The 144,179-nt window shown below is 36.9% G+C and overlaps 5 protein-coding genes and 2 long non-coding RNA genes across 20 annotated transcripts; 4 read left to right on the top strand and 3 right to left on the bottom strand.

Moving 5' to 3' along the window:
• Nucleotides 1-3,228: 3,228 nt before the first annotated feature.
• LOC148878383 (65-kDa microtubule-associated protein 1-like) lies at nt 3,229-12,575 on the bottom strand. Of its 5 annotated transcripts, none has more exons than XM_088953908.1 (11): nt 12,364-12,575; nt 11,251-11,316; nt 11,049-11,149; nt 10,706-10,909; nt 10,267-10,524; nt 9,927-10,142; nt 8,398-8,553; nt 7,994-8,305; nt 6,772-6,859; nt 5,832-5,980; nt 3,229-3,721 (listed from the first exon to the last, which is right to left on the bottom strand). In XM_088953908.1, the coding sequence occupies exons 3-11, from the start codon at nt 11,118-11,120 to the stop codon at nt 3,419-3,421; spliced, it is 1,758 nt and encodes a 585-aa protein (XP_088810034.1). In that variant the 5' UTR covers nt 11,121-11,149; nt 11,251-11,316; nt 12,364-12,575; the 3' UTR covers nt 3,229-3,418. The 5 variants fall into 5 exon arrangements, with proteins under 5 accessions (XP_088810034.1, XP_088810053.1, XP_088810044.1 ...); XM_088953927.1 differs by having other exon boundaries at nt 11,251-11,331; nt 12,364-12,515; XM_088953918.1 differs by having other exon boundaries at nt 12,234-12,503.
• Nucleotides 12,576-12,683: 108 nt separating this feature from the next.
• On the bottom strand, nt 12,684-15,018 carry LOC148878382 (uncharacterized). Its single transcript, XR_016102082.1, has 3 exons — nt 14,285-15,018; nt 12,865-13,024; nt 12,684-12,763 (listed from the first exon to the last, which is right to left on the bottom strand). It is a non-coding gene; the product is annotated as an uncharacterized LOC148878382 (long non-coding RNA).
• On the top strand, nt 13,903-15,191 carry LOC148878381 (uncharacterized). Its single transcript, XR_016102080.1, has 2 exons — nt 13,903-14,102; nt 14,242-15,191. It is a non-coding gene; the product is annotated as an uncharacterized LOC148878381 (long non-coding RNA).
• Nucleotides 15,192-32,121: 16,930 nt separating this feature from the next.
• On the bottom strand, nt 32,122-36,389 carry LOC148878380 (F-box protein At1g67340-like). Of its 6 annotated transcripts, XR_016105136.1 has the most exons (5): nt 36,288-36,383; nt 35,932-36,187; nt 34,989-35,026; nt 34,086-34,877; nt 32,122-32,524 (listed from the first exon to the last, which is right to left on the bottom strand). XR_016105136.1 is itself a non-coding variant. In XM_088965074.1 (4 exons), the coding sequence occupies exons 1-4, from the start codon at nt 36,325-36,327 to the stop codon at nt 34,825-34,827; spliced, it is 387 nt and encodes a 128-aa protein (XP_088821200.1). In that variant the 5' UTR covers nt 36,328-36,383; the 3' UTR covers nt 33,818-34,824. The 6 variants fall into 6 exon arrangements, 2 of the variants coding, with proteins under 2 accessions (XP_088821200.1, XP_088821201.1); XR_016105137.1 differs by lacking the exon at nt 32,122-32,524 and having other exon boundaries at nt 33,818-34,877; nt 34,989-35,144; nt 36,288-36,389; XR_016105135.1 differs by lacking the exon at nt 32,122-32,524 and having other exon boundaries at nt 33,818-34,856; nt 34,989-35,144; nt 36,288-36,389.
• A 16,203-nt stretch (nt 36,390-52,592) lies between these two features.
• LOC148878379 (phosphatidate cytidylyltransferase 1) lies at nt 52,593-88,333 on the top strand. Of its 5 annotated transcripts, none has more exons than XM_088953884.1 (13): nt 52,593-52,889; nt 54,195-54,255; nt 54,959-55,077; nt 58,743-58,996; nt 59,174-59,325; nt 59,640-59,781; nt 68,687-68,843; nt 81,688-81,735; nt 81,824-81,910; nt 82,672-82,800; nt 82,908-82,964; nt 87,624-87,707; nt 87,825-88,333. In XM_088953884.1, exons 3-13 carry the CDS (start codon nt 55,003-55,005, stop codon nt 87,912-87,914), a joined length of 1,275 nt encoding a protein of 424 aa, XP_088810010.1. In that variant the 5' UTR covers nt 52,593-52,889; nt 54,195-54,255; nt 54,959-55,002; the 3' UTR covers nt 87,915-88,333. The 5 variants fall into 5 exon arrangements, with proteins under 5 accessions (XP_088810010.1, XP_088809995.1, XP_088810019.1 ...); XM_088953869.1 differs by having other exon boundaries at nt 52,887-53,726; XM_088953893.1 differs by lacking the exon at nt 52,593-52,889 and adding an exon at nt 52,938-53,627.
• Nucleotides 88,334-91,309: 2,976 nt separating this feature from the next.
• On the top strand, nt 91,310-132,255 carry LOC148878378 (protein-tyrosine-phosphatase IBR5-like). Its single transcript, XM_088953858.1, has 5 exons — nt 91,310-92,059; nt 108,617-108,716; nt 130,362-130,419; nt 130,502-130,608; nt 131,597-132,255. The coding sequence occupies exons 1-5, from the start codon at nt 91,823-91,825 to the stop codon at nt 131,896-131,898; spliced, it is 804 nt and encodes a 267-aa protein (XP_088809984.1). The 5' UTR covers nt 91,310-91,822; the 3' UTR covers nt 131,899-132,255.
• A 7,066-nt stretch (nt 132,256-139,321) lies between these two features.
• LOC148878377 (uncharacterized) lies at nt 139,322-141,448 on the top strand. Its single transcript, XM_088965931.1, has 2 exons — nt 139,322-139,972; nt 140,588-141,448. The coding sequence occupies exons 1-2, from the start codon at nt 139,567-139,569 to the stop codon at nt 141,097-141,099; spliced, it is 918 nt and encodes a 305-aa protein (XP_088822057.1). The 5' UTR covers nt 139,322-139,566; the 3' UTR covers nt 141,100-141,448.
• The last annotated feature ends 2,731 nt before the right edge of the window (nt 141,449-144,179 follow it).

Below are 144,179 nucleotides of genomic sequence, written 5' to 3'. Positions count from 1 at the left end.
AGGAAATCTTAATTAAAGTAGTTATCTCGGTGATACCGGTGTATGCAATGTCTTGCTTCCTTTTGCCTCGAAGGAAATGCTCTCCTTGCAAAACAAGCTTGGAAGGTGGCAACTGAACCTAGCTCTATTTTGAGCCAAGTTCTCAAAGGAAATATTTCAGAAACAACACCTTCCTCCAATCTAAACTGCCCCACAATTGCTCTTGGGGATAGAGGAGTCTTATGAATGGCAAGGAAATCCTTTAAAGGGTATCCTAATGCAAGTTGGTAACGGAGAGGAGATAAATTTCTGGAATGACATGTGGTTACCTAACTTTCCCAATCATAAAATACCTTGTAACAAACCCCCAAACTGTCTCTTTAGTAGAGTCAGTGAAGTAATTGATCCATCTTCGAAGTCATGGAATGTGGATTTCTAGCTTATTAGCTCCCCATCAATCTGGTCAATGCTATTAAGGAAATTTATATTCCTAACTCAAATGTCAATGATGAGCTAATCTAGAAATGGGAGAGAAATGGCATTTTCGCAGTAAGATCTGTGTATCATATAGCCGAAGCAATGAATGACCACAAGAGGCCTGCCAGTTAGGCCTAGAGTTAAACACTTCCTATGGAGGGTTGTTCACGGAAAATTTCCTGTCAATATGAATTTGTGGTTGCGAGGGGTAATTCCTTCTAACTTATGTTCCCTTTGTCAGTTACACATTAACACAGCAGAGCATTCTCTGCTCTGGTGTGATCTGTCTCGAGCTTGCTGGTTTGGCTCGCAACTAGGGGTCAAGCTTCCAGAAATGAAGGAACCCTCAGTTATTGATTGTTGTCTTTGTTCTCAGACCCAAGGCTTTCAAAGAAAGAAAGGAGGGAAACTTTAAGATCCACAGCCCTGTTGGTTTGGGCTATTTGGAAATCCAAAAATATGTTGAAATTTAAATCCATGGTTCTAAGTCTAGATTCTGTATTATCTTATTATCATCGCTCGTGCAAGGACATCACTCTCAAACTCCCAAGTCAATGGGAGGACCAAGCTCAGAGTAATCAGAGACAGGCTATTGCCCCAGTTCAACTTGCGACCCACGATCATTTTGTCAGAATTTACGTAGAGGGGGCCTTCTCCGAGGGTTGTTTCTCTGGGTTGGGTGTTTTAATTCTAGACAATGATAACAGTTTCATTGCTGCTGTTGTTGTGCCATCTTTGCCTCGCTCCGCCATCTTTTCTGAATCTCTGGCCATCCTTGAAGGTCTTGTTCTTGCAAAATCACTGCGCTGCTCCAAAGTGGTGCTATTTTTGGACTGTAAACTCTTGATTGAAAGTCTTACAAAATCTGCTACTGGGTTGCCTTACCAACTGAAAGGTGTTCTACAGGACATACTTGCAATATCTAGGTTTTTTAAGTAATGTTTGTTTAAATTTGTGAACAGAAACTGTAATGATGATATAGCTCCATCAGCTTGCGATTCCTTTATGTCCTGCTAGAAGTGTTTGGAGAGGTTCTACTCCTTTTTTTGTCTCTTTGGTGGAACGATTCCTCTAATCATGTAAACTAATAGCAATGAAGCTTAATTCATTTGGTACCAAAAAAAAAAAAAGGGTGATTAATTCTTTGGTGGAACGATTCCTCTAATCATGTAAACTAATAGCAATGAAGCGTAGTTTGATACCTAAAAAGGTGCAAGTCTCAAGTATTAATGATTATTTAGCAATTTAATGCAAAAAATATCTTATACATTTTTATAGTTCAGAATATATAGAAGAAGCACTTCAAGAATTATGGGCCAAATAAATAAATAGAGTAAAAATGAAAAACCAATAGGGAGAATCAAGTTCTATTGGTTTTTTTTAGTGTTTTAAGAGAATTCAATGCAAAAAAGACCAATCAAGTTCTTAGTTTCTCTTGGATATATAAAGTGATTTTTTTTTCAAATTATTTTAAATATAGCATCCCAAGTTTTTTATTTTCTCATTTCTTTTCCTAATGGATTTATTTTTTTGCATAGATCAAATTAACTAAGTCATTTTCTTTCTTCTAAATTATTGAATGACAATAAATCTAATATCCAATTATATGGATTATTCTTCATATGTTTCTTTTCTTCTAAATTGATTATTTGAATTATTTGAGAAATTTGCATTTTGAAACATGAAATGTAAAATGTTTATTGTTGTTAATTGGTTATTATTTTATTTAATGCTTAAATGTTGAAATTTATTGCTTATAAACTTTTATTTTATAGATATCTATACCTTCTATCATTCTAATTTGGTATATTATATGTTATTTTTATTAATTTATAAACTTAATTAATTTTATTCTTAAGCATTGAGGCTTATGCCTCACCTTTTTGGGCCATTATGCCTAAACTATGCTTTTAGCCTTTTAAAACCTTGCTCTAAAGAGTATGTGTGTGTTGCATCCCAATTTCCTATAGATAGCAGTATGCATCAAGTAATCATTAAGACCTTTGGTGTCGTGCTATCCCCAGTTTGGATCTCCTAACCATAAGAACCTATCCATGCCTACCCACAAGACACTTCAATTATGCTTGGAGAACATTTCCTCTACTTGTATATTATCATGGATGGGAAGATGTCCTATGCTAGTTTCATGTGGGTTGGCATGGGTAGGGTTTTTGTGGGTAAGAGATTCCAATTGCACTACCCTGCGCTTTTGTTTCAGGCAAGGTTCAAAATTTTGATACAATGTGCCCAATATCAGATGTATTGTATGTATCTTAGGGGGTCCGATACACCTGTTTACAGGTGTTTCTAATCCCACTCTTTTTTAATAAAAAATATGTTTAAATACCTTCCCAAAAACCAAATTTTGAAAAAAGAAAATAAAAAAAAAAAAAAACGTATTTCCCCATGTATCTAAGTACCGATATATCTGCTGATACACAGGCATATCTATACTTTGAACCATGATTCCAGGTTTCAAGGAAGGGCTGTTTTTCAAACAGGTGTAAATCTCTTAGACCCTCCTTGGTGTATCAGATCTGTAATGGCTGATCGCAGAAGCCTGCTTCAGCAATCCCCCGAGGTCCGAAAGAAAACAAAAGATTGACATATTTTTGTTACATACGTTGGAAGAACTGACCCGTAAAAGTTTGCTGTTAGAGAGTGAATCCAAGCACATATATACCCTACAACGTCCCATACTACTGATGTAGGATATCTCACACTAGCATCCGACAAATGGACCGTAACAATTTTGGACATGCACACTTGGAATTTTGTTTTGGATGAAAACTGCCTTTCCATATGCAAGTAAGAACAAAAATCGGTAAAGCTTATGATATAAAAGCCAAGCTACCAAACGCCAATACAACAAACAACATTCAGTCTCTAGCTACCCTTACAATTATCAAGGGATACATTCCTAATTTGGTAACTAACTAGACTCGCAGCCTTGTACTATCTATCAAGGTGAAGCAGGAAGTGGTTCAGTGCCTGATACATGCGAATCAGCATCCTCTTTAGATATGGCGACATAGTTCACAGGAGCTACAGGTCGACTGTTTTCTTTCTTCCCATCTTTAGTCGCGGATCTCGCACCATTTTGATGAGCGTTCAGCGATAACCTTCGGCTGGGAGTTCCGTTTGCACTTCCATTGGCACGTGGCACCATCACTTTCTTTGGAGCAATTGGCCTGTTTGGACTCGGCCTTGAACCGAATATGGCTTCTTGTTCCGTATTCAGTTGCTCATTGTATCGTTTCTGATCCTGTACATGGCCAACCACACAAGAAATTTTATAATGATGGTGATGATGATGATTTTTGTGCAACAGTTAATACGATATGACACACAAAAAAAAAAAAAACGATTTGGAAGGCGATCAAAGTCACACACACACAATTTAAAAAAAAAAAAAATCATTCTAGATGTCATGGTGTTTGAATGCACAAGATCCATTTAAACCGTCTTTCTGATCAATTCAACACCTTTAGCTCAACAAAGCCTTATAACAACAATTTGAGATCAGCTACAAAAATCTTGTCTGTCATTAAACTCCTTCATCCTTCAAAAGTTTGTGATTTGATTAATAGGGACTAAGAATTTGGAAAATAGATTTAACTCATAACTATTTCATACCTGGCATTGCTTCAGAGATTAAATACATCAAGCTTGGTAATTTTGATTGGGATGAAAAGTTGATTTGGGTCCAAGATCCCCAAGGAATCTTCTATGTAAAGGCGGCCTATCATTTAACTGTAGGTCTTCATAGATGATGCTTCAAGAGACACTGACGTAACTAAAAAGGTATGAAAAAGGATCTGGATTTCATATATTAGCCCTAAAATAAAGTTGTTTCTTTGGAGATGATGCCATAATGCCTTGGCAGTGGGTGACAATCTTAGAATCAAAGGAATTTCAAATAGGCTAGGTTGTAAATGCTGTGGGGCTGTGAAACTGAATCTATCTTGCATGCTTTAGTGTCTTGTGATTTTGCCAGAGCTATTTGGTTTGGAAGTATTATTGGTGGTAGATATGATAATCTTTCCTATATGATTTGCCCTTAAGGTTTGGTTCAGCACTGTGGTAAATTGGTTTTCTGAAAATCATACTGATTTTAAATTTGCTTTTGTGTTTAGCATTAACTCTTTGGACTATTTGGTTGAATAGGAATGATATCTGCTTTAATGATTCTAAGCCCAACTTGAGTGCTATATTATTATCTATTGGCAGGGAAATTTAGGACCGTTTATAGCTTCACAGAAAAGCTGGGTCTCTTGGGTCTCTTTGCAGCAGGGTTCTTCAGCAATCCACAGTAATTGGTTTGAGTAATCAGTGGCACCCCCTGTTCCTGGATGGATGAAAATGAATATAGATGGGGGTCATCGAAATGCAAATATCTCATTTTGGTTTAATTATTTGTAGTGCAGGGGGTAATTTTGTTGCTGCTTCTTGTGGTAGATTGGTAGCGAGTTCAGCATTTCAAGCAGAAGCATAGGCAGCTCTTCAAGGCCTCCTCTTTGTTAAATCCCGAGATCTAAACAAGGTCATCCTCGAGTTGGACTACCTTCAGTTGGTGAATGGGCTTTTGTGCAATTCAAAAGTTTGGCCAAAGGACTCATCTTCATTTTGCATGATACCTTTCATGTATGCAGAGAGTTGGGCGTGAAACTCTCTTATGTCTCTTGTTCATGTAATGGAAGCTTACCAGAGTTCTTGATGGGAAAGCCTCCCTGCCTGGTTGGTTGATCAGTTATGTCAGGATGGTTTTGTGGAGTCTGTCTCCTTGTTCTTCTTGTGTCTCTCTGTGTTATTCCTTGTGTTGGTATTGGGTGATTTGTTTTTATTCCTATCGTTGTAGTGTTCCTGTTTTTTTTTTCTATTTTAGGTTTGTGTGTTGAACTCTTTGGTTTGCTTAATGAAATTTTTTTCCTACCAAAAAAAAAACTCCATCATCCAAAATGAATTTATTATTAAACCCAGAAAAGAAATACCCATTATGGTTTGCTAATAGAAGTAAAATGAATTCATGTCTTCTGAATCCTACATTGACTATTTCATTAACAAATATATAATGATAAAAATTAATGCATAGAAGTAATTTTGTCTTTTAAAACAAGAACACTTGGATAATTCGTCAGGCATGTATACAGTATACATAAAAAAAGGAATGTGCCCAAATTACCACCTTTTTATTAGCATTCCTAATAACAAATTTAGTTCATCTTTTGAAATATTAAGAAAAACAAACTCAAAATAACTGGTTTCATTCCATGTTATATCTGATGTCCCATAAACCACAAGTAACCCTCGAATATCAACAATAATAAAACTATTAATTTGGAAAATGAGCTCATAAGGAGTGTTTCTGTACTTACTCTCATTCTCCGTTTCTCTTCCTCTCTATCATGCCTGAGCATGGCATATTCGTCTAGCATGGCAAGGAGAGGAACGCCATCATATGTAAATGATATGCCACGCTCCTCCTCCCAGGCTCGTGTCTTTGCCACCAAGGTGTCAACAATAGCTAAAAGTCCAATCAAACCAATTATTAATTTGGATGGATGTCTTCAATCTAGATAATGAAGACTATTGTAATGTAATAGGACACTTGCAGAGATGCATGAACAACATACTAATAATTCAAATTAGATTGCACCAAAACTCACCCACAGCTATTGATAATAACCATAAAAAATACTAATCCTACCCCTAAGAGTACAACTAAAGATATTGCATCATTTCAGAAAGTAAGAGGGAAAAAAATGATGAGATGTCACAGAAAAACAAACAACCACTAAAATAAACACTCGTTGCTAGATGACAAAAAGACCTAACAGAAAGATCTACCCACACATTTGGCTTTGCATATATCATGTCAAGAGAGTTCATAATCCCAACTTTCACAGGGGATTGATGGGAGATCTTATATAATTACACCAAGGAATTGATGGACAGTATTATATTAATCACACCACCTTACATGGACATGTGTAAAGCAAAGGGAAAGAGACAAAAAAGGATCTAATCATAACTGAAAGTAGAATTCCTATTCCTCTATTGACTCTGGATGTTGGAGGTCCATAGCACTCTTGTCCTACAAAATCCCCTGTTGAAGATATATCAAATAGGAGTGTCTTGAAGAGGTCCACAAATGATACACAATTAGCAAATTGTAAGTTGGATAATATCTGTTTTTGGGAGTCCATGCATACCATTATATTCATACAGGCATGCATGAACACCAAAGCATTTATTCATCCTTCAATCCATCTAAAATATCAGCGATGTAAGCAAACATTCTGAATCTGTATATACCTGGAATTTTATTGACCAAAATGCGAGCTTTTTCTGCACGCTTAAGATTTATGTGTGCACCTCTGCTAGCATTGTACCTATTCTCATCCTGTTTATAGAAAGCCCACATTAGAAAACTCACATCCTAACTGACAGGAAAGGAAGTATGCAAGAGTACAATCAGAAAGCTTGTTGATTGTTACTTTGTTTTCTATATTGCTGTTCTTATTTCTAATAAAGGTAAACTTTTCCTTCTGCTTACTAATAGGGACAGGTGAAGAAAAAAAACATGATGCAGCATGTTTCTTAGAGGACAACAATTAGCCGACTGGAACAAACTTGCAGAAGGCTATAATGATGATTTGCAGAAATGCAGCTTCGTTCTCAGCAAATCATGTGGACGTTTTTTTATAATTAGGGACTTTTTCTATGGCCCCATGGATAATGTCCATAGTATAAAAGATGCAAGATTATTGGATCCAGATTGAACTTCTTTTCTAGTGTGTTCCAATGTATGCTAATTTGATTGTTGATAATCTTGCAAGGGTTCTTTACTGTTTTCTAGGAGGAGCAAGGATTTTTTTCCTCCAAGTAAAGGGCACATGAAGATCTGTACTTTTCTTTGATCATAGATTCCTTCTTAAAGAAAGGATATTGATAATCTAACTACCCTGTTTCAAATGCAGTATAGGCACCAAACAGCAAGGAAACAATGGGGTGGAACCGCTGCAAGACAGAATAATTGTTCCTCTAAAATAAAGTAAGAATAAGATTTGAAGAAAAAAAAACATTGCAACCATGCAGAATAACTTTTCTTTTATTAAATAAAAATAGAGTATAAGGATTTTTTATGGAATAGGAACCTCTGACTTTTCAGGCAAGATACCCTATAGAAAACAAATCCTCCCCGGTTAAGGCAAGGCACTCTTGTTTACTTCTTGTAGCATCCCAATGATGCTTCAAGCTGAAATCAGGAAAAAAAAAAAAAGCTGTTGGCACCTAGCACTCAACAAGCAAGATGCAACAGGAAAAGAAACCCCAAATAAGGAGTCCAGAGAATCCAGACTTTTTTTTACTATGAGATTACCTAGGTTTGGACATCCACATTATCATAATGGGCTCAGATTAGCTACATATAGATCAGGTCCTATTTAATTTGGATGTAAGTACCTAAAAGAACTAAGTCCGTTTTTCAGTAAGCATAATATCATTGGAGAGAGAGAGAGAGAGAGATCAAAGTTACCCGATTGTAGTCTTCAAGCCAACTCTCTTCTTCACAAGCTGACATCCACTTTTCAACTTTGTCCAGTATCTCTTTTCTACTGATGGCCTCTTCTTTTGCTTTTGCAATCTGATTATCCATGTCAGCAAGCAATTCAGAGGGCTCAAAATTCCCAGAATCAATCAAGGCCATTATTTTTTCTTGAGCTGCCACGGAATCTATTTCTATGTGAGCACGAGCATATATCTCTTCAAGCTCAGCTTGTCTTTTAAGAGCTATCTCCTTCATCCTGCTTGCTTTTAACTGATCAAGTCTTTCAACTTCCACCTCAGCCTTCACAACAGAAACAAGAAAATGAGATACGCTAGCTTCCCACACTCAAAGTTACTGCTCAGAGAACTTATCAACTGGTGATTATTTCTCACCTGTTCAATCAGATCAAGAGCAAGGGCCCCAGGAATTGTAACCTCATCTACAGAAGCTGAAATGTTACAGGTAACATGCTCAAACAAATTCCTCTCCTCTTCAGGCGTGTCCATCAGGTTCCACAGATCAAATAGCTGTGCTGCTAATTCTTGAATCTGGGAAGAAGTCAACATTGTCAGACCATTCAAATTCATTCTTGCTGAAATAAAAAATAAAATGTGCACAAGTAATTTTTCAGGTTAGAGTGATCATTTTCATTTTGCACTTCAGGCAGATCAATAACCTTTTGTCCTTTCATTAAAATGAAAACACATAATTGAGGAAAAACCTAATGCCTGAACATTTCTTGATGGATTACCATATTAAATCAATATAGTTTAATATCATCAGTACTATTACTTGAACTTGGTTCAATGCTTTTTTCTTTATTATGAAAAAAAATAGGTTGCAAAGAGAGATGGAAACCTGGCATCAGGATTTCTAAACAATTGTGGTGGGGGGCAATGGTTTTTTACTACATACCACTTGGATGGCATATGGAAACTAACCTCTAAATGCCAATTCAGCAATATTATTTCAATGGAATAAGAATCAAATTTAGCAACAGGAGACCAGTAGGCTCAAGGGAAATTCATGCTACATGGGACATGATAAGTTACCTTAAAAGCTTCTTAGTTCACATGTTGACACCCAATTTGGTTGGTTAAATTCCACCTACTCTTAAGGGCATGTGGTTAACAAAAAATAAGTGGAGTCCTCTCACTTTCCCTCCATTAAGGAAGTCAAGAGCCTCCACTTCCTCATCTTTGTCTCTCCATCCCAATATTCACAGGCTCCAGCATTGGCATGGCACTAGCTGTTTGATTTTCTTTTTTTGATAAGTATAATATTTTCTTTATTAATCCAATGAAAGAAAAATCAATATTTTTCACAATCTGCACCACCTGTTTGATTAGGCACTTCCAGTTTCCAAAAGAACTACATATAGTATATTTTTTGGTGCCATGGTTATTTCCTGAAAAAACACTGCCACATCAGTGTCATGTAGCCATCTTGAGTTTACCTAACCAAAATCTAATTTGGTTGGGCTGATTCAAGTAGAACCAGTTGTACCTTCTCTCACCTTTGTTTATGCAAAAGTGAATTTTGATAGAAACAACTTTTTGAGGTTTCTTGCTCCTAAAGGCGTTTTCACTTCTAATGTCCCATGTGGTGCCTAATGGCACCTTTGTGTATTAAACAACAATAAACAAATGTGCACTAGGTTATGTACACAACTTGACTACTTTCCCAATTTCCAAGACTATACTCGAGTATAAATGTTGCCATTTCTACCAACCATGGTGCCAAACACCCTTACACCCCCATAGACAATTAGACATATATAAAGCTTTGCAAGCAAGGTTTCAATTATTAGTGTGCCCAGTACTTCCATCTAGTTACAAAATTGTGAGTCAAACCAAAATAATTGTAATGAGCAAAGTTCAGCATGATAAAGAACATAGAGTTGAAATGCTAAAAGAGTTACCTTTTGCAGCCTTTGTTTCTTCTCTTCTTTTAGGGCAAGTACTGTCTTAGCCAACTTTGATAGTGTATCATTACTAATACTCTTGGCTTGCACACCAACAGAATCATTTAAGCTTGGGTGAACTTCAGTAATAGTACTGAAGAAATCCATGCCCAACACAGCACAGAGGTCATGTACAGTGCTTACAAAGTCAAGGACTTTGTGCAATCTATCACTCTGCCACATTGGAAAGTCAATGGATTATTACCAATATATCAATGTGAAAGTTAAAACAACTGAATCACAATCACTTTAACTTAATAACTTTTCATCTACCGGATGATCAGGGGAGAGAGTCTACCTTTTCTTTTTGAAGTTCCTGGAGTTGAGCATGAAATTCATCCAACTTCTTGAGGGATAGGTCTGCTTCATCAACCGTAGGAGGCCCCACCTGCTCACTAAGTTTCAAGTTCCCAGCAATCTCCCCACATATTTTCTGAATCTGTAATTGTACATCAGAAAATTCCTTTATTCTTTCCTCTTTTTGCTTCCAAAGCTTTTCCAACACAGGTGCTATAGCTGCAAGTTGCTCCCTAATTGTCCCAGTAGTCTTCTCTGGCTGTAAGACATAAAAGGCCATATCCATGAGGAAACCTGAATGGATTTGCACTGATGTACATAGAGGAATATATGCCTATAAAGTTGCTCACAAATTTCTACTTGAAGTTTTTCTGACAAAAAAATTAAGGACCCATTATGTACATTCTATCATGGATAAAACGAGATGATCGTTCACTCACAGCTCCAGCAAAGCTTTTTTCCCCCAAAGCTGAGAGAAGATTGGACAATTCAGATTGGGCATCATCCAAGGCCTGAAGAAGCTGTTCCCTTGACTTTGCAGCCTGATCAACCTTCCTCTTGTAAACATCCAAGCACTCTTGTTCTAATTGAAGTAACATCTTGTCACGCTCCTCCTCACTCTCACCAACCTCATCCCATATTTGCTGCATTACAAACCCAAACTTCAGTTTTATTTCCTCTGCTCAATATGTAACTTCATGTTCCAATAATAAAAAACGTGCATAAATAAAATGAAAATGAAATATGATAGACTTTCAAGTTGGAAAGGTTAAAAAGGATTGCCTGCAATTTCTGCAGCAAAGACCCGCAAGTTATCTCGTTGAGAAGTGGGTTTTGAGCATCAGTGACCGCCATTCTAGCTTATTCAAATATTACAACTTCACCTGCATTAAGAAAGAGAATACAATATATATACATGTACACATAATGACAACAAACACAGAAAAACTGTATGTATCAAGAAAGAAAAGGCCAATCCAGTTACCTTAACGACACAGAGAGATTGGCACTTCAACAAACAGGTGAAACATACACTCGTTTCTTCATATATCTGAAAAGAGCCATACTGATGAGCCAAGATGATCAAAAATCGTTTTAAATAACCATACCAAATAATAACAAAGCCGAGCAAACATTCTAAAAGATTCCATGTCAAAAAAGGCATAGGTTGCCACAGTCCAGGGGTATGCATAATTAAGCTAATATTCTAATCCATCTGCATCGTAAACCATTGTAAAAGGTCCCAAGCTTTTAGACGCGGATATTATGAAGAATTGAAGATAAAGGAAAAGGGAAGAAATGGACTTCGTTGCAAGGATTAAAACAGCGTTACAGCAGATCTATTAGGTGAGTCCTTTCTTGGGTTTAATAGAATTCAAATCTGCCATTAAACTATAGAATCGTGAAATCAGACCTCAACTCTCTCAGTCTCTCCTAATATAAAACAAAATGCAGGTATTACCGTTGAAGACCTGAATAATGGTCTTAATATAAAAATTATTTCTTCGACCCAAACATTTTTTCGGCACAAAAATTGACCCAAGTCAAGATCTTACATTACACGCCAGACAACATAATAGAGATAACTCTGCATCTAGAATTGCAGTACTACATTACAAGTACCAAAAATCTTAGCCTTAGGCCCTACTTCGTTCGGCTTAAAACTTGAAAGCACTTAAAATCCAGAATCTAGTTACTCAGGTGAAAATCACAAGTTCCCGGATAATTGAAATTAAAAATAAGCACTCAGCCAAGATCACAAACCGCAAAGCAGTTAACCAACCTAGTACTACTAATTACAGGAATTTCAACTTCCAAAATCGAAAGCTAACCAGTAGCATTCAAGTAAGTCAAGCTCTAAACACACAGAAACCCTCACTCCTCCAATATCCCCGTCAACCAAACCACCGGTACCCCCACATTCGTGAAGCAGGTAATAGATGAAGTGAGAAACTCTCAGATCTTTACCCATTTCATCTCGAGTCAAAAAGAAAACACGATTGAACATGAGATCACGACGGGAGTAACAGTGACACTTGGTACATGCATTATAAAAGAACAACAGCTGAAAGATCAGACAATGCGGACTGAGACGTACCAAGATCGTTCTTGGAGCTAGGGCTAGAGAGACTTCAGTTTTAGATCTAAGCTTTTCGTCTAAGTTCAGTGTTTTCTGCGTCGAGAGACAGAGCAGATGGACAAGGTCGAAGAGCTACCCAAACAAAGGAGACAGCAATATAGATACAGTGTGGGGGGGGAAAGGAAAAGAAAAAGGAAATACGGTGCAGTGCCACAGTGGGGCCCTTAATCACCTCATAGTCATATCATAATTTTTTGTCTAAAATGTACTGAAAAATGAAAATCCTTATTATTATGAGCGCAATTACAAAAAAAGATACAGCTTTATAACCAAATTACCTATTTGCCACGCTAAATTTGACTCAACTACTCTGAATTTTGACCATCCACTGGTCTTCAAGACTGAGAATCTGGGACCCCTGAACTCCAAATCGCGACACGCGTCAGCTGGGATTCAGGTGAAAAGATTCCTTAGTTGGACATCTGAGCCGTATATTTTTCCATAGTTGAGAAATTTTACCCCGGTAATTGGTAAAGCAGATCTTCTAGAAACACGAGGCGCCCCTACTCCATAAATGATAAATCAGATCCGAGTCCAACTATCTATGGGCCACCGAAATGCTTCTTGGGAATTGGGATTTGGCAGCCAGATGATCCCCACCGTCCGATCTGCTTTTTAACTGCCAATTGGGCAAATAGGACATATCACTACCTGGTACAGCAGGGAACATGAAAGAGATAAAAGTAAATTGCGTGGACACATGACACATCATCATCAATCAAAATCCAAAAGACGGTGCTGAGTAGCTGATCAATAATGGGAAAGTCCAAATCCCAAAATGATACGACGAAGGCAGGGGCAATTAGTGTGGGTGACAATGTGACATAAAAGCTGTTGGAAGACAACACTAAACGTTGGTTGCTGCCGGGCAAAATGAGATACGCGTCATCGCCATTGCTAGGCGTCCTCAATAAACATCTCCATCTCTACTTTTTTTTTTTATTGGCAATCAAGGTTATATATAATCGTGAGATTAATTACTTAATTTGTCGAAGACTTGGTGGGAGATTTTGGGATTTTCGGCGACTTGCAATCACAGAGTGTTAAAAACCCCTTCTGTCCCATCCATCGTGGCTTCGTGGGAGTAACTATTTCGCTAATAATCGGCAGAGGCCCATGTCCTTCGTCTGAAATGGCCGCCAATAATAGCTCTCCCATCATCGATTTTACACCATAAATGTGTGGTCGTTGTTAACCTCGCCGTGCCTCGGTGAAATCCTGATCTTGCACTCTAGCTTTGCCCACGTGACACCTTTTGATTAGTGATCAATAGTTGGCCGTAGCATAATTATAATAATCCAATCTTTTAAAATTAGGGTAAAATATAAAAACCTCTCCTGTAATTTTTCTTGAGCAAAAATCTCCCCTAACCTTTTAAGATCTCGGAAAAAACCTCCCTTTCATCAGCGATTCAGATGAAATTTTGATAAATTACGAAATTATTCCTAATTAATTGACAAAGAGTTAATAAAATATTTTAAAATATCAAAACTGCCCCTGACTCCCCTTCCTCTTGCAATAGAAGGGAACGGCGTGAAATCCTTCCCCGGATCTCCCCTCATTAGTTCTTCTTTTTCTTCTTCTTCTTCTTCTTCAAGTTTCATATTCAAATGCAAAGGAATCCATTAAAGCGTTACTTCGTTCTCTTCTTCAACCCCTCTAATCGCGAACTCCAAATCCTCAAGAACTGAAGCAAGGTAGTCTATGGTTTTCAAATCTACTCCTTTCTGTCTTGATTTTCCTAAGAGGTTTTTAGACTTGCGTATGTTATCGGAAATCCGATTATTTGTTCGTCGGAGATAGTAATACACGTTCTTACAAATTTTCTTGTTTTAGACAAGGATAGCAATGCCAGAATCAAGAGACAGATTAATCAGACCGGACTTGACGGCATCGTTGTTTGTTCATCGCCGATCGGCTGCAGATCCGCTCGATATGGAACAGGGGGGGAGGCTGTTCAGTTCTCCTGCAAGAATCAGCAATGGCGATGGACGGGTCTTGTTTGGCTCCCCCTTAATATTCGATGACTAAGATGCAACAAACTTGTTCGACTCGCCTTTAAGACTGGGTAGTTCCGATGGTCGAGACTTCATCGGTTTTCCAATTTCCCGGGGAACTACGAGGTTGGATGCTTTACTGGAACACACAATAAGGGTGGGGGCTATAGTGGTTTAGCGGGGCGTCAATATTGGAAGGGCATCTTATGGTATTCAAAGGTTGGCAATTGGGCGTGGCTGGATTTTACACGGGTCTTCATTGTTGAGGCGATAGAATACTCCGGTGGCGAGAAGTGACCGAAGCTAAGGACCTGCTGCAAATCCTTGCTTGGTATTGATAATTAGGTTGCTGGAGAATTTGATGTCCTAACCCCACAGAAGAAACTCTTGAACTCAATTGACCAAGTCGAGGAGGTCGTGATGGAAGAATTTTAGAGCCTAAAGAGGATACCCACCGTTTTAATGGTTTCCCCTTGAGCGGCACAAACTAGACCTCCGAGAACTGCCTGATTAGTTGCTGAAACTCTATTTGCTGCCATCGTGAAGAAGATGAATAGTGTCTTTCGGTTGCTCTGACTTAATCGACTCAATGGAAGAGAGTAGGGATAGTGGGGACGGAGAAGACAAGAAGAAGAAGAGAATAAGACAATGATAAGTTCAAGGGAGGTTTTTATTAAAGTAAAACTATAAGGGATGTTTTATGATTGTCAGAAATTTTAGGAGAGGTTTTTGTAAATATATTGGATAATTAATAAAATCAGCAAAAACTAAATATTTATTTGATTTGTCCGTCAATGACCCAAGATTTTAATTGACTGAAGCAGATTAAGCATTAAGCGCCACTCTAACTCAGTTTTTTTATTCTTCTTTCTTTTTCTTTTCCTGTCAGGAAAAAAAAAAGAAAAGAAAAGAAAAAAGTTCAAGTTAGATGAAACCACCTTAAAGCAATGCACAACCAAGTACTGAATCAACGGTTAACAATCGCCTCTATTCAATTATGATGAAAGGTGTATATACTATACCAATCGAACGGTAAAGTGTTACAGTTTGACTCTTGACCAATGCTACTATATTTGGATTAGCTGTATTTGTCCGCATTCGGCTCAGTGGCCATATCCGAATTTCGGAACCGGAGCCGCCCCAACGTCAACAGAATTGATGTTGAATGATCATATGATGTGTGGATTACTTCACGGGAACTAGTAGACAAGATAAAAGAACGTATGAAGTAGGTCTGCCTCGGTGCATTAGACCGGCCAAAAGCCCTCACATGCGTTTTGGATTTTTCTCTCTTTTACGATTTTATTTTATTTATTTGCTAGAAAGCGGGACCTGCGGGGTCTCTTCTCTGTTTTGTTGTCACTTAAACGTTGGCTGAACACTGGGTTATCAATGATATTTGAGATATGCCTATTCACATGCTGCCAAAAGGAATGTGGGTTGATTGGATGAATTTAGTTAATGTTTTTCTTTGCGAGATTAGTGCAATATAAAATACATAATAATATATAATTGTTTTATATTGATTTTTTAATAATTAATTTGATCAAATTTAATCCGAGTTGATTGATTTTTTAATATTTTTTTATCAGTTTTTGTTTAACAATTTTCCAATTCAATCAAGTTAGGTCAGTTTCGTTTTGGCCATTTGTAAATCGATCAAAACTGAATTGACCTTATCACTAATATATATATTAACATTTTATATTTTAAATTTTACTTTTTTACTATGTAAAAGTGTGAAAATTCCTATATTTCTTAGTCTGAAATATTTTCAGATCATAAATTTATTTTTCAATAATATCACTATAATTTATTAAACTTAAATTATATATATATATATATATATATATATATATATATATATATGCACACGCACACACACAAAATTCAACACGAAATTATGTACTAAAAATATAAACTATGGTTTTACAGATTATTCAATTTACATGTTATTCAACTAAATAAAAAATTAACATTAAAAAATAAAATATTATTTAAATATTTCAATAACAAAATATTAAAAATAGCTACATAATTATATAACAAAATACTTCATATTATGTAAAAACATTAAAACAAATAAAATTCAAATAATGAAAATTTTAAATATGCTATATACTATTTAAATATTTAAATAAGTAGATATTTTAACTAATGAAATATTTAACATAACTTGATTTTAAAGAGTTAAAATAACAAAATTATGTAATAAATTTTAAAAAATAAAACTAGAAAAATAATTATAAAATAACATTCAAATTAATAATAATATAATATTTTACAAAATTAAAAACGAAATTATGTAATAATAGTACACATTATAATTTTAAGGATTATTGAATTAATAAAGAATTAATATATTAAAATTTAAATAGTAATATTATTTAAATAAGTAAATAATATTGTAAATAACTAATTTCACTTATATCTATTAATCATTCTAGAAAAATAACTTTCAAAAAAATTAATGTTTACTAATAATAATTTTAAAATCCTAATCTATATTTATTATATATTTATATATACAAAAATTAATATTTATTGTATTTCAAGTAATTATTTATTACTTTTTTGTGGTAAATATATTTTCAATAATTATGTATAAATTTCTTTTTTGTTAGTTAACAAAAAATGTTCAACAATTATTGCAGATTAAACTACAATTATTTAAATTTTTAAGTTTAATTTTTTGTATTTTTGTTATAATTTATTGATTAATATTTATTAGAGATTAAACTATTATTTCATATTTCACTGTTTATTGAATAATTTAATACATTTTTTAGTATTTATTGTATTTTTGTAATTATTGTATTTTTATTGTTATTTATTATATTTTCATTACCAAAATATTTTCAATAATTGTGTATTTTCATTATAAATTTTTAACAATTATTGGAGATTAAACTATTTTTAATTATTAGAGATTATACAATTAATTTAGCTAAAATTATGAGTGTTTCACAAGTTGGTTCTGTTCGGTTGTAGGCTATTTGGCCAACCAAATCAAATTGGTCAAGTTGGGGAGTTGGTCACCTGAAACTAGGGATGCAAACGGATCAAATCGGATTCAAATCAGGGTATATCTGAATTCGACCCAATCGGATATGATAAACATGGATCTAAATTTGAATTTAATGAGGAAGTCAGATTTTTAGATTTGATCTAATCCAATTCGATTTGATTTAAAAATTAATAAATTGTTAAAATAAAATTAAAATATAACAATTTAAGTAAAGAAAAACAAAAGCTCTAAGTATCTTTTCAACCATTCATCATATATATACATGTTTTTTATAAAAAATGAATAATATAACAAATTAACAAAATTGCAATATAAACAATAGACTTATAAATAAATAAATAAATAGCATATATATGTGTTACATACATATAAATAAATAAATAATGTATATACTGAATCGAAGCTTACCAAATCGGATAGGAGGTGATCTGAATTCGACCTAATTTCTGAATGGATCAAATTATTTGTTCCAATCCGATTCAAAATGGGGCTATCCTAATCCGAGAATATAGGATCGAACTTTGGATCAAATTGGATCGTGATCTCGTCCATTTGCACCCAACCTAAAAATCAACTAGCCATTAGTGAAAACCACCCAACTCAGGTTGTATTAATTCGAGTCAATTTTAAGTTTGGTTAGTTAGTTCAAAAGATTTAAACTTAAAATTTTAATTTTAAATTAAAAAAAAATAGTAGCATTATTAAAAAAATAAATTTATGATATAAAATATTTTAGACTAAGAAATATGGGAATTTTCCCACTTTCTCGTATTAAAAAAATATATTAAAAATAATACATACATACATATATATATATATATATATATATATATATATATATATATATATATATTGCGAGGTCATTCGATTTTGGTTGATTTACAAATGGCCAAAGGGAAATTGATCCAACCTAGTTAGGTTGGGAAATTGTTGAACCAAATCCTATAGAAAATACTATAAAATCGAATGGTTGGGTTGGTCGGTTTCATTAGTTTGATGAACAACCCTAGCTGAAATTAATTATTGTTATTTTTGTATTGCAAAATAATTATTAATAGTAATATATAAAATATAAGAGAATATCTATGATGAAGGCTAGATATAGTAATGAAAGAGTTTTGACCAATCAAAATCCATCCATGAATTTTGATAAATAACACCTAATTGGCTACCACGTTTATAATACTAGTTGACTAATCAAATTTTTTTCACATGTCATATATTTCCTATATCATAGTCAAACCCAAAAATATAAATAATTATTAATTATTTAAAAATATAAAATATAAAACAAATATATACTCTTACATTCTATTCTTTATCTTTTGCTTAACAAATCTGTGCATCACACGAATCCCCACTAGTACTATATTATAATGCGATTAAGTCCCACGTCAGCACCCCTCTCCTTCTCCCATGCCCCCTTTCTCCTTTCTCCCTTACCCCTCCCCAATCCTTCTATGCAGCCATGTGGCAATCCTATCCTCTTTACTAGAGTCCCACTCCAACTCCCTCTCTCATGTTCCTAATCACTTAGGTTGCGTTTGGATGGAGCGTAAAACCCGGTTTGGTATATTTTTACACTTTGGTCCAGTTTTGTAGCCATTTGGATGGGGTGTAAAAATACACCGAAGATCGGTGTAAAAACCAATTTCGATATTTATTTACTTCGATTATTGATGTATTTTATACATCGATTTTTTTGATGTAAAATTCGATCGAAACAATGACAGTGTAAAAACACAACAACTCTTCGTCTCTTCTTCTGATCCTCTCTCTCTCTCACAGTCGAACATCGTCGACTAGCACCCTCTACCACTGCTTGATCCTCTCTCTCTCTCACAATCGAGCATTGCCAACTAGCACCCTCCACCACCGTTTGGTCACCCCTTTCTCTTCCAATCCCTCCCTTTCTCTTGCTCTTTCTCTTCTTTTCTCATTCTGTATTCTCTTTCTCCCACATGTTCGAAGTCATCTCAGAACAGAGGACGCACTCAGAACAAAGAACGCATAGATCTAGACATTGTCATTCAGATCTGGAGGGAATGTTGTCAACTCGTTTCAGATCTGGAAACAACCCAAAAACAGATCTAAGATTTGTTTTTCTCCTGTGTTTTCTTAGATCTACAATTTATTATCTAGTGCTTAGATATGCAACTTGTTCTTTTATTATGGTCTTATATCTTAGATTTGACTCGTCATTTTCATCTTTCTGCAACTTGTTTAGCCCTGCATGTGGATTCCAGTTTTACATTTCTATAAGATAAACTTTTCAACCGAAAGATTGAAAACTCCGAGCCAATGATGTTCTACCACATGTTAACAATCTCATTTCCTACAATGCATCTTAGGACCATTTTTTGATATCTCTCTCTGGTCTCCCCAACTTATGGTATCATAGCTCCTCACCCTTTTTAATTTTTTTATTTAACCTATTTATTGGTTGCTGTTATACTTGGATATTTGGGACTACTTCTATAGCTTGTTGAATTGCAGTTGGTGCTAACCTAGGTTGATTTAGAAGCTAGAAGCTTCTATTCAGTTTAAGCTGATATTGCTTTGCTATGTATACCTTCTGTGGAGGAAGAAGCTGATTGGTTATATATATACTATATATCCTAGCATTCATGTATAGGGTAATCATGTAAAACAAGTACCACCATGTCATAATGTCAGAGAGGTGTGCCCTTTGATCGATAGAGTTTGATGAACAAGCAAACAGGATAAAGTGGTGGGATCAACAAAGAAGGAGAATACACGTATACAAAAAATTAACGGCTGCATTTTCAAACATGGGTGTAGTTACACCCATGTTAATTTCAAACATGTGTTTAAAATACATTCACATTTACACTGTTCTTCCAAATATACATCAGTGTAAAAATAACATAGAAGTAGTTCAACTTTTGTATTTATAGATCTAACCACTTTTCATTTACACTGGTGTATTTTTGTATTTACACCTCAAACAAATGAAGCCTTAAATCCCTCCTAAAAGTTCTCCTAAGCTATATCTTCCACCTATAATTCTAAAATAACTATTAATTTGTCCTACATACATAATTTAGCCATGTCGTACCACTATCCCCTATTTTCTCCTAAATTATATCTAATTCATATTTATCCTCTCCCCCACTTTTCATCCATGTATATTTAAAGATAGTTTGAAATAAATTTTTAATAATTATTTAAATATTATAACAAAATTATGTAATAACTTTAAAACACTTATTAAAAATGAAAAAATAATTATAATAGATTTAAAAATGTTTAGATTATTAACAATGTTAAAAATTATGTAATAACAATATAAATTATAATTTTGTGGACTAAAAATTTTAGTAACAAAATCATTTAAGTTTTATTTAAATAATAAAAATTTAAAATATTAATTAAATATTTCAATAACAAAATATTAAGAATAGAAAATTAATTATATAACAAAATATTTAATATAATGTAATAACTAATAATATTTTAAAATTCAATAACAAAATACTTAATTTTCTTTTTAAATAATAAAAAATTAAAATATTTTTAAAATATTTCAATAGCTAAATATTTTAAATAAAAGTGTTAAAATTAACTAAATAATTATATAATAAAATATTTAATATTTGTAATAACTTTCAAATAAATAAAAATTAAATAATGAAATATTTTAAACATTTAATTGTATTTATTTTGTATTTTTTTATAATTTTTGTATTTTCATGATTTATTTATTATATTTTTGTTATAAATTTATTTTTAATGATTTTGTATTGTTGCTATAAATTATCAATAATTATTGGAGATTAAACTGTTGCTATTTATTAGTTATTTAACTATGAATTTAGTTTAAATTATGTATTCTCATGGGTCAATTTGGTTATAGATTGTTTGGCCAACCAAATTGGCTTGGTCGGGTTGGGGAGTTGGTCACCCGAAACACTATTAATTAGGGTTATTCATAAGAATGCCCAACCCGACCAAACCAACCAACCTGGATCGACCCAACCCGAGTCGACCGGGTTTTCATTAGTACCGGTCGGTTTCGGGTTGGGAAAATATATAAACCGATATATCGGGTCGATTTCGGTTTTCTTATGTGAAAACCGAAACCAACCCGACCCGAATCGAACTAGTCTTCTACTAGTTCGGTAGTTCCTAGTTTGAGTAGTTTCCTACTTAACTATAACTAGTCTTCTACTAGAACTATAAGGTCCATTAGGCAATTACAATTAGAATAGGCAATCTATCCTAGTTTCTAACTTTTTATAATCTTTTACACCAAATAGGCAACCCATTAGGCTATTACAATTAGAATTCAATTAGGTGTCCTTTTGTATAGGAGCAAAACCGAAACCGACCCAACCCGACTCAAACTGACCAAGTCGGTTTGGCCTATTAGTAGGTCGATTTCGATTTCCACCTCAAGTAACCCGACCAGGTCGGGTCGGTTGGGAAAACCCCAATAAACCGACCCAACCCGACCCATGAACACCCCTACTATTAGTGAAAACTGTTCAATTCAGGTTCTATCAATTTGGGTCAGTATTTAGTTTGATTGGTCAGTTGAAAAGATTTAAACTCGAATTTTTAAATCTAAAAAAATATAATAATATTATTGAATAAATAAATTAAAAAGTTTAAATTTATAATATGAAAATGTTTTAGACTTAGAAATATGGGAATTTCCCACCTTCCCATGTTAAAAAAATATATATTTAAAATATAAAATATATATATGGTCGAGCCAGTTCAATTTTGGTCAATGTACAAATGGCCAAACCAAAATTGACCCAACCTAATTGAGTTGGAAAATTGCTAAACCAAAATCAACCCAAAATATTAGAAAACCGACCAACTCAGGAAGAGTTGGGTCGGGTTGGTTGGTTTCATCAATTTGATTAACAACCCTAGATGAAATTATTTATTATTGTTCTTGTATTGCAAAAAAAATATTAAAATTACTATATAAAATACAAATAATTATTAATTATTTAAAAAGTTACAATATAAAACAATTATCTACTCTTATGTGCTTCTACTTTTGTACTTTTAAAAATATCAAAGTATAAAATACATAAGATATTTTTACTTTGGTATTTTTTCTCTGTAAATTGTTTGAATAAATAAGTTGAAAAGTATGCTTTCCAAAACAAAAGTACCATTTTATGTTTGACAAAAGCATGTCAGTTTGTACTTCTGATGACAGTTTCTGGTGGTTTCGGGGTATGAGATCGGTGATGACAATCTAATTCTAGGAGCAACAAGTTGAGGTAAGGTCTATAGTTTATTAAAGGGTGGTCACACATGACCACCCGTTTGCGCCAAAACAAATGCACAGTTTCGCCAAAAGCACGAAGTATAAAAGGCTAACTTCGTGCTTTTGGGGTTTTTCATACTTTATTAAAGGGTGGTCACATGACCACCCATTTGCGCAAAAACAAAAGCATAATTTCACACCAAAAGCTAGCTTCATGCTTTTGGGGTTTTTCATACTTTATTAAAGGGTGACCACCCGTTTGCGCAAAAACAAAAGCATAATTTCACACCAAAAGCATGAAGTATAAAAAGCTAACTTTGTGCTTTTGGGGTTTTCCATACTTTCAAAAGTACAAAAGTACTTTATAAAATCCTATCCAAATAGGGCCTAAATTTATAAGGAAAATATAATAGATATCTAAAAAAATACAATAAATACTGAATATATATTAAATTAGTTGGTAAATAGTGTAATCTATAATAAATATTAATCTATAAATTATAAAAAACATATAATTACTAAAAAAAAATTTATAACAAAAATGCAATAAATATGATAAATTAAATTTCAAAAGTTCAATAATAGTTTTTTTAATTTCCAATAATTATTGACATTTTTCTATTAAATAAAAAAACAAAAATGGATTTATAAATAATTGTTGAAAACATATTTATCAAAAAATACAATAAATAATTACTGAAAATAAAACAATTATTAATTTTAGTATATATAAATATATAACGAATATACACTATTAATTTTTTTTTGAAAGTTATTTTTCTATAATTATTAATTTATATAAGTGAAATTAATTATTAAAATATTATTTAGTTATTTAAATAATATTGTTATTTAAATCTTTAAAATATTAATTATTTATTGAATTTAATAATCCATAAAATTATAATTAGTACTATTATTACATAATTTGTTATTAATTTTGTAAAATATTTAATTGTTATTAATATGAATATTATGAAATCTATTACACTTATTTTTCTACTTTTAAGAAATTTCTTAAATTTATTACATAATTTCATTATTTTAACTATTTAAAATGTAGTCATGTTAAATATTTCATTATTTAAATATTTAAATAATATGTAAAATATTTAAATGATGAGGGTGGATTTGGCCCTCCAGTAACATTGTGACACATGGCATCTTGGAACAATTGGGTGACACCTAGAACCATTTAGGCAACAACTTGCCTTAGTCAAGATGATGGTGTCCCAGCTGGCGACCTAGCATTGACGCCGACCTAGCGACTTGGCACTATCGCCGACTTGGCGACCTGCCTTCACCGTCGACTTGGCGACCTTGCAACCTCGACCACAATTCAGGTCGGCTAAAAGCACCTCATCCAAGGCTGACCTGCAACACCTCATCACTGGCTGAAGTGACCTCGACGCAAGGAGCGACCTCCCTCGAGGGCATGCTGGCCTGACTAAGGTCCAGGTGGCGACCTGCGAGACGTGCTCACCGACAAATTTGGCATGCATATCCCAACACTCCCACGATCCTTGGAAGTTAGCCCATGTACCGAACATTCCGGAGGATGGTCAACGTGCATGGCGGTTGCCTCCGGAAATCTTGGACCACTTAGACGACCTCTCGGAAATCTTGGATGCAGTTTGTGAAGCCCACGCCAAACAATGCCTATATAAAGGCACTAACCCCAATGACAAGGGAGCAAGTAAGCATATTCTAGCACTCATACTTTATGATTTTTTAGCTCGCAATCTATTATGAGAGTACTAACTTAATCATCGGAGTGACCTCGCCGGGTTAGTCACCCCGGGTCCTCTGACATTGATTCCTTGTAGGTTTCTCTAAAGAACTACATAGCTCAACCATCAATTTAGCTCGACACCTGATCTGCCTCCAACTCGGCACTTGATCTGCCCCCAGCATGACCTAGTTAGCTCGGCACCTGATCTGCCCTCAGCTTGGCATGGTCAGCTCGGCATGGTCAGCTCGACACCTAATCTGCCTCCAGCTCAGCCTAGTTAGCTCGACACCTAATTTGCCCCCCAGCTTGGCACCTGATCTGCCTCCAGCTCGGCCTAGTCAACTCGGCATCCAGGTCCTCATCCAACAAAAGTTCTCCACTTCGGCCTCTGAGTCATCGGCCACTTGGAAGCAGACCGAATGATGAGGTATTTATCATAAAAAATTGATGCATCAATTTAAAATGTAGTCATGTTAAATATTTCATTATTTAAATATTTAAATAATATGTAAAATATTTAAGAATTTTCATTATTTGAATTTTATTTATTTTAATGTTATTACATAATATTGAATATTTGTATATAATTATTTAGCTATTTTTAATGTTTTGTTATTTAAGATATTTAGTTATTGAAATATTTAAATAATGTTTTATTTTTTAATGTTAAATTTTTATTATTTGAATAACATTTAAATTGAATAATTCATAAAATTATAATTTATATTGTTACTACATAATTTCATGATGAATTTTGTAAAAAATATTGAATTGTCAATAATATGAATATTAATAAATCTATTATAATTAATTTTTGTGTTTTGAATAAATATTTTAAATGTAGTATATAATTTTGTTATAATATTTAAATAATTCTGATTTTTTTTAATTGAAACTTTCTTTGGATAGATATAGATAAAAAGTGGGGGAGAGGATAAAGAGGAATTAGAGATAGTTTATGATAGAATTTATTGTTAGAGATAATTCAATAGATAAATAGGAATTAGAGATAATTTAGGAGATAAATAGGAATTAGAGACAACTTAGGAGAAAGTGGTGCCACTTGGCTAAGCAAATCCCTCTTTCTTTATGGTTGTTAGAAATAATTAAGCCTATGTGATTTCCTTATTGGTTTAATGGGTAATTATGTAGAATTAAAAAATAAAAAATCATAAAAAACAAGAAATTAGGAAGAGGGCTTGGAGCAATGAAAGCCATGGTAACGTGGATTATAGATAGATAGATAGATAGATTGGGATGATCTGGATTGGTTTTTTAATAAATCAAGCCAAAGCTTGGCCCAACCCAGTTAATGATTGGGCTTGACTCGTGGCAGACAAGTGTCCATCTCAAGCTCAACTAATTTAATTTATGTCAATTAAATTTAATATAAATATGCAGAGTGCAAAACTTTGTATTTTGTATCATTTTGTATGTATTTATGCTGTACATATTTATATTTATACTCTTTCCAAATTGAACTTAATATAAATATATACTGTACAAATACATACAAAACACAAAGTTTTACACTCTACATATTTGTATTTGTACTCCTTCCAAACTGAGCCTAAATTAATTTATAGAGTACAAAATTTTGTACTTTGAATTATTTTGTAATTTTTTTAAATGAGAAGATCGGCACGTGGACATGGCTCAACGCAGGTGACAACTTAGCAAGTATCAGCTCGCCACAGAACGAGCTCGAGTATACTATTGTCCTGAGCTAAAGGTACTTCGGGTTGAGTCCCTTCCAGTTCACGAACTAAAACAACAACACCAAGTTCTCATTAGTCCGAACCTAAGCAAGTGGGCCACCTCAAAGACGACTTGCCTTGACCAGAATCACCTTGGCACGCCATTAGTAGCTCATCACAGATAGCTCGCCACCAAGTAGCTCGCTACAGGGTTGCTCGTTGTCAGGTAGCCCGGCATCTCGCGAGAAGCTTCCTGCTTGACAGGACCGTACCATCCAACCCTGAAGATTGCACCCACGTCCCTTGTCTGGCGGCGGTGCAGTATCTGCCAACTCTGAGGACTGCACCCATGTCTCTTGCCTGGCGGCGTCGTGCCTGCCAACCTCGGAGGTTGTCTCCTGCCTGGCGGGACTGTACCCTACAATGGTCGCATTAACCCACCTGCTCCCTATTCCTAACAATAACAACTAGTCACTCTGAAACGTTACCTGACAATAGATAGTCGCGGTAGAGATGCGGGATCAATCCCACCAAACCTGTCAGGATGCCAATATATAAAGACTTCAACCCCCCAGGGGCCAAGGTATTGCATATTCACCACTCTCTAGCTTTCTCATCTTCTTGCAAACTCATTCTCTTTTGGCTCGCAACCGAGTACTAAAGCATTGGAGTGCTCTTGTCGGGTGAGCAACCTCGGATTCCTTCATCTCTCTTTACGCATGTATCTCTTGCCCGTCGCCAATTAAGAGCCCAGTCACTTCCAACTAGGAGTGATCGGATTATGCATCATCACCTTTCAAACTGAGCATTTGGTCATTTTAAACCCAAACATTTAGAAAAGCAATATACATAAACCAAAAATTAACAATATACATGCATATATTTTGCATTCCTTGAGGCTGTTTTTGGTGTGATAACATAGGAATAGGAAAATTGACGGAAGGCTCTTAAAATTTTCAATAAATTAAAAACTTTATATCAGCTGTATGTTTCTTTCTTATTTTATATAAAACCAAACACATAAATGAATCAAGAAACAAGAATCTTCTACCCGTTATCTAATGGTATTATGCCATGGTATTCAATACTGTGTTAGTTTTTTTTTTTTTTTTTTTTTTTTTCCTGTTGCACGTTTCGAGAAAATGACCCCACGTGAGTTTGCTTGGATCGAGTCATTGAAAATTTGAAACCAAAAGAGAAATCATTATTGGTATTGGCTCTTTCTTTGCTTTTCCAGTGGAGTTGCGCAAATTACGGATTTGGTTGGTACCGTAGTCTATGTTTATTAGTGGTAATCATGACCGGGCCGTGCTTATCCAATCACCTGCCAACAATAGTAGTTTTAATTAGGTTGATCATGCGTGGGGCTGGGTTTTCATTTATGATAAAAAGGCTATAGCTTACGTTTGAAATATAAATGTTAGCATAAGTTTATATGGAGTTGGGGCCTGATTTTGGACCAATATTATTTATATATAAAACATTATATATCTATATATTAGATGATATAGTATGTATATAAACTTATTTTATACATTATATAATATATAATATAAATTATACATGTCATATTATAATATTTATATATAAAATATATAATATAATGTAAAATAATATATACACATATGTATATATTATATACAAAATGTATAAGTTTAAATATATATGGGTTGGGCCGGGCTTGAAGTATTAAGCCCAAGCCCAGTCCTAAATTTTGTAAGCCTGATGTGGGCTCCAAGCCCGGGTCAAACCTGAACACAAAACCCAGGCCCAAGCCTCGAATTTTCGGGCTGGGCCGCATTAGACTGAAATGGTCACCCCTAGTTTCAATCCTATACTACCAACATTATCTCACATCGCATATATCATGCATAGTAGGTCCCACTTTTATGGTGGGTTTCAGTCTCATAGAGAGATGTACCGTGTGAGCTCGTGTTGGTGGAGGGTTATAATGTATTTTATGGGCAAAAGATCCCAATTTTGGGCTAGCACACATAATAAGAATTATAGTCTAGACTCAGGCCTGGCCAGACTCTGGGTTGTTAGGCATCAAATATGAGCCCGTGCCAGGCTAGCATTTGAGACTATAAGGTTAATTTAGCGGGGCCTCATGGGATGCTCAGATTTGTCAAGAGAAAAGTGAATCAATAGAAACTGATAATTATATTAATTATATTAATAAGTTGGATTATAAGATTTGAGACTATAAGGTTAAATTAGTAATTTGTTACAAAAATAATCTAGTAATTTGGATTAATTATATTAATAAGTTGTTACAAAGAATAATAATTTGTTGCTAATTACTTAATAAAATAATTATTTTTCTCGTATTATTGGTTATCATTTTATTTTATTTATTTTATGTTATTTTCTTAATGATTAAATGCTACAATTTTTTTTGTAAATATTAATTGGATATTTAAAATACATAAATATTAGTAAATATATAGAATTGGGTTATAGTCATAATTAAGTTTAGTGTTTATAACTTTTTTAGTCATAAGTACATTAATTTAAGCCCGAGCTCGAGGTTTAAGAGTTCTAGTTGGGTTTGGGTTGATCCTCAATTTAACCCAACCCACCAAAGTTGCAGCCCTTAAGAACATTGTAACATTCATAATTGGACCATACCAAATTGAGTGCAATCTATGCATGCATTTACTTTTGGGTTTTTAACTGTTTTTAGATAACATTGAAGCAGAATGAGCTATGGGGGATGGGCTACCACTATTTCGTAGCCCAGTTTTCCCAAAAAAAAAAAAAAATTTGATCTAATGCCAGATTTTGATAGTGTATTAATAATGCCTAGCTTAGCCCAACATGCTCCTCAAACATAATAATATTTGTATGGGCCTAAGAAAGCAACAAGCTTGCCCATGTTAATTATAAAACTATGATTTTTTATAAATTAAAATTTGTATTTAATTTTAGTATATTATAAAAATATGTAAAAAATTTTAATATATATAATATTCACTGTATATGTATATAACTTCTAGGTTGAGTTTGGGGTTTCTTAGTTTAGGCCATGTCCACTAGGGCTGTCATTAGACTTCGAAAGTCTAATACCCAATTATAACTTGCATTTGATTGGATGCAAATATAACTCCATCCAATCCGATTAAAAATTGAGCCTAATAAAAAATTATTATTCTATGTATATATGTAGTATAATTATGTATACATATAGATATTATGTATAATTATATAAAATGTGGATGCGAATCTAGTGGTTTCATGATAGGATGCAAATGTAGAGCAACTAGATCCAATTTGAATTCGATCTGTTTATAGCCCTGCTACCCGCATTATGTGTGGGATTGGTGAAGATCCAAGTTCTAGGTCAAAAGAAAATAGTTGCTTAAGCCCATAAATTTATAGGTCTAACCAAATTAGGCTTAGTTATAAATAATCATTCCTAAGTAGAATAAGTTTATGACATTTCAAATTGTGCCATTATTAATTTTATTATTTTAATTAATTTTTATAAATTTATATATAGAATGCAAATGGTTTGTTTTACTTTTTTAATCTTTTTGGTATTTTTATTATTAAATTTAATTATTATAGTAGTGTTAATAAGAATTTATATATATTTTTTATTAATTTTAGTTATTAGGTTTCAAATTATAATTTTCTAACAATTAATCAATTAAATAGAATTTGAATATGAAAAAAAATTTCTAACAATTAATAAGAGAAGATGACTATAAAAATATGCTAAAATAGGTTAATGATGAAAAGGGTGTGAGCTATGTCTTAGAATTATCTCTCTATATCTCATTATTTATAGGTGATTTAACTATTTTTTATACTTTTATAAATTAATTTATAAATTGTTATTTGTTTATAAGCTAGGTCAGGCCCACGTGAGCCATCAAGTATTAGGTCCACCTTGGCCTTGAAATTTGTGGGCCTAATGAAGCATAGGCTTAAACAAATTTCTTTTGATTTATTAGATTAATTAATTGGAAGCCGGGCGATACACAGGATTTATTCAAATAACTTGAAATGAAAGAAGTTATTGTGCAATCAAAATGGGTGAATCATTTTGATCCAATTGAAGTCTAATTTTTTTTGGGTTATGTACATGTGAAATAAATGTTTTATTAATAAAATTGTGGGAAGATCACCATAACATACCAAGGCTTTTCATGTTTAACCCAAAAATAACAATTTATTTCAGGACGAATTCCTAATTGATAAAACTACTGTTAAGGAGAATTGATGTAACATACCAAAGCTTTTCCATGGATTTTTTACAGGTATAAACAAGTATGATTCGTTCAAGTCAGTTCTGTCAATTCCTATTGCAGATGAAACCCAAACCAAATCTGGAAAAAACGAAAAAAGTGAAAAACGGTAAAAAGGTAGAATCGATTATCGCAGGACCCATTTTACTGTACGGGTGAAGAAGGTGATCTAATCAGGTCGTTTTCGACCCGCTTTTCGAAAATCCTGTTTGGATGACGGTGCGGGTTGAGAAACCCATGTAGTACATGGGTAGAGCAATCCGTGTAGTACACGGGTTTCTTAATAATAATAATAATAGCAGTATTTTTAATAAATACAACATTTTATTGATTAACCGTATTATCAATGAATACAGTATTTTAATTAATTAACAGTATCTATTAAAAACAGTATTACATTTAAGTTAAACTGTAATTAATAGTAATTATAATTTAATTACATTTAACAGTAATTACATTTGTTTTAATTAATTATTTATAAATACAGCATTTTATTAATAAACCATATTTAAAATAATTACAGCATTTTTAAATAATTAACATTCTTTATTCTAAACAGTAATTAAATAGCATTAATTATTTTTAAACTGTAATTAACAGAAAATTACATTTAACAGTAATTAATGAACAGTAACATAATTAACAGAAATTATTTTTAAACTGTACTAACCTATTTTTAAACTGTAATTAACAGTAATTATATTTTAAGGTATAAATAGCATAAAATTACATTTAATTTCCAGAAATTACTGTATTTATTATTTAATTAACAGTATTTAAGAGTAATTATAGTTTAATTACTTTATTTCCAGAAAATTACATTTAGATAATTACTTTATGTTAAATAAATACAGTATATATTGAAAAATATTATTAATAATTATATTAAAATTACATTTAACAGTATTTAACAGTAATTATAATTTAAGGTATAAGTAGCAGAAAATTACATTTAATTTCCAGGGATTACAGTATTTACATTAATTATAATTTAATTACTTTATCTCCAGAAAATTACATTTAAATAATTACTTTATTTTAAATAAATACAGTATTTTAATAATTAGCAGTATTTATTGAAAACAATATTAATAATTTCATTATTTAAAAAAATACATTTACTTATCAGAAAATTACATTTAATTATATTTAACAGTAATTAATGAACGGTAACATAATTAACATTTATTACTTTTAAACTGTAATTAAGGGTAATTATAATTTAAGATACAAAAAGAAGAAAATTACATTTAATTTCCAGAAATTACTGTATTTATCAGTTAACAGTACTTAACAGTAATTATAATTTAATTACTTTACTTTAAATATACACAGTAGTTTAATAATAACTTTATTTTAAATAAGTACAGTAGTTTAATAATTAGCAATATTTTAATGATTACAGTATTTATTGAAAAACAGTATTAATAATTACATTATTTTTAAAAAATAAAGTATTTATTGATTAATTAATAGTATTTTCATAATTACAGTATTTTTAATAATTAACAGTATTTTAATAAATACAGTATGTATAAAAAAAAGATTTATACTTATAATTAATTACAATAATATAATATTCTATTATTATATTAGTTCTTTGACAAATTGATTAAAGCATTCTTTTGATTCTTTCAAATTGTTTATAATTTGTAAGTCTTGATTGTTTCATTCTTGATTAACAAAAAAGAAAATTTTTCAAAACACAATGATTACAATTTGTCAAGAAATAGTTTTAGCACGCTAGCAGCACAAAGTCAAGTTCAATTGACACCCCTACCTTCAACTTAAATGACGGAAACTCCAACACATAACCAAAATGACAAAATAACAAAGAACGAAAAGAATCCAAGTGGAGAGAATAAAAAAGAAGTTGAAATGAAAGACAAATAAAATCCTTACAAAATAGGCATGTAGAGCAGTTTCTCATATATAGGAGTGATAATTGCCTTTCCGATCTTGCAGTCTCCTGCCTGTAACATGGAAGAAGCCCGAACCAATTGATGTCTTCTATCATGGAATCGGAAAAAACCATGCCGAAGCCGAATAACCCAACTGCACAAAATCTTCTACAAAAATTTGAAATTTTATTTTACCATTTCTTCCATGCCATTTATTCTTTGCTATCGATCTCTTCGTTTCTTCTTTGTTGCAAACTAGTCTGCGCCATGATAAATAGCTTTAGAAGATAAATGACCCTCCAAGAGACATTTGTGAACTGTGCTCAAAAGCTGGGATATATAGGCATTAGAAAGCAAAACTTGCATATCACAATGGGATGCTGAGACTCTTGGTTAAATGAAAAGGCATATTGGAGGAGATGTTTTATAGATGGCAGGTTTTCAATGGTGGCCTTCCTTCTTTAATGTTGCTGGAAGACACCTCCTCATTAAAACAAAATAGCCGCCCTCTTTCATGCTTTGTTTTAGAAGACAAAAAATTAATTTGCATGACTTGTCAGACATGGGAAAATCAATCAAGTGGGAATGTGGGAGGTGCTAACCCTGCCTGTGCCGACATGAGATAATTTGTTTTTCCTTGCAAAATCGATTTTTTAATACACAGATTTACTGGATTTAATCCTACCATGAACCAAAATAATATGTTGGCAAGCAACATTAGTTATAACAAAATAAGAAGCATAGACAGTTAATTTAAACAAATTATTAAAAAAAAAGAGAAAACATAAACAAAACCCAAAATATAAGAGTTAAACAAGTCTAAGTACAAGTTTTTTCTGGTAGAAAACTTGAACAGGTCTAACAACCAAAGTATAAGAGTTAATTTAGTGGCAAGTGGGGCCATATGGAGATACACGATATTGTGGCAAGTGGGGTCTATCCTAAATGTCTATTATAAATAATTTAAAAAATAAAACAATTCAAATTAAATCAAATAATTACTTGTTGAATATTTCTGTATTAAGTAAATAGTAATAACAATCAATTATTTATAGAAATAATTAATAATAATAACCATCATCAAGTACTTAATTAAGTAAATAATAAAAATGAAATAACAATCATAAGTTATCATTAATGTTTATTCAAAGCATGCCCCATAATAATTATATTATACTCGGTTGGAAAAAATAATTTTAAGTAAATATTTAAATAATTACAAATTTAGTTATTATTATTACTATTTAACAAAAATTTTAAATTAAATACTAAAATAAATTAATAATCATAATAAGGATGGTTAAATTATAGTAATAAACGGTTCAAGTTGAATTTAATGACCCATATAATTTTACGGGTTTGACATATAAGGGCCAATTTATATGGACCCTAGACTATATGAATGTCTTAAAAGTGGTGGTTTATAAATAGTAATAAAAAATGGTGATAAAAATCATTAATGTTTATTCATAATTAATTAATTAACTTCCCTGTACTTAGTACGGGGTCATTCACTAGTTAGTTATAACAAAAGAAGAAGCATAGACAGTTAATTAAAAAAAAAAGCTTAAACAAAACCAAAATATAAAAGTTAAACAAGTCTAATTAAGTACAATTTTTTTGGTAGAAAACTTAAACAGGTATAACAACCAAAACATAAGAGGTAATTTAGTGGCAAGTGGGGCCATATGGAGATACACGATATAGTGGTATTTAATTATAGGGTAAAATACAAAATTCTCCCCTGAATTTTCTGACAATCATAAAAACCTCCCTTATAATTTTATTTTCCTTCTAATTTTTAAAAAATTCAACCAATACCTCTCTTCGGTCAATGATCAAGACGAAAAACGTTAATGTGGATCTATTTTTACTAAAATAGTCCTGTCTCAGCAACTCTGTAATCCACTTGAATTCTGTTTATCTTCTTCCTCATGAGTCACAACAGTAGATGGTGGGCACTCCCCCAACAGTAGATGATGGTACTGGGAGTCTGGGATGGTGGGCTGTTAGTAAGGGGAACACATGAGAATTCCTCACTAACAACCAGTCTTTGTTTCAATGAAAATGAGATGGATGACAATGTCAGACATCCAACAATGGTACTAAGAATTTAGTTCATCAACGGGAACGATAATCTGTTTTTTCGTTTATTACAGGAGGAAACATGGCATCGTCCTCGTCAACCTCGACGATTCCTTCGTCATCGAGCCACCGCTCCATGGGTGCACACTCCACCTTATGGCGCAACTTCCAATCAAGAGCCTGACACGCCTGAGAACAGTAGTTCACGATGCCGCACACCGAGCAACAACGAAATTCATGTCACCTCACTTGGACGAGGAATCGGCGCCCCTCGGCGATGTTTTGGCAAGCGTCGTAGCCATCTTGCAGACAGTGGCCGAGTTCCTGGAGAGCATCAATGTGGCCGAGGAAAGTGGCTCGTGCACGGAGAGCGACGCCAGCTCGGAGGTCCTTGTCGTTCTTGGACCCGCCGCTGCTATCGAATTGGATATCAACGAGTGAATAAAGCGCTGGAGCGTGAGAGCTGATGGCCGCTTTAGCCATCAGCGACGCCCCACTTCCTCAGTTCTGTAGACAATAGAAACGGATCTGCAATCAATAAGAAAGGCTAATTAGATGATCATTTGCAAGGCTCAGTAACGAACTAAATATTTATACAATTTTTCTTTTATCTGTAAATTTAGGTAATAGTGTACTGACCATGCCAAGCGTATAACAGGCTTTGATGTTTCCAGCATCTGCATATTGTTTCAAGAAGCGATGAGATGATTTAGACTAGTTCTTAGCTTTCACGATGAAGGCTTTAGGAGATGCTTTCGACAACACGAGGGGATGAAAGCCTAAACCGTTCAGTCTCTTGCACATGTTTAGGAGACGAAACAAGAAGCAATTGAGAAGGCGTAAAAATAGTTATTTTCATTACACAACGAAAAGAGAGCTCTTTTTTGGGTAATAGCATATAAGTGCAACTTTTGGGGTAACATTTTTAAAAGGAATTAAAAAATATGTTAACTTTTTAAAAATAACATCTTGCCATTTGTTCACCAGCGCCGCCGCCCGCCACCACCTTTTGCAACATTATCGAAGGTGGCCGGAGACGGAGGTGGCGACGACGGCGCTGGTGGTCATTCTTCTATCCAACGCTGCCGCCTCTGTCTCCACTCACCTCCGGCAACGTTGCCGGAGGCGGAGGCAGAGATGGACGGCGTTAGGCAGAGAAATGACCACCAGCGCTACTGCCGCTATACGAACGGCGGCGCTAGTGAATAAATGGCAAGAAAAAGATGATAAATAGTATTTTTGCTCTGTATTGATATTATTTTTAAAAGTTAATCTATTTTTTAAATATTACTTTTATTGATATTAAACCAAAGTTGGCCTTATATGCTGTTACATAGCACTAATTTCAAAAGAAAGCTTTATTTGAAGTCGAAGAAACACCGATCCGTATAAATTCAAAACTTGTTATCAACAATTGGAAACATAATATTTCCGACTAATGTTCGATACCAGAATCGCCTGTTCGGCAATAAATCAATTATTTTGTTGCATTTCCGCAAAACCACCCAGAGCAAATCTTCATTACCAAAAAGCAAATGAAAAAGAATATAAAAACAACGGTTAGAGAGAGATAAGGGTGTACGTTATGAGAACATTAATGAAATCGGAAGGGCAACGAGCGGTGGAGCTGAGCTTGCAGAGGATATAGACGATAAGGTCGTCAGGCAAACCATCAAAAAAATCCGATTCTCTAACGTTTCCCGGTGCCATTCTCGTCCTTTTCCGGCCAAGCATCACTTCTCCACGGGGGAAATCCCCCTTTCTCTTGAGAGGTGTTTCATCCTTGAAAAACTGGAGCTTACGATTACCAAGCTTGGTTCTCATATTGATCCTCTCCACTACAGAAACAGAAGGAGGGAAACGTGGTGTTTATATAAGAAAGAAGAAAAAAAAGCTCTCCTCCAAGAGAGATGACAATAACAACGAAATTCTCAGTACCATCTTTGGACGTCTGACATTGTCCTCCATCTACTGCCATCGTTGCCCATCCATTAAAGAAGAGGAAATGTTGGAGGGGGGAGTATTCTACCGTTGTGTCCTGAGAAAGAAAATGAATAGTATTTGAGCGTATTATGGAGTTGAGACAGGCTTATTTTAGTAAAAATATATACACATTAATCGTAAAAGGGTAAAATATGTATTTTGAAAAATTTGTTCAATATTTTTAACCTTTTCTGTCTTGGTCATTGATAGAAAAGAGGTATTTGTTGAATTTTTATTTTTGCTAAATTAAAATATAGGGAAAATTTTTATGATTATCAGAAAGTTCAGGGAGGTTTTTGTATTTTACCCTTAATTTTATTGAATTGGAGCGGTGGCCAGGCCACATTATGGGTAGGAAGGATAATTCCTGCTCTCATTGTCGTTGAATTTTTTAAGCTTTAATTACCGTTGATGACTATTCCCACGCATTTTCCTTTTTCATGAACTAAACAAGAAAAATAGAACTTCCGCTAATAGATATTTAAAAATTAATAAAATAAACTCTATTAAAATAAATACAAATGAGTAAATATATTGAAATTTGAAGTAGCAAGGATCACTTTCATTTAGGTCTCAATTTTAATGGAATTCCAACATTTCTTTTTTTTTTTTTTTTGAAAATATTGATATATTCATGTTCACTTCAATGTTTTCAAGTCCTTATGACCTTTTTTTGGCATTTCTTCTTTTTGTAGAGAAATCAAAAACAGGATAAATGTTTTTTGGGGTGCATCATTACAGAATGCTTGAAGGGAAAAAATAGGGAAAGGTAGGGAAAGTCTATATTTGTATATATTTGTATAGAGTGCCCTACCTCTCTCTTATTCTCTCTCTCTCTTAACCAAACTCAATGTTAGAGTCATAGCTATCTTTTTTCGTCATGGATACATAATGAGGTTTGCCCTATAAATTTTTATGATTAAACAAACTTTATATTAGGCAATCAAAATTATATAAATATTGTTCTAGCTAGAGGTGTAAATCGGGCCATGCTAGGCTGGCATGGCACGACCCACATGCAGCTCGTGCAAAGTATGGGCCATGCCGTGCTGGCTCGTGGTTCGAGTTGGGTTGTGCTTCCCTCCCCGGAAATATTTTAGGGGTTGGCCCAACACGTCCCGTAGCTCGAGCCTGCGTAGGCTTGTGCCGTGCCACAAGCCAGGCTGGTCTGCAGGCCAAGCTGAGTTGCAGACTAGGCCAAGCCGTGCTTTTTAAAATTTTTGAAAAAATAATGAAAATTTTAACATAAATTAAAAAATATATACAAAAATTAAAAAAGATCTTAAAATTTTATTTTATATGAATTTTGATGTATATAATTATATATATGCAATAATAAAATGAAATAATATAATAAAATTAAAAATAAAAGTATATATTAATATATTATATAACTATTATATACAATACAATATATAATATATACTTATTATACATTATTTATAAAATATATATAAATATATATGGGTTATGTTGTGGGCCATGCTGGATTATGCCGACACGCGGGTTGTGGGCGACATAACCCACTCAGTTGTGCCATGTTGTGCCGGCCCATGAACCTGAAATCCTAGGTCCGACACGACCCATACAATCGTGTTGTGTTTGGCATGGCCCACAATCCGTCATGTCGGGCTGGGCTAGGTCAACTCATAATCATGCCAAGCTGGGCTGGGTCAACTCATAATCATGCCGGGCCATGGGCGACACAACCCGATTTACACCTCTAGTTCTAGCCAGTCCATGGTTGAGTTCTCATAAAAATGAGATTCCCCTATAAACTTGGTTTTTAGTGCTACCATATGAGCATCCAAAGTAGAGGTTTGAGTTTGAAACTAAGGCTATGTTTGGTTGCAATGCAAATAAATTTGCACTGATGCAAAGCCATGACAATGCAAATGATTTGAGTGTAAATTCTAACCTATTTTTGTTTCAATTTTTAACTTATTTTGTTTGATTGCAATACAAATGAAGTAAATTAAGTAAAATCCATAACAAAATTAAACAAGAGTTTGCATTTTTTTTTCATTTGCACTCCTATGCATTGGCAATAGTGTAAATAAATTTGCATTGCAACCAAACACAGCCTAAGGATTATCTGTTTCCATCCCTTTGAGAGTGCAAAAGACATAATTTCTAACACAACACCAAATTCGGCTTCTAAAGATTATGATACCTGTCTAGCTTCCCTCCTATAGCAAATTGAAGAGCAAATAAATTTGCATTGCAACCAAACACAGCCAATGGATCATCTCTTTCCACCCCTTTGAGAGTGTAAAAGACATATAATTTCTAACGCAACACCAAATTCGGCTTCTAAGGGTTATGATACCTATCTAGCTTCCCTCCTATAGCAAATTGAAAATGCGTGATACCATGTATGCAAATTTTTGTCTGTCAATTTCCACCATTACCTAATAATTAACGATAGATATTAAGATCCATATCACTCAGCACACTACTACCTAATAATTAACTTTCTATATTAAGATCCTTGAATGGACGCTTGATGTATGTACCATTGTAACTCAATTTTTTTTTTTTATCTATTGCTTTTTTTAAGAAGCCCTTTAGCATTTTTTATCTATTGTTGAGTTTATTTGTGAACTGAAACATGTGTTGTTTTGATTTTTCATAAGTCAATCCTATCAATTCGGATTTACTCCTTAGGCCCCGTTCACATTTTGGTAAGTTACTTACACGGGTAAATGCATTTACCCAAGTAATTGTTTCCTAGGAAAGATTTTACCCAGGTAAGTGCATTTACCCATATTCTTTTATCTCCCATGTAAATAAAGCAATGGCCATTTTATCCATAAAAGTTCATTATTACAAGGGGTATGTTTGTCCATTTCAAGTGTTGGCAACTTTCCCCTAAGGTGGGAAAGTTATTTACCCACGTAGGAGATGAGTATCACTTACCCGAGTAAGTGATACCTAGGAAAATAAACCTTCCCTGGTCCCCACATAAATTTGAAAAAAAAATATGGGATTTTTTGTGAATGGGAATCAAAATCCCATTGACTAACTTTCCCCCTCTCAAAATACAGAAAAAGAACATCCCCTTATAGAGAACGCTTTACACCAACCTCATAACATATTTCAATTGTGCATTTAGAACATCTTTCCATGAATAAAAATTTACAAGTATGGCGATGTTCTAAATGCACAACTGAAATATGATGTGAGGTTGGTGTGAGGCACACTCTGAGAAATAAATCCAAATTCATTCTTTTAGCCAAGCTGTGTAGAAAATGGCCCTACTAGTATTATATATGTAAGGGTGATTTTGTAAGATACCCTTATAGATTGCCATATTAATTAAAACGTAAGATTGGTCATGTGATCTCTTAAGATGATTTTTTTATTTCAAAAATACCCCATCTCATATCATGCAAAAACTTCAATGGGCATGATCTCGTCATTTATTTATTTTCGAGATAAAGAGAGAGAGAGAGAGAGAGAGAGAGAGAGAGGAAAATCCCTTCCATTATCTTCCACTTCCGAAAGCCCTATACCTTATGTAGATTGAATAAATGAATGATGGCATGTGATGACCTTCAAAACCCTGTCATGCCATCTCTCACAATGAGAAATTGATTATTTGATCATTTAAGAAACCCACCAGGACGTATTCCTTACAAAAATATCAGAATAACTAAATGCCTAATTTGAAAGAAATACAAATATAAATATATAGAGTGCAAAACCTTGCATTTTGTATATAATTTTACTGTATATACATGTATTTATACTATTTCCAAACAGAGACTAAGGGTATGGTGAGATAAGGGATTCAAGGAATGTCTGCTTTGAAGCTTTGTAGTCGAGATTATTGAATACAATCATGAGTTGCAGTGTGCAATAATATTTGAATTGGAGATGAGTTGTTTGTCTATTTCAATCTAATCCAAGATGGCCGCTTCAAGAAGAAGAGAATGCTTATTAGTTGTATATCATGTTGGAGGCTGGAGCACTCGAGAATAAAAATAAATAATATGGATGAGTGAGAGTTGCAACCACTGTGGTAGGTAGGAGTGGTTACGAGCTATTTGAGCTCGGCTCGTGAAAAGCTCGGATCAACTCCATTTTAACCGAGATTCGAGCCGAGCTCGAGCCTATAAAATAAACGAGCTGAGCTCGAGCCTAATAGAGCTCAATTCATGAGGCTCGAAAGCCGAGCTTGAATATATATAATATAATATAAATATTAGAATTCTTAATTATTATAGTTCTTAATTTATAAATATCAAATAAAAAATATTATATATATATATATAACTTCTTATTTTTATAAAACATTTTTTCTTAAATCGAGCTTGAGCTTACGTGTTTTTGACTTGAGCCGAGCTCGAACTCAAGATTCTTTCTCGAATTGAGCTCAAGCTCGAGCTCGAGCCTCATACTATTCGGCTCGGCTCGGCTCAGCTCGAATACACCCCTAGTGGTAGGGGAAGAACTAGGTCGATAATATTAATGAACTTCTTGTCATTAAACATTTGTTCAAAAAATGATATTAAATATTAGGTCCAAAACGTCATTAAAAAATGGAACTCTAAGCTCCAATTTTTTAATCTAAAATTTCCTCGTTTGTTTCAAAAGGGAGTTTTAATTATCAAACATCTAAAATCTCACAAATCTCCTTTTTGAACCACTAATAGAGTGGATTAGTACTTATTAATTGCAATGCCAAACATAGCCTTAATTAAACTATTAAAAGTCAATGTCAAATGCAGCCTTTATATTATTATAAGGAATATTTATAGTCTTGATTTTCTAATAACTTAAAATCAATGATTTCAAGTAATTTAGACCTTGAAAACAATGTGGTAAATGATGCTTACTATGGTTCAACTAATCTAGATGTACTAGATAAACATAAAAAACCATGCTATCAAAATGGCCTTAATCTTGACCATCCAAATAATGAACCACAATTTTCAATTCATCCCAACCATTCAAGGGCAAATCTATTAAAGTACTCTAAGTTTTAGAAAATTGACCTACTTTACTCTTATTGTTTAGAAATTGTTTTAAAGTATTTCTTAGTTTTTTTTTTGGGAAATTCCACTTTAGTGCTTTGAACTTTGGGGGTAGTGTCAAGTTAATACCTATACTTTTAAACATGTCACTATAGTACCTAAACTTTCAATAAATGTCAAATTGGTTCAAAACCATTAACCAACATTAAATAACATGTAAAAAGACAATCAACATTGATGAACCCCTGAAATTTGGAATGTTTGAATCTCTTGCCATTGAATGTGTTCACGCACAAAATGACAATCAATGTTAATATGTTTCATGCGTCATGGAACACCGAGTTGTTGGCAATATGAATGGTGGCTTTACTATCACAATGAAGATGCATAGGGCGGGAGAGTGTAATTTTGAGATCACCAAGGCCCCTTTTGATCCACAACAAATATGATGTTAGTGCGGCCATGGCTCGATATTCAGCTTCAATAGAAGATCAGGAGATAGTGTATTGTTTCTTGGTCTTCCAAGAGATGGGAGAAGGCCCTAACATGGTAATATGTCCAGTAGTCGATCGATGAGTGAGAGGACAGTTGTATCCACAAAGAATGAAGTCCTTTGTAGATGGTAATAACAATCCATGTGTTGGTGTGGTTTTGAGATAGCAAACCACACAAAGAGCTGCATCAATGCATTATTGGAATGGTTCATGCACGAATTGACTAAGAGAATGGACAACAAATCTTAACTCCAGTCGTGTAAATGTGAGATAAATGAGACGGTCCACTAATCTTTGTAACAGGTTGGATTGAATAGAGGTGGGCTAGAGTCATTAGTGAAATGATTCTTTTGTTCCATGGGTGCTAGACATGGTTTGCAATCCAACATGTTGGTCTTAGTCAAAATGTCCATTATGTACTTGTGTTGGTAGAGGAAGATTCCATCATTGGACTGAGAGATCTCAATACCTAGGAAGAACCGCAAGGGCCCAAGGTCCTTTGTTTTGAAACAATCATTAATATAGCCTTTGGCTGATTGTATGAGGTAAGGATCATCTCCGATGTGATCAAGTCATCAACATAAATGGGAATAGCAACATAAGAGTTCGGTTGATGAGAAGTGAATAGAGAATAATCAGCAATTGGTTGCTTAATACCAATGGCGATAAAGGCTTGAGTAAAATTTGCAAACCATTCTCGAGAGGCTTGCTTGAGGCCATATAGGGATTTGTATAGGTGGTAAACGTGATGATCACCATTAGAGAGAAACCCAAGAGGTGGGACCATATAAGCCTCTTCATTGAGATCACCATGTAAGAAGGCATTATTGACGTATAGTTGATGTAACTCCCAACAAACAACACATGGTGACCATTTTTGCAATAGGTGCAAAAGTGTCATGATAGTCCAATCCTTCAACCTACGTATAGCCTTTTACAGCAAGTTGGGCCTTGTATTGGTCAATTGATCCATCTACCTTTAATTTGATTTTGTAGACCCATTTGCATACAATGGGCTGCTTTCCAACGGGAAAGTCTACAAGTGTCCAAGTGCCATTTCGGTCAAGGGCATCTAATTCATCTATCATGGTAGTTTGACAGTGTGGGTTTTGCATGGCCTGATGATAAGAAGAAGGTTCAGATGGAACCAAGGTGGTGGTCAAGGCATGGTGGGAAGAAAGAAATGATGGAATGTTACAAACAAAATCTTGGAGATGAGATGGTAGTTGGCGATTGCAGATTGGTCTATCCAAAACTATTGGCCCATTAGGTTTTTCCAAAGGGACAGGAAGAGGATTAGATGTACTAGGTATGTGACTGTGTCCAGTGGTTGGAGTGGGTGAGCCTGTGATAGTGGTCTCATTTGAAGTGTTAAGAGGGGGGTTTGTTGCAGTGGGCCTAGAAGCATGACTAGGTGGTGTAGGGGATGGATAATCAATGATAATGTCAGGTTTTGCCATGGGAGTTATTGTTGAATCATCAATGGGACATTGAGATGAGAATGGAAATTCATCTTCATGAAATACCATGTCACGGGAGGTGAAATTTGTTGATTTTCTATGTCAAACATGTGCCTCTTCTAGTCATATGGATATCCAACAAAAGTGCAACGAGCAGCACGAACAAAAAAATTTATCATGTGGTGGTGTCTGATTCAGAGCATAACAAAGACAATCAAAAACCTGAAAGTGGTTGTGACTGGAGTGGGAGTAATATTGATACGCCCTGTGGTGCAACATCTCGTAAGGTGACTTCTTGGACAATAAAGGAGTGGGAGTAACATTGATCAGATACGTGGCTGTAAGAAGACATTCACCCCAAAAGGAAATTAGGAAGCAAGCTCGAAATCATAGAGCATGGGCGACTGGTAATGAACAATGTCGTGTTGAGTGAATAACTCTTGCAAAGGTGTGGATAGAAATTCAAGGCCATTATCCGATTGGACTTAACGAATAGTTAGTTGGTATTGCATCTCAACTATGAAACAAAACATAGTAAATAAGTGATAAACTTCAGATTTGCATTTCATGAGAAAGGTCTAAGTACATCTTGTATAATCGTCTAGCTACTATGGTAAGAAAAATAAAAATGAGCATCATTGTGAGAAGGTGTCTTATAACCTCCCCAAATATTACAGTGCACAAATTGAAAAGGCGAAGTGATACGAGTGTGGCTGATTGGAAAATGACTCCATGTTATGTAAGCTTTGCGAGGTGGCAAGAATCACAACAAATTTCCGAAACAGGAAGAGGAACTCCAGGAATGAGAAAAATATGAGCCTTGGAAGCATGGCCTAAACGTCGATGCCATAAGTTGTAGCTGAGTGAAGAATTAGTAGTAGCATTGTGAACAGATGCGGTAGGCAAAAAATGGAGGTAATAGAGGCCATCTTGAAGCTCACCCATTCCAATTATGGCCCTCGAGACAGGGTCCTGTATGAGACAGTGAGTGGGAAAAAAAGAACCTACCATTTCAACTATTTAGTCAATTTGCTAACAGATAACAGATTACAGGTAAAACCAGGATCAGGCAGGACATCATGGAGAGAAATAGTGGAAGTGAGGGCTACAGTGCCATGGTCTGAAACATTGGCAGTGGTGCCATTAGGTAAATGCACAGATTTATTCACAGGAAGAGGACTGTAATGGAGGAGTAAAAATTTTGTGGAAACGATGTGGTCGAAGGCACCACTATCAAGTATCCATTCTACTGACAGAATATGACTATTCTTACTAGAAAACACTTGATGCGATGGCATTGTTACTGTCAACCGACTCTTTGCTAAGAAGAGATATTAAATGATTTGCATTAGAAATCAACTGGTGATGGTCAGTTACAGGGGAGGTCTGACTAGAAGACGATGGCACTGTTACTGTAAATGAGGAAGCCTTGTCATTCTTATTAGACTTGGATTGTGAATGTTTGGTCCAACCAAGTGGATAGCCATGAATCTCAAAGCACTTATCCCTGGTGTCTCCAAGACGTTTGCAATGATCATAAAATGGCTGGTTGTGACCTAGATGTCGTGTTGTAGTGTTAGTTCGGGAAGAAATATTGAGGGCTGCATCAGGATTGGGCGGAGCTCTCAAAGTGATTGCAATTTGATGGTGCTCTTTTTAAAGAACTAAATCATAGATCTTGTTGAGACTTGGAAGATGATCGGTTCCAATAATGCTAGAATGGATCATGTTGAAAGAATCTCCTAGTCCCTTGAGGAATTGGTGGATTTTTTCTTTCTCTCGTTTAGCCAAAAAGTGTTTCATCGCACTGCCATGATTGCAGTCAGGTAAATCGGTGACAGAGGCAAGTTCATCCCAAAGGCTTTTTAGTTGTGTGAAATACACTACTACATATCGGTTTCCTTGTTGAAGTAGGGCGAGATCACACTTAATTTGGTGTATACATGGAATATCGCCTTTTCCAAACCTTTCTTGGAGCTCATGCCAAATCTCGGAGGTGAATTCAGTGAAGAATTATTGTGATGAATCTTCTTTGCTAGTGAATTAAAAATCCAAACAACCACCATTGAATTACATTTGATCCATATGCTTTCTTCTGGTGAGGTGCTAATGGAGGCCCATCCCAAGGCCCACATCACCTTAGGGGCAGCAGCTCATAGGATAAGGATAAGGGCAAGAGATATTCAAGAAAAGAATTCAAGATCCATCAAGAATTCAATAATTCAAGATAATCCAAGATTTCCAAGATTCATGGGAAAGGTCCAGGAAGATCGGACGGTGAAGATCAAGCCAAAGAGTTCGATCCTATCAAAAACAAGATTAAGAGGAATTTGATCCTAGCAGATTAGATGTTTGATAATGTTTGATATTTATCTCAGTTGTTCTTTCCTAGTTCTTCTATAATTGCTAGATGTACTATAAATATTGTTTTTTCCAAGCTAATAGACACTTCAGATTTACTCTTCAATTTTCGCCACCTTTTCTCTCTCCTCTAGAGATTTTCTTTCTTGCTTTGCTAGAAGCTTGTGTTCGCCCGGTTTATTGCTTCTACGCAACGTTAGGTGGTATCAAAGCGGGAGTTTGCCCAATCAGATGGCCAACCAAAACGGTAGCAGTCGCAACCCACCCTGTGACGGAGATCAGGGGTTACAAGCTATTTGGAGAGAAATCAAAGAGCAGTGCACGACCACACATAAGATCGAACAACAGTTGACAGAGATGGCTGAACAACTGCGGACCTTGTTACGGGAGGTTGCTCCACAGAACCGGAAAAATCCACATCCAATCGAAGGAGACGACCACGACAGACCACTAGTCAACACTGCATCCCGACATCCAGTTTTCGATGTTGAAAGTGACGATGAGTTAGAGTTCGATGTTGCTCCAGTTATTCCTGGCAACGGAAGAAACGGTAGGACTTGGCGCAACCTAGGTAATTTCAATCCTCGCTAGAATAATGATGAATTTAAACTCAAAGTAGACATTCCTACTTTTAGTGGGGATCTTGGTATAGAGGGACTTCTAGATTGGATCACAGAAGTCGATCATTTCTTCGAGTACATGGAGATACCAGAAGAACGAATGGTAAAATTGGTAGCTTTTCCGGTTAAAGGGAAGCACATCAGTTTGGTGGGAACGCATGAGAGAGACCCAGATCAGAGAAGGAAGGGGTCTTGTTTGAACCTGGAGGTGCATGAAACATCTTATAAGAGGTAGATTTTTACCCCTAGATTATGAATAGTATATATTTGAATCATATCAACGGTGTGCGCAGGGTTCCCGGAGTGTTAATGAATATACATATGAATTTTTAAGATTAGCTGAAAGAAATCAATTATCTGAAAGTGATAACCAGCAGGCAGTCCATTATCTGAGCGGTTTGAGGCTGGTTATCAAATATAAAATTGGCGTCCAAATGGTTCTTAATGTGCAGGAAGCAAGGAACCTAGCTTTGAAAGCTGAATTAATGTTTCAGGAAAAGACTCGTAGTAATAATTATCGCCGGTACAGCGGGAGCGACAATAGACCGGAAACTATCGACAGAAACAAATCAACCCCGGTAGTACAACCTTCTCACCCGACAAGTACAACTAATGCTGGTAAGGCCATCACGGGAGGAACTACTCGAAGTAACCCTTCCAACCCTCCTAAACCCAGTAATCCCTATGCAAAACCCGCTCCTTTTAAATGATTTAAATGTAATGAGGTTGGGCATAGATCCAGTGACTGTCCCAGAAGGAATGCAGTTAATATGATAGAAAGGGAGGAGGAAGAAAATATTGAAGAAGAAGTATATTGTGAACCTGATGGGGAAGATGAAAAAGGTCCATACAAACATGAAGAATATACATGTGTTGTGAGAAAATTAATATTGTCCCAAAGAAATAAGGATACCTCTCAAAGGCACAGATTGCTCAGTACTAGATGTACTGTCAAGGGTAAATTATTTGATTTAATTATTGATAGTGGCAGTCAAGAAAATATTATTTGTAGGGATGTCATACAAAAATTACAACTACTTCCTGAAAAACATCCAAGCCCATACACAATTGGGTGGATCAAGGAATGAGGTGGCGTATGAGTGGAGGAACGCTGCAATGTACCATTTTTTATTGGTAAGTATAATGATAAAGTATATTGTGATATTGTAGATATGGATGCTTGCCATATTTTGTTAGGCAGGCCTTGGCAATTTGATAAGATGCAAGACACATGGGTAGGAAGAATACCTACCAACTTGAAAAAGAGGGCATACGCTACACCTTGTTACCCATGGCTGAAAAGAGTATTCCTAAGGCCCCAAAAGCAAATGAGAAAATTTTTCTTATTATTACCCATCATCATGATGAATTTATAAAAGAATGTAAGGATACCCATGAGGTACATTTGTTAGTAGTAAATGGAGAAAATATGAATGGGACATTAGAGGAAAATAAAATTCAAATGGAAGTACAGGAACTACTTGATGAATTCCATGATGTAGCTTCAAATGAATTACCAAATGAATTCCCTCCCATGAGAGATGTACAACATCATATTGAATTTGTTCTAGGTGCTAGTCTACTTAACCTCCCACATTACAGGATGAGTCCTAAGGAGAATGAAATTTTACGGGAAAATGTAGAAGAATTATTGAAAAAGGGATACATTCAAGTCAGTATGAGTCATTGTGTAGTACCAACTTTGCTAACACCCAAGAAGGATGGCAGTTGGAGAATGTGTGTCAATAGCAGGACTATCAACAAAATTACTATTGGATACAAATTTTCCATTCCTAGGCTGGATGACATGCTAGATCAGCTTAATGGAGTTATGGTTTTCTCTAAAATCGATCTCAGGAGTGGATATCATTAGATCAGAATCCGCCCCAGAGATGAATGGATGACAACCTTCAAGACTAGAGATGGCCTGTTCGAATGGTTAGTCATGCCCTTTGGACTAACCAACGACCCAGCACATTCATGAGGCTGATGAACCAGATACAGTATCCCTTTACTAGTAAATTTGTTATTGTATATTTTGATGATATTTTAATTTACAACAAATCTATCATTGAGCATATGGGACATATTAGGGAGGTCCTAAAAACATTAAGGAAAAATAAATTATATGCTAATTTGAATAAATGCACTTTCTTGAGTGATAATTTATTATTCCTGGGATTCATTGTGAGCAAGAAAGGAATTAAAGTAAATGAAGAAAAGGTGAAAGCCATTAGGGAGTGGCCAACCCCATCAAATGTCATAGATGTGAGACGCTTCCATGGGTTAGCAACTTTGTATAGGCGATTTATTAAACATTTTAGTAGTATTGTAGCCCCCATCACTGAATGTTTGAAAAAGGGAAAATTTCAATGGGGAGAAGAGCAACAACAAAGTTTTACTCTCATAAAAGAGAAGTTATGTACTGCTCCTGTTCTTGCTTTACCAAATTTTGATAAATTGTTTGAAGTTGAATGTGATGCCAGTGGAGTTGGTATAGGGGTTGTCTTGTCCCAAGAAAAGAGACCCATTGCTTTCTTCAGTGAAAAATTATGTGAAGCCAGGAGAAAATGGCCTACTTAGGACAAAGAGTTCAATGATGTGGTAAGAGCCTTGAAAACATGGGAACACTATTTAATTGCAAAGGAATTTATTCTTTACATTGACCACCAGGCCCTAAAATATCTCAGTGGGCAAAAACAATTAAGGAGTGATTTGCATGCTAGATAGTCTGCTTTCCTTGACAAGTTCCTATACAAAATTGTGTACAAGGCTTGACAACAAAATAAAGTGGTCGATGCCCTTAGCAGACGTGTAGCCCTCATCAAGACCCTCAGTATTGAGATTGTGGGTTTTGAGTGCCTAAAAGACCTATATGCCCAGGATGAGGACTTCCAACAAGTGTGGGAGAAATGTGTGAATCGACAGCCAGCAGATGATTTCTACATTTATGATGGGTTCCTTATGAAAGGGGAACAATTGTGCATCCCTTGCACCTCCCTCCACGAAAAGATCATTAGGGATTTGCATGGGGGTGGATTAGCAAGACACCTGGGAAGGGATAAGACAATTGAAGCAATTAAGGGGCATTATTACTGGCCGAAATTAAGAAGGAATGTGTCCACCATTGTGAGTAGATGTTATATTTGTGAGACAGCTAAGGGACAAACCCAAAATACTGGTCTCTACATGCCTCTACCCGTTCCTATTACTATTTGGGAAGACTTGTCCATGGATTTTGTGCTAGACTTGCCAAAAACCCAAAGAAATATGGACTCCATCTTCGTGGTGGTTGTTAGGTTCTCTAACATGGCTCACTTCCTCCCATGCAAGAAAACAACAGATGCATCGGCGACAATCAAATTATTTTTCAGGGAGATCGCCCGTTTACATGGGGTACCCAAGACTACTACATCAGATCGAGACACAAGGTTCTTAAGTCACTTCTGGATGACCCTATGGAGGTTATTTGACTCATCACTAAATTTTAGCAGTACAACACATCCGCAGACGGACAGACAAACAGAGGTGGTGAATCGGACCCTTGGTAATTTAATTCGCAGTATCTGTCGGGAGAGACCAAAGGAGTGGGATTTCGCCATAGCACATGCCGAGTTCGCATATAATAATGTAGTCCACAGCTCTACCGGTAGATCTCCGTTCTCCATTGTCTACATGAAGGTCCAAATCATGCACTGAACTTAGTGAAGCTACCCAGAGTACCCGATGTCAGTACCTCCGCATAACAAATGGTGGACTAGATCCAATCCGTCCAAGAAGCCGTGAAACAGAAGCTAGAACAAACCAACGCCAAGTACAAGTTGGCAGCAGACAAGCATTGTCAACACCAAGTATTTGACGTCGGTGACGAAGTTATGGTATTCTTGAGGAAGGAAAGGATTCCAGTGGGAAGATACAACAAATTGCAACCTCGAAAGTATGGCCCATACAAGATCGTGAAGAAAATCAACAACAATGCATATGTCGTGGACCTACTAGATCGTATGGGTATCTCCAAGACCTTCAATGTTGCTGACATTTATCACTACTTGCCAGAGATGACACTTGCATATCCTAATCATGACTCGGGGTCGAGTTCTTTCCAAGTGGGGAAGAATGATGGAGGCCCATCCCAAGGCCCACATCACCTTAGGGGCGGCAACTCATAGGATAAGGATAAGAGCAAGAGATAATTCAAGAAAAGAATTCAAGATCCATCAAGAATTCAAGATAATCCAAGATTTCCAACATTCATGGGAAAGGTCCAGGAAGATCGGACGGTGAAGATCAAGCCAAAGAGTTCGATCCTATCAAGAACAAGATTAAGAGGAATTCGATCCTAGCAGATTAGATGTTTGATAATGTATGGTATTTATCTCAGTTGTTCTTTCCTAGTTCTTTTATAATTGCCAGATGTACTATAAATATTGCTTTTTCCAAGCTAATAGACACTTCAGATTTATTTTTCAATTTTCGCCACATTTTCTCTCTCCTCTAGAGATTTTCTTTCTTATTTTGCTAGAAACTTGTGTTCGCCCGGTGCTTGATAGCCAGCCCGGTTTATTGCTTCCACGCTGCGTCAGGTGCTTTGTGGTCTTGGCAAGAAACCATCAATAAATTGGTATTTGTTTTTAGGTCGCAGGGCATTCTTCATCGCGTGTTGCCAAGTGATGAAGTTATCACCGGTGATAAGGACGAAGGTTAAATGGCGAATTTGTTGGATGAATCCATAGTGGAGTTTGCATGCATTTAACTGGAAATATATTCTTATGGCATTGATACATTGTAGAACAGAGCAGCTGTTTGAATAGAAAAATAAAAAAAAAGATACCACATAATAAAGAAGAAAGAGACAGGTCAGAGTTGGTGATGATCTGATACCATGTACATTCAAGAATGGGAAAAACTGATAAATTATTCTATTCTCTAGTATTTATAGATTTACAAGTGGACAACCGCCTTGGCCAAATGGGGCCACGTGGCCTAAGTTGTTACAACAGATTCTGTTTTGTTTAACAGGTAACATACCTCCGTTAGCAAAGATAATTAAATCTATATCAGGCTGAACTCTTACCGTGAGCTTTTGCTGGCTCAACTGGATTTGAATGGTGGTGTGCTTTAGCTGTCAATGTTCTATTCATCCTTACAGTGTTTATCTTATTTGTATGATTAGAGGTTTCATGACACTTCTTCAAGCGTAAATTTTCTATTTTGAAAAAGAATGCATCAATGTTAGTCTTTAACAATAGAAAAATTTAGGGTCAAAAGATTCAGGTCAAACGATGAGGGATAGTGGAGAATGGAGGCCAGTCAAAAAATTCTACATTGCACCTATAAGAATAATTGTTTATCCCAAATCCAATCCAAAAAAAAGATTGATTTAAAGTTTTTTCTTAGGCTATGTTTGATTTGAAAGAAAAAATAGGAAAAGGAAATGAAAGAAAAGGAAAACTTTACAAATCTTGTATTGTTTTTTATTTTTATTTTCCTTCGTTTTCTGTTTTTTCCTTATATAATGCTCCATTCGGAAGGAATATAAATATTACAAATATGTAGAATACAAAATTTTATATTTGTATTTGTACTCCTCGTAACCTCAGTCTAAAAAGCAAGAGTTACAAAATAAGAACCTTATTTGTCATTGGGTTAGGTTAAGATTGAACCATGTTGGTTCAATCCACCCTACGAAAATATGAGCCCCAGCTTTAATTGGGTTTTCAACAAATCTACGAATTGGGTCAGGAATCAGGGTTGAGATCAAAGCATTAATGTGACTCTTCCCCAATCCAGTACCATATTCTTAAATTAAAAAAAGTTTGTGGGTCCTTGGCCAAGGACCCCACCCAATAACTTGGCCTCACCCCTGAATCTGAGATTGCTTATTGTCCGGAAAAAAAAACAAGATGGGCTGTTTTAAAGCCTCATGATACGTTATCCCACTTACTTATACTTAAAAGAATATTCACCCCACACACGCATGCTAACGTGTCATGCACATGCACATGAAAGCTTCAAACCGGCCTGAGCTGTTTTTTCCAAACAGCCACGCATTTCCCTTGTACCAATCAGCTTCACGTTTTCTAAACCAAAAAAATAAAAAATAAAAAATTTCTTAAATCCAAACTCTAATGATGCTTTGCTGGATAAGCACGCAATAAAAGACATCCGGAGAATCTTGGGATGCTCCACGTGGTAGCTTGGCTTCCCCGGAACCAATCGCGTCGACATCATAAATGGACAATTGCTGTCGTTTTGTTTTTGAGAAGTGGGCCTGGCTAGCTGACTGATCCACCCAACCCAAGCTTATCACTGGTCTTTATGGAACCGGTTCATTGGAGAACTGGTTCTCCTCTGTCTTTAGAGCGATTAACATTTCTCCTCTGTCTTTAGAGCGATTAACATTTAATTAACAAAAACCCCCAAAACAAATGGAAAAAACAATTTTATCAGAGAGAGAGAGAGAGAGAGAGAGAGAGAGAACACAAAACCCATCTCCACAGATATTGGACGTTGGTAGATTTCTGGTGGAGATCGTCTGCACAGTACTAGTACCCATTGTAAGCGCCAATGCGCTGACTAAGAGATTCACCTGGACTGATTTCTCACAATAGAAAACGTGGAGAGAGTGGCAGAAGAAGGAGGGGTAGGTTTTCCTTTCATTTTTGTTTCTGAACAGTGCGACGGTGGCTTTGAAATCAAGCTCAAAACTTCGAGAATAATTTGATGATTTTAGCTCTGTATCGTGATTACGGCTTCTCCTACAAGAAAAGAGTCGTCGTGATTTCTGAGAGAATAGAATGCCAAAAAAAAAAAAAAAACATTGATTCAACTGCAACGATTCCATGGCGAACCCCCTTTCCTCCTCTCTGTCTTTTTTTTTACACTGTTTATTTTTTTACAATTATTTCCTTTTATTTATTGGTTTACAAAAGAAAAAAAAAGCAGGTAAATCAGTGCCAGTGGTATGGAGCTGGCAGTTGGGCTAGCGTTGCTCCTTTGTTTTTATCTGGAACCCTTGATCAACACGTTGACAGTGATGGGGTTGCCCACATTGCAATGGTCTAGATTTTCCAAATACGCCCTCAAGAGTCCAGAATCCAGATGGGGCAGGGCAGTTGCGTCGAGCACTTCGTCTGGGCGGAAGCACAGTATCTCTCCTCTGCCGAGAATACCAACTTGGGGATATCTCGCTTAGGAGTAACGAGCAGAAAACCAACAGAATAACTCTTTCCCAATAGACCCGTGATAACAAGGCCCTCGCTTTATTCCTTATACTTTCGGACCTTCCTTCATCTTTGCTTCGTAGGGTTCCAGTTCGTCAAGTCTCACACCATATAAACTTCCAGTGAAATTCAAACAGGTTTCATACTTCCCTCTGCCTGTACGATGATCCCTCCCTTTCTTTCTATTTCGTCTTATCTAGTTTCGATTGCTGCTTCAGTCTTCACCCAACGGGGTTCTCTCTAGTCCAGATTTGTCAGTAAGATTTACTTGCGTTGTCAATTTTTTTTTCCTTGTTTTCAAATAAACTACTATTGAATTGTTGTAGAGTTGATGCTTTGGAAATGTGATTCATTTTGGAATTTCTTTGGTAGAAATCCTATTCATGTTCTGTTGATTTGAGTTTGCGCCTACTTGCGTTCTTGGATTCATTGTTATTTTATATTTGACGTACTTACAATTGTATTTGGAATTGCTAGGTTTTGGTTTTATGATGATATCTATACTCCAGATTGAAATTTGGGTTAAATAAACTATTTTTGAATGATGAAAGTTGGGATGACGATTGAGTTTAATTGATTTCAGTTTTTGAATGGAGAAACGAAATGGATTCTATGGGCTTAAAAACGATTTAACTTTACTATGTAACTCAGTTTATTGCAAGCAGTCTATCGACTGAGAAAAATAACCATACTTACTTTATGCTCATCTTCTCTTAATGCAATAGGTCTCTTTTTGATATTTGCTTTGGGTGATGCCTGGTGATCCTGTTGAGCTTGGTGTCCCGGGTATGTAGCTATTGCATAAATTCTTTATTGTGCCACTCTAGTTGCTTTACTTATCAATACCAATATACCATTACCATCATTAACCTTTTGCTGAATATCATTTTTTTTTTTGGTAAGAGGCTTGCAAATTTTATTTCTAGGTAACTTTTTTTTTTCCTAAGAGAGGCAAAGTATTGTATTTTATTGCTCTATTTTGAGGGAACTTTTGATCCATTATAAACAAGGAATTTTGTCAGAAACTTTGCAGAAAATTTCAGAATGGTGTAAAAATTTTATGTTTAGTAGAAGAATTATGGGGAATAAAATCTCACAGTAGAGTTATATAAAATGCTAATATATAATATAGATATGGTTAATACTAACAAGCTAATATACTAGAGAAACAACAAACAAAATTAGAATGACAAGATTAAGGATAATTTGATCATTGTATACATTGACATGTAAGTTCTTGATTTTTGTATATCTTTTTTGTCATATTTCTCATAATATGAACTCATGGGATAATTTGGCAGAAGTATTGCCAGAATTTCCTTAATATTATGTATTTAATGGTTATTCCATTGGTAAGTTATTTTAGAAAATGGGAAATTCTACAAGGAGTGTTGGAAAATTTTAGGGATATTTTAAACCATGTTATAGTAACATTCTCATGCTTCTTTTTCCCTTTTTTGAATAATACACCAACACTTTGATTTCTCAGGTTTTTTTTCTTCTGCATATTTGGAATCATAATAAGTGGTAGTCATGCAAAAGGATCTTAGTAGCAGTGCCCCACAAACGCCTACTGGACGGGTTCGACACCGTAGACGCTCAAATGAGGTTGGTGATTTCCAAGGACTGTTATCTGGATCTGATTTTCAGAATCATATAATTTTTTCTTTCTATTAGTTCATTTATTTAGATCATAATTTAACTATGCACGTTCAATGTACAAAGTGTAAAGGATAGCTGAAGCAACAGGGTCTGTTGTCACCTGCAGTACAAAGTTTAAGGAAGCACATAATTCACTGAAACATTCAAACATGACATATTTAAAACACAAGTTCAGCACTTTAAAAAAAATTAAGAAACCACAAATGAAATCTAAAATCAGTATAGTACTCCTTAGGTTCTTAGAAGGTTGAGATTGAAGGAGAGTCTCTTGTCATTCTTTTGGTGTTTAGTGGTTTTTTATAGTGCATGGTCTTTGTGTGACCACACCAAAGGGTTAGGGCCTTAGCATCTAGAAGGAATAGATTGTTCCGATGAAATTCCAAAGTAGGCTAATTATTTGACTGATACTGTTTCCAAGAGTAAGTTATGAGGAATAACATGGATTGGTGTTCAATGATTCTTTATTGTTTTATCCTTTGTCTTTTGCCTCTAAGTACCTTATTGTGGCTCAGTCCTTTTCTTTTTTGTAGATTTGCTCCAGTTTTCTTTTTATGATCCCATTTCCCCAAATAGAGTTGTATTATAGTTGTTGAAAAGAAAACCTAAGGTAAATGAAGAATGGTAACTAAAATGGCTTATTAGCACAGTTAGTCTATTAAATGAATGAGCATCTGAGGAGCCTTTTCTGTTTGTTTTGTTAGCACCTGCTGCTGCCTCACTAAAAGAGAATTAGAGGGGAAATGGGCAATGGTGGAGCAATAGTGCAACTTACTTTGGTGCTTGCTGCCATCCTCAAAAAGGAAAAAAAGGATAAGCAGAAGAGAATATAAGGAAGATGAGGAATAAAAAGCTAAAGAAGATTGATCCAAATAAATGAAAAACTGAAGAAGAACGAGAGCTAAAAAACATATTGCACTAGTTTTTTTCCCTCTCTTTCCAATAATTCCTCTGGAGCTTAGGAAAAGAATAATTTGGATGTGCATATACACATTAAAGTGTATATGAACTAATCTGGCATCTTAAAAATATAGAACAGGCTTAATGAGCTAGTTTACTGTAAAACAGGAATATGCTAGTATTCTTTCCCCTCTCCCAACACTTATTGTGAAACTCCAAAAAATATTTTGCAGGCACATATAGGTAACTAAGCATAGTTTGATACCTGGTCTGACATTATGCAAATATATATATATATATATATATATATATATATATATATTTTTTATCAGTAACAAGAAACTTTATTAATGACATTAAACTATGTGACACTTAAGGTACAAAAGGGGAGGTAAAATTTCTTAACTCCCCACCAACAGAATACATTTGAAGAAAGTCAAAAGTTAGTCCAAAAGATAGATTCCCTATTCATCCCTTGCTTGGCTAACCCATCAGCAGATGAATTAGCAGTCCTCTTTACCCAGCTGTAATGCAACACAATATTCCTACTCAGTCATTTGATTTTTTTTCTTCTCATTGTTATAACTCCACAAACCGCTGTCTTCTTCCTTTAGCCACCTAATCACCACCTCCGAGTCACCTTCAAGGACCAAACATCTGATGTTCAACTCCCTTGCTCTTTGGATACTTTCCTGGGCTGCAAGAATCTCAGCCCTAAGAGAGTCTCCTTCTCCAATTGGGCCTGAGAACATTGCAATGATAGCCCCATCCTCATTCTTGAACACTCTCCCAATCCCAGAAGGCCCTGTGTTCCTTAAGCAGCTACCATCAAAATTCAGTTTTATGAACCCAGAGGGAGGAGGGGACCAAGAAGGACTACAAGTCCTCTTACATAGGGCAGAGGAAGCTATCTCTTTCCAATTTCTTACCAAATCAGCCACAGAATAGTCTGAGAACAGCTACATCAAAATTTATTAAAATTATGCTGAAAGAATGACAAAACAAGCACATCATAAAATATATCCACTTTTGTACAAAACAAAGACATCAAACTTAGGTTTACATGTTGCATTTTAGTACAGAAGTGCATCAAGGTGTAAAAAGTGTACACTTCACTTGACAGGAGCACAGGTCATGCTGAATTAGCAACATATCAGACAAACTAGAACTATTGAGTAGAATGGGTTGTTTAATCTCTTGACTGTCCCAAGAGAAATAAATATCTCTTATTAGTGATTATGAAATTACATCAGCACCTTTCTGAGTACAGCACATAAAGAATTAAAATAACTATAATACTATACATTCACTGTACATCAATAAGATACACTGTAATACTTAATCTTCTGTTTTTGTACTAACTGCGTTGCACCTCAATCTTGGTGAAGTGCTATAAGTGTGTTTTGATTCACTATAACTATAATACTATACATTTACTGTACATTAATAAGGTACACTGTAATACTTTTTTTTTGATAATTGAAAGAAATTTATTAATCAGCAATGGTAAATAGTACAATGTCCCCAAGGAGAGGCACGAGATGCAACCTCTCCAAGCTAGTTAAGTACAACTTTCCAATATACTAGAACAAGTTACAATGTAGCACAAAAAGGATCCTCCCTGGAAACCCCCTGTTTGGCCAAAGAATCAGCCATAGTATTGGCTGACCTGCTTACCCATTTTACTTCAACTCTCGTATTACTGATTAGCCACTTTACTTTTTTGATGAGGTTTTTGTAGCCCCAAATGGTAGCATCCGGGTTTAGAAGCCACCTTGTTACCACCTGAGAGTCCCCTTCAACTAGGAGATATTCCACCCCAAGCTGGGTAGCGATCTGAATTCCTTGTACAGCAGCTAGTATTTCTGCCCTTGTAGAGTCCCCCACTCCCACTGGTCCTGAGAATAAGGAGATGATGTTGCTATCCTTATTCCTCAAGGCACCCCCTATACCTAAAGGCCCAGTGTTACTTTGGCTGCTCCCATCAAAATTTAACTTGATGACACCTTCTGGAGGTGGATCCCATTCTAAACTTCATCCAAGCTTCTTTACTTCTCTAAGAAGACTCTTGCATTCCTTTCCTCCCAGAGAGTCCATAAGGTGGCTGCCCTGATACATTTCCACGTGAACTTGCCTCTTCTAGTGTGCCATACAAAAATAGATGGGTTAAATAACAAACTCACATCAGATGGCGGAGACCACCTACCTCCAAATAAACTATGGCTCAACTCCATAAGGCTGTAGCAAAGGAGCAGGATATCAGCAAATGGAAAAAGTCCTCATTCTGGGCCTTACACAAGGAACACCAGTTGGGGGAAAGACAAAGAAAGGGTCTCTTTTTCTGCAAGTTTTCCAAAGTATTGATTTTCCCATAGTAGACTTTTCAGCAGAATACAACAATTTTCCAAAGGGTCTCTTTGTCTGCTTTTGTAATAAAATGGTAAAATAAATTTTCCTTTGCCATTTGCAAGAGGCTCTTGGACAGAAGTTTTAAGAAATGAAGAATAAACATGGTATAGTTTAGTATGAAGTCACATCTATAAGTAGGACTGTAGGAAACCATGCCTTTTTCTTTGTAGAAAAACCCTTACATGGACCCTCTGGTGTGTGTGTTGGGGGGGGGGATAAAAGATCTAGTCGATATGCTGCTTCTTGAAATTATAAAGGTTCGCTCTGAAAGATCTGGGAGCTTAATAGTTGTTCTTTAATGCCAGGTTCCTCCTGAGGCAACCAAGCCAAATGGAAGTCATTTACTCATTGATGACCGAAACAAATACAAGTCCATGTTGATTCGTGCATATTCATCTGTTTGGATGATTGGGGGATTTGCATTTATTATCTATATGGGTCATCTCTATATCTGGGCCATGGTTGTGGTTATCCAAATTTTTATGGCAAGGGAGTTGTTCAACCTACTCAGACGAGCTCATGAAGATAGGCATCTCCCAGGATTCAGGCTTTTAAACTGGTAAGGAGTTGTCTTTTTTGGCATCATGTAGTCTGCCATTCCTTAATGTTCTATTGAAAGCCTTAGACGGTGCTTCACTACTGAAACCAAAATCTTTTGTTTGATAATACCATTTTGATATATTTAACTTCCATCTATTACATTCTTCTTCTATTCATAATTCATATTTGTCCTCAGGCATTTTTTCTTCACAGCAGTGCTGTTTGTTTATGGCCGCATACTCAGCCAGCAGCTTGTCAACACTGTAACTTCAGATAAATTTTTGTATCAGCTTGTCAGTGGCCTTATCAAATATCAGATGGTTATTTGTTATTTCTTATACATTGCAGGTTTGTTACATTTTTTACTATGATATACTCATATATAAGCACCGGAATCTAGATTGTATGCATTCCTTCTCATTTCGTTGCACTTCAGATTTGGAAAAAAAAATCATTGTAGCATCACGTTTATTGTTCTGATCATGTTTTTATGACCCTTTAGGAACCAGAACTTATTTTTGTTTGTGTTTTAATCTTTCTTCTGTTTGTGTTATTCTATGCTGTTCTTTTGCAATTTAGATGATAATAGCACCCCCGCATTTACATTTCATTAGCACTATATGTTCACTAAAGTTATGGTTGTTTATCTATGTTGAGTTCAGGTTTTATGTGGTTTATTCTTACTTTAAAGAAGAAGATGTACAAGTATCAATTTGGGCAGTATGCATGGACACATATGATTCTAATTGTGGTGTTTACACAGTCTTCCTTCACTGTAGCAAATATTTTTGAAGGCATTTTCTGGTAAGATGACTTCAATGATGGTATCTTGTGATAATTATAAGAAATATTTTACTTGGTGATGTTTGTGAAAATTTTCTCAAGAACCTTCCAAATTTCAAATTTCATATTAATAAACGCCATTTTTATGAGTAGTCATTGTAGCATCACTTGTTTGTGTAGCCATGTTGATATGGTATAATATATTGCTATTAAACAACTAAACAGAACAATATACAGCTTAATACGAATTGTTTATAATTCCTGTCAGATCATGAATTGCAATAGAATTTATATGATTGTCGGTATAATATAATGCAATGTACTCATATAGGTTATTTTATATATTAATATTACACAATATTACATCCCTATAGTGCATCACTATCACATATTTCACAGCAATGAGAAATAATGATGCATTATATGATTTACAAATGAGTAACCTGTACATTTTTGTCCTGCTGTTAGTTCTTGTCATTCCATGAATTACAATAGGGTTCATATTAAACTCTATATTGTGCTTTTTTGTGTTTGAGAAATTGAATTTGAGCCCTATGTGCATGTAGTGAAAATAAAATGTGAAAACTTTGAAGGAGCATATAAGAATTTTTCTCTATGCCGAGGAATTTAACCATGGTTTTTTCTGTTATGATTGATAATTTTTTATAGAAGAGAGACCTTCATGTGGTATTCATTGATATGGAAGCATATGATAAGAGTCCCTAGGGAGATAATATGGTGGCTTTAGGAAACAAAGGAGTGCCAAATAGGTACTTGGGCATAATTAAGGACATGAATGTTGGACATAGTTAAGGGCCTGTTTGGTTCATGGGAATAGGGGTTTGGAAATTCCAGTGGCTTGGTTGGGCGGAATTGGAATACCATTCCCATTCCTGGTGGAATGGCATTCCCCCATTTTAGGGAATGGCCATTCCCTCCCCCTTCCTTGGGAATGAAATCCCATTCCAGCTGATTCCAATTTCCATTCCTGTTCCTGTCTGAACCAAACAGACCATGGGAATAGACCATTCTGATTCTGACTATGAACCAAATGGATCCTTAGTGTTGATTGATGAAACTAAAAAAAAAGGATCAAATGCAAAAAATTATGACCAAGAAGAGATGCTCTAGAATCAAAAGGTTTTTAAATAAGTACAACAAAATCAGAATACGCTATGAAAATTTAGCAATAACAGGATGAGAATTAGGGTACAATCAGGATTATAGTGATGGTATGGGGGGTCCTACAACTTTCAAATTGGTAGTGGAGTTAATTTGGGTGATTAATGATGAAGAATAGAGATGAAAAAGCAAGGAGACAGCTTGCTATCCATGAATGAATGAGAATGACATTAGATTCCACAAATGATGCACTGTTATTCCAACTAGGAAGCTGCCTAGAATTGATTCCTAATCAGTGTTGACTTAGACCAACTTAGACAGTTGAACTGGTGACCCAGTGAGCTTTTATGGGTCCTGGTTATTTGACGGTTCGTTTGGGCTGAACAATCTGACCCGCTGGTTAACTGATTTTTTGGAAAGGTGAAAAATGATTTTTTTTTATCAGTGAATTGTAAGATTTATTAATTCATAGCCAAAGATAGTACATTTTAGGGAGAGGCACGAGATGCTACCTCCCCTGGAGGGGAGATGGAGGAAACCATCAACCCTTTAGTTAATAAACATAACAAAGGACAAAGAAAATCCTAATATAAGAAGACCTGAGTAGCCCCTTGTTTAGCAAGATAATCAGCCAAGGCATTAGCCAATCTACCCAACCACTGAAATCTAATTGTTGTGTCCCTCAATAGCCATTTGACCTTTTTTAAGATATCCTTAAACTCCCAAGTGACAGTACCCGGGTCAGCCAACCATCCTACTACCACCTTGGAATCTCCTTCAATTATTAAGTTCTGCACTCCAAGTTGATAAGCAATCTGTATCCCCTGTGCCGCAGCTAGGAGTTCAGCCCTCACAGAGTCTCCTATTCCCACCAGTCCCGGAAAAAGGACAATGATGTTGCTGTTTTCATTTCTTAGTACACCACCAATCCCAAACGGTCCTGCATTACCCTGAATACTTTTGTCAATTCAGCTTAACAAAACCCTCCATCGGTGGAGTCCAAGTTACTTGAACTCTAGGCTTCCTGGAGGAAGTGAGGGCAACTGCAGACCAATTCCTCATTAAATCATCAAAGGAGTAATTATCAAAGAGCTTTAAGGATTTCAGCCACAAAATAGTCCTTGTAAGAATACACTCCTTGACCTCAAGAATGCTTCTTTCTTCTCTTGAAAAATTCTGGAATTTTTTTCTTCCCAAATAGTTCAAAGGAGAGCTGCTGTTATACACTTCAACATAATTCTCCCTCTTCTTGTGGTCACACAAAGGTAGATGGGGAAATAACAAATTTACCTCAGCTAGCAAGTTCCACCTGCACTCAAACAAATAAAAAATCCAGTTCCAAATAGCTGCAGCAAAAGGACAAGAAATCAATAAGTGGTAACTGCCCTCAATCTGCGCTTTGCACAAAATACACCAGTTAGGGGATAAACACAAGAAATGTCTTTTCTTCTGCAGGTTATTCATTGTATTGATTTTACCGTAGTAAACTTCCCAACAAAACACAACTATTTTTGGGGGAATAGGCCTAGACCAAACTTCCTTAACTAGGAAAGCCCAAGGAGAGAAACTAGAGCAAAGGGATTTAAGGAAAGATGCACAAGTAAACGACCCTTTTGGAGTCAAAGTCCAAATCCTCTCATCAAAATTGAGTGGGTCCAAACAAACAGAATCAAGTAACAATAAGAGCTCAGAAGCTGATAAGGATTCCTCATCCCTCAACCCTCTATGGAAGCGAAGGTCCCAATTTGTAGACAAAGGGGTATGCAGGGACAAAAAGAAAGGAAGATACATGTTCTTTTTTATAAAGGGAAATGGAGAAGAGAGAGGGGAACAAATCCTTAAGAGGTAAATTTCCCACCCAAGTGTCTTCCTAGAAAAGAACATGAGTCCCAGAGCAAGCATCATACCTTACGAGGTGGAGGAATTGGGGGAGGATGCCATGAATTGCCTTCCAAGGTGTTGCAAGAGTTGCCCGCCTAGATACCCCTACATCCCAACCATTTCTGGAACAGCCATGGATACTTGCTACCATTGCACGCCATAAGCTCTCCCTCTCTAAAGTCCATCTCCACAACCACTTACCTAGAAGAGCTACATTCTTACAAGCAAGATTCCCTAATCCTAATCCTCCTTCCTCCTTACTTTGACTAACTATCTCCCACCTAATCAAATGATCCTTATTTTCTTGCCCTGGCTCCCACAAGAAATCCCTCATCATCTTCTCTATCTTCTTAGCTTCCCTGGTAGGAATCTTAATGATAGACAAAAAGTAAATCGACAAATTAACAAGTGTGGATTTGATCAAAGTCACACTACCCCCCATAGAGTTATACTTCTTTTTCCAGCTTGCCAACTTCTTTCCAAAGTTTTCCACAACGGGGTTCCAAAAGCGACTCTCCTTTGGGTTAGCTCCTAGGGGAAGACCTAGATAAGTTAAGGGCTAGGACAAGGTGGAGCACTCTAAGCAATTTGCAATAGATTAAGTTCTTAAGGTTCCTAACATTCCTCAAATCACTACCTTCACAAAAGATTATAGTATCATCTACAAACTGAAGGTGAGTAACGAGAACACTATTTCTTCCTATTCTCCAACCACTCACTATCCTCTCCCTATTTGCTTTTGATATCAATCTACTTAACACATCAGCAACAAGAGTGAAGTGAATAGAAAGGGGGAGAGTGGATCACCTTGTCTTAGGCCCTTACATGCTGGGAAGAAGTCCTTAACTACTCCATTGACAATGATGGAATAATGGCAAGAAGTGAGACAACCTTTAATCCACTTGCACCATCTTTCCTCAAACCCACACTTACTTAGCACCTCTAAGAGGAAACTTCAGTCCACCAAATCGTAGGCATTTTCAAGATCCAATTTGCAGACAAAGCCTTTTTTACCTGATCTCTTCATCTCCACACATTCATTAGCTATCAAAATCTGATCTACTATTTGTCTGCCTTGTACAAAAGCACCTTGAGCTTGACTAATTAGAGAGGGGAGTACCACTTTGATCCTCAAGGATAAGACCTTCGCCAAAATTTTGTAAACACTAGTCACCAAGCTAATTGTTCCGAAATCCTTAGGATGCTTAGCGACAAACTTCTTGGGAACAAGGGCTACAAAAGTAGCATCAACTCCAGGGCTAGCAACAACATTATCCTCAAACTCCTTGAAGACCTCAAATAAATCATTTTTAACTATGTCCCAACAATCTTGATAAAAGGCCATCGTAAATCCATCTGGTCCTAGGAGCCTTAAATCTATCCATTAAGAAAACTGCTTGTCTGATCTCCTCCTCATCAAAGTTTCTTTCCAACCATCCCCTCTCCCTCTCAAAAAGACTTAACTAATCTAGACCATTCACTTCCACCCTGCAATCAAGAGGTTTTCTCAGAGTTGACTTGAAATGATCTACAAAGCATCTGGCTATCTCTTCTTGAGAGGAGATTTTCTCTCATCAATCTCAAGTTGTGCTACAAAGTTTTTCTGCCTCCTCCCATTGGCCATCGCATGAAAAAATTTTGTGTTCCCATCTCCGCCCTTGATCCATTTAACCCTTGATTTTTGCCTCCATGATATCTCTTCTCGCAACAAGACCTCTTCTAATTCCTTTTTTAATCTCCATCTCAAGAACTTGTGCATTCATAGTCCTTTGGGATTCCTTCTTATCCAATTTTTCAATCTGAGTCAACAAGGAAGATTTTAAATCCTCTATTCTCCCAAAATGGTCATTGTTCTGGGCTTTTAATTTTGTCCTCAAATTTCTTAGTTTTTTATCAAATCTAACTCCTTTCCACTTCACCCTTCTTAGCTCTTCACTCCACCAACTCTCAACATTTTTTATAAAGTCTGGGTGAGACAACCACATATTCTCAAATCTGAAGGGTCTAGGTCCAGAATCTAAGGGTTCCTCTCCTAACTGCATAGGGCAATGGTTCGGAGTAACTCTAGGTAACTCTTTAGCCATCAAGCCCCTCCAATGATTCTCCCAGGCTTCATTGAACAAGAATCTATCTAACTTCGAACAAGTTGGATTTTCCTGAAAGTTGGACCAGGTAAAATTGGCTTGCAAAAGAGGAATCTCCTTCAGCTCACAAGAGTTGGTAAATTCATTGAATTTTCTCATACCAGTCGTGATTGATTGATGGGGGTTATTCGACTCAGTTGTGAACCGAATTACATTAAAATCTCCACCTAAGCACCAAGGACCTTCCCATAAACCTTGAATACCACACAACTCCTCCCACAATTCATTCCTCTCTCTGTAATTATTGGGCCCATACACATTGGTTAGAAGCCAAGTAAAATCACCCTCCACCATTTTGAATTTCAGAGACACAGAGAAGTTACCTACTAATTCTTCAACTGCTTCTACAACATCTTCTTTCCACAAGGTGATTAGACCCCCTGAAGCTCACCAAGAGGGAGTTGAAACCCAACTAATCCCTCTTGTCTTCCGAACACTTCTAGTCCATCTTCTGTCCATCCCTTCTAATTTAGTCTCTTGTAGCATTACAATGTCAGGCCTTTCTCTTCTAAGCATCTCCTTTATTAGTCTTCTCTTCCTTGCACTTTCTAAACCCCTCAATTTCAGCTTATGATTTTCATTAGGAAAGAGTAGAACCCACCACCCCACACACCCACCCACCCACCCTTACTTAGGGCCCTTCCTTATTTCCCCTTGACCACTGAATTCAATATCACCTTCAATAACTGAGATTAGTCTCTCCACCTCTGATCTTTTCCTTTTTTTTTCCTATTTTTATCTACCCTAGCACTTCTAAGACACTCTCTATTTTCCCTCTTCTGTTCCAATTTTGTAGGGGTAACCTCCATTTGCTCTTCTTCCTCTTTATAATCCTCCAAGAGAGCGCAAATACACTCCCAAATTCTCTCTAATTCTTCTTCCTTTTTCCTTTTCAATAAAAACTCCCCCTCCTCTTCTCCACCACCCTTAACTGCAGTCCCACTTTCCCCTCCCTTGGCCATTCCTTCTGGTTGAGAAGCTGAAGTACCTGTTTCAGGCATAGGACCCTTGTTAGTACCAGAAAACAAATCCACAGATGTACCTGAACCAAAGGGAACCTGAAGAGTGGGAACAGGAGCAAAAGGTGCTGGTGGGGGCATCGAATCTAGGCCTGGTCTCCCTGACTGATTGATCTTTGGAAGTTGTCTAGGTTCAATCAAATATGTGTTAACAAATGCAGCCGAAGCTACCATTAAAGGTTGCCCCCTAATCGGTGACTCTGCGTGGAACAACAGTAATGAGTTCTGACCCTCTAAATAGATATCCTGAGCATGTTGCAGTCCAAGGGTGGGTTTGTTTGTAGGATTAGATGAAAAATGATTTGCATTACCATGGAACAGACATCCAATAAATCGGAATGATATATGTGCACTTCTATACACGATAGACAAAAAAAAACCTGAACTGATTGGTGGAGGTGCCATCAGAAAAATGCAAGGCAACCGTCCACTTCTGAAGCTACCACTTGATCTTGCTGATTAAGGTCTCACAGGGGCAAGAGTGAGACTTGCCTTAACAAGATGTGGGAGTTTCTTGTTTTTCAGATAGCCCAGCATATGGCTACAGCCAAGGGAACTAAGTTTAAAGAATTTCACCTCTTGTCTACCACCCTTAACCCTCCAGGATGAAACACATAGATGTCCATGGGATAACCCAGAGAAAGCCAAATGTATTCCAGAAGTGAATCCTCACTTGGCCAACATAAGAACGGTGGGAGCACTAAATGCCTGGTTGTCTTCTCCTGATCCAAGCAAAAATAGCAACTACTTTGCAGCGCCATACCATGCAAAATGAGCTTGTTGATGCTGGGGATCCTATTCAGAATTGCCGTCCACAAAAAGAAGGTTATCTTAGAAGGAGCATGGGCCTTCCAGATCCATCTCCATTGAACCGAATTAGATTCTGTTGGTCAGCAGATAGTAGCAAGATTTTGTTGAAAGCACACTGGAGTTGCACACCACCCTAGTGCAGGAATCATTAACTTCAGGTTGGATGTGAGAACCATGGAGTCACTTCAACAGAGATGATAAAGCTTCAATTTACCAGTCATTCCAGTCACTTAGATTGTGTCTGAATCATGACACCTACACCACCTGTGACCCCACTAGCTCGTAACAGTCCTTTACGGACATCATCTTATTTATGGCAGTCCCAAAGAGGCCTGGAAAGGTTTCACAAAATCTGATGCCATCACCACTACCAGGATTCAGATGAACAAAACTTCTAAACCTGATGGTTTAACTGTTGAAACTATGACAGTGAACCTTCCTGTTTTTTGTACAGTCAAAATCTAATAACACTGCTCCTAATTGCATTAGAGCTAATGTAAACCCGTTCATAATCTATAGGGTCACTCAAATATGGACTTCAACTCCTAAAACAACTCTAATAAACCAGTGCTAATCATATCAAAACCAAACAAACGAATGACAACTCTAAAATAGACCCAAGATTAGAAACTTCATGACCCCATTAAAGATTTATACCCTATTACCAAAATGGTCATAACTTTCTCAGAAAACACCAGAAGATCTTGAACTTGTTGGAGAGGTAATTAAAAGAATTTATCTAATGACACCAAGATTATGTGAAACAGATAAATTTTGAACCTTTAAACTTGGATTGCAAGAAAAGTGATGTTATTAGAACCACAAATTTTGAAAATTCTAACACTATGACTATCTTATAGGATTCTTTAAACTAAGCAGAAAAGTAGTTAAAAAACTCAATTTACCCAAAACTATGAAATTGCCATTAGTGTGGGAATTTCTCTAGTTTCCTTCTTGGAGTTACTTGTTGGTAGTGCTTCTTTGGGGAATGATTGAAGTCCCTGTCTTGGCTTATTTTCATTGTGATAGACATCTTATTGGCTTCATTGCTTTATTTATTGTTGCTACATTTTCCATATGGGGTTTCTGCAAAGGATAATACTTGTTAAGCCAAGATGATGCCACCATGTCATGGAGACAAGGAAAAACCTTGATCTAACATTTTCTATTACCTTTATTTGATTATTTACAATGAGGAGATATTGAGGAGGTTACCCGTAGAATTAGAGTGGCATAGAAAAAATGGAGACAGTGTATCCATAGTGTGTGTGCTGGGAGAACACCAATCAGTCAAAATGGAAAATTTTATAAGACAGCTATATAGGCAATAGTTTTGCATGGAGTGTTGGGTAGTCAAGAAGCAATGTGTTAGTGTGGTGGAAATGCAAATATTAAGATGGATGAGTGGTGAAACCACAAGGATAGATAGAAATTAGCATATTTATGGGAACCAAGGAGGCAAAGTAGGCTAAGATGGTTTGGGCATATGCATAGAAGACCACATACTAAGAACTAAGAAGTGATCTATTGTCATTTGAAAAGTATAGAAGAGCTAGGAGTAGGCCAAAAAGAAAATAGGTTAAGGTAGTGCAAATGATTTCAGAGCTCATAATTTAACAATAGACATGACACAGTGGAATGGCGGAACAGGATTTTCGTAGCTGACTCCATATGATTGGGGTAAGGCTTTGTTGAATTTATTTGATGACTTGAAGGAATATCAACTATAATTTTCTCCTTGCTTCATCTTTGGGATTTGGAATGGCATTATATATGTACCTGACTTCTTTATGGTTCCTCATTATCAATTGAATTTGTATTTCATTGTAGGTCTATTATTAGTTGTCCTCCACCATTTTAATTGATTATTACATTTACATAACAAATAAATTCCTCTATTACCTTTTATTTCAAAAATATCTTTTCTGATAAGGTATAGATATTATGCAGGTTTCTTCTTCCAGCATCCCTTATTGTTATCAATGATATTGCTGCTTACTTCTTTGGATTTTTCTTTGGGAAAACACCTTTAATCAAGTTATCACCAAAGAAAACTTGGGAGGGTTTCATTGGAGCATCTGTTACAACTATGATCTCTGCATTTGTGGTGGGTATCATCTTTCCTTGTTAGTAATCTTTTAGGTAGTCCTAATATGAAGTCTACCTTGTCAATTTCATATGTTATTGGATATGAAACTTGTTGTATGCATACATGTGAAAGTTACGTTTTCTTTTATTTGCAACATTGATGAGAAGAAATTTATGCAAGGATATCCTAAGAAGGTCAGTGCTCAAATACAAACCTAGCTACCTAGGGTCTTGGGAGGGGTGGATTTGATAAAGGCCTAACCTCTGACTTGGTAATTAGTCAGCATTTTATTGATGTGAGATTAATAAAATATTTACAATACAAAGGGTACAAGCAGTACCCCAACCACCCACTACTACATACACCTTTGTCCCCTGCCTAACCCATCAGTTGATCTGTCTCTGCATTACATTATTCACCTGCTGCTTCTGTATTTCCCCAGAAAAGTTTAGCTCTACTAATCCCTTGTCTTGCTAGATTGTTGGCCATCCCATTTTCTGATCTATACACCCACTCGAGTGTTGTTTTTGGGCTCAGCTCCCTTGGTATATTTCTTGCTTCTCTTTTTAACTGTTTGTCTCCATGGACCTAGACTTTCTGTTTCAACCAGCCTATAATTGTGTTTGAGTTGCCTTCAACCATAAAGACTTTATATTCCAATGAGCTCCCAACTTTAAACCTTGGCTTCCTGCCAAGCGCAGCCTTTGTTGAATTCTCTTGGCCTATTGGTCCTGAGAAAATAGATTTAACTTCTCTATCATCATTTCTAAATAATCCCCCAGACTAGAAACTCCGGAGTTACCCAAACTACACCCATCAAAGTTTAATTTTAAGAAGTTTCTTTGGTGGAATCCAACTTACTGGGTTTTGATTATAGCTGAAGATAAAGACCTAACCTCTGACATTTTAAGCACAAAGAATGGAAACATGGCTCAGCCACTTTGCGCTAAACATGCCAGAGGTTAGATCTGTCAAATCCCACTCAAGCGTCAACTCTATCTCCTTTAACTACTCTCATGGATATTTCTTTCACCCAGTTAGTAATGAAAAACTCAGTGTTGTTGGAGGCCTCCAATGGTCCACCCTAGTCAACTCCAAACCATGCAGTCCTTGCAGTGTTGCACTTCCAGAACAGTTGTTCAGGGGTCTTCTACTTACTACAATACCACTTCTATATGGACATTCTCTTTCCTCACATCCTCGGAGATTTACTTCTTGTTCATACTCTGTGATTCATCAACTTCCACAGGAGTGGTTAGATCCTCAGATAGAGCTGTGTTTTCCAGTGCTTTTTTTTTCCAGTTCATTTCTCCCATGTTATTAGTGTGCTTTGCTTCCCTTTATGCCCTGATAAGGAGATTAGCGCCATGGTAGGAAGATTTTCTTTGATATGGAATAAAAAGAATTTATTAATGAATATTACTATGCATGAAGATACACAGAAGTCTCAAAATCAAATAAATCATATAGGGCACTGCCTCTTGGCCCTAAACAAAGGACCACTTATAAACAAAATGATGTAAGAGAAAGTCCCAGAACATTTATTAGTAGTGAACTGATTAAGTGGGAAATTGTGTGTAGAAGCAAAAAGGAAGGGGGTTTGGGGTTAGGGAGGGTGGTTCAAAAAAACAAAAAAAGGATCAAGCATTGTTGGGGGAATGGCTTTGGCGTTGGCCGTTGGAGAGAGAAAGGCTTTGGCATGAAGTGGTGGGGAGTATTCATGGCATCTCAGAGGGTGGATGGGACGCAGGTGCATTAAGGCGGGCTAATCTGGCAGCATCGTGGAAGGCCAACCACAAAGTCATCCCTCAGTTTCTCAGGTTTGTCAGGTATGAAGCGTGTTCTGGTAATTCTGTCCGGTTTTGGGAAGATATCTAGGTGGGAAATACCCCTTTAAAGGACCTTGTTCCTTTGCTGTCCTCTATCTCATCTTTTAAAAAAGGGGCAATTTCAAAATTTGTTTCACCCTCAGGAACGCCCGTGGTGATCCAAATTGGGATTTTGGTTTTTGTAGGGGTTAAGGGATGCTGAAATTGATTCTTTATCTCATTTGCTTGGCCTCATTAATCAGATTTGTCTGGATCCTTCCAAGCCAGACAAAAGGGTGTGGGTAGGGGTGTAAATGGAGTGAGTTCGAATCGAATCAGGCTTGATTCGAATTTGAAACTGATTAAATAAATAAATATTCAAATTCGATTCGATATCTGACGCTTTCTGAAAGCATTACACTGATTTTGAATGTGTCTAAATAATCGAATATTCGATTTTGACTCGAATTTGAAAAAAAAAAAAAATTAATGTCAATCTCTCCAACAACTTCACCAGACGAAGAAGAAGAAACCTGGTTTTCTTTTCTCATTCTCTATTGATCCAACCTTCAAGAAGTATTGCTATGTTGGCGTGTTCTGCAACAAGTATTAGAGTGATCGCTACTGGTGTGATCTGCAACGGAGAGATTGTCGGTCTCCATATTCAGCTCTGCAACATGCCTAGAGAGAGAGTTTGAAAAATATAGAATAAAAAAGGTTTAAGCTTGTAAAGCTATAGCAAACAAAAAGAGCGAACAAGAAATGCAGACTTCAACTGAAGAACGGAAAATGAATGCTTGAACTGAAGAAGAAGAAAGTGAATAGTAAAAGTGATATGATTCAAATACAAAAAGTATGAGATAATTAATGAGACAAGTGCCATTTGATAACAAAGTATTAAAATAATGTTAAAAAAGTGGGAGATAATTAATGGCACATGCCTCCAATTCGAGAAATCATCATAGCCTCTGCAATAGCTTGTCTTCAATCAGCTCTTTTATTATTAAAATAATATTAAAAGTTTTTGAAAGCCATCATTCGTTGTTCTTTAATAAAAATAATATATTAATATATTATTCAGTATGAATATATTACAGTCATGACTCATGACCCAGTATAATTTATATAGTTACAATATATATAATCGAATTGAATTGAGTGATATTCAAATTTGATTTGATTATGTCGAATCTCAAATTCGAACTCGGATTTTTGAATACCATTTGCACCCCTTGTGTCTCATTCTTTAAGTCCTTGTCTTAGTTTTACACTCGATAGGTCTTTCCCTCAAAGGAAATTTGGTTCAGGCTGATTCCCCCAAAGGTTATGGCTTTCTGCTGAGAAGTGTACTATGGGAAAGTAAGCACTTTAGATAACCTACAAAAGAGAAGACCCTTCGTATTTCTCCCAACTGGCATACCCTCTGTTGAGCTCATGGGGAGGACTGTTACCATCTATTCATTTCCTGTCCACTCTCTACAGAGTTGTGGGTTTGGCTACTCTCTTTGTTTGGGTGTAATTGGAGCTTGCCAGCAGAAGTACGGTTTATCTTTGACCAGTCTATCTTCAACCGGCATACAAAAAGAGGAAGATCAATGTGGAGATGTGCTAGAGCAGCCTTGATTTGAACGCTATGGGAAGAAAGGAATGATAGAATCTTTCAAGAGAAGGAAAGAAATAGACTTTGGACCTGTTCCATCAGTTCTCCTTTAATGACTTTTGGAGAAACTGGTTGGCAATAGTGAGGTGGTCTTCCATCAAGAATAGGGTAGTCCCAAGGTGATTTCCTCCGGTTGAAGGCTCACTGAAGTTGAACTTTGGTGGTAGCAGTTTGGGCAATCCGGGGCCATCTGGAATTGGGGGGGGGGTCTGAGGAACGAGCTTGCAGAGGTTGTTCTATTGTACTCGGTTCCTTTGGGACTTGGTGACTCTGTTAGGGCAGAAATGCTAGCTGCTGTACAAGGGTCAGCAAATGCTTTGGCTGGTGTGTTAGCCAAGCAAGGGGCAAATAGGGAAGAATTGCTTTAGGCTCAGATGTGAATCCAATACGCTTTTCCTAGTTTCTTTACTTTATTGTCAGGAGAGGCTGCAGCTTGCGCCTCTCCAAGGGATCTTGTATGAGATTGTAATCCTGAATCAGTTTCTGTTTTAATAAAATTCCACTATTATTCATAAAAAAACTGATTTCAGAAGGGGTCAGAGGGGGAGGGGAACAAGAATATTTCAAATTTGAAATAGAAGGGGGAGGAGGAGACATATTTAAGAATGAGAGAAAAAACAGTTTAGAAGGAGAGAGAGAAGTAAAAAGAACATACTCCTACCTGCAACTGAACCTCAAAACAAGCTTTTATTCTATTTGGTCTTTGCAAAGAAATAATAGTCTTGCATCATATAAAAAGAGCTAGGGTTTGCCTGCCCTTTGCAAGTTTCTAAAATACCAGAAATCTCATGTAGATTGAAAGTAATTCAAATGTCATAACATTAACACCTTGCCAACCCCAAATCTTTCAGTGAGCATAATGAAGGAACCCTTGTTATTCTGCTTGATTCCTGTTGTTAAGACCTTTCCTTCCTCATCTCTCCTTCCCAACCCTGTTCAGTTATAGCCAAAATTGTGCCATCCATAAAACCTTTGGATCAGTCAATAGTTTCTTGATCAGAATAGCCATCGACTTTTTATCTTCCCTGATCTTCAACACTGAACCTTCCTCCAGTTCTTTTTTTTTTTTGATAAATGAGTGGTAGTTTTATTAAGAAGGGAAAAAGTGTACAATCAGCTTAAGAGGAGGCACGAGATGTTACCTCCCCTTAGGACTGAGCAAATAAGCACACTCTAACCAGAATTACAATTGTAAGGTAGCCCAAAACAATTCACCCATTGATACCCCTTGTTTAGCCAAAGCAAGGTTTAAAATGTCGATGTTGATGGAAATGCCACTTACCAAAATATAGGACATATGTCGGAAATGTCGAGGGGAAATATTGTAAAAATTAGAGACATTGTGGAAATATTATGAAATATGTGGAAATATGCAATGATGTTTTGTAAAATGATAAAAGAAGCATTAATACATATTTCTAGACTATTATCTTATTCCCAACCATTATATAAAGCTAAGAAACTAAGATCAATAACAAATTAGTAAACGGCGATATACTGATTTATTATGCATTTTGATGTTTTTACAAGGTTATCTGATATTTTCTTTTTGTATTTTTATTTCTGATTTATTATAAGTTCTAATATATTTAATTCACACTAGTAAATAGAAATACATTTATTCTGGTTTTTTAAATATTAAAGTTATAATACATTATGCTTTATTATAAATTTAGTAAACTGATTCTCCTTTTTGTAGTATTAAGATTATGATAAATTCTGATTTCTTATAAAACTTAATGAATTTATTATGATTTTTAATACTAAACTTATAATAAATTATGTTTTATTATAAAATTTAATAAATTTATTCTGATTTTTTATATTAAATGTAGAATATGATTTATTATAAAATTTAATAAACATTTCTGATTTTAATAAATTTTTTAAAAAATACTAACTAGTTAATATTTTATTACTTGAAAAATATTGTATGTTTTATATTATAAAGTAACTAATTTATTCTTTTGTTTTTATATTTTGTTAATTCTTTTTTATAAATATTTTATTTGAAATACTAAATAGAAATTATTAATGGAGTAATTTATATTAATATACTGTATTATAATAATATAATATACTAATATATTATATTATTAATGTACATTAGTCGACATCCTGTCGACATTATCAACATCTTGTCGACATTATCGACATAATAGGAAAAACTATCTTTTTTTTTGGTTATTTGGACCAATTTGGTCAACATTTCCGAAATATTGGAAATGTCGACCGAAATAATGCAATTTTTATATTACCATCCATTTTCATGTCGGTGAGCCTCGACATCGACATATGTTGGGCGACATTTGCGACATTTCGCGACATTTGAAACCATGAGCCAAAGAATCAGCCATCACATTTGCCGCTGTATTAATAACCCACTGAAATCTAACTGACATATTCCTTGTAAGCCAATTAACTTTCTTAAGAAGATCCCTGTAACCCCAAAAGACTGTTTCTGGATTTGACAGTCAGCCCACTACCACCTTGGAGTCCCCCTCAACTATCAAGTTCCACTCCAAGTTGGTTAGCAACCTGTATTCCTTGTACTGCTGCCAGCATCTCAGCCCTTGTATAGTCGCAATTCCCACTGGTCTTCAAAATAAGGATAGGATGTTGCTATCCTTATCTCTCAAAATCCTTCTTATACCCAACGGCCCTGGACTACCTTGACTGCTCCCCTCAAACAGCAAATTTTTCTTCTCTGTCATAACTTCTTTCCTCCATTTTGTTTCCAGTGTGAAGCTCCTTTAATGTCTCCTTCCATCTCGTTTCTGCTGTATCCTGTTGCTACCTCATCTTTCCACTCTTCCTTCTGGATCCAATCTCCTATCAGCTTCTACCTCATCAAGTTTTATTAACTTCTGCCATATAGACCACCACACTGCTCCAGGAATCATTTACCAAATTGCCTTTCCTCTTTTGCTTAGACCTTGTAAATACAACCCTTTCAAGAAGTTATCCACTGATGCCTGACAACAACCCTTGAGGGACACCAAACTGTAAATTTTCACCCAGATGCTATAAGAGAATTTGCAGTGTAAAAACAGGTGATCAGCAGACTCATCTGTCATGTTACAGAGAACACATTGCAAAGAATCAATCTCACACCCTCTTCAAGAGATTATTAGGATCTTATCTGAATAGGCACACCAGAATGAAAAAAGCAATTTTAGAAGGAACATATTTGCACCAGATTAGGCACATGGGAAACTCCTGATCTTCTTCCCTAGACAACTTATTATAGAAGGAGGTAACGGTAAATTGTTTATCCTTTCCACTCAGCCACACTCTTCTGTCATCTCTGCTAGGTTCAATGTGAATACAATAAAGCTTTTGCAATGAAAGAGCAAAAAGCTCAATTCCCTAGTCATTTATAGCTCCTCTGAAAAGGGGATTCTAGACACACTTTCCACTAGAAAACTGCAAATAATCAGCTACCTTTGCTTCCTTGTCTTCTGCTACTGCAAATAACTCAGGAAAATTGTCTTTCAGAAATCACAGGTATTTATCTTCCCAAAAAAATCTCCTAACAAAGGGCCTGGATTTTTGGTGGAATTGGCTTGCTCCAAATTTCTTTGACCAGGAGGTTTAAACCCAAGGTGGTAGGCTGAATTAGGCTAATGAAAAAAGAAGCACAGGTGAAGATTCCATCAGTATAAATTTCCCAAACCTTTGTGTCCTCTGTTCTTTAGTCCAGGGAAACCGAATCCAGCTTGACCAATAGAAATATTAGAGATTTACCTTCCAACTCCCTGTGACCCCTTCTGAAGCCAAAGTCCCAGTTCAGCCTAGAATTGTTGAATATCACAAATTCAGAATCGAGTTCAGATTTATAGTTTGACAAAGAAAAAATTAAAGGAGTATTGGGTCTTTAAAAGTTGTTCTCCCAGCCAAAGGTCTTCCCAAAACAAGACCTTGTTCCCATTTCCCACGTCAAATCGAATGTGATCGAGGAAGGAAGGATAAACCTCTTGAATTGCTTTCCAAGGAGATGTTGATGATGCATATCAATACCATCTCTGTAGGATCCAATCCATCAAAACTCCACAAAAAGCCTTGTCTGTTGTGTATACAATCTGCTACCTTTACCATAATAGATTAATTAAGAAGGGCTGCACATAATGGCCCTCATCCTCAAAAGCAGTGTTTTAAAAGTGCAAGGCGCAAAAAAGCACAAGGGCCAATTTGCACCTAAGGCGCAAGGTGAGACACGTGCGTTTTTAAGAAAGGTGCAAAACTACAAAAAAAAGCTAAAAACTCAAAAAAGTCGGAAAATTAAAAAAATGCCAAAAAATTTTAAAAATGCAAAAAATTCAAAAAGTATTAAACATAATGTTAATAAAAAATATAAACATAAATTTTAAAATAAATGCTTTAAAAAACCAATTACCTAAAATTAAAATACATAAAAATAACATGTAAAGCGTATTCTAATGAAAATTTAAAAATAAAAGCAAACATATAAAGCATTTTCAAGCATGTAAAATCTCTTTTTATCCTTAATTGCATTGCTTCAAGTAGCTAATGTGATGTAAAACATATTGCATTCTTGATTCTATGAGTCACCTTTGTACTACGCCCCTCGAGGCAAGCCCGAACAAGTCTATGTTAAGGTCTGAAATTCTTATTTCTCACATAAAAAATAACCGAAGCTCCGAGAACCCCCTATTTTCTAATGTTGTTCATTCATTAATTGCAATAAAATATCTTCTTAAAAGGCAATTAAAGTTATAAAATCATTAATTTTTATGTGAAAAATAAGAATTTCAGACCCTAACATAGACTTGTTCAGGCTTGCCTTGAGGGGCGTGGTCGGGGGTCTGGGGGCGGAGCCCCCGACCCAGCCGTTAGACTCAAAAAAAAAAAAAGGCAAAAAGAGCAAAATTTAAAAAAGGCGCATGCTTGGGCTGAGGTGCAAGGCGCATCAGGCGCACGCCTAGGTGCACCAGGAGTGCGCCTTTTGAAAGGGGTGCGCCTAGGACCTGGGCAAGGCATGCGCATCAGGCGCACCCCAAAATGCACCTTGCCTGTGCCTCAAGCGTGCCTTTTAAATCACTGCTCAAAAGTTGCATTTTTTTCTTCCTACAAGCTCCAAACACTGCAGCTTTAGAACAATTCCACATGATTTTCCCCTTCTGGTGTGTATTTTAGGGATTTTTTAATCAGCAGAAAGTAATTTGTTTTATTAGAATTAATTAACAAAGTATGTATTTTAGGGAATTGCAACTTAAAAAATTGCCAATAATATTAGTGGATGGGGACCAAACAGTACCAACCAGAAAGAAAACGTGGTTCCATATTTTTAAAGTATGTATTTTTAAAGGTATGGAACCACTTTTTCCTTCTGGTTGGAGATTCATAAGAGCAAGAGGTGAAAAGATTATTGGCAACTCCCCCAGTCTGTAAGCAAAGATGGACATGAAGGGAAAGGCACCAGGTGTTCCTTCTATTTTGGAACGTATAACAAGTTATAACATTCTGTATCGTGGCCTCCCAATAAAAGGCCTTAACCTTAGACAGAAAGAAATTGAGATGATGTACAGAAAGAAATACAAAGACAGAAAAGCCATTCAGGGCTATAGAACATCCATATGAGCACCGGATTTGGCTAGACCATCTGCAACAGAATTTAAATTCCTCAGAATCCTTAACAGATTTACATTCATATCTCTAGCCTAAGCCAAGTAGTGATCAAGTCTCTTAGGTCTACTCTCCTTCTCACAAGCTATTTAATATTATTTGCAGAGTCTCCTGCAATGGATAGTCTGAATGCCCAAGTCTCTGGCAATACGGATGCCAGTAAGAGCAGCCAGGACCTCTACCTTGGGTCAATCCAATTCCAGCTAATCCTGGATTTCCTGTCTTTGGTCACCCTTATTTTCATTATTTAAGCTTTTGAATTAAGTGTTCTAATATCTATAATAATTATTTTTAAGAAACTGGGTTTAGTAATATGTTCAGTACAATAGGGCTTCAATTAGTAGCATTAATCATTGTACTCCTTGTAAGAAACACCTTCTTGTACCCCTTTGGGTCAGAAAATTAGATTTTGGGAAGATGTTTAGGTTAGGGAATCCCCTTTGTTTGAGGCCTTTCCTTCTCTTTTTGCCCTATCCAATCGCAAGGGAAAACCTGTCTGATTTTATTTGCTCGTATTCCTCCCAGTCAAAACGGAAATGGAACTTGGGTTTCTCTAGGAACCTTAGAGAGCCTGAAATTCCCATTGTAACTTCTTTGCTATGTCTGCTAAATTCAGTGGTCTTGGGGGAAGGTGGGTCAGGCTTTAGAGTGTGGGCCCTTAATCATGCAGGTTTGTTCTCCTGTATGTCATTTTTTTTGTTCCCTTGTAGCCACTTCCCCCTCTCCTTCTTTCCCTGTTAAGGAAATATGGTTTTGGCCCATCTCTCCAAAAGACAATGCTTTCTGTTGGGAAGTATTTCATGGTTCCATTAATACTTGTGATTTGCTTCAGAGGAAAAGACCAAATTGGTGCTTGTCTCCTAGCTAGTGTTTTTTATGTAAGTTGAACGGTGAAACTGCTTTACATCTCATAATCTCTTGTCCCTTTGTTGGCTTTATTTCGGAGTAGTTCTCCTCACTTTTTGGTTGCAGATGGTCTCATCTTGATAGCTTGGAAGGGTTGTTTAGTTCATCTACTTTCAGTTGTTTAGTTCTCCTCACTTTGTTGGCTTTATTTTGGAGTGGTTCTCCTCACTTTAAGGGTGGCATTGGGCTAAAACTTTGAACTTTGAAGCTCTTTACAGACTTTAAGTTTGAAGGTTTCTTCAGTTCGTGGGGAACAATTGTTGATTCATCCTCTAGAAGACAAAAAGTTTATATGGATTGGTCTCCCTCAAGTGTTGGGTGGAAGAAATTGTATTTTGATGGTAGTTGTGTGGGCAATCTAGGCCCTTCGGGTATTGGAGAGGTAATTAGGGATGGGGGAGGAAACATAATGGTTTCGTATTCAGGCTCATTCAGCAAGGTGATGTGGTCAGATCAGAACTATTGGCAGCAGTCTATGGGGTAGAGAAAGCTAAAGAACTGGGGATTGAAAGGTTGGTCATTGAAGGTGACTCGCAAACAGTTGTGGGCTGGCTGAAAAGGGGGAAGGGGTAACTTGGCAATTAAGAAATGAGTTCAGGCGCTTCAAATGGATATCCAAAGATGATCCAAATAAATTGGGTTAGGAGATTTGCAAAAAGTATGGCTGGTGGTTTAGCTAAGCAAGTAGACAAACTATGTTTTGGGCTTATTTGTAATACATGGGATGGTTTATCTCCCTTAGGCTTGTTGTAGGATTTTATTGTAACCAGTAATGATATACAAGATTTAGAAGCAGCCCTTGGGGAATGAGGCATATCTCCTCCCTAGTTTAATTTCTTTTTACAAGTGAGCCCAAAACAATTGATCCCTAACTGCCCCTTGCTTGGCTGATGCATCAGCTATAACATTAGCCAACCGTTGCACCCATTTGATTTTCACTTTACAGTGCCTAGTCAGGCATTTAATCTTCTTGAGTACATCCCTATAGGACCAAAAAGCTTTCTTGCCATTCAGGAGCCAGCCAATTACTACCTGTGAATCCCCTTTTACGAGTAGCTTGCTCAAATTCATTTCAGTAGTATACTGTATTCCTTGTTAGGGAGCCACCAATTCTAATGGGCCTGAGAACAGAGCCATTACTTGATCCTTCTCATCTCTAAATACTCTTCCCACTCCTGATCGTCTGGATTTCCTAGGCTGCATCTGTCAAAGTTAAAAGACATATTATCATTTTCTTTTCTTTCCTTTTTTCTTTATAATCATTCCTCTCCTTCATTTCACCTTTTTGGCAATTAAAACACTGAAACACACACACTCACACTTGTATCTCTATTTCATTCAACATAACAAGGGCTACACCCTTTTTTTTTTGTTTTTTTTTTCCACTCTGATTTATGTATGCACATTCTTTTTGTATCTCGCTCTCTCATTAGTGTAGAGAAAAATGGGCTCCATACTCTTGTTTTTGTTTGTAAACTATATACTGTTGTTCTCTTTCTACTTTAAATTATTGATTCTTTCATGTTAGATCATTTTTAACAGTTGATTACTTCAACTAGGGAAAATCTAATTCATCAAATAAAGTAAGGAAACGAGCTAATGTTAACCATTTTGTTTATAAATATCATTCCTTGGTGACTAGGCGCTCCTTTGTTGCCCATCTTTGAGCATAGTTCTTCCCTGACAAACGGTTGGTGGAAGGATATTGTGGAACTGTCTGAGGCAGTTCTTTGAACAGATTGGGCATAGGGCCTTGGTATCTTTGGCACCTTATTAGAGAGGCTAAATCCTTGAATGTATGGAAAGATCTTATCTCGGTGGAGACAAATATACAATTATCAGCCAAACATCTTATTTCAGTTGATACGATTATCAGCCAAACATCTTATTTCAGTTGATACGATTATCAGCCAATTTGTTTGTTTGGAGAGTATGGAGAGGGGAGATAAGGTTGGGGCTTGGCTATTCCTGTATATGTTTCAAGTGTATTTTGTGGGCTGTGAGGTCAGCCCAAGAACTCTCTTTTTATCTTAGTATTGATCTGTGAATTGATCTTTGTTGAGCCTTCTTTGTTTCTGTCCTGTATTCTGTTGTTTTTCTGATTTATAGAAGTCTTGATCTGGTTAATGATAAACGTCCAGCTTTGATTCTTCACTTCTCAACTATAGAACACATATACATAATCAAAACATAATTAATAAAGCAAACAATGTGATGCACAAAAGAGGCATCCATGAATTACATAAATGCCTTATATATATATAGTTTTTCTTTCTGTTATATTAGAACTCAGAAATAGGAGTAATGTAGTAGAGAATGTGCAAAGATATAAAAGATGGCTAAACCTTACACTTACTGTGAAGAAAGAGCTGGTCTGTTGCCTCTTGCCCCCAAGATACAATTAAGCCTCAAAAGAAAACAGAAAGCCTTGGGTGAGGTTCTTTATCTGTCATGGGAAAATAATTATATTTCATTTGTAATTAAGGGATATGAACTGCCTTTCTAATTTGAATCAGGGAACAACATTCTTTTAGATCTATATGTATGGAAGAGTGGGTGGCCAGATGGATGGATAGATGGAGCAACTTTTAATTTGTTATGACTTATGAGCCCAAACAATAGATTTATTAAGTTTTTGCCAATAACCATGGTTTCTGAATAGAAACATTAAACTGAAAGCCCCTACAAAATGAGCACCTAGTATGCAAGGGCCTCCCTTTCCACAGCACAATGATGAGCACCTATTAAGTTCTTGCCAATAACCATTCCAGAGTTTTGTTTTCTTGATTTTTAGTGAATTGAAGCTATCTTAAAATTTTATCTGCAATCTTATTTTTTGCAGCTTGCAAATATCATGGGCCGTTTCCGGTGGCTGACATGCCCAAGAAAGGTAAGCTTTCTGAAAGATAAATTTAAAGAAATATTTATATTTATGTTTGAATCATGCTCATCATCTTGCTCCTATTGTACTTCTATAGGATTTATCAACTGGCTGGCTTTCCTGTGATCCTGGTCCATTATTTAAGCCAGAGTATCATTCTTTACCAGAATGGCTTCCTCAATGGGTAATAAGAGAATTCTTCATTGCACCTAACTTATTTGTTGATGAAAGTTCTGTGATCTCCTAAGTTTGTATTGCCTGCTTTCAAACAGTTTGCATTTTATGAGCAGACTGAAATAATAAATAGTGCTCTATAACCAAAAATAGCATTAGTTGTGAGGCATTTTGTTCAGATACTGCTTAACTCAGGGTTTTCTTCGAGGGCAAACCAACCTCCTCAGAGAAGAAGACGGAGAAGGAAAGGTAGAGGGGGAAGAAGATTTGGTACAAACAAAGAAAGACCAGATCTAACTAGTTGGTTGATGTGGCCTCTTAGTGTAAACAAAACAGATGGGGGCCTTATAAGGCTTAATGCTAGGCTGTTGTGCGCTGCCCTGTTCTGGGCTTGGGCTGGTATTGCAAGCAATAGTCTTGGCTGGGCCTGGAGATGGTTGTATAGTAGCCGAGTTCTCATCACATTTCTTCTCCCGTGTAGTATAAATGAAAGTAGACTCCAATTTGATCAGTGTGGTAATCACATTGAAGCTAATTCTCTGAATTGTTTCCAAGAACATGCATTCTTGTTTAATGTTATTGCAGGTTTCGAAAACTTGTGATTGCATTCCATAAGGTCACAAAATTTTTCCCTTGATGTTTTTAGTGGTGTATTTGGTTTTCTGCTCTTCCTGGCTTTTTCATAATTTCTGATTCTTTTTTTCACGAGCCATTATAAAAAATTATCAATACCAAATTATAACATGCAAGTTTTCTATTGCTTTCTTGCAGTTCCCTTGGAAAGAGATCTCTGTCTTGCCAGTGCAATGGCATGCTCTCTGTCTTGGTCTATTTGCCTCAATTATAGCTCCTTTTGGAGGCTTTTTCGCAAGTGGCTTCAAGAGAGCTTTTAAGATTAAGGTTCCGACTTGTTAATTAGTTAAGCTAATTATAGAAAGAAAGTACATGATGAGATTTATAACCATTACCTCAATAATTCTTTTTTTTTTGTGGGTAAACAATTGCAGGATTTTGGTGATAGCATTCCAGGACATGGTGGAATAACTGATAGAATGGATTGCCAGGTGAGCAGCTAAAAATTCACTGTCTATACTCTTGTAGGTGTATTCACAACAATTCATGATATTTTTATTGGTATATGCAACTTTATCTATGGCGAGGCTGTAGCCCCTGGGTACATCATCATCTTGCTATTCATTTTTTGCTTTTATTAATACAATCATACTTTACCTTCTCTCTCTCTCAAAAAAAAAAAAAAAAATTAAGATGAGACTAGCTCTTGATATCAAAGTGATGATGGTGTGCTGGGTTTGTAACCTATGATTCGTTTCTGTTAGAAGTGGAGGCTTTTTATGGGGTGATTTTAGCAAAATGTAAGGTATAGAAAGAGGTATTTCATCCTAATGACGATGAAAAAGAAAAGAAAAGGGTTTCTTTGTTTTTTAAGTGCAAAAAGTTCCCAAGTTCTGAGGTGGAAGATCTTGTGGCTTTTCTCATCAATGGTGAAAATGATGGTCTTTTGAGTGGCTAACTCAAACCAGTGGGCGTTGCTCCTAAGAAGGCTGTGGATGTGGATGTGCAGAAGATTGATGATAGAGTTTATAGTGTCGGTAACATTTTAGAAGTCAAGAATAATGATTTTGAAAGAGATCATGAAGGATCAGTGGCAATAGTAATTGTTGGAAAGCTTGGTAAGGATTTGGGTAGGCAGCAGGATACACTTGTTAGAGATGAAGAAACTGGGGGTCCCTTGTATGTGAAGAAACTTGAAGGTTCACATAATGGTAATCTAGTGCATGTGACCAAAGTGTTTTCATGTTTGATGGAGGGGGTAATTGGTGCAGGTCCTTGCAACAGATTCAAAAGGATCTATATAAGAGATCAGGAGTGGGAGTTGAAGTGAGAAATAAAAAGGATTGTGGAAAACAAAGGTTTTTTGGTAAAGGAAATCCTTGGTGGGCAAGTGGGTGGGGAAATTCAAGAGAACCAGGTGGTGGAAGATGAAATCAAGTTAGAAGGCTCAGAGGTTCAAGAGGAGGTATTAATTTTGGTTGATAAAATTGAGCCTGTTTCCACCTTCCTATCCCATTCTAACTTGATTTCTGCTTTGGATTGGAACTTGGGTTTTAGAAGGGCATTTAGAGATTCGGAATTGAACAATGTTTCTTATTTACTTAAAATCTTTGATGAGGTGGTTCTGTATCCTTCTAGGAGGGATAGTAGGATTTGGACCCCTTCCCCCTCAGGTGTCTTTTCTTGTTCTTCCTTCTTTAGAGAGTTGGTTCTTCCCTCAACTAATAATGGGCAACCTTTCCCAGTTTTGGAAGTTTGGGGTAAGCTAATTCCTCCCAGAATAGGTGCTTTTTGTTGGGAAGCTTTCTTAGAAAAGTGTAACACTGGCGATTTACTCTAAAAGAAAAGGCCTAATTGGTGTTTGTCCCCACACTGGTGCATCCTTTGTAAGGATAATGGTTAGAGTTGCTATCACTTATTAATCTCCTGCTCTTTTGTCTCTGAGATCTGGAGTTGGTTTCTCTCTATTTGGTTGCAGGCGGACCCCCCACTAAATGTGCAGAACTTGTTTAATCCCATTTCTGTTAGTGGGTCAAAGAGGAGAGGCAAAATACTTTGGAGATGTGTTAGAGCAACTATCTGTTGGACTGTTTGGGAGGAAAGAAACCAAATAATTTTCTCTGAGAAAGAAAGGAGGTCATCATAGAAACCACAACTGTTAGGGTGGTTCAGTGGGTGAAGACTATGAAGCTCTTTGAGGGGTTTACAGCAGGAGATATTATTAAGAATTGGAAAGATGAGGAACATTCAACTCCTCTTAAAGGTGTTACTAATCCAGTTTGGCCCCCTCCGGCTGGTGGGTTCACCAAATTGAATTTTGGTGGTAGAAGTGGAGGAAACCCAGGGCCATTAGGTATTGGAGGAGTTTTCAGGGATGAGGGTGGTAGAATCATTGCCTTGTTTTCAGGCCCCATTGTAATTGGGGATTCCCTAAGAGCTGAAATCTTGGCAGTTTTGGAAGGGGGTAAAGAGAGCAAGGGATTTGAATATAAAATATCTGATGTGGAGGGTGATTCACAGTTGGTTATTGGCTGGTTGCAGAAGGAAGAGATGGGATTTTGGAAAATTTTAAATGAAAAAAAAATGAAATTTAAACAGCTGACTCGGGGCATGGAAATAAGTTTCAACGGATTAAGAGAAGTGCGAACTCCTTTGCTGACTCCCTTGCCAAACAAGGAGTGGGAAGAGATAGTCTTGTGTAACATGAATATCATTCTCAGGGAGGGTTAAGAGATTTCACCCCTCCGTCCTTTCTATTGTACTTTATGCTATCATTAATAAAATTCTGTTAATTATCCAAAAAGTTTTGGTTGATCAAGCAAGGCTGGCTGAGAGAAGGGTGGTTGATTTGGAAAAAGTTGTCTACGTTGAGATTCAAGTTTGTATATGGTTTATTTGTTAATTTTTGGTAGGGGAGCAGTTTGCAAGAAGAACTTTTAGTGAGTTCAAGGCGAGAAGAAAAGAGAAATCTTATAAGGAAGTGGCGAGGAGGGGGAATTTGAAGAAGTGGTGATTGGTGGAGGTGTTGTTTTGGGGCTGATAGGTGTAGTTTAGGGGGTTTTCTGGTTTTTAGAGTGTAAGCTTACTGTGGGTTTTGAAGGCTCGGTTTGGACCTGGGGGAGTTATCAGTTGCTGTTTTTGTTATTTTGTGAGGGTTTATGTTCTTGGTCCTCTCATGGGGGTTGTTTGTTTTTTATCTGTTATTCTCTGGGTGATATATTATCACTTTGTAATGTTTTTCTTTTCATATAAAATTTCTTTTCGATTTAAAAAAATATATATCAATTATTACTTTGAGTAGATATTGTCTATCAGAAAGTCTCCAAACACTAATGAAAACCCCCATATGGCCCTCGAGGACTATAAATGTCGTTCAAGGAACCCTTGCCATTCCTTATGGGGAACCTTTAGCTTCTCTTGGAAGAAACTTCAACTTGTCCCACAATAAACTCCATGCACAGATTTTAGCTTACTTTGCATATAAAAATGCCAAAAAGAAAAAGAAAACGGTGGAATTTGATGTGCAAGTAAGCAAACCCCCTTCAAAACTATCCTCCTAACTTAAAGAGTATTGGATAAACACATTAGCTTGTCATTGCCAAAAAAAATGATAATACCGAAATAACATGCTTTTAAAGCTATCCTCCTATCTTAAGCACATTGATGCTCCCCCAATTTGTCTGTTGTGCATCTCTGAGTGATGATTATTCTAAAGGCATTTTTGTGTTTGTAATTGTGTCAATAGTCATCAGCTTGGCATAATAAGGTGCCCTTCAACCTTAGTTTTCAAAAGGAATGAAAATCTAATCTTTATGAAAATACTCATTTGTCACATTTTTGAAACTATGGGGCCAATGTGCCATTGCTGAACATGGTGTTTATTTTGATAAGCAACAGGATCAACATAAATTTCTTAAGAGAAATAAGAGAGGCAAGGGAAGTACAAGTGTATAGAAGTAATAAACACAAAAAAGTAAACTCTATGCCCGTCATACTACAGCTTCCTCCTTTTTTTGAGTTTTCTTTTTTTCTTCTTTTTTCTTCTCATGAATATGTTGATTTTCTATACTTTAAAATGAAGTTTATACTTTTAAAAATTATGGATAATTATTAAGGAAATATGGTTGTGGAACCTAAGGAGCTACCCTAGGATATATGTTTTTACTTAAAAAATATCCATCGACTAGGTTCCTGGTGCCTTGTCGCCTAGCCTCACCTTGGTGTCTTGAAAACTATGTTCTCATGCACTCTTCTCCTCTTATCCTCATTGCTGTTCTTTTTCTTTTGGGCACATATTTCATTTCACCTGGTTTGAAGGAGTTGCAGCATTTGATTTCTTGGAACTAGTGTTTGAACATTGTATATTAGGGACAGAAATTCCCTCTAAGAACTGGAGTTTTTAGAAAATTTCTAATAGTGGGGGAATTTACTGTCTCAAGACAATGGCTTAGTTGATTGGTGTAATGGTAAAATCTCAGGCGGACAAGTATGAGAATTCAAGTTTGAGTCTGAGAGCAGCCACTTTGTGCAAAATTGCCAAAGGTTAGGTCTGTATCCAGTCTACCTGTTCAAGATGCTAGATAGATAGAACATTGGGTGATGGCCTTTTTTATAGCTTGATTTAAGTTATTCTCCAACACTATCACATTATCACTGTATGTATGTCTTTTCAAAACCTGTTTTTTTGCCCAGTGCTCTGCCTTGGGCACTCTAAGATAAGATCTATAATGATATTGACCTGTTTGTTAAAAATTTTAGCATTCTTGTCATTCCATATACCAAGAGGGTAACTTCTACTTTTAAATCTCCACACGATCTTGACTCTTTATGGTTCTAAGAGGGAGCACTGTATTTTCAGACATGCCCATTTCAGCTGGGCATATTTGTGGCCCTTAACTGGTTGCTGTGGCAATGATTTTCCCTATTGGCATCACCCACAGATTTTGTTTTCTTTTTTTTTTTTTTTTGTGTGGAATTGTGTGGGTTAGCAAATGACACTTTAGTTCTTTAGATGGGTGCTATGCACACTAGTTCTGATAGCGGATTCTGTGCACCTGTTTATCTTTGGTTTCCTTCTGGAATCAAAAGAACGCTGCAGTTGTTTAAATAGGTTATACTAATAATATGACTAATATGGTATGTTTATGTAGATGGTGATGGCTGTCTTTGCGTATATCTATCACCAGTCATTTGTTGTACCTCAGAACTTTTCGGTTGAGATGATATTGGATCAGGTGAGGTGATAGTTTTTGAGGGATGTAAGTTTTCATCTATGCACACACACGTGTGCATGTATCAGAAATGAATAGAAAGATAACATATGATGGGATTGAGTTGTTGATGTTATGCAGATGTTGAGGAACCTTTCTGTTGAGGAGCAACTGGCTCTGTACATGAAGCTTGGGCAGATCTTTCAGGAGAGGCAATTTGGTGAAATTTGAAGCACCCTATCCAGCTATTCTCATGTAACTATAATCTTTTGCCTCCTCATTGGGCATGCTGCATAAATGGTGTTGTGTTTTTTCACGTGCAATTCCATCCATATAAATATTTGACAACCAGGGCCTTTGTTGGTGTGGTGGCTGTATAGTTTATTCAATATTGATGCAGGTTTTTTATTTTCTTTTGGTAGGGTGTATTTGGTACCCTTTTTACCTCTACTTTCTTGATGGTGTAGTTTTTTTTTCCTTTTAAATTTTCTTGTTTAAAGATGGCCTAGCTTTCCTGTATGGGGAAGTCAATAGGATATGTTTAGTGTCTCCCTACAAAACAGTGTCATGGGGAGATATTCCCAATGCAATGCCATAAAGGCTGTTCGAACGGGCCTTGCACTGACTGAAGCCGAGTTCACAATTTACTACCTAACGGTGTTGTGCCTTGGATATTTCTCTCTTCTGGATGTTGGCAAAAAACTAAATGACTATTGACTAGTCATTGAACATATTGGTGTGATACGGCTGATTTATTAGGTCTTCTGCATAAATCTAATGGGTTAATCCAGTGGACAGTCCTTGTACTATTTTATGGCTTATATTGGGCAGGTTGGTCATAATATTAATACCGCTTTGAATGCATCGCAGGCTGCATCTCTATGTTTTCTAGTTTCACTTTTCTGTTAACACATTGATACGTGGTTCAGGTTGAGAGGATTCCCAGTTCCCAAAATTTAGCTGGCCCACTCGTTCAATTTAATGAGTAACTTTATCTGATTGGGCCAGGAGAAAAAGTAAGGACAGCTGCTTTAAAAAAAAGCTTGGATTGGATTGGATTCCTGTGGTTGCTAATAGTGGTGTTCTCACTGTGGGATCTTACGGTGATTAAAGACTACTACCTACCTTCGTACCCAATTACCGAAGAATTCTTCCAATCAAACAGGGTCGCCTTTCCTTTGTCATTGTTGGGGGATGCAAATCAGCGTAACCATTTTGAAAATTTCATCCTCTTCGAGCTTCAAAGAATCAAAGGGAAGCCTTCAATCTCGGTAATTACGTAATTAGCCTTCCCAACCCATCGAAGATAATAATTATTCTTAAGGACTATGAAGGCCTGGCTGTTGCAAGGCCGTAGTTCCTGCCAAGTTAATTGAATGCAGTCATAAATGTTCAAGCTCTTTAATTTTCCTTATTTTTCTACTTCTTTGTTTCTCTTCTTTTTTAAATTTTTAATGGATACAACGTTATAGTATTGTAATTGTAGACTCAGACGGTCAGACCTATATAATTGGGCCAGTCCGGTTTGAGTTTATTGGGTCTGCCCGCTCCATTTACAGCCCTAATACTAAAAAAGTGATATTTAAAAGGGTAAAAATGTCAAGGGGACAGAATAATAGTAACATTGAAGTGGATCGGTAAAAATATAAATAATAAAAGCATTGGGCAATTGGTTATCAGGTTTAACTATGATATTGGAAAGACATAATACAGCAACAACTAATAGCCAATCAACCGGTATAATAAATGTAGTAACCGATCAAGTGTCGTTCATGAAAATTTGGGAAGGGGGGGGGGGATTGCCCTAATTATCTAATACCACTATGCTTTGACCAATTAGACCCATGATTGAGAAATAACCATCTGATTGGTTACTGCTTTAATGATACTGGTTAATTGGCAACGAGTCTCTCTAGTAGTATCATAGTAGAACCTTTATGGTTTGATACTTTGCAGTTTGCATCCATGTATGTGTGAGTACAAAGTCACCATTAATACGAGGAAACATATTGAATCGCGTGATTGAGGGTAGGTTTGGCACTTTGGTGCATTATTTCTGAGTATGCCCATGGTTTTAGCAATGTCTATTATAAATCTACTTATCCAACCATAGGACCTTTCATACAGTTACAGCCGCTTCAAAATTCATATGTGATTTTAACCAATCAAATCCATGATATCTAATGAACTTTGACCAATCAAACCCATGGTGGAATTTAGAATAACTTTTCATTGGAGGTCGCTGGATTATATGGCGACCGTGGTTGCTGCATATGCGTTCTCGAAATTGCTCCCTATACAAGTTATCTAAAGAGACTCTAGATCTCCTTCCTGCCCACAAGAATCTTACCCACATCTACCCACAATACATTACCCCGTGAACATCTCTCCGTGCATGATACTATATAGGAGGATGAAATATTCTCCATGTGTGGCTGCCATTTTATGTTGGTTGAATGAGAAATTAGTGAGTGTGGACTGGTTCCACACTACATTTTATGGCAATGGCACATCTACACCGTATCATTGTTTACAACTGTTCTGAATTGTGGATCAAATTATGTCGATAGAAACTATTTACACCCATAAGAGCGTTATATAAGTGTAATATGGATTGGTCCACACTACACCTATTGATTTCATACATCTCATATACAACTTGTGGGATAATTTACACAATTGATTATGTTGGAGTGATCTGAATCAGATCTGAATTTCAATCGGACCAATTTAATCCAAAAATATAACAAATGTTTCTTAGAATATGACAAAAATAGGATCAAATCATGATTCGATCCATTTGCACCTTGTACGGTCATGAATGAAAAAGAACCATAATTTAAGGCAAAAAATAACTTGAAATAATAAGATCAAAATAATAACAGATAAAAGAAAATGTCAATACGTAATCATTAATAGATATAAAATAAATATATTTGTTAAATAAAATGAGAATAGTTTGACCAATGTAATGCATGTCCGTTACATTGAATCTTTCCCACAAATTGCCCATAACATAATGGCATAATGTGACCAATCCACGAGAAAATAATATGGACGACAAATTAGGGTATGGTCTGTCTCTATCATATTTTGTGGACCAAAACAGTCTTGTCCATGATATTTTCACACTACCAAATGCCCTCTAGATTTACATCCACATCCAATTACTATGTTAAATTTTGGATCAGATTCAGATTTAATCCTAATCATCTTATTATGTTTAAAATGATTAAATTCATTAAAAAAATTAGAGAAAACTTAATTAATTTTAAATTATATATGTATGGTAAATGTATATAATATAAAATATTAAATTTAATAATTGTAAATTTTATTAAATTATACATAATATTCATTTATACATAATTATATTATGTATAATAATAATTTTTATCAGGCTTTGATTTTAATTGAATCGAATTGGATCGGATCGGATGTAAATTCTAACATCCAAATCACGACGACCAGATTCCTAATGAAATCGGATAGCGGACGTTAGAAATTCATTAACAGCTCTATTTGTACGGAGAGCCTAAAGTAGAGAGTTTTCAAACCTCATCCACTGTGAAATGGACCCTTAATTTGGAAGTTGGAGGCGTTTTAAGACATGTGGATGAAATCACAGAAATTATTGTTCTACGAACAGACCCAAAGGTTTTACCGAAAAAAAGAAAATATACAGACCTAATCCCATAAAACCTCTTCGAAAAGAAAAAGAAAAAAATAAAAAAATAAAAGAAAAAATAAGAGGAAGAAAGAGAATACTGACGAGTTCGGCCAACTGAAAGTACGGAAGCGTGGGTACAGAAGGGGAACCCTTTTATTTTCGTTTTTAGGTACTGCCGATAACGACAACGTCTGACACAAATCTAAGTTCTAAAGCGCTCTAAAATACACAATCGCGTTCGAGCAATCGATTCGTTGTCTAGCCCAGCATTTCCGACTAACCTAAATCCTAAAAAATCTATTCACCTCCACTGAATTCTCTCTTTCTTTCTTTTTGATGAAACACTGAACTCTTTCACTCCCCTTCTATTGTCTTTGTCCAAGCCATAAATTCGGTGATCGTCTGAATTTCGTTATTTCGATCTGTGAGGCTGTTTTATCTGGGTCTGATTTGCTCGTCGTATTTGATCATGAGGAAGAGGGAGAGAGAGAACCCCTGCGCGGTCTGTGGGCATTATCACAAGTACGAAGAAGGGGAAGTTTGTGGGGTTTGTGGTCATCGTATTCCCGCTTCATCCGAAAAAGTGGGCATTCAAACAAGTGCTTTTCCATCGGAGATCTTGCCGGAGTTCCTTTATTTGGGCAGCTACGATAACGCGTCTCGAGCCGAGCTTTTAAAGACTCAGGGGATCTCTCGTGTCCTCAACGTAAGCTCTCTCTCTCTGTCTCTCTCGTTCTCTTCACATTTGATTTCGAGTACTTGCACATGTAATGGATTCTGTGTTGTTTCATGCTCTAAGTGTTTGCGTTTCTTACCATTGCTTGGAGTTTGTTCTGGACAGAGTTAGTAATTTCTTGAACTATATATCGTAAGCAGCCTAGCAAATTTCGCACACATATAATTATAATTTTGTATACCATGAATTTTTTGGGGCTTGCAGCTTCATTGAATCATTGAATGAGGGAATGAGGGAAAGAGTCACTTGAATGGCGGCCACATTTCCTTCAATCATGTTTTACATATTACTGGATTGTGACTCAAATATGATTCTGTTCCAGAATCACCTCAAAAAAGAGCGAGGTTGATATATCCCACCCTAAAAGGCTGTTCTGGGCGTTGAAGTCATATTTTGAGGGGCTTCGTAATTGGGGTACTGTAATTGGAAATTTGGTCTAAATAGTTTGTTAGTAGCACTGACTACAAAAAAAGGAAACATAATTTTGGATTTGAAGGGCATTGTAAAATATTTTGAAGGTATCTCAGGTTGGGGGTTGGTGGGGGTTAATATGGTAAAAGAAGTAGGAAGCTTTATGATATTGAAAAAAACAGCAATGGGGGCTGGATCTTACCATCCCTACTCTTTTAACTTGCCTTATTTTAATATCTAATGAAAATCCTGTTTACTGATCCAAAAAAAGGTAGGAAGCATTAATGGGATTCTAGAATATGAGGTTGACAACCTGTCTCTCTTGTAGCTCTATTGGTGGCAAAACAAGTATAACTAGTCTTGGGATCCAATTGTTGAGAAATTTAGCAAGAAACTTGCAGTGTAGTAAAGGAACTAGGTTTTCCTTGGAGCCAGATTTACCTTAAGCAAATCCACTTGTACTTTTTTTTTTTTTTTTTTGTTGTATGGTATGTTCTGCACAGACCAAGAAATGTAATTGGAAATATGTAAGGGAAGGGACAGACAGCCCTAAATATTTGAGGTGGCCTGCACAACCATTTGTAATACATTAACTTTTGTCCATAATTAATAAATTTGGAAGTTACCAATCAATTATTTTTTGTATGGTGTGTTGGTTGTCAGATATCCTTTCGAAAGTTGAGGAAAGGTATTATAGTATCATCTTGTGGGAATTTAAGAAGGTCATTTGATTATCTGGGAGGATGTGCATGGATTCAAAAGGGATAGGAGGTTTTGTTTGGAGTACTTTCATGCTTCATGTTAGTCTTGGGTTTCATTGGTTTAAGGATGAACCTTTTCAAATCTTGCTAAAAGGTGTAGGTATTTTCATGTCCAGTCAGTCAAATAACCAAGGTTGTCCAAGAAGCATGTGGGAATATTCTGGTGATCCCCAAACTTTGTTCAGGAAAAGGCAACTGATTCGCCCTTTGCTTCCCCTATGCAGGCTTGTAAATTTGGGTTTGGATACTAACTTGTGTTATGTGTCTTAGCCTGTCCTCTTGGATCCCAGATTGTCCTTAAGCTGCCAGCCCCCTTTGTTGAGCAAGAAATGAGAGGTAGAAATCTTGGATTGTTAACTAAGGAGGAAAGGGGGAGAAGAATTTTGGAATTAACAGAGCAGTTTTTAGAGGATTTGATGAAGAAAGAGTTGGAGAAAGAGAACACTATTGACCATGAGGCTAGTATGGAGGCTTCGGAAGCTAAAATAGGGGAAGGTAAAGCTAGTGAAGAGGCAGGGATGGATGCGGCAATAGTAATGGAAAAGACTCAGTGGCTGAATTCATGGGAAAGCATGGGTGCAAAATAAAGGATCCAAATGAACTGAAAGCTTATGTAAGAAAGAAGAAGGGAGAAGGAAAGGCTAGGGAAAGAAAATTGAGTGAGGCTGAAAGATTAAGATTGGATGTGGAAGGGGATAAGGAAGGCTGAAAGATTAATGCTGAATTATCTAAGAAAGAAGAAGGGAGATAGAAAGGCTAGGAAAAGAAAATTGAGTGAGGCTGAAAGATTAAGACCGAAAGCTTATCTCTTTATCACCTTCGTTTTGTATTCTCTTTTTCTTTTAATGAATTTCTCTTTGTCTTTCAAAAAAAAAGGGAGTTCAATGAGAGGAAGGGAAAACAAATAGGAGTGTGGAAGCCAAGGGGGAGAAAGAAGGTACTGGTTAGAAATGAAGATTGTAAATTGGAATGTTTGAGGTTTAGGGAGTGTGAGAAAGAGAGCTGTAATAAATGAGTTTTTAAGGAAAGAAAACCTAGTCAAATTTTACTTGGTTCAACCCTAGACCAACCAATCCATAATGTTCCAAACTTGATAGATTTTTATTTACGGTGTGGGCTGGGATGATCATTGGGGAGATTTGGTCTTGAGGGCCTTGTCTAGAATAACTTCTGATCGTTGGCAAACTTCCTTGTCTAACGATGATTTAAGGGGCAGGGGTCCAGCCCCGTTTAGGTTTAAGAACATGTGGTTATGTCACCCGGGGTTTATATAGAAAGTTAAGGAGTGGTGGCAAGAGAGTAATCCAAGGGTTAAGTGGCATGAAGTTCCAAGCCAAAAGATCTAAAAGCTAAAATAAAAGATTGGAATATCTGGCAATTTGGGAGATTAGAAGAGAGAAAGCAAGAGGTAATCAATCAAGTTGAGGTTTTGGATGCTAAAGAAGCTAGGGGTACCTTTTGGGAAAAGAGATTAAGAGGAGAGGTGGGCATTAAGGAAGCAGCTGGAAGACATTCTATTCAAAGAAGAGATAAGTTGGGGACAAAATTCTAGGCACAAATGGGTAAAAGAAGGGGATATGAACATGAAATTCTTGCATTCTCTAGCAAATGGTAGGAGAAGGAAAATTTTTTATTTCAAAGAGCGGGAAGATGTAACAATTACCTAACAAAATGAGATTGTGGAGCTTTTGTGGAATGTTTCAGATCTATTTTTAGAAGAACCTCGCAAGAAAGAGTAAGGTTAGAAGGGTTGGATTTGCCAAGGTTATCGGTAGACTACAAAGAATGGTTAAAAAGGAGCTTTGATTTGGAGGGAATAAAGGAAGCGGTTTTTTCGATGGACAGAGCTAAAGCACTAGGTCTGGATGAGTATACAATGACTTTCTATCAAGACTTTTGCGACTGTAGAGGAGATGGGCCGAATGGCCCATAGACTGTCACTTCATGTTATATTATGTTTCTCTCTGTTATGGGCCTTATTCTGGGCCCATACTCTGTAGTGTTTTGTTTTTTTGTATTTTTCTGCTCACTCAAGGGCCTCTCTGTAATTTATCAAAGATTAACTTAAATGAAAGAATATTAGAGTGTTAGAGGGAGGTTAAGTTCGAAAAACCTCATCCTCTAACTCTCCTTGCCGTAGTTCTCTCTCTCTCTCTTATTCTCTAATCTTCTCTAATCTTCTCTTGTTAGTTTTTTCTGGTTTTCTAGCACAGTCTCATACTTCTAGGACTGTTTTTCAACTTGGTATCAGAGCGGGTCGTTACTTGGTGTGTCCCTCATGTGGTTCTAGTTCAACCAATTGCAAGAGGAGGTTCTAGGGCTGAATGTTTACAGTCATTCGCCTGGTTCTTGGAGGTCATTGGAGGGTGCTCAAGTTTCTATACACTTGGAGAAGGGTTCGGTGACCAGGAGGAATCAGAGAGCAAGTTTTTTCAGTCTGGTTTGAAATTAGAAAATGGGATTTCGAAGCTAGCTCAGAGAGCAAAGAGTTCGACCTGGTTTGAAGTTCAAACTAGAGATACTATAAGTTTTCTCAGTTCTTTGCTGAGTTATTTTTTGTTATTTGGGAGGACTGTTAAAGCATTCAAAGCACACCTCCATTCGGCCCACTGTTGCTGGACTGATTTCTAGGTTATTCTAGAAGTGTTGTTCGGCTGTTATTGGGCTTCCAAACTGCTGAAAAACTGATTTAAATTAAGTGGTACAAACCTCTACTTTAGTTCAACTGCTTCTTAGACCTAGACAAAGTGTTCTTGAAGTGATTTCTGCTTGTTAACAGTGAAGTGTTGGCTGTTGCATACATAGTGTTTGTAAAAGGTCCTCTTAGGTACTGTGGACTGTTTTTCTTTGTTCTCCTTGGGAAGTTATTGTTGGGAACCAAGAATACATATTGTTTGGAGGCCTACTAATTGTTCCTTGAAGGCTGAACCAGGGTTTCTTCTCTTTGAAAGTGTTGCCACCGAACTTGGTTCTCACGGCTGTCAGTTCTGAACTGAGTTTGTGTGTTGTTGTGTTTGCTATTATTTCAACTCAATCTGAGTTCTTTGAAGTAAGATCACTTTTAAAGGCTTGTCGAAACCCTAATTGAAACTGTTACATAATGGACTAAGAAATTGAGAACAAGAGCACTACTGAATATGGACATAATTTGGGAACTACAACTAATTTCTTGTTGGCTGTAACTACAGTTAAATTGGATGGAACCAATTATTTGGCCTGGTCACAATCCGTAAAAATTTATATTTGCAGTAGAGGAAAGTGGGGGTTTATCTCTGGGAGCAAGAAAGCTCCACCAGAGGAAGATCCCTCCTATGAGAAATGGGTGCAGGAGAATTACACAGTGATTGGGTGGCTTGTGAACTCAATGCAGCCACAGATTAGCCAACATTACCTATGGATGAACTCGGCTAAAGAAATCTGGGATAGTGTTGCAGAAACTTACTCCTAGAAGTTGAATGTTGTCAGAGCTTACAAATTGAGATGTGATGTGAAGAATCTAAGGCAGGGGGAGAAGTCTCTTGCAGCATACTTCTCAACCCTGAAATCTCTATGGCAAGATATTGATTTGATAGAGGTTGTGACATGGGATGCCCCCAAGGATGCTGAAACCTACAGGAAATTGGTTGAAAGGAATAGGGCCTTTGAGTTCTTGATAGGGCTGAATTCTGAATACGACATTACAAAGCAAAACATCTTGTCCAAGGAAGATGTTTCATTGTCACAAGCATATACTTTGGTCGGCAGTGAAGAAAGTAGGAGGCAAGTGCAGGTTCAAGGAGTCGGTATCAATGATCATTTTGCAAATATGGGAATTAAACCCAAAGGGGTTACAGGAGCTCACAGTGGCACAGGAAGGAAGGAGGTGGTGTGTGAATATTGTAAGAAGCCGAAACACAAAAAGGACAAGTGCTGGAAATTGCATCCCAATCTTGTACTTATCAGATTCCAGAAGAAGAATGATAGTAGAAAGACAGGAAGTGCACATGCAGCCACAAGCACAGATACAGAGGTTGAGTCTACCAGTGCACAGTTGGCAGCCATGAAAGTTGAATATGAGAAGTTTGGAAAGATGATCAGCCAACTTGAAGGTGTATCTTCATCATCCATCCCTTTTGGAAGTCCAACCACCACTGCATTTGCTCACTCAGGTATAAGGGTTTCTGCTAACCATGCATCCACCTCAGGTAATCACAAAACCCCTTGGATCATAGACTCAGGTGCTTCTGATCACATGACCAGCCTTTCCACTTTGTTTGTTTCATATGGTTTACTTCTTGGTCGTGACAAAATCACCTTAGCTGATGGTTCTCTTGCCCCTATTTCTGGCAAGGGAACTGTCAAGGCTACAGACTCCTTACTCTTATCTTCCACTCTTCATGTGCCTAAATTAAATACCAACTTATTATCTGTAAGTAGCCTGACCAAGTCATTGGATTGTTGTGTAACCTTTTTCCCTTCTCACTGTGTGTTTCAGGACCTAAAGTCTCAGAAGGTGATTGGGAGTGGCCATGAAGCGAATGGAATATACTTGTTCGACACCCATGACCAATGCTTTGATCATCCCAAGAATGTTGCTTTTGGTTCTACTTTTTCAGAGTCTGTTAGTTAAATTATGTTGAGTCATTGTTAGTTGGGTCATTTACCTCTTTCTGCTTTAAGCCATTTGTTCCCAAAACTGTTTAAGGGAGTCAGTGTGTCCAGTCTCAATTGTGAGTCCTGTCAGTTGTCAAAGCATTGTAGAAAAAAATACCCTGTGAGCAATAAAAGATCATCTTTTCCTTTTTCATATTGTGCACTCTGATGTGTGGGGGCCTTACCACTTATCCTCTATGGGGGGTTGGAGATATTTTATATTGTTTATTGATGACTTTTCTAGATTCACTTGGATATACTTAATGAAATCCTGGGATGAAGTCCCAAGACTTGTGAGGCAATTTCATGAGCTTGTTTTAACTCAATTTGATACCAGAATTAATGTTTTCAGATCTAACAATGCAAAAGAGTATTTTGAGAAGAGTTTATCCTTGTATCTCTCTGACATGGGGGTTATTCATCAAAGCTCCTGTGTTAGAATCCCTTAACAAAATGGAGTTGCTGAGAGAAAAAATAGACATATTGTTGAAGTTGCAAGGAGCCTTTTGTTTGCCTCACATGTTCCCACAAGATTTTGGGGTGATGCTGTACTTACTGCTACCTACCTCTTAAACCGTATGCCATCTAGGGTTTTAGGGTTTAAATCCCCCTTCTGTCTTCTTCATCCAGACAAGGATCTCTTCCCAATTCCTCTTTGTGTGCTTGGCTGTACCTGCTATGTTCACATTCCAAGTGTGCAGAGACATAAGTTTGAACCGAAAGCCCACAAATGCATTTTCCTTGGTTACTCCCCCACACAAAAGGGTTATTGTTGTTTTGATCCAAAGGCTGGCACCCGACATGTCTCTATGGGTGTTACCTTTGATGAACTTTCTCATTTTTATGGTTCCTCTCAAGGACATTATCCAAAGGGGGAGAGTCTGTTACAAGTTTTTGCCCTTCCTCTTCCTGTCCCAGTTGAGTCTCTTGACAAACCTGTATCCTCACCAAATGAATCAAAGGAGGATCAATCACTTCATACCTCTTGTCCTAGTGCCCCTATTTCTTTACCTCCTCGTCCTATCCATAATCCAAAGTGTATCAAAGGCAGAGATCCAGGAATGAGCAAGTAGTTTCCCTTACAACAGATGAGGCTCATACATTCCCAATCACAAATGAGATAACAGGTACTACTTCAGCTCATTTGGAATCATCATTCCCAGACCTTGATGTCCCCATTGCTGTTAGGAAAGGGAAGCGGAAGTGTACTGCACACTGCATTTCCAAACACCTTTCTTATGACCTACTTTCTCCTTCATACTTTGTCTATCTCTCTTCTGTTGCTTCTAACCCCATTCCTAGGTCTGTCTCAGAAGCTCTTGGGATTCCAGAATGGAGAGATGCCATGGAGATCGAAATGGATGCTCTACATGCAAATGGTACTTGTGAGGTGGTGGATTTACCTGAAGGGAAGGATCCGGTTGGGTGCAAGTGGGTTTTTACCATTAAATACAGGGCTGATGGAACTATTGAGAGGTACAAGGCCAGACTTGTTGCAAAAGGCTACACACAGACATATGGGAATGACTACCTGGAGACTTTTGCCCCTATTGCCAAGATGACATCTGTGAGGGTTCTTTTATCTCTGGCAGTTCACTTTGATTGACCTCTCTATCAGTTAGATGTAAAGAATGCATTTCTGAATGGTGACTTACATGAGGAGGTCTACATGTGTCTTCCTCCAGGGATGTATGGGAAAGATATGCAAGGAAAGGTATGTAAATTGAAGAAATCACTTTATGGTCTCAAACAATCTCATAGAGCTTGGTTTGAGAGATTTAGAGCTACACTTGTTAAATTCGGCTATGTTCAGATACAGTCAGATCATACTCCGCTTGTGAAGAAAAGTAGATCTCTAGCAGTGTATCTCATTGTGTATGTTGATGACATTATAGTGACTGGTGATGATGCCTCAGGCATTCTGGCCCTTAAGTCTTTCCTCCGTATAGAATTTGAGATTAAGGATCTGGGGGAATTGAGATACTTCCTTGGCATAGAAGTTGCCAGATCCAAGGATGGGATTCTTATTTCCCAAAGGAAATATGTTCTTGATTTGTTGTCTGAAACTGGAAAACTGGGTGCAAGACCAGCTGCAACTCCCATTGATATGAATCACAAACTTTCAGCTTCTGATGGAACTTTGTTGGAAGACAAAGGGGTTTTTCAGAGACTTCTTGGGAAGCTTCTGTACTTGTGCATGACTAGGCCAGATATTGCGTATGCTGTCAGTTGCATTAGCCAGTTCATGCATGCTCTTAGAGATACTCATATGGCAGCAGCAGAATGGATTTTGTGCTATCTGAAAGGCTCTCCAGGGAAATGAATTCTATTTACCAAGCATGGTCATCTGAAACTTGAAGCCTTTACTGATGCTGATTGGGCTGGAAATATTGATGATAGAAGATCTACTTCAGGGTATTGTAGTCTGGTGGCTGGTAATGTTGTCTCTTGGAGGAGTAAGAGACAATCTGTTGTGGTCCGATCCTCCGCAGAAGCAGAGTATAGAGCCATGGCACATGGAGTCTCGGAATTGTTGTGGCTAAGGTCCTTAATGGAGGAACTTGGGATTGATCATGACAAACCCATGATGTTGTACTGTGATAATCAGGCTGCCATCAACATTGCTCACAACCCGGTACAACATGATCGAACCAAACATATTGAAGTTGATCGACACTTTATTCGAGAAAGAGTCTCATCCGGAGAAGTGTGTCTTCCATTCATTACTTCTGAAGGACAATTGGCAGACTTTCTCACCAAGGGCATTTCCAAGGCAAGGCTTCATCATGACACTGGCAAGCTGGGCATGATTAACATCTATGCTTAGCTTGAGGGGGAGTGTAGAGGAGATGGGCCGAATGGCCCATAGACTGTCACTTCATGTTATATTATGTTTCTCTCTGTTATGGGCCTTATTCTGGGCCCATACTCTGTAGTGTTCTATTTTTTTGTATTTTTCTGCCCACTCAAGGGCCTCTCTGTAATTTATCAAAGATTAACTTAAATAAAAGAATATTAGAGTGTTAGAGGGAGGTTAAGTTCGAAAAACCTCATCCTCTAACTCTCCTTGCCACAGTTCTCTCTCTCTCTCTTCTTCTCTAATCTTCTCTTGTTAGTTTTTTCTGGTTTTCTAGCACAGTCCCATACTTCTAGGACTGTTTTTCAACTGCGGCATTTTAAAAGATGATATCCTAAGGGTGTTTAATGAGTTTTTTGGGAGAGGAGTGATAAATCTAAGGCCAAATTCCACTTTCATTGCTTTGGTCCCTAAAAATTGGATCCAAGCCACCGAAGAGAGTTTAGACCCATCAGCTTGGTTAACAACCTGTACAAAATAATTACTAAGGTGCTTTCTCAAAGGATCAGATTTGTGCTTCCTTCCATTATCTCCCCAAATCAAGGGGTGTTTGTTAAGAATAGGCAAATTATTGATCAGATTTTAATTGCTAATACGGAGGAGTTGAAAAGAATTAGTAAAAAGGGCATAGTTTGTAAGCTTGATTTGGAGAAGGCCTATGACTTGGTGGATTGGTCTTCCTTAGTAGAAGTGATGAGAAACTACAGGTTTGGAGAAATTGGTCTAAAGTGGATTCAAGGGTGCCTTAGAACATGCCACTATTCAATTTTGGTGAATGGGACTGTAGTGGTTCATTTTCCAACAATCAGAGGAATTAGATAGGGAGACTCCCTTTCTCTCTCTCTCCCTTTTTGTTTACCTTAGTTGCTAATGTCTTAGGGAAGTTAATCTATAGGGAAGATTCAAGAGAGTTGGTGAGTGGGAAGAGATAGAGTGCCTATTACCCATTTGCAATTTGCTAATGATACAATCTTATTTTGTGAGAGAGATGACCTTAGATGGGTTAGAAATTTGAAGTTGGTGGTTTAACTCTTTGAGCAAATGCCAAATTTAAAAATTGATTTTAATAAGAGTTGCACAGTGGGGGTTAATGTGGGCGAGAGGGAGCTGTTAGACTGTGCAACTATTTTGGGTTGTGAAGTATCTCAATGGCCAATGAATTATTTGGATTTGGGTCTGTCTTTGGGAGATAACCTGAGGAACACAAGTTTCTGGAATCTTGTGATTGATAGATTTACAAAGAGATTAGCTTCTTGGAAGAGGAATTATCTTTCTTTGGGTGGCGGGATTACAATGATAAAATCGACTTTAGCCACTTTGCCTATTTATTTCTTATCGGTGTTCAAGATCCCAATGGGGGTATGCAAAAGTCTAGAGAAACTAATGAGAGATTTTTTGTGGGAACCAGAGGAGGAAAGAAGAGACCATAGGGTTAATCGGAAAGTTTTAAGTAGAGCAAGAGTTGTGGTGGGTTAGGAACTGGAAAATATTCAAAAGAGGAATATGGCATTACTAGGGAAGTGGCTGTGGTGATTGCTAGTAGATAAGGATAAATTGTGGGCTAAGGTGATTTTAAGCATTCATGGGCTGGTGGCTGAGGGTTGGGATGCGGGAGTGTTGGCTCGAGCTACTAGTGCTTCTCCTTGGAAATCTATACATGTGGGTAGTCTCTATAAGATTTTAGCAAAGGTCTTGGCTAAAAGTTTTGCCTCTGGTTATCTCTCAATTCCAAGGAGCTTTTGTGGAAGGGAGACAGATCATTGACCAAATCCTGGTGGCAAATGAGTGCGTAGCAGAGAAAAGGAGAAAGAAAGAAAAAGGACTAATTTTTAAGCTAGATTTAGAGAAGGCTTATGATCTTGTGGATTGGTCTTTCATCCTTGAAATTTTAAAGAAGATTGGGTTTGGAGAGAGGTGGAGGAAATGGATTGGTGATTGCTTAAGCTTAGTGCATTATTCAATTTTAATAAATGGAGTAGCCAGAGATTTCTTTCTTGCCAAATGAGGTTTGAGACAAGGTGACCCTTTATCCCCTTTCCTCTTTACTCTAGTAGCAGATGTTTTAAGCACTATGATCATTAAGGCTGACCAGGAGAGGGTTCTTAGAGGATGGAGGGTTGGTAGGAATGAGATAACAGTCACTCACTTGCAGTTTGTTGATGACACAATCGGGTTCTATGAAGAAGGCAATCTTAGGGACTTGAGGAGCATAAAGGACATCATTTTTTTTCTTTGAAGCAATTTCTAATTTGAGAGTAAAATTGGGGAAGAGTTGTGTAGCAGGGATTAATATGGAAGAGGAAGAATTAAGATCTTTAGCAGAGACTCTAGGGTGTGAGGTAAGGAATTTGCTGTTGGAATATCTTGGTCTCCCGCTAGGTGGAAATCTGAGGTTAGGAGTCTTTTGGAAGCCGGTCTTAGAAAGGTTCACTAAAAAACTTGCTCTTTGGAAAAGAAATTACATTTCTTTGGGAAGAATAACATTGATCAGGGCAACATTAGCCAATTTACATATTTACTATCTTCCCACCTTTAGAATTCCAGCTCGAGTTACAAACCAACTCAAGAAAATCATGAGAGACTTCCTTTGGGAACCAGGGGATGAGAAGAGGGATCACCTTGTGAAGTGGGAGCGCAAACCAAAGGAGGAAGGTGGGCTTGGAATAGGGAATCTAACCTCTAGAAATACAACACTGTTGGGGAAATGGTTATGGAGATTTCCAATGGAAAATGACAGACTTTGGCATAAGGTAATTGCTTAAATTCTTGGGACAACGAATATCGGATGGGATGCAAAAGTTGCCTCTTCTGCAACTGCTATGTCTCCTTGGAAATCAATACAGGTGGTATACCCGAATTTTATCGATTATATTAGATATGATGTGGGAAGTGAGACCCGGGTATTGTTTTGGGAAGACCTTTGGCTGGTTGGATCCCCCCCTTCAGTTTTCCTTTCCTAGCCTTTATTCCTTGTCAAACTATAAACAACAACCTGTCTCGAGATTTGTTTCCTTGACTACTTCAGGATTAACTAGGATTTCAGGTGTAGAAGGGGTTTGTGGGACAATGAATGTGAGGCACCCATCAAATTACTGGGTAAACTACACCAAACTTTCCTTGATCAGTCAAGGGAAGACACTAGAATTTGGTCTTGTACCCCTAATGGTATTTTCACTTCTGCTTCCTTAATGCTCTCTTGCAGTCCAATAACTTGGGGAACTTTCCTGTGAAAGAAGTTTGGAGCAAGCCTATCCCACCTAAAATCCAAGCTTTGTGTTGGGAAGTTTGTCTTGGAAAGATAAATACCTATGATTTGCTTCAGAAAAGAAGGCCAAATGTTAGCCTCTCACCCCACATATGCTTCCTTTTCCGTGCAAATGGCGAAACCCTATCTCATTTATTGCTGTCTTGCTGTCTTGTTCTTGGTATTTGGGAATTTTGTTTTTCTCTTTTTGGCTGCAGGTGGATATCTCCACAGGATATAGTGTGCTATTCGGCCTAAGCTTCTTAAGACAACCAAGAAAGAGGGGAGGAACTATGTGGAAAGCAATTCTGGCTGGAGTAGTATGGACTGTTTGAAAGAAATGAAAGAATTTTTAATGAGAAAAGCAGATCAAAGGAGGAATTATGTGAAGTTATTCTAATTGGAGCAGCTCACTGGATAAAGACAATTGATGCATTGAAAGATTTCTCAGTTAATGGCATCATAAGGGCATGGTCTGAAGTAGCTGCCTCCTCAAGAGAAAAGGAAAAGAGGTTTATGTTATGGTCACCCCCAGCAACAAATAAAATAAAATTGAATTTTGATGGGAGTTTCATGGGAAACACTGGTATGGCAGGTATTGGAGGAGATTTTAGAGGTTGCATAGGGAAAGTTTTGGCTATGTATTCAGGTCCTTTGGGGTTGGGAGACTCATTAAAGGCAGAATTGATGGCACTACTTCAAGGCTTAAGACTTTCCAAACAAACAAGCTTTCAACAGTTGGAAGTAGAGGGTGATTCAAATTTCAAAGCTTATCATCTCTTGGGCAAAGAATATTTAGCTTATGCCATGGATATATAGGCATAATTTTAGGGAAATTGAAAGCATAAAATAGGAGCTGAACATTACTTTCAATTGGGTAAAAAGGACCGCGAATGGGATGGCTGATACTCTTGCAAAATTTAGTTCATTTTAATAAAATTATTAGTTTTTTGCTGATAAAAAAATACATGCCATCCTACCATCCTTCCTATATTTTATCAAGTACAACATTTGCTCTAGAAATCTCATAATGTTTTGGGTGGGGAATTTGCCAATAAAAGAATAGTTTCCTTATTTTCCATCACTAATTATAAAGATGAGCTTTTGTCTACCTTCTTGAATCTATCTGAAGTGCGTTTTGAGTTTGAATGGGACTTGGGTTTTAGGAGGCCATCCAGAGATTCAAATATGGACAATGCCCTGGCACTACTTGAGCTTTTACAAGGGGTTTTCTTGGATCCTTCAAAATTGGACTCTCGTATTTGGACCCTTTCCTCTTCCGGTACTTTTACATGTGCCTATTTCTTCAAAGCTTTAGCAAAACCCTCTAATAGTCTTGAGCAACCATTTCTTACTAAGGAAGTTTTGGGTAAATTGATCTCCCCTAGGATTGGGGCCTTTTGCCGGAAAGTTTTCTTGAGAAGGATCAACGCCTATGACCTACTTCAAGGAAAGAAGACTTTTTGGTGCTTATACCCTAACTGGAGTATTCTTTGTAAAGCTAATGGTGAATCTTGCTATTCGCTTATTAATCTCTTGCCCCATTGTTTTGTCTATTTGGGATTGGTTTCTCTCTTTGTTTGGTTGCATGTGGATTCCTCTGCCAAATTACAAAGCCTGTTCCAACTCTTCTGATGTTAGCTGGACTAAGAAGAGGGAAAGAGTGTTGTGGAGATGCACAAGAGCTGCAATTTATTGGGCTGTGTGGGAGGAAAGGAACCAAAGAATATTTGCTGAAAACGAGAGGAGTAGAGGGGAAGTAATTGAAATAATCATTGGGAGAGTGGTTTAGTGGGTGAAATCTATGGATTTGTTTGATGGTATTTTTACAGCAGCCTTGAATAATTGGAAGGAAGTGGCATCTTCAGCCCCTAGCAAAGTTGTGCCCTATCCAATGTGGACACCACTAGTTTATGGTTTCACTAAGTTGAACTTTGATTGTAGTAGTGAAGAAAACCCCGGCCTTTAAGGTGTTGGAGGAGTTTCAGGAATGAGGAAGCTGGAATTATTGTGTTGTTCTCAGGCCCAATTGGTGTGGGGAACTCACTTTGAGCTGAGATTTTGGCTGTTATTGGAGGGTGCAAAAAGGTCTAGGGAATCGAACATTAGCAGGTTGATCATTGAAGGTGATTCACAATTGGTGATAGGCTGGCTAGAGGAGGATCCTCCGAGGATGACTGTTTGTGGAGCTACATTAATGAAAGAAGGAAATTTAAGTGGCTGACTCAGGGTATAGGGAGTGAGACTGCAGTGGGTTAAAAGATGTGCTAATTCTTTTAAGTCCAGATCACCTGCCAACAAAGCACATTCCAATCCTCTACCAACATTATCTCATCTGCACATCTCATACATGGCAGGTATGGTGTAGATAAAAATACATGCCAAGCACTCCTTTGTATTGGCCCAGCCCATGCCGTTGGACTGTCATTGTTTCAGTCCAAGTTGAATCTCCATTTCCAGTCTCAGCCTCGGCCCAAGTTGAATCTCATAACTCTAATAGTGGCACATTGGGTGATGACCTTAAAACTCTTTTCAGACTTTAAGGTGGAAGATTTCTTCAGGAATTGGGGGGCAATAGCTCCTCTAGGATACAAAAATCCCTAGAGGTGTGGTCACTTCCAATGGGTGGTTGGATGAAATTAAACTTTGATGGCAGTAGTGTAGGCAATCCGGGCCTCTCAGGAATCGGAGGGAGTGACTCCTTAACAATTTCTAAAAGCTAACTCAATTTCTGAGCTTCCAGGGTTTCCAAATCACATCCGTTGAAGTTCAGTTTGATGATATTAGAAATTGGAGGGGTCCAAGGAAGATTTTGACAAGATCTTTCTGAAGACGATGCTGCTACTGACACACCATTTCCAATAATGTCATTAGTGGAGAAAAGCAAAGACTTCCGTGAATTTTACTGGATGTCAATTTGTATAGTGATGGTTTCAATTAAGGCCACTTTTCTTTGGATCTGTTTGAAAATTCTAGCACTCCTCCCAAATACTCCAATGGATTGTATCCATTTGTACATCTGTGTAGAATTTTGCCTCTTTTCTTAGTTGGAGAGCAGGGTGTGCTGAAGAGATTGCCCGCCTCTCTTGGAGGAGTTAACCTGCAACCAAACAAAGAAAAGAAAAAAAAAAAACTCTCTGATGCTCCCAAAAAAGAAGCCCTGATTTAGATGGCATTGGACCCTTAAATTGATTTCCTAGTTAGTTACAATATTTTAAAGACATTGAGGTAAGAGAGGTGGTGCCCCTTCTTGATTGCTTGATTCCTTAAGGATGTCCATTTTGTTAGTTGGAGAGCAGGGTGTGCTGAAGAGATTGCGTGCCTCTCTTGGAGGAGTTAACCTGCAACCAAACAAAGAAAAAAAAAAGTCCCTGATGCTCCCAAAAAAAAAGCCCTGATTTAGGTGGCATTGGACCCTTAAATTGATTTCCTAATTAGTTACAATATCTTGAAGACATTGAGGTAAGAGAGGTGGTGCCCCTTCTTGATTACTTGATTCCTTAAGGATGTCCATTTTGTTATAAATTGAATTTCAACTTTGGAGTCAGATGGCATCTTCACTTAATACTTTTCCGCTACATTGTGCTTGGTCATTTTTTTTCCCAATTGCTTCTCACTAAATAAATTAGAAACCTACTGGTCCCAAAAATCTCAAGCATTTGATTGTGAAGTGAAATAGCTATTAAATGTATCATAGAGTTTGTGAGATGGTTTGGTTGTTTGAAGCTAGGACTGAGGGCGCCTCAACCATTTGAAGGAATATTGCAACAATCTGGATGCATATTTTTATTTTGAACTTCCTCCAAAAGCCAAAAATAGAAACCCTTTGCACAGTTGCCTCCAACTTTTGCTATAGCACTGGCAATGTGATGGATGCAATGACTAGTTGTTTGGCCTCCCTGGGATGCATTCACTGATTGGTGCCTGCTGATTAGTTTACCAAAAAAATTAGCATTTATGTTATTAATATATGCATTTTTTTCTTATTGGAAAGACTGAAGACATGATACAGAGCATTTAGCATAGATCCCTGTTTTACAACCATAAAATAGAGGCTGAATGTTCTGAGATAAGAGAGCGGCAACCATTGTTTATCAGGGAGAATCTTGTTTCTATCTTAAATACTAAGATGGAGAAGCCCATATTGTAGTTGAGTAAGTTGATTAGTTGTTAGTCAACTTAGTCAATACTTTCTTATCTTAAAGATAGGTTCTATGTCCATTTCAGATACTTTAATTTTTTAGACTAAATTCAGTGTCTGACACCTTCTCCTTTTTTTTGAAAGGTGAAAATGAAATTTCATCATAATGGAAAAGATTAGCTAAGGGAGAGGTTCCCTTAATACATACCACCGAGATTAATCACTGAACCAAAACAAAAAAGATAACAAAATATAGATCATACAGCAAAGTCTTCATCCCTATTGATTCTATCCCAGTGGCTAAAGTTTAAGCCCAGTAAAAGACTGTTATACCTACCATTGACTCTCTTCACGAAAACTGGAAACCTTAACATACTTGATCTTTTTACTTTCTTTATTCTTTTTTCCCTTGGATGAGTATCCAGGAAATTGTATTAAGCCCTCTTTACATTATTTCTGTACTGATTCTGTGAATGTGCAGACTGTACCTGCTTGCCAAAATCTCTACAAGAACTCTTTTACTTATCACTGCCTTCAAGATGAGAAAAGCTTACCCTTTGATGATGCAATTCAATTCCTGGGTATGTTCCTCTAGATATTTTGTGTTTAAAAACCCTTCTAAGTTTTTTAGGATTCCTTTTCTATCTGCTGTAATCTATGAGACATTGGATGAAGTTTTTCTTTTTAGTTTTTATTGTGTTCTATGAATTATTTTTTCTGTTAGTATATAAATAATTTATGCTCCAAACTTCAGCACTTTTGAAGAAAAGGTATGGTTAGATAATCAAATTTAACTTCAAAACAAGGTTTAAAACATTGGTGTTGGTGGAAATGTCGGTTGTCCAAATATAAGAAACATGTAAAAAATGTAGGAAATATCATATGGAAATTTTATAAGAATTATAGACATGGTGGAATCATTTAAAATATGCAAAAATATAGAATGATACTTTATGAAATGATGAAAGAAGCATAGGCACACCTTTTTAAATTATTTTATAATATAAAGAACTTTCTTTTGGCTAGTTCCCTAGTTTTATATTCCATTCAGCATGTATATAAATTCATTAATTGAAAAAAATAGCAATTCTCTTTATTAAGAACATTAAATTTCCTCTAAAAATGTGGCAAATCATCACATCTAAAAGATAAAAATCTTTTACCTATATTAATTTCATTATTTTCAAAAATAATACTACCATAATAAGTATTTAATAGATCAAGTTCATATGAATTAGCAACTAAAGAAGGTTATTAACTTTATATGATAAATATTCAAGGTGGAAAGTAAAAAATAGAAAAATCAAGGATGGAATTTCTGTTTTATTTAATTAGAGAGAGAGAATAGAAAAAAAAAAGAACCTCTTTCTTTCTTGCTTTCTCTTTCATTCATTCATTTTTTTTTTCTTCTCAAAACCCTTTGATCTTTTAAATTCGAATAGTAAAACATTCAAACAAAGTATGTATATATATATGTATGTATATATAATAAAATGTATTAACACACACATTAATAAGATGCAACAATATAAATGATATTATGTAAGGCATCCACTTTGTCATTTTTGTCACCTAGGCGGGGCTTAGTCACCTAGGTGGGTACCTAGTTGCTCAAATCAAGGCATTTGGGAGAGGCGCCCAGCCAAGGGTGCCTAGTCACCTAGGTGACTCCTTGACAACTATGGCTAAGAAACCAAGGTTATATACAAAACAATACATTCTAAAGTTGCCTTGTAAACCTTAAGATTCAGAGCTTCATGTTGGAATGAGTTAAAGCAAAATTAAACTCATAGAAAACGTAAATGTTTGTAATAGAACAACCAAATAAACTATTACATAAAAAGAAACTAATATTTAGCTTTACATTTGAAATGAATATTGAGCTAGCTCAAAGTGGTAATCATGTATATTGATAAAAAAAAAGTGGTAATCATGTAAGTTAGGCGGGCAATACCATTGTTACTCTACATATCTACAATATTGGCACCAACTAATGTTATAATACCATCTCTTGTACTCTACATGGTGCTGGTAGTGTTCATTGGGGAATATGTTGATTCTAGTAAAATTTCATGTCACTACCCATGGAAATGGAAATGGAAAATATGTTGTAGAAACTATCTCTTGCACTCCACATATTGCTAGACTGCTAGTAGACTAGTAGTGTTTGGAAAGATGTTGATTCCAGTAAAATTTCGTGTTGCTACCCATGGAAATGGAAATATGCCGTGGAATATATTAGGGAAATCAGGGACATTTTAAATGCTTCAAAATTAATAAACCCACAAAATATTGGTTCTTTATCTCATAATGGAAACATACTAAGAAGGGTTTTTAAGTTTAAATAATGGAGTCTTATTCTAATAAAACATGCTATTATTCAATGCTGATTCCAGCTATCTAGGGTCTCAGGAGGGTTGGACTGGATATGGACCTAATGGTCCTAATCTCCAGCATTTTTAACAACCCACCTCATGCTTGTTAGTTGGAGATTTTACCTTCTTACCAAGAAATGGCCCTAATTTATTCTTATTCTACTAAGGGTTTTAAAGCAAATGCCCCTTAAAAAAGATGGCAAATTACAACCAAGTTTCGGTGAAATTGATTCAAATAGCTCTAGTTGGTTAATTCATAAGATTCATGAATCAAATTGAAAATAAGACGAATTGTAACCATTGGGATTCATGATTAACATAGTTTTCAAGGCACCAAGGCGAGGCTAGGTGATATGGGGTGCCTTGTTGCCTAGTTGCCTAGGCGTCGTCTACGTGATGGATCTTTTTAAGTAACAACCACATATCCTAGGGTAGTTCCCTAGGTTCCATAACCATCTTTCCTTATTGGCTATCCATAATTTTCATAAGAAAATTATAAACTTCATGTTTAAGTGTAGAAAATCAACATATTTATGAGAAGAAAAAGAAGAAAGAAAAGAAAATTCAAAAAATATAGGGTTGAACCCTTTTTTGTTATAGGAAAAGAAGAAAAGAAAAGGTGGAAGAAGTAGACAAAATTTTGAAGTTCTTCCCTTATTGGTTCAAATTTTGAAGTTTTTGATGATAGTAGTTAGCAATGTTTGTGTTGAATAAACCCTAACAAATAAGAAAATAATAAAAAAGATATTAGTTTATAATAGTGATTTAAAAGGTGCGCCTTAGGCGCACAGGTGAGGCGCATTTTGGGGTATGCACCTCGCCCAGGTCCTAGACGCACCTCTTTCAAAAGGCGTGCGCCTGGTGCGCTTAGGCGTGCGCCTGATGTGCCTTGCGCCTTAGCCCAGGCGTGCACCTTTTTAAAATTTTACGCTTTTTGCTTTTTTTTTTGAGTCTAATGACTGGTTTGGGGGCTCTGCCCCCGGACCCCCGACCATGCCCCTCGAGGTAAGCCCGAACAAGTCTATGTTAGGGTCTGAAATTCTTACTTCTCACACCGGAGCTTCGAGAACCCCCTATTTGCTTATGTTGTTCATTCATTCATTGCAATAAAATATCTTTTTAGAAGGCAATGAAAGTTGTAAAATCATTATTTTTTATGTGAGAAGTAAGAATTTCAGACCCTAACATAGACTTGTTCGAGCTTGCCTCGAGGGTTGTGCTACAATGGCGACTCATAGAATCAAGAATGCAATATGTTTTACATCACATTAACTACTTGAAGCAATGCAATTAGGGATAAAAAGAGATTGTGGGTTTTACATGCTTGAAAATGCTTTATATGTTTGCTTTTATTTTTAAATTTTCATTTGAATACACTTTACATGTTATGTTTATGTATTTTAATTTTAGATAATAGGTTTTTTAAATCATTTATTTTCAAATTTAAGTTTATATTTTTATTAACATTATGTTTAATATTTTTTAAATTTTTTGCATTTAAAAAAAAACTTTGGCATTTTTTTGGAATTTTCTAACTTTTTTTTTTAATTTTTAGCTTTTTTTTTTTTGTAATTTTTTGCCTTTCTTAAAAAGGCACGCACCTTGCCTTTCACCTCAAGCGCAAACTGGCCCTTGCGCTTTTAAAACACTGGTTTATAAACACAAAATGAATCTTTTTGTTTAATAATGTCAATTTTATAAATTTATAAAAATGTCTATTTTATAATTATAATCTAAAAAAATAACAATACAAAAGTATTTTATAAGACAGTATACAAAACTACTTGGTGACTGGGTGAAGCGAGCCCCCAAGGGCACCTTGTTGCCTAGGTGTCGCCTTGACAACTATGATGATTAGTGTATGAATCGTATCATCAATCATAAGATTTTGACTACTATGGCAAGTGAACTTGAGCAAACATAAATCTGCTCAAGAGTTTGAGAAGTTAAGATCACCATAACATTAGGGTCCAGGAAACAAAAGATGATATTCCCATGGTTGTCCCAATAACATTCCCAAGTCAGAAAGGGTTGTGTTCCCCCCAAGGAGCATATGTTAGATTATTTATTATTGGAAAAGACATTTGGACAATACCAACTGTGCAACTCCAGTTTTAGTTGGATTTTGACTGGAGTATACGGACTTAATGCACCTTCAAACAAACAAAGCTTTTGGGAAGAATTGGATGCTCTTCATGAGTTTGACGAAATCCCTTGGGTTCTAAGAGGTGATTTTAACGTAACAAGGTTTCCTCAAGAAAATTCCAACAGAAGATCAATAACCAGAAGCATGAGAGGACTCCAGTTTTATCTTGAGGCACAACCTTTGCGACCTTCCTCTCCATAATGGTTAGTTCACTGGGTCAAACCTTCAAGAGAATCCAATAAGCTGCAGATTAGATAGGTTTCTGGTTTTCGCAGATTGGGCCGAAAAATTTCCAAATCTCCTCCAAGAAATTAGACCTCGCTGCACTTCAGACCACTGGCCTCCAGTTTTTTGAGAACAGACCTGGTTTTGAAAGGTAAACATCCATTCAGACTGGAGAAGATGTGGACCCATCATAAAGATTTCCTGAAAAATGTAGCTTTATGGTGGAAGGAATGCAAAGTGGAAGGCTGGGCAGGGTACAAATTGCTGCAAAAGCTGAAATTCCTAGAAAGAAAACTGAAGTCCTCGAGGAGAGAAGAGTTCAAATCATTCATAGAAGAAAAAAGTGCCATCCTCATGGAGCTGGAAGAGTTAGATAAGAAAGAGCAATTAGGAGATATGGACGGAGAAGGAACAAGCAAGAGAGGTACTCTAAGGAGTTTGTGGGAAAAGGTAATCCGAAAAGAAGAAACCTTTTGGAGGCAAAGGTCATGGGTCAGATGGTTAAAGGAAGGAGACAACAATACAAAATTCTTCCACAGCTATGCATCGGGTAGGCGCAGAAAGAATCTCATCTCAAAAATTAAAGTGGACCAGAGGGAAGTGGAAGAAGCATAAGATATCACTGAAACTTTTCTAAACCATTTCAAATCTCTTTACTCCAAGGAAAGGGCTAGGAGTTTTAATTTAAGAGACAGGGAAGGGCCAACTCTAGCAGAAGACGAGAATTTGGCTTGAAAGGGAATTTGAAGAGCAAGAAATAAGAGAAGCAGTCTTTGATATGGATGGAGATAGAGCACCTGGGCCCGATGGTTTCCCGATCTGTTGGGAAGTAGTAAGAGAGTATTTTGTAGGTCTTTAAAGAATTCCACTCCACGGGGGTGGTCAACAAAGGAGTTAATTCCACTTTTATATGCCTCATTTCAAAGAAAATTGGTGTCTTGGAAGTTCTTGACAGTATGGTCGGCCAGAAATAAGAGGAAGAGAAGAGAAGAGAAGAGGAGAAGAAGAGAAGAGAAGAGGGGAGGGAGGAAAGAAGGGTTTTGTAATGTAACAGGCCGCCAGCCTTTATTTTAATATATATAGGGTGGAAGAAATAACAAGGGAAAAGACCCTTGTGCCCCTAAGTACAATAACAGACATAACAGAAAGAAAAAACAAAGTAAAAAACACTTTAATTAGCCAAACAGGCCCTAACATCAGCAACTAAATTATTTTAACATTATTTTAACACTCCCCATCAAGTTGGAGCATAGATGTCAATTATGCCCAACTTGTCACACATCTTTGTGCCACACATGATGGAGACCTTTGGTGAAGATATCTGCAAGTTCTTCTGAGCTGACATATGGTGTAGACACTTCTCCACTTTCAAGTTTCTCTCTAATAAAATGCTTATCCACTTCAATGTGTTTCGTCCTGTCATGCAGAACTGGATTAGCAACAATATTGATGGCAGCTTTATTGTCACAGTAGAGTGACAGGATTGCTTATTGCGAAACCCAATTCACCTAACAGATTTCTTATCCACATGATTTCCGCAACCCCATGAGCCATCACTCTATACTCTGCTTCAGCACTAGATCTAGCCACCACAGAAGAGAGAAAGGCACAATACGAAGGCAAAACATGCTCATAGGACACAAAATTAGAGATAGGATGATTAGTGGTACAAGACCTAACACCCTTCCTCCTAGCAATAGGAATATTAAGATCATTGGTGACAAGTGAATCAACATTTAAAGGAGCAGATATATCAATGGGAGCAAGTGTACCTGGCTGATGAGACGGATCTGCCTCGGGTGAATCCGATGATGTTGGTTGCATAGTGTCAGGCTCCATGGCTCTTGAACTTTGTTGGCTCTTATGGCGACGATGAAAAACCCAGAATGGAGGATCAGGTAAAGGAGGTAGTTGAATTTGAGTCGTCGCCTGTTTCTCCTCAACCCTACTCTCCTCCTGAGGAGAAACCGAGAAAAAAGGTTGATTCTCAAAGAATGAGACATCGATGGAAACATAGTACTTGCGAGCAATGGGACCATAGCAACGATACCCCTTTTGAGATTAAGGATAACCAAGAAAAACATAAGGAATAGCCCGAGGATCAAGCTTACCACAAGTAGGGGATAGGTTGTGGACAAAACAACGACACCCAAAAACACGCATCGGAATGGTGGACAGCGGGGCTGTAAGGAACAAGAGCTGATGTGAGGCCTTATACTCTAGTAGCCGAGAGGGTATGCGATTGATGATATATGCCACACACAAGATTGCATCCATCCAGAACTGTTTTGGCACGTTCATATGAATCAACAAACCACGAGCGACTTCGAGAAGGTGACAGTTCTTTCGTTCAGCGACACCATTTTGTTGGGGTGTCCTGGCACAAGAGCTTCGCTGAAGTGACCCACTCGAAGCAAAAAACTTTTTGAGATTACTATGGAAATATTCCTTCACATTGTTCGACTGGAAGATATGGATTTCTGTTTGGAACTGAGTGGACACCATGCGTTGAAAATCTTTCACAATTTGTGGCACTTCATCTCGTGATTACATAGGATAAACCCAAGTGTATCTAGAATAATCATCAATCAAAGTAATGTAGTACTTATAGCCAGCCGCAGTAGGTAGAGTAACAGGGCCCCAAACATCAGAATAAGCAATATGAAATGGAAATTCAAATCTTTTATTTTGTAAGGGTAAAGAACTTCTACAATGCTTACTCAACTGACAAGTTTGACACTGTAACTGACTCACTGACAAGGACTCAAACAACTTTGGAAACATAACTTTTAACGACTCAAAAGAAAGATGACCTAAATGACTATGCCATAAATAGGCTTGACTCTCACTTGACGAACTCGTGGACTCTGTCGCACTAGACCAACATTATTCTCCAACACATAGAGACCATCCACCATGCTTCCTCTACCAATCATCTTCCCCGAGGTCAAATCCTGAAACACACATGAAGATGGAAAAAAAGTGATTGAGCAGTTCAAGGAGTGAGTCAGACTACTAACGGTCAACAAATTAATAGGTAATTTCGGAACGTGCAGTACATTAGGAAGAGTAAGGCCAAGTGGGAGAGGTATGGTGCCTCAGCTAGCTATGGTAGAAAAAGAACCATAAGCCAGTCTTACCTTATCTCTCCCGAAGAGAAGGTTATATGTCTAAAACAAATTAGACTTACCGGTCATGTGATTTGAGGCTCCGGAGTCAATAATCCAAGGAGAATCAGTAGTATGAGATGACACATGGAAGGCTGTGGCATTACCTGATGTAGACGCAAACGAGGTAGAAGGAGTAGGCCCACAATCCATCTGGCGGAGAGTCCTACCATACAATTCCAAATGTTCACGGAAGGAGTTGATAATATCTTCCTTAGGGTCAGAACTGGGATGTCTTTCCTGAGTTACTGAAGGACTAGTCTCTGTCGATGCCATATTAGCTGAGTTATACCTTTTTTGATTCTACTGGCCTAGTTTCTTGCTCTGATCAACTGCTGACTTCTTACCCAAATCTTGTGCCCATTTAGGTTTTCCATGGAGATTCCAACATGTATCTTTCGTGTGTCGTGTCTTCTGGCAGTGAGTGCACCAAAGCTTGCTCTTATCATCTGATTTTTTCTAAGTGTCACCCTTTTTAAAACCACCTTTGACATTTGTATCTGAATTTTCCCGGACAGCTAGGGCAACTGACTCCCCTTCTACACCATTCATCACACTTCTTCTGCTTTCTTCTGATTGCACCAAGGCATGCACCTCCTGAACTGATGGCAAGTCTTTACTACCCAAGATCTGCACCCTAATGGACTCATATGACGGATTCAGCCCTAGGAGGAAGGCAAACACTTGTTGCTTAGATACAAGTGACTTATAGGCCTTTGCATCTTCATCACACTTCAAATTCACATTCTGATAGTGATCAAGTTCTTTCATATTGATGTCTAATCAGAATAGTACATTGAGAGACTCCTCTCCCCTTGTTTGCAAGTAGAGGATTCAGCTTGTAGTTAATATATCCTGGCATAGTGTCTCTGCTCTTAATAGGTGGACTTCGCTTGTTCCCATATCTCACAAGCGGTTTTAGCCCACATAAAAGTCTTCCTTACTTGTGGCAGCATTGAAACCAAGAGCCAAGACATCACCATTACTGTTCTCTTGGTTCCACCTATCATGCTCAGCACTTCCATACTTCGGTTCCTTCACTCTCCCATTGATGTATCCTATTCTTCCCCTAGCAGTGATGTAGAGTTTTATTCCCCTAGACCACTCAAGGTAATTCAGACCATCAAAGGGAATAACAACCATGGGAAAGCTCATGTCCATTCCCCCACTCACTCCATTGTGGCTCCCTGAAATCTCTGAAGTAGCAGAATTCTCAGTCGACATGGTCACACAGTAAATCAGTCCCAAACACCGAACTTAGGACCCCTCCTTACTCCACAAAACAATGCTCCACTCAGTTCACACCCACACACTTAGGTTTAACAACCAGGTTGAGCACAAACAGGACCAAATTCCGGACAAAACAGAGGTAATGGGCAAACAAAATTGTGCAACTCATCTTTGAGCACAAAACAATGCTCCTTACCTCTCCTTTCATTAATAAAATTAGTTAACTTTATTAAAAAAAAACCGTGCAACTCATCTTTGAGAACATCTAGTCCTGAAGTATGCCTCTCCATAGGTTCCACATGCTAATGTCTTGGGACCCATGGGCAAACAAAATTTCCATATCTATGCATTCCACCAACGTGAATCATGGAATACTTTTTCTGACACAAGCCTCTAATGATTCTCCTATAAACTAAAATAAGAAGATATTATGCCACTTCTTCCAAACAAGCTTGATTCTTCCTGGAAAAAACATGAACTCAACCTCTCCTATCACCATGGATGAGTAATGTTGTTCCTTAGACTTGTGAACTCATTATGTATTGTCGTTTTTGTAGTTTTAATCATGTTTATATTAATATTTTCTAGGATACCATAATATATATTTCTCTAGGAATGAAATTTCCATTCAAATTGAAATTGTGAACTTTTCCTGTGGTATTTGTAGGTTGTCATTGATTAGTCCTAACTCCTTACTACTCCTTCAGTCATTGTAGTGAGTGTTATATCAATTTTAGTGTGCCCATATCTGGGTTTCTTTTGATTTCAAACATTTAAATCTTTATGTGTCCTATTTTTTGTTGATTGGAAGAAGCTATGTTGTTATGATCAAGATAGGTGTGGCCACTATTGCACCCAATTATGAGTTTTTTGGTGGGTACCCTATTATGAGTTATACTGCAAGAATTCATATTCATTTGTTCCCTGTATCTTTGATATCAAATCCTTAAAATATATATTTTACTTAGTTCCTTAGACTTATAAATTGATGCCTGCTATTTTGGTTAATATAATTATCTATACAAGTTACTAAAAGCTACATTATATTGCTTCAGAACTTCCTCGACTATCTCCTACTCCTAATGGCATTATATCAATATATTGGTTATCCTTCCATTTAGATTTTGCTTTGCCTTTGGTTTAAAAGCTTAGCTTTTGGAAATAGGTCTTAATGAACTTGTCTTCTTATCTTGATTTTTTTTTTGATGAATGAATAAGTAGTTTTAGTAAAGAGAACAAAAGAGAATACAAACAGCCTTGGAGGAGCCACGAGGTGCTACCTCCCCTTTAGGGTGACTACAGACCCATATTTTAACAAGAACAGAATAAAACTGTAGATTAGCCCAATATAAAGAAGCCCGAGAAACCCCTTGTTTGGCCAGAGAGTTTGCCAAAGCATTTGCTGATCTACAATTCACTGGAAATTGGTTGACATATTCCTTGTGACCCATCTCACTTTTTTCAGGAGATATCTTTAGCCCCAAACAGGACTGATCAGATTCATCAACCAGCCCACTACAACCTTGGAGTCACCTTCTATTACTAGGTCCTGCACCCCAAGTTGGTTAGCAATTTGTAGGCCTTGTACAGCTGCAAGCATTTCAGCTAGGGGTGAGAAAAAAAAAACCGAACCGACCGAAACCGAACTGAAAAACCGGTTAACCAAACCTGTCGGTTCGGTGTTTTTAAAAAATCGAAGGTACCGGTTCAGTTTCAGTTAACCAATACAAAAAAGCGGCGGTTAACCGAACCAACTGGTATACATATATTTCTATATATTTTATATACATCTATTTATGTATATTATATATACATATATTTATGTATATTATATATTTTGTATTTTTAATATATTATAATTTAATAAATATGCATTATATATTATAAATATATATTTATAATATATGATATATTATTTATTATTTAAAGTATAATATTTTATATTTATTTATTTATATTTTTATAATATATATTGTAAAAATAAAAAAACCAAAAAACCGACTGGCTTCGGTTCGGTTTTGGTTACCGGTTTTCCAAAAACCGGTAGTACTGGTTCAGTTCCAAAATAGCCCCACGGTTCGGTTAACCGAACCATGAGCACCCCTAATTGCAGCCCTTGTTGAATCTCCAACTCCCACTAGAAAACTGGTAGTACCGGTTCAGTTCCAAAAAAAGCCCCACGGTTCGGTTAACCGAACCATGAGCACCCCTAATTGCAGCCCTTGTTGAATCTCCAACTCCCACTGGACCTGAGAATAAAGAGATAATGTTGCCATCTTGTCCCTCAGAACCCTTCCAATGCCTGAGGGTTCTGGGTTGCTTTGTCTGCTACCATCAAAGTTCAGCTTTACAACCCCTTCTGGAGGGGGTGTCCACCTTACTCGTGTCCTACTCTTCTTAGAGACTACAAAAGCCACCATTACCCAACCTATTCGAATGTCATCAAAGGAATAATTCAAAACAAATTAGAAGTCTTTAGCCAAAAGATGGATCTTGTTAAAATACACTCCTTAACTTCTTCAAGACTCCTTTCTTTTCCTTCCTTGGAATATACTGGCATTCCATTCTTCCCAAATAGTCCAAACCATAGCTGCTCTTATGCATTTCCACATCAGTTTTCCTCTCTTCGTTGGCCACTAAAAAGTTGACGGATCAAAGAGCATTTTTACTTCAGAAAGCAACTTCCACTTGCACCCAAATAAAGAGAAAGCCCAAGTCCAAATATTTGCAACAAAGGAACAAGATAACAGCAAATGGTAACAGTCCTCATTCTAAACTTTACACATTGTACACCAGTTTAGGGATAAACACAAATAAGGTCTCTTCTTTTGCAGGTTATCCAAAGTATTAATCTTCCCATGATAACTCTCCCAACAAAAGGAAATTATTTTTATTTATTTATTATTATTTTTTTTTTTGGGGGGGGGGGGTGGGATAGGCCTAGACCAGATTTCTTTCACTTGGAAAACCCAAGGGGAAGAAGAGCAATGGGACTTAAAAAAGGAAGCACAAGTAAAAGAGCCATTTGACATCAGGGTCCAAACTCTTTATCTGGATTGAGGGGGTTCCAAGCAAGCAGAATCCAACAATAATAAAAGCTCAGAGACACAAATAAGTTCCTCATCATTTAGGCCTCTACGAAACCTGAGATCCCAGGCAGGAGACAAAGGGAGAACTGGATGATGAAGAAACCTCAAAATAGGCTCCTTGAAGAGGGAGATAGTATAAAGAGAGGGAAAAAGATCTTTTAAAGGTTGGTTCCCCACCTAAACATTTTCCCAAAAAAGAACAGAGTTACCTGAGCAAACATCATACCTTACAAACTTGAGGAATTTAGGGAGAATGCTAGAAATTTCCTTCCAAGGAGTAGTGAGTCGAGCCCATTGAGATATCCCAGCATCCCAACCTGTTTTAGAACAGCCATGGATACTAGCCACCACTTCATGCTAGAGCCTCTTTCTTTCCATAGGCCACCTCTAGAGCCATTTGCCTAAAAGAGCTTCATTTTTGTTGATTAAGTTCCCTAATCCTAATCCCCCTTCTTCCTTACAACGTTGATTACCACCCAACTGATCAAGTGATTCTTTTTCTCATCTCCTAGCTCACACAAGAAGTCCCTCATTAGTTTTTCTAACCTCATAGCTACCCTAGAGGGTATCCTAAAAACGGATAGAAAGTAAATAGGAAAATTAGCAAGAGTAGCTCTGATTAAGGTGATTCTTCCCCCTAATGAGATGTAATTCTTTTTCCAAGCTAGTAGCATTTTTTCGAACTTTTCCACCACAGGGTCCCAGAAACGACTCTCATATGGGTTAGGACATAGGGGAAGCCCTATGTAGGTCAAGGGCCACTTAGAAGCGGAGCAGTCTAAGCATACAACAATAGACTCCAACTCCCTTTGATCTAAGTTTTGTCCCACCACACAACTCTTTTCAAGATTGACCTTTAAGTTGGAAGCACTCTCAAAGAATGAAATTCAGCACTCTCACCACTTCAGAACCTTCGCAAAAAATTATAATGTCATCAACAAACTGAAGGTGGGTTACAGGGATTTGATTTCTCCCTATTCTCCATCCTCTTATTGATCCAGCCCTATCCCCTTCCGATAACAACCTACTAAACATCAGTATGAATAAGAAAGGGGCAAGTGGATCTCCCTGTCTTAAACCCCTATAAGTAGGGAAGAAATCATTCACTCCCCCATTGATTAAAACTGAATAATGGAAAGAGGAGAGGCAACCATTTATCCATTTGCACCATCTGTCTCCAAAGCCGCACTTTCGAAGCACCTCTAATAGAAAGCTCCAATTTACCAAATTGTAGCCCTTTTCAAGATCCAATTTGCAAACAAAACCTTGAGTTTCCAATCTTTTCATCTCCTCAAGACACTCATTTTCTATTAAGATTTAATCAATTATTTGTCTTCCTTGAACAAAGACACCTTGAGCTTGACTAATGAGAGAGGGAAGCACCTTTTTGATCCTCAAGGACAAGACCTTAGCCAAAATCTTGTAGATACTTGTCACTAGGCTAATTGGTCTAAAATCTTTAGGATGTAAGGCCTATTTCTTCTTTGGAACCAAAACTAAGAATGTTGCATTGATTCCTCTACTAATAATGAAACTATCTCCAAACTCTCTAAAGACCTCAAGCAAATACAAATCTTCTTTGATTATATTCCAACAATCCTGAAAGAATGTCGTAGTGAACCCATCTGGTCCTGGTGCCTTAGATCTTTCCATGGTAAACACTGCTTGCTGAATTTCCTCCTCAATATTCCTTTCCAACCAAGCTTTGTCTTCTTCAGAGAGGTTTGGCCATTCCACATCAGTCAATTCGAGTTTTCTTCCTTATGGCTTCCTGAGAATAGATTTGAAATGATTTACAAAGCAGTTGGCTATCTCTTCATGGGAGTCCAATTTTATTCCATCCACTTCAAGTTTGGTCACCAGGTTTTTCCTCCTCCCATTGGCAAATTCATGGAAGAATTTGGTATTTCCATCACCTTCCTTGATCCATTTGTGTCTAGATTTTTGCTTCCAAGAAATTTCCTCATGCAAAAGGATTTCTTCCAACTCCTTCAATCTCCGTCTTAATTATCTTTCTTGTCCACTCATTTTCCTAAGGGGTTCCTTCTCATCTAGTTCCTCTATTTGGGATAAAGAGCTGATTTTAACTCCTCCATTCTCTCAAATTGGTCCCTATTCCATTCATTTAACTTTGTTCTTAGGCTCTTCAACGTTTTAAGGAATTTTACCCCTTTCCACTTCACCGCCCTCATCTCTTCACTCCACTACTCTCCCACTTTCTTTAAAAGTCCAGATGTGTCAACCACATGTTTTCAAATCTGAAGGATCGAGGTCCACACCTAAACAGTTCCTGCCCAAGTACGATTCGGCAATGGTCATTAAATAGAAATCTGTCCAACTTAGAGGAAATTGGGGTTTCCTGAAAATTGGATCAGGTGAAATGAGCTTGCAGTAGGGGGAGCTTCTCCAATTTGCAGATATTAATGAAATCATTGAAATTCCTTATGTTGGTTGTGCGAGTCTGTTGGGGGTTATTTGATTCATTAGTAAATTTGGTTACATTGAAGTCCCCTCCCAAGCACCAAGGACCTTCCCATAGTCCTTGTATCCCAAATAACTCTTCCTAGAACTCTTTCCCCTCTCTGTAGTTGTTTGGTCCATACACTTTTGTTAACACCCAAGTGAAACCATCCTCCACCATTCTAAATTTAATTGACACCGAGAAGTTCCATAACAATTCCTCCACTGCTTCCTTGACATCCTCTCTCCAAAGAGTTACAATACCCCCTGACGCCCCCTAAGAAGGTGTAGAGACCCACCTTTTTCCTCTTGACTTCCAAAAAATTCTAATCCATCTCTTGTCAAACTCTGCTAGTTTAGTCTCCTATAATATCACATTGTCTAGTTTTTTCTCTTCCCAAAGGGTCCTTGTTCAACCTTCTCTTCCTTGCACTACTTAATCCCCTCACAAAATAACTGATAATTTTCATGGTAACTATGTAATGATAGCCACTCAAATGTATGGTCCCCTACTTAGAGACCTTCCTTCTTTCCCCTCTTCCACTGAATTCAATATCTCCCTCTAAGTCTGAAAGAATTCTCTCTACCTCTGATCTTTTCTTTTTCCTCTGGTTTTTTCCTATCTCAGATTTTCTAGCTGTCACTCTGGGTTTTCTCAGGTCCTCAATCTTTGCTAGGTTTTCCTCCCAAAGTTCTTCTGCATTCTTATAATCGTCAGGAAGGGTACTGATTTGTCCCCAGATCCTTTCTACTTCTTCTTCCTGAAATTTTTTTAATAACAGCTCTCCCCCCTCAATGCCTCCCCTCTCAGGTTCCCCTTTTTGGACCTCCACTTTATTTGGATTTCCTTCCCGTAACTCCTCTATCTGCTTGAACAATTCAAGATGGGTGCAAATTTGATCCCATATCCTCTCCAATCCGTCCTCTTGTTTCTTTTTTCAGGTCAAGCTCTCCCCCCCTTGGCTACACAAAGTCCCTTCTCACCACCTTCCCTCCAATAGCTGTTTCTTCCTGTTGAGAAACTGGGATACCTGTTACAGGCAGAGAACCCATATCAGTAACCAAAATCGAATTGACAGACGTACCTGGACAGGTTGGAAAATCCAGCTTCAAGCGTTGAATCTAGGGCCAATCCTTCGCCCTGTGATGCCTGCAGAGGAGTATCATGTTCCATCAACACGCTGTTAACCATGGCATCCAAATCCCCCTTAGATTGTTGTTCCCCAACCAGTGTCTTTGTGTGCCATAGCAAGAACGAATCCTGTTTCTCTGGGTTGCTATCAGGACTAAGCTGCTCTGTAGAACTGGGAGGATTTTTTGGGTTAGGTGTGCCCTAACTTTCTTCTATAATTGTTGCTATTTTGACTGTCACATTCTGGGGCGAACGAGGTTGAGAAAGTTCCTGCTTTTCCTGTACAGAATCCAAATCTTCTCCTTTGATGAAAAGAATCTCGGTAAAAGAGCTGTTTTCATCGAAAACATCCCTCGGTTGTGGTGGCTCTACACTCCTGAGACTACTGGTGTCATCTATATCAGTGTCTGAGTACCTCTCTTCCTCTGTTGAGCTGCCTACCTCAAAACCCATCAGAATCTGAGCATCATATATTGTATATATGATGTCTATATGCATTGCTTTGTCCTAAAGCAAATGGGGTTACTTACCGGGGGTGTGGGGCGGGAGATTCACATGCACCATATCAAATGACATTCAAAGTATAAAAAATAAGTCTTCAACCCATGTTTTCACATTTGTTGTCCTGAGATTTGACAACTATACCAAGCAATGGCCCCTTTGATTTCTAGTGAAGCTTCTAATGAGGTTTGTAGAAGTTTCAAATCTTGGCCATTGGATGTGGATCTATACAACATTTTAATTCAGTTTTTTATTGGAAATGGTAACTTTCATTAAAGATAGCAATTAAACAACATACACTATCAACCACTCAGAATATGAGTGTTGACCCCATCAACATCAAGAGTTATAATACAGCCCAAAAGAAGTTTTCCCTGAAGGTCCCTTGCTTGGCCAAACTATCTGCCACAGAGTTGGCTGACCTCCTTACCCATTTGAAATTTTGAAGATTACTCCAGCATCCCTTGCCAAGCAGATTATTTCCCTTATTTTCTGTCTAAAAGTCCATACACCCAATCTTTTCGTCTGCAGCTACCCTATTAACAGTTTAGAGTCTCCCTCCACCTCAAAGTTCTGAAATCCCCATTGCTTGGCAAATCTCAGGCCTTGTAGTAGATCCAAAATTTTAGCTCTCAGAGAATCTCCCACTCCTATGGGACCAGAATATAGTGCCACCAGTCTGCCCTCCCCATCCCTGAAAACTTCCCCAACTCTAGAGGGTCCTGGATTAACCAAGGAGCTTCCATCAAAATTTAATTTTACCCTTTGTTGTGCTGCAGGTGTCCAGTAAGGCTAAAAAACAGACTGTTTGGTTGAAGAATTTGCCACTGCTGACCAACCCCTTAGTATATCATCCATCGAAAAGTCTTTGAACAAGTCAATAACTTTCACCAGTGTATAACTTCGATGGCTACGCAGCAATGACTTGTTCTGTTGATCTTTATACCCCACCTTTTAATTCATTCATTAACTAAATTCAGTTAATGAGGTACAATTGTGACTTTAACTAATTGCTTACTAATCAGGACTATCACTATTGGTTTTCTCTCTCTTTTCTCCCATATAATATATTATTATGGAGAAAAAAGTTTTTTTAATCAGATCATTTAGGGAAAATCTAGCTGAAAGCTTAGTAATAGGGGGCAGGTAGAATGTTCTAGCCTATACTTGGGGATGTATGAAAGAATGGTTTTTATTACTAATTAATAAACCCAGGTCATCAATTAGGTGGGGTTTCACTGAATATGCCATGTATTCAATCCCACCATCCACATCACCTTATTACAACTTTGTATTGGAATTTACTCAAGTGATAAGAGCTGTCTAAACTTCTAGATTTTAAGGATGCTCGTAAAAGATGAGAAGAGGATTATAGAAACTCTTTTTGAGCTCTAAACCAAGTTACCATCAGTGTTATGTGGACTCTCCTAAATGAATGAAGTGTTTTTGTTGGACACACTTCAGACTTTTTTTTTTAGTAAAAATAAAGTTCTATTAGAAAAAAAAAAAGAAAAAAAAATTGATACAGTCTGCCAGGTGTTAAGGAAACACCTGCATACAAACTAAAATATCACAATCAGCCCAACTACAAGTTCAAATAAATTATCCAGATTACAAATTTGAAACCCCAGAACTTCCCCAAGGTCCTCTTTTTTAACTTGTCTAAATTCTGGTAATAACAGGACCCATTCTGCAACAGATTCGCTAACAGCCACCACCATCCTATCCAAATTCCTAGCTTTGTCTTCTAAAACTCTTCTGTTTCTTTCATTCCAGATGTTCCAGCATATTGCAAATGGAATGCAACTCCAAATTAGCCTTTCTTTCTATCTTCCTATTTTCTTTGGCCATGATGAAAAAATCTCTGAAGGGAACCTTGGCTGAAAGTATCTTACCCCAAACAGAGCTGTGAATAAGTTCCATATGAATCCAGATGTTTTACAAGAAATAAACAGATGGCAAACAGTTTCTTCTTGTTCTTTGCATAGGAAGCATATATTAGCTATATTTAAGCCACTACGTTCAAGTGATCCATAGTCAAGATGCTATCCATGGCTGCAATCCATTGGAAAGGCTTTAACCCTAGGGGGAACCGGATTTATCCATTCACCTTCAGCTTGATTTGAGCATAAATGGTCCCTAGACTCCCTACAAAGAACTGAACAGCATGAATAGCAGGATTTATCCATTCACCTTCAGCCAGCCTATACAACCTTGTACACAACTCACTCAACTTTCCAACCCCACGCCACCAATCATCTTCCCAAAACCTGATTCTTGGTCCATCCCCTACTGAAAAGCTTGTTAGGCTTCTAAATTCCTGATTAAACTTCATAATCCCTTTCCAAACACTTAGCCCATAGAATGAACTCACCTCCCTTGATTCTCACCCAAATCTCACCACCCCATATTTCTCCACCACCACTCTCCTCTATAATGAATTTTTTTTTTTTGATCAACAACTGGAATTTATTAGATTAAAAGAATTTAGTTACAGTGCTCCAAAGAGAGAGAAACAATCTTAACTCTCTCCGGGAAGATAACAAAAATGAAAAATTTACAGAACAGCCCAAAACATTTGATCCTTTCCCACCCCCTGCTTTGCCAAAGCATCAGCAAATGCATTTGCTGTTCTCTTGACCCACTGAAACTTGACTTCCAGTCCTCTAGTTAGCCACTTAATCTCCCTCCTCTCATTAGCATATTTCCAAAGTCCACTACCTTCTTGTAACCAACTTAAGACCAGCTTTGAGTCCCCTTCATTGACTAACTTTTGTATATTCAGTTCCTTAGACTTCCTTATACCCTCCAGTACTGCATAGACCTCAGATTTGAGAGTCTCCAAATCCAATGGAACCTGAATACAAAGTGAACACCTTCCCATCCTCATCTCTGAAAACCTCTCCTACACCTGATGGACCTGGATTTCCTTCACTACTTCCATCGAAGTTTAGCTTTATAAGTCCACTTCCTGGTGGTGACCACACAGGACAAACTAAAGAACGAGTAGGAGCAGAATTTGCCACCTCCAGCCAGCTATTCAGCAACATATCCGTAGAAATATCAACAAACAGGTCCAAGGATTTTAGCCAATGCACCACCCTCACTGATACTACTACTTCAATAAGGCGTTCTTTACTTCTTTCAATTTCAGAGAAAATTCTGGTGTTCCTTTCCTCCCAAAGAGTCCAACAAACGGCAACCTGCACACATCTCCACATTATCCTTCCCCTTTTGTTTGGCCAACCAAAGAATGGGGGGCTAAACAAACCTTGAATGTTTGGAGGTGGGGTCCACTTGCAACCAAAAGAGGAAAGAAACCATTCCCAAAGATCAGTAGCAAAGGGGCAAGAAACTAATAAGTGGTAGGAGCTTTCACTATTAGCCTTGCAAAGAATGCACCAATTCAGAGACAGGCACCAAAAATGCCTTCTTTGGAGTACGTCACATGTATTACATCTTCTGAGGAAGGCTTCCCAACAAAAGGCTCCAATCCTTGGAGGAATCGGCTCACCCCAAACATCCTTAACTGGAAAGTTTTGTGCAAATGGACTGGATGAAGGCAGTAAGGACTTGAAGAAAGAGGCACAAGAGAAGGTTCCAGAGGGAGTTAGGGTCCACAGTCTCTTATCCCTCTCAAAGGGATCCAACACCACCTGATCTAAGATCTGAACCAGATCTTCAGTCTCTTATCCTCTATAATGAATTTTCCTCTCTCCCCAATCCAAATCTCCACAACCACTTACCTATCAATTGCTTATTGAAAACCTTCACCCATTTAAAACCCAACCCTCCCCTTTCCTCAGGCCTACACACCTTTTCCCATTTGACCAAATGAAACTTCTTGCCCCCACCCCTCCCACACCTTCCCATAAGAAACCCTTCTGAATTTTCACATATATTCCATGGATTATATTGAGGGACAGATTGGATGTTATTTTTTTCCTACAAAATGTTACTAAGTAGCAAAGATAAGCTTTTGAAAACTTTTCCTATAGGACTATAATGATGAAATTCAACAAAATATTGTGTTTTTCAATAATGTATACTTGTACTTTGACATGTCCACAAGTCCTCTCATGTCCATATCCATGCAACATTATTTGCCACATGAAAAATTACTTTATTTTGGTAAACTTACTACATCTGAACTAACTAACCAGTTTTCACCATGCTTGATGCAGTTTCATAAGGTTTGTTCTAAGATATTCCTATCTAATCTACTATTCTCATATTTAATTCAATTTGTAGTATTGGCCTTCACTTTTGGATATGAGCTTGTCTCTAGTTATTTAGTTTCTTTCATTATTTTCTAATAGAGTATGTAACTTGTTAATAATTATTATTAGTGTTGTTGTTATTTGTCACATTCTTCTTATTATTAACAAGTTATCAATTATTATCATCATTGTTAATATTATAAATTTGTTCTCTATTTTTGTTTTTATACACATGTAAAAGTATTACCTACTCTAGTGTATATATACTGTTTTTAAAAGCAAAATTATTTGTTTTGGGCTGCCAGCTTTTCCTTCTTTTATCCTTAATGAAATTACTTAGTGCTTCTAAAGGAGTCTGCTCCGTAAGTTCTATTCAAATTGATACTTGTAGAAAATTAAAATTTGTGAAGGATTTGATAGTCTTATTGCTCACAGGAGGCTATTATTGTCATTTAAAGTTTTCTTGGCTAGCGATATTATTAGCGGTGCAACTTGAGTTGGGTTTGGTTTAGCAGTAATTATATTTTAACTAGGCCCAAGCCCAATGGTTGAACTGGGCTTACACCCCTATATTATCAACATAAAATATTTCCTGTCCAAAGCAATATATTCATGGTCATGGGGCAGTTGGGCCCCAAAACCCTTGCCACCTCTTCAAAGTAAGCTCTTTTGGATATTTTTTTAAATAACATAGAAATTATGGATGATCAATGTCACTCAAAGAAAATCCATTATAGGGTTAACATGGGCTGTGATAGTGGCAACTTGGCTGATCCCCTATTTGATGCAGTTTGGATTAGGCAGACAGTCCATCTGGTAGGAATAGGTAAGGTTGGGATGGGGGAAACTCTGTCCAGACCTAGGAACCAAGCTGCCATCATGCTGTTCTACCAAATTGATAACCAACTCTAAGTGCTCAATTTAAGCATGACTAGGGTCTAACTCAGAAATCCTATTCCAACCTATATGAGGTGGGTCTTGAAACAGATTAAGAGGGATGCCAAACTTGAAGTCATGTCCTTTCATAATGATATTTGTATACACTAAACAAAACACTTCTCTCATTTATTTTGTTATGAGCAATACAAATACACTCATGCTTGTATGCTCATGCACATGTGCTTGTTTGTTACATGTGCACCAAATATACAGTGCACTAATCTTCGAAAAAACATGTTAATATGATGCAACAAGTAGAAGTTTCTTGGTGTATGAACAATGAATATCAATCCTTACAGATGGGTGGGACTCTCTTGTTTTTGGGAGCTCCAGCAGGTGGCCTGTTGTATCATTATATCCTTTTCATCAATACAGTTCACCATTTCTTTCTAAAAAATGTTGGGTTTTATCTATGATGAGGTTCACTGCTTTTGAATCTTATCTGTGGTTCTTCACTGAGTTTACCATTTGCTTATTGCCTCTATATGTTTTCATTTTCTCAATCTGATTTTCTGTTATTAACCCTTAAAAGTCTTTACAACCTTGCCAGTTTTGGTTTTCTAATTGGTAAATGAGATAAAAATGTTACTATTATTCCCAATCCCCTCACCCCCCTTGTGTGGCATTGTGCATGCATTCGTAGTCTTGTCACCTAATTCCTACAAGACCAGAGTTTAATATGGTTTTCTTGCAGAGTATATATCTGCATATATTCTACTTAAAAACTCTTTTGTTTGTGCAGAGCAATGTGAAAATGACAAGGCTCGTGTTCTTGTCCATTGTATGTCAGGGAAAAATAGGTCAGTTGTTGCTGTTCTTGGGTGATGTGAGCTTCAATACTTAGTGCTTTTGGCAGAATTGTCATAATGCAGTCTATCACAGGTCACCAGCTATTGTAATAGCATACTTGATGAAGCGTAAAGGATGGAGGCTTGCGCAAAGCTACCAATGGGTGAAAGACCGGAGGCCATCTGTTGATCTAACATCAGGTTTGCATATCCTTATCTACATGTACTGCTTTCTTTTCTATAATCTACTTTTGTCTGGATACTGAAAAAAGAAAGAAAGAAATCTACTCGTGTCTGAAGTGCTGCCAAATATGGGATTACAAATTGATTTTGGAGGTTAGAAGATGTAAAAATAGATGAGAGGAGGAATATGGAACTTATCAATTTGAAGCACACTGAACCATTGTAGAATAATGTAGAAAATGCGAAACACAAGTTCAATTAAAGTCAAATCATCAACTTTTTCTTGATTAGAAAGCAGCAGCACTACCTGGTAAAGCATCCCTAGTTTTCTGACATTAAGAAAATGAAACTGCTAGACTATTGTGAGTTTGATTTGTGGCACTATTTGTTAATTTTCAGTTCTTTTTGTCATAACTAATAAGATTCTTACTGTTATCAACAAAAAAAATGTTGTCTTTCATTCTTCCAATCTCTGTATGGTATATTATGTGAGCAAATAGCTGCCTACTGTAAACGATATAACAACATTTTGAGACTGTTAGATGTTACTGTTTCTCATATAGTAGCAATTAGAAAATTTGGTATTCAGCTGTCACAACTTTGGATCTCAATGTTTATACTTACGTACATAGTGTGGAGACCAGTTTGATTGAGTGCTGTGATATCTTTAAATGCTATTGAAAGTCGTAGGAGTTTTGATAGGTCACTGAGGTTTTACTTAGTGTCCGATCATCATGATAGTATACATGTATTTGCAGGGTTGTGGGACCACCTTTTGATGGAACTCTCATGGTCTATTTTTTGTGTTTAACTTAATTTCCGTTAGACCATAAAGGATAGATGGTTTAGATTCTTTTTTCATGTGGTAGGACATTTTCAATTAGTAGCCTCCATCCATCTTGCATGATTTCTATGGTGTATGGTGACTATCACCTTCCAACCTTAAATATTCTCCTTCCATAGTGCACAATTCCTTGTTTCTGACATTTCTGCCCATGAATTGTAGCTGTATACCAGCAGTTGGAGGATTATGAAAGGAAGATCTTTGGATCAATTGAGAGTGCTCCAACCCTACCAGTTTTCTCCTTGTCTGAGGCGCCATCATTTGCTTTCAGCTTCCCAAAGACTACCAACCCAGTTCCTGTCCCTGCTTTCAACTTGCCTGCTATGACATCCATTTTTGACCGTCCAGCCTTGAGTATTCCTCCTCATGAGTTCACATTTGGAGCTGGCCAGAACGAGAAGAAGGTGGTTGATATAGGTGGCAGCCCTGCAAATGAGAATGATACCATGATGGATGGCTCCTGAATTTCCTGTTTTTCCTTTTGCAAGATCATATTTCGTTCTGAAGTCAGCCCCAAATATGACGAAGTTTGCAATAGAATATATGGATACCAGACGGAGAAAAAAGGCACCATCTCAATGTTTGTGTGAGATGATTACACTGTTTTTCCTTGTTTTTGGTGCCAAATGTTCTTTCAAGTGCAACATCTCAATCACTGATTATCCTTTGCTTGTGTGAGATGATTACACTGTAAAGGGTTTTGTTTAAAGCCTATCAACTATGGTATGTGCCTATAAAGACAAATATGATGAAGTTGATGTGTTTGTAAATATACAATGGGCCAAGTTCCTGCCAACTAATAATATTTTCTTTTTGATAAATTTGCCAACTAATAATATTTACAGGATATTTTATACAACATTGTCCTATGTTGGAACTTGGAAGCGTTTATTTTCCACGTCCCTGCAACCATGGTTCAGTTGGACCGGAAAAACCAGGAAGGTTAGGTGACCGGTTTCGTTTTTCACCAAAACCGGATTTTGGCAAAAAAATGTTGATTTGGTCAGCAAACTACTGACCTGGGTGGTTGAACCGTTCAATGGTTTTGACTGTTTTATTTTTTTTATTTTAATTTTTATTTTTTATCAGAACAGGCCAACTGTTTAATTCGAATGATTGGACCGTTCGCCCCAGGAACTGGACCCCTGACCGATTCTTTCTCTGGATCGGTTTTAAAAACCTTGCCTGCAACAGAGACGTGGTGAAGGGCTCTGCATTCGAAAACTTTGCTCAAGCATTTGATCTCACATATAGGGTCAGGCGATATCAAGTCCAATAATTATTAGCACCCAGGATGATCGGATTACGTATTGCCTATCTTTTTCTCTTGTATTTCTTTATTTTTATAATTTATAAGTGGACGTGTACAACCAACATTCAAAATATCGATACCGGCGTATCAGGTGATAGACTCTTTTTTTATTTATTTTTTAAACTAGTTTAGGGCTAGTTTAAGGTTCCTCCACCTCTTGAATCGGTCAAACCACGATACACCTTCTGTAAAGGTGTATAAGGGGAGTTTCCAAAATAATATATATCGGCTCATACATATCGATACTCTGAACCTTGTATACAACTATTACCGTCATATAGCATTTGGATTTAACTTTGATGATGTTCACGTCACTATTGTAAAGGCACCAACTATGCAGATGTACAAATCACCACCTAACAAAGAACATGTTGACAATTCAGGAATGTGGGCTAAAGTTGGGTTCTATTTCTGTGTGGTAGTTTTATGGTAATGTGAAAATCTCAGCTTCTCAATTCATGGGAGCTTAGGTCACAGAAATGGGCAGTTTATCAATTCAACGGGGCATTGGGGGGCGGTGTGTGGCTCAGGTTTTAAAGGGAAAAACATTTTCCCGCACCCTAGCATTTGCCTTAGATGTCTATTTTTAAGGGCTGGACAAAGCACGCAGGTAATAAAAAATGTATACCCCTTTATAAAAAAAAAAAATGAGATGTGCTCTAATTATTATTCTTTATTTTTATTTTCAAAAAATAATCTAGAAATCCGAACTTAAATAGCATAGTTTCATTCTGTTGATCGTAATTCCTAACCTCATACCAGATTTGTCCATGTAATTATCCCCAGGACTTGTGTTTCTGAGCCTATATATATGAGCGGGTACCTGTGCAATGCATGGGAAAATCTGAAAGATTGAATAATTTTATTTATTATTAATTAATTTATAAATTAATAATCAAAATTTGCTGTTAATTAACTAAAAGTACTTAAACTTATTATTAATATTTAAAATTTTAATAATTGTATTTTTCATTTAATGTTGATTTACAAAAAATAATTATTGTTAATTTAATATGAACAACTATTTTTGTAACTAATTTAATTTTATTAATCATTTGTAATAATTTTAATAACTGTTATTATTTTTGTTATTTTTAAATGAAATTTTGATTGACTTTAAATAAATAAAAATAATTATAAAATTTAACATTTTTATTAAGTCCACTAATAATTAACAATTGTATAGGAATGGCAACAGGGCGGGGCACCCCATCCTTGTCCCCACCTTAGAGTCAAGACACTTACCCCATCTCCGCAATGTCCCTAGACTGTTATTATTTTTGTTATTTTTAAATGAAATTTTGATTGACTTTAAATAAATAAAAATAATTATAAAATTTAACATTTTTATTAAGTCCACTAATAATTAACAATTGTATAGGAATGGCAACAGGGCGGGGCACCCCATCCTTGTCCCCACCTTAGAGTCAAGACACTTACCCCATCTCCGCAATGTCCCTAGCGTCAAGCAGGTTCGGGGCAAGGTACCCACTCCCCGTTAGGAACAGGAAATCTTCGAATTTCCTCACTTCATCTTCAATGTTGGGTGAGTTCAGGGCAAAACACCCACTCATTATCAAGGATGTGAAATCTTCAAATTTTCCCTGCCCTGTCCCCAGTGTTGGGCGAGTTCAAGACAAGGCACCCACTCCCTGTCAACACATTCAATTTGATGACAAAAATGATAAAAATGATATATTGAGTATCAACGACATGGTAAATTTCTAAAGGTATACTAAATTGTCTTTAATTTTAAAAAATGTAATTTTATGAAAATTTTGAAAAAATTATTACATTTGTGTAATTTTAAAAATTTATTCAAAATTATTTTTAAATTGTTATTAAATAATTTATTTTCTTTGTAAATGGTTTACTTATAGAATTATACTAATGTGTCTTATATTTTCTAATATAAACTAATTAGTAATTTCCTTTTTTCCAATATTATACTAACTTGTATTAATAATTTATGTAATTATTGATTCAAATTACAGTTTTCCCTTTCCCATACTCATTTATCTTTATAAATTTCCATAATTTATAATGAAAACTAAATAATTTTTCAATAGTTTTCCAAAATCTATCAAATGTAATAAGTTTTTCTAAAATTTACAAAATATTCCAATAATTTTCAATAATTATTTAATAAATTTTAAATAAACTTTCAAAAATTTTATATCTTTTAATTTCCAAAATGTTATTTTATGAAAATGTAGTTTTATGATTTTTTTTGAAAAATTTATTACATTTGTGTGATTATAGAGATTTATTGAAAATATTTTAAATTGTTATTAAATATTTATTTTTATTAGGTAGTTTACTAACAAAGTTACACGAATTTACATTTTATTTTCCAATATAAATTAATTAATAATTTTATTTTCTAACATTATAATATTTTATTCCCCATCTTCATTCGGTTATTAACTATAATAATAGCAATAACTAAAATTTTATACTTTTTGATAATTGTTAAATATAATTTTCAATTTATGAAAATTAGTTAAAGAGTTTTCAATTTCTATAAAATGTTGTTAATTAACATGAATATAACAGTATTTACCCAAAATACTTTAAAAGGTCATGATGAGTTAATTAATAACAATATTTATTAACTTTTGGTAATAACACTATTTAATACTCACTGAATATGGATTGGATTAAATATTAATTGTATTTAACTATTTATTAATTAATATAAATATTTTAAATGAGAGAGTGGATATAAATTGGGGGAGAAATTTTAGGAATTGATTGGAGAGTGAGTAACATAATAAGTTCCCAATGACTTAGAGGAGATGCCTTAGGAGAGAGATTCTAGGAATATTTTTAGGTAGTTGGATTGGAAATTGTGACATGGCTTAATGGGAGTGGTGGGAAGGGGAGAGGAGTGAGAGTCAAGGAAAATATATCAACTGGCTTAATGGTGACATGGTTTGATTCCAAGTTTCTGCTACAATTAGAGAACATATCAACAGAGCAACCATTAGTTGGTCCTACTTCTTTAACTGTTGACTTTCTTGTTTGGTGTCCAATCATATTCCAAACATTAGTGATTTTTCTCTACCCATAAACCCCCAATCCTGGTGACAATGGGATTTGATCCAAGTCTCCATTTCAACCAGCCAAAGGCCTTACCAATTGAGCCAGTTGGCATTCCCTTCCAGAAATTGGTGATTTTGGACGACCATTTCTTAGGAATTGGGATCTACTCCTCATAGAGCACTTCACACCAAACTCATAGCCACATCCCACCCTGAATTGGGAACATCTCTTCATGAATGTTAAATACGAGTGCAGGAGATGTTCCCAATGTATGGCCAGGACATGATGTGAGGTCAGTGTGAGGTGTGCTATAAGAAGTAGATCTGGGCTCCTTTGGTATAACCATTGCCTTTTGAAGTCAACCGAGCCCTCCCGTAAGACTATAACTACAAATATTTCTTTGGTAGGGGTATAACTTGGGTGGGCTTGGATTGGGATTTTGTCAAAATTGAATGGGCCCAGTTCAAAAGCCTGAACCCGAAGGAGTGTAAAATGCTAATCTGGGATAACCCAAGTTGCATCCTCCCATTCTTGGGTAAATTTATGATACAAGAAAGGTATGATATAGGAAGAGCTTTGACCAATCAACATCCCTCCCTGGTCAATTTTGATGAATACCACCTGATTGGTTATAAGTTTCTCTGATATCATGTTTGAAAGAGGCATCAAAATTCAGTGAGACTTGACCAGTTTTGAGCGCAAAGCTTGTATCAACTTATATGAGCTACCCATCCAATTGCTGCACCGCTTTGCTTCCCTGTTTGAAAGAGGCATCAAAGTTGACCTTACTTTGTTTGAATTTCGATGGTTTGCATTTGATATGTTTAATGACTTCTAGTTGCATGCTATATTGATATGCTCTTAGCTAGGGGTGCTCACGGTTCAGCTAACTGAATCATGGTCCCATTTTCCAAACTGAACCGCTACTATTGATTTTGGAAAACTGATAACTAAGCTGAACCGAAGCCACTCGATTAACCAGTTGATTGGTTTGGTTAACTGTTGGATTGGTTCATCAGTTTTTTTATATTTATAAAATATATTATAAAGAAATATATAAATATATAACAGAAATACATAAAATACATAAAATATTATATTAAACATAAAAAATAATTTATTATATATTTATATATGATGCATATATATATATATATATATTCCAGTCAATTCGGTTAATCGTCAGTTTTTTAATATTTGTTAACCAATACCAAACAAGCACCTTCAATTTTCCAAAAAGAAAAGGAACTGAATTGAAATCAAACCAATTGATTCGATTAACTGGAATTTTCAGTGTGGTGTTGTTAATTTTCGGATTTTTAGTTTTCCATGATCACTTCTAGAAATAATCATCTCCTAATACTTTTGCTTAAGAGTGAAAGTCAGGCTATGTTAGGTAGGGTTTAGATCAGTCATGACCTAGGGGTGCAACTTAAGTGGACCTCGAGCCCAGGCCGAAGTCCAACCCAAATGCATCAAATTATAGTACAGGCCATGCTTGGGTTTAGAAGATCAGATTTAACCTTGGGCAATGGCCTTAGGCCCAAATCTTAAGGTTGGACTTGGGTTGACCATAAACTTGACCCAATTGATTCACCCGAGTTGCACCCCTACCCTAACCCAACTCAAATTGTTGGACTCTAACTCTAACCCAACTTTGTGATTTTGGGTTAGGTTGGGATCATTCGTTGGCCCAATTTCCTAACTTCTCTACATTGAAATGGTCTTAGAGATATATTATAAATCAAGGAAATTAAGAGATGACAAAAGAGCATGTAAACGTGAGGTTTATTGACCTCACCACGGAAAGCATGTGATTACACAGATTGTGCCTCTATAATATATTTTTTTTTGGTATCTTGTGAAGAACCACAAAACGGGGGGTAGCCCATCCCCCAACCCATAACACAGTCACACTCCAGAGAGACGAAATTGTAAGCCAAGTTTTTAGCAGTTAAACAACACTCCAAGATAGCAGAAGCTTCAGCACATACATCCCTACAGGAACCACATTTTGCCACCAAAAAAGTGCCACAGGAATCTGTAACCCAAAAACCAAACCCACTAGTGCCCAAATTACAAAAGCTACCATCCGTTTTGGCTTTGCAAAAAGAAAATATGTGCAGAGAAACTTTCAGAAGTTTTAAAAACAGAACGAGATTGGCCAGAGAACAGCTGTTGATTCTTGAAGGGAAGCTTTCATCACTTCTCCTCCATCTGTTCACATAAAAAACACACACAACAGGATCAGGATCTATTCCTTTAAACACAAAATTATTTCTAGCTTTTCATATAGTCCACATGATATAAGATGATAGCTCAATCACAGAATCAGCCCTATCATCCCAGTTTCGCCCAACCAAGCGGTTGGAATGAAAATGAACCATTTTGAATTCAATTCTTTGGGGTTGGGCTAAGACACCACGATGGACGATGGTGTTCAGCACGTGTGGCACATGTTAGAGTTTTATGTGTGTCCCTGTTGACTGTTGTGTTGTCTACGACTCTACCTTATTTAACACATGTAAATGAAAAAGAAAAGGAATTCCAACCAGGACCAGCCATTGCAGCCGTACATCCGGAACATCTCCCCAGCGAGATATTCCCAATTCCCAATGTAATGTGAGGCTGGCTGCAGTGGACTGTTGGGACAGGATTGACCTGCTCAAAGAAAAGAGACAATAAGAAATGGATCTAAAATGCAAATCTCAGGCAGAGCCGTTAGATTGTGTGCAGATGTTTTTGTATTCCAACTCAATTCCCTAATGCCTATTTCCGAATCACGCCCGGAAAGCGGTTACATACAGCTTCCAGTTTCACGCTTCGGTTGGATTTGTTTACCCAGAAGAAGAATAAGAAAGATAAGCAATTCTTTAATCTTATAATGTCGGAACTCGAAAGGGTAATAATATTTTCTCTGCCGTATTGTAGGTTCAATGAACCTGGACAACCAAAATGATCCAATGAATCTAGACACCTAAACCAATTATTTTGCGAACTCAACTGAATTATGCGGCACATCGGGACAATTGCTGCCCACGTGGATGCAAATGCTATGATCTAGGTTCTTGGTTTTAGTCCACGTCAGTAGTGGGCCTCCTTCCCAGTTCCCATGTCATCAACAAATTGATGATACCAGTTGGTTGGTTATCAATTCCTTTTCGGTACCGTAGTGGTAATCCTATTCCTCTTTCAATCATCCCCTTTTGATTGACATTGACATTGACATTGCCATGCCTCATGCTACACGACAAGTTAACGGATACGAAACGGCAGATTAAACGGCGTAAGAGTTAGTGTATTGGCTAATACCCTTGAAATTAATTATTATAAGAGAAGCCAGACTTAATTTAGCTGCAAAAACGACTAGGTTCACTACTCTTGCTTCCTGTGAGACTGAGCGGAACGAGAGGGTAATAAGTAATAACAAGGAAAGCAAACTTTGAAACAAAGGGAATTTTCGTGTACATTACCAACGTGGGTTTCAAATGGGTTATGGGACCCTCCAATCACTCTTAATCAACTGAACTTATATCGTCATATTAATCCATTGATATGTACTCTGCTATATGGAATCATGGAGTTTCACACTTAATCTCTCTCTGTTATGGCAGCAGCAGCATAATGACGTAAGCAACAGTACATCAAATCAAAGCCCTGTCCCTCTCTATATAAAGAGACACCCGTTGTTAGAACTTCATTCTTAAAAAAACACAGAAAGAAAAAACCAAGATCAAGAAGTCAATAAGATTTGCAGCACGTTTCCGGACCAATCATGGTGAAGATTCCAGTGAGGTTTAAAAGAGTTGCAGCAGCGTTCGACGAGGTGGTTTTGGCTCGTCCCTGCGATAGCAGTGGGAGCGAGCACTCGGCTGAGAACTCCGCCGATCTATCCGATCTTATAAACTCCTTCCTGGAGACAGATGACAAAATTGATGGAGAAGAAGATGAGCAGAGCAACCGGGAGATAGAGAAAAGCGGTTTTGACTCGGAGACTTTCTGGTCTGATTCAGAGACGATAGAAATGTTACAAAGCTTGCTAGGCTGCGATTCGTCGGACGAGGTTAAGCGAACGGTTATTAAGGAAGTGGAACAAGCCAGCCGAATTATCGGAACAAGGCCATCGGAAGGATTTAAACGTCAGTTGATGGGTCGATTGCGGGAGAGAGGTCTCGACGCAGGTAAATAGGAGTGACCTTTGAAATTTTTGTTTTTAATTTTTCATTCTTTTCCTCTTAATTTCTTTTTCTATGGCACGGATTTTAATAGTTGCTAACGTGCGCCTTGATTGTGCGGGTTACTGAAAACTCCGCCATTGGGAGAGTTTTGGATTCCGGATTGGTTTCCTTTCCAATGGGCGTCTTGTACGGGCCCACGAGAACTTTAACGGGAGCGGAGAGACAGAAGGAGGCAAGGCTGATTTGGTGTCTTGAGGACACCAAACTAAATGGCATTGGATGTTTTAACAACCGTAGATATTGTGATTTAATGATTGTAAAAGAGAGATGTGGCTTGAACACCGAGAAATGAGAACCAATCTCATTACGTAAGAGAACACGTTTTCAATATCGGAATCATCAATCAACAACGTCGGAATCTGTATAGAGTTTAAATTGATGTCAGAGTTTTTCATTCGTGGGCTCAGTGCCTCAGTGGACCGTATGCAGCGCCCATTAGCGACATTATTTTTGCCTTTCATCATGGCGTACGTTAGCCATGCAGATTATTGCAGTGTACATCACTTTTTTTTTTTGTCTATCAGATACTGAATTCGTGACCCATAATATTAATGTCAGGTCTCTGCAAATCTCGATGGGAGAAAATTGGCCGGTTCCCGGCGGGGGATTATGAATATATCGACGTCATTGTATCCGGAACTCGTTACATTGCCGAAGTGGCACTCTCCGGAGAATTCACCATTGCTCGACCTACCAATCGTTACCTCTCCTTGCTCGAGGTCTTTCCTCCTGTGTTCGTCGGAAGACAGGAGGAGCTGAAGCATGTGATGAAGATAATGAGTACCGCTGCAAAAGAGTCCATGAAGAGCAACGACATGTGCATTCCACCTTGGAGGAGAAGCGGGTACATGAAGGCTAAGTGGTTCAGTTCTTACAAGCGTACGACGAATGCATTTCTGGCAAGGAAGGCATCCAAAGAGAAAGAGGAAAACAATATGACCGGAAGACGGTCGGTAGGTTTTGAGACGTCGCCGGCGATTAGTTATAATTGTAGAGGCAATTTTGCGAGGAAGACTACTGAGTTGAAAGCAGGCAACTTGGCAGCGATATTCAATGGCATGGAATTGTAAATAAGCTGCTGATTTGGTGTAAAAATCGAAGTAGGAGCAGTTTCCTTAGAAGAGGTGATTTGGCGCGTTGGCCACAGGCTGTATATATCTACGGGCTGACGTGTCCTTGTGATTTCCTGGTGTTCATCCGAAATGGGATTCGTATCGGCTGACTGAGCATTTTTCGGGCGGAACGATGATGGAATTTATTATAATCGTAGCTTAGCCTTGTATCATGGACCTCTTAAATTGTCAAAGTAGAACTGCCATCGTAGTTATTATTAATAATAGCATTGTTATTTATGCCGCTGGTTGGCTTGGAATTGCGAAAAGTATAGAAGAGATCAATGAGTGTTATTTCTATTCTACATTCATGTGGCGTACCATTTTGACAGAAACTCCTGTGTTAGTATATTGGATCGTTCTTTGAGGAGTCGGTGAGGTTTTTAATATCTTTCAGATAAGCCAGTCAGTACTCAGTAGGTGGGTGAAGTTGAATGGACAAAACAAAACAACTTATTAGAATCAATGGAAAGGGCCTGAGAAGCAGTAGACAGAAATCTGCCTAGCTAACAGCTGCTACATTTGGATCGCATTTTGAGTAAGAAAAATTAACAATCATTTAAAAACTAGGGAAAATTGTGTACCCTGTACTTTGGGTTAATCCTTAAACTTTAAAATATGCTAATCCAATATCTATAAACTTTCAAAAATATCAACTTAGTTGCCAATCATTAACCAGTCCTTTGAATGGTGGACAACTAAAATTCCTCTCCTCTCCTGATTGAATATGAATTCTTGGTTATCCTAATGATATTGCTGGAAATGACATAGTTTCAAATTTGAAATGTCCATTCAGTAGCGTTGCATCAACCCCATTGGATGAAAAGTAACAAATAAGACAAAAAGCTCATTTTGTGACATTGACTTTTTGTTTTTTGAGTTTGGAAGGAGTACAGATAATAATACAGACATGTAGAGTACAAATACTCTCTGTAGATAAATTGGTTTTTGAAACACACAGCATAATTAAACCAAATTATAGAACATTTTGTAGAATGTGATGTGGTTCAGAGGAATAGAGGGTGGAGTGGAGCAGAGCAGAGTCCGCATGAGGTCCATCATTGGGAATATATACCACCAAGAACCAGTGGTTCCATGGATTTGATCTCATGCCTCCTTATTGGAGGGGGTGCCATGCACGCGACCATCTCGACTACTAGTTCAAACCATGTGATTTCAACCTAATCCAACCTGTATGATTGTGTGATTGAGTAAGACATTGCAATGAAGTTTTACACGGATTATCAATGTAAAAATTACATCTATAGACACATTTTTCAATACTCACTCTTTTTAATGGTTTAATTTTTTTTTTTTCAAACTGTTCTTAACTAAACAACCATTAATGGATTCTAGTTCTAGGCGTGGAAAGCCACACCTGGGTTAGTGGAGAGGAGGGTAGAGATGGAGAGGATTATGGGGAGAGAACAGGGAAGGAGGAAAGTAACAGGAGAGGGAGGATGGATGGAGAGGAAAGAACAGAGGTGGGACCAGAGGAGAGGAAGAAATGGTAGATGGACAGAGATGGAGGGAATTTATAGGAAGGGTAGGGGTGGAGGACTCGGTGAGAGAAGACATGATAACAGAATTTGTAGAAAAATTGGGTTGTAGATTGGAAGATTTGAATGTATTGAAAAAAAACTTATAGAAGAATAAGAATCAACTCTAAGAAAAATATAAAAAGAAGAAATTGAGTGAAATAGAGAAATTAAAGAAAAATATAAAAAGAGACAGAATCATCTCTAAGATCATTCAATGGCTTTATGAGTAAACATGACTTAAGCCGGAGTCAGACTTCATCACTGTGCTCAGACTTCGGAGTACCAGCGTATACTTATGTGAGAAATGTGCGAAGAGTTAGGCAAGCAGAGTACAACCAACTATGATTTGAGAAAATAAAAAATAAGGGGAAGTACGGTGACAACGGATCAAACTATTCGGACCTTCACCTCTTCCTAATAAGTACGGTCCTGTAGTTGCATATTACTTCATACCAAATAAATATCCTGCTATCTTCTATCTTGTATATTATTGTGGAATTCCAGTTGCTTGGTAGGGTCATATGAAACGGATTTGCAAGTGCACGCAGGTGTGCTACATACAGCACAAATTAACCTGATCATTGGACAATAGTAGTATTTCATGGGCCTTTCTATTTATTTATTTACTTTTGGATAAAATTACACGAATCCCCGTGTATTATGGGGTCAGTTACAAAGACCCCCTTGCATTTTTTTTTTTTTTTTGGGACCATGACCCCTTGAAGGGCCTGAACTTTTGGCGTTAGACAAAGACCCCGAACTACCCTTTTCTGGAGACAATCACTGGTAAGAATTGGGATTTGCGTGACTGGACAAAGGGAAGAGAAGGAGATGTGAATCATGCCAGTCGCAGTGTTTCGGCCATTTCCACCACTCCCTCCAGCTCCAGTTGTCATCATTCCTGGTATTAATTATACACCATGGCGGTTGGTTCTAGCCACACGTTTCCAGTTCCGTCTCCAGTGCCTCTGCCACCCATTCCAGCTCCAGCCCTAGTGCATCCGCCGCCCACCCCAGCATATTGGCTCCCCCTGTATTCGACCAGCCCGCACCTTGATTCCACCCGTGTGACGTGTCCATTGCCCATTTTCACAATTCTATCAAGCAATCAAGCAATAAACACTCCCGTTTCCGATCAAGACATGTTTTTTTGAAATAAAAATAGCTTTGAATTGCAAAATCTATCATTTAGGTCATTAGCTAGTACACTTCTTATTTTCCGATCCCCACTTAAAATCCTTTCCCTCGAAAGCATCGTCTCACATTTCTTGATTACCGAAATCTTCCTGTATCTTCTACGGATGAAATCTCCGATCAAGGCATATGGTTTCTTTCATACGCTATCTGCATGAGTTCCACTTTAGCTTCTGCCCAGTGTCTTGGGTCAATTGATTTATCATCGCCGTGGATAAAATCTCCAATCAAGGCATATGGCTTCTTTCATGCGCCATGTTCATGAGTTCCACTTCAGCTTCTGCCCAGTGTCTTGGGTCAATT

This window comes from Nelumbo lutea, chromosome 1, assembly GCF_056320005.1.
Source record: "Nelumbo lutea isolate HS-2025 chromosome 1, American lotus-T2T, whole genome shotgun sequence".
Taxonomy (NCBI): Eukaryota; Viridiplantae; Streptophyta; class Magnoliopsida; order Proteales; family Nelumbonaceae; genus Nelumbo; species Nelumbo lutea.
The sequence above is the reverse complement of the archived record's forward strand: the minus strand, read 5'-3'. Positions and strand labels throughout refer to the sequence as shown.

Coding starts and splice junctions, on each gene's coding strand:
- LOC148878378 (XM_088953858.1), top strand. CDS start 91,823: ATGAGGAAGAGGGAGAGAGAGAACCCCTGCGCGGTCTGTGGGCATTAT. Junction 130,420..130,501: donor TGTATGTCAGGGAAAAATAG/GTCAGTTGTTGC, acceptor AGTCTATCACAG/GTCACCAGCTATTGTAATAG. Junction 130,609..131,596: donor ATCTGTTGATCTAACATCAG/GTTTGCATATCC, acceptor CATGAATTGTAG/CTGTATACCAGCAGTTGGAG.
- LOC148878380 (XM_088965074.1), bottom strand. CDS start 36,327: ATGGCAGTAGATGGAGGACAATGTCAGACGTCCAAAGATG. Junction 36,188..36,287: donor ATGTCAGACGTCCAAAGATG/GTACTGAGAATT, acceptor CTGTTTCTGTAG/TGGAGAGGATCAATATGAGA. Junction 35,027..35,931: donor TTCATTAATGTTCTCATAAC/GTACACCCTTAT, acceptor AACAATATGCAG/ATGCTGGAAACATCAAAGCC.
- LOC148878379 (XM_088953884.1), top strand. CDS start 55,003: ATGCAAAAGGATCTTAGTAGCAGTGCCCCACAAACGCCTACTGGACGG. Junction 81,736..81,823: donor GGCTGACATGCCCAAGAAAG/GTAAGCTTTCTG, acceptor GTACTTCTATAG/GATTTATCAACTGGCTGGCT. Junction 82,801..82,907: donor AGAGAGCTTTTAAGATTAAG/GTTCCGACTTGT, acceptor AAACAATTGCAG/GATTTTGGTGATAGCATTCC.
- LOC148878383 (XM_088953908.1), bottom strand. CDS start 11,120: ATGGCGGTCACTGATGCTCAAAACCCACTTCTCAACGAGATAACTTGC. Junction 10,910..11,048: donor CTTTGCTGCAGAAATTGCAG/GCAATCCTTTTT, acceptor TTTGTAATGCAG/CAAATATGGGATGAGGTTGG. Junction 8,306..8,397: donor CTCTTGATCTGATTGAACAG/GTGAGAAATAAT, acceptor TCTGTTGTGAAG/GCTGAGGTGGAAGTTGAAAG.
- LOC148878377 (XM_088965931.1), top strand. CDS start 139,567: ATGGTGAAGATTCCAGTGAGGTTTAAAAGAGTTGCAGCAGCGTTCGAC. Junction 139,973..140,587: donor GGAGAGAGGTCTCGACGCAG/GTAAATAGGAGT, acceptor TATTAATGTCAG/GTCTCTGCAAATCTCGATGG.